The sequence below is a fragment of the Ipomoea nil genome, unplaced genomic scaffold (assembly GCF_001879475.1).
Source record: "Ipomoea nil cultivar Tokyo-kokei standard unplaced genomic scaffold, Asagao_1.1 scaffold0688, whole genome shotgun sequence".
Taxonomy (NCBI): Eukaryota; Viridiplantae; Streptophyta; class Magnoliopsida; order Solanales; family Convolvulaceae; genus Ipomoea; species Ipomoea nil.
The window spans coordinates 8,077,998-8,222,176 of NW_017617116.1; the positions used below are offsets into that span (position 1 = coordinate 8,077,998).

A 144,179-nucleotide genomic window follows, 5' to 3' on the forward strand; every position below is an offset into this window, starting at 1 on the left:
TATAGAATTATAGGCTATAGCTATTTCAATCTTTTATAAATATTGTTATAATTTATTAGCTTATATTGTATATTTTAAAACTTCGTAACAAAATTAGATACAGAATCTATTAGATTAGATATGGAATATATGCCAATTGGTTTAGTGTCCATGAGTGAGTTAATGACTTGCAATAATGGTTTTTAGCTTCTTCAAGAAGGGAAATTATTGATGCAAGAATTTTTGTAGGGAAAACAAATATAAATTATATAATAGAAAATTAATTATTATTATATGGAGAATATCGCAAAAATGGGCACGAAATAATAAAATAGGTTTATACAATTATATACCTTGTTTGATTAGTTGATTCTAGATGCTTTATGTTCCTATTCTCATATTTATAGAAGGCCTGCAAAAGATGCTTCAGAGGAATAAAATTTAATTTTATGACTAAATTCTATATATGCATATGGATTTTATATAGGTTTGAACAGGTAATTTTTCATTTGAGAGAGTCACAATTATGTCGCTTGACCACAAGATTTTTAATCAATGGAAATTACATTAAAAACTACAAATTAGTTCTCAATTATTAAATGCTAACCCAAGTGATATATATATATATATATATATATATATATATATATATATATATATATATATATATATATATGTACACTATCCAATGCTTAAGATGGCACTTCACCAGACAATATAATATTCTTCCACAAGGTGAAACTACCTAGGAAACTCAATGGACATTTCATTCATTTGTATATTCTTGTTTTTGACACAATTAAGACATCATATATTTAACATTAAATCCAACTTGAACTAATAATAATAATAATAATAATAATAATAATAATAATAATAATATTATTATTATTATTATTATTATTATTATTATTATTATTAATGCAATCATTAATATAATTTTAAAATTTTTCATTTTAATACAGAGAACATATACTAAAAAAGTGTTAGACAAAAATCAAACTCGCGACCATCTAAATACAAAAATTATTCTCTACTTAGTCAATTACTATACATCGTACCTTCAGAGTATAATTCATCTATTATTGTGACAAAAACAAGAAGCCGGCTAAATTGTGACAAGAACAAGAATGAAAATGTTGGCAACCTTAATTAAAACATTAATGGCATAAAGAGTTCAATTAATACAGTGGTTGAACTAGGTTGCAAACACCGACGACCTACCGACCGGCCGGCCGGCGAAGCCCCCACTGCGACCTTCTTCTAAAAAAAATAACTTAAAATATAGCAAATTAGACACTGTTTATGTTGAAACATCCTCCAAATACACACAAATGTCCATTGAGTTTACATAAAGATAGAAAATGAAAAATATTTACATACTAAATATACCCTTATTAACGTTTAAGAAAAACACTTCTTAATATTAACATCAAGTTTAGATAACCTAGTAACTTGAAGCGAATTGCTAAAGCAATTATAAGGTTGAATGGGTTAGAGTTAAACTCGACTAGACGCATCAATTTAATCACTCGATGGTTGGGATAACAGATAGTGTGTAAAAATCAAGTTTAGATGCAATCAACGGAGTAAGAAATTAAGAATCCGCTAATGACGTTGTGGTCTAGTGGCATGAAGTGGTTCTGATCTCGTAAAATGGAAGTCATAAGTTTGAGCCTCAGTGGAGCTGAGACAGTATTGACTCTTTATGCTTCAGTAGGTTGATAAAGTATGTATGAACAGATACTAAATTGTAACGGAGTGAGTTGTATTAAAAAAAAAAAATTAAGAATCCATGTTAAAGTTGGGAACCAATTTTCCTTCAATTCTTATGCTTAATTGTTCAAAAGATAAGATTAACTGATTAAGTACAGAATCATATCCTTCTGGAACATTAACAATATATTTATAATGTTTTAATAACTATATTTTAGTTTCAATTTGTTATCAAACAAATGAACATCCAATTTGTGGGTTCCATTGCACGTGCGGAACCAAACATGAAAAAGGGTGATAGAAATATAATCATAATATTGTCCCCTGCACTTACTATTCATCATAATGATGTAGGGTTTCTCAAATCACTATACATGCAAGTACAATATTGTTTTTTGTTACAAGTTTGACCAAGCAACTAGCTTCGTGGCACAGTGGTAGCCAAGTTGGGTATTTATTTTGGAATTCAAACCACTTTAATTTGGTTGTTGTTCATGTGTACTTTGTCAAAATGGCATAAAAATAATTTCTTTAAATAACTACAACTTTAAGTAACTTATAATAATGTATGTAAATGTAATATTGGTATTATTACTATAGCCACTGTATGGTGTTTATAATGAATATACAAATATTTTAGTTTGGATGGATTTATAGGGTTAAATCTAACATTCTATTATTAAAATGATGTTGGTTGTTATATAAGTATAAGAAAAATGTTGTGTATGTTTTATATATTACTTGGAAGATAACATGGGTTGGAGTACGTATAAAGCAATAGTGCGATAACACTTGTCTTTGTGGTTTAATTTGAACTACTTGAATTGGGTTTGTTGACTGGGTCGGGTGTGGGAGCAGTGTCCTGCGGTACAATAAATGGATAATTTTGAAAATGTACCATTATGGTTGTTTATGAATATGGTCTCGCAAATAATAAAAGATTTCCTTTGCTCTCATGGATTTAGGCTTTAGACTGAACCACGCAAACTCTTCTTCTTTGTTTTTCGTTTTTTGTTCTTAATCTCTTGGTCCAGTTTTTCTCAACATAAAGTTAAACATTCACTACTAGTTACAACTTTTGATGTAGCATTAAGCAATGTCATGAGCCTAAATGTTACTAGCAGAGGAGGTAAATCGTATTAATTAGAAGATCTTGTGTGATGGGTTTGACGGAGAGAAAGTGTTGGCAAGAATAGTGCAAGAATCATGCTCATTGTAATAAATTGGCAAGAAATGTACAAAAATATACTCATTGTAAACTGCTGACCTCGAAAAAGTACTTACAAGACAAACATATACATTGAGAGATAGAGACATGGTTTGGTCATTGTGGGATGGCATTTCCTTAGAATATTGCATTTGAACAAAGCTGTAATTTTTCCCAATCCGGCCATAAGGTCATAATAAACAAAACAATTAACTAACATTGGTTTTGAATTACTAATATACTTTTTTTGTTGAAAAAATAGATGATGCTAATTGATGTAACTCCTAAGTTCTAACGTTTGTTTCTAATGACTTATTTCTTCATTGAAAATTTTGACATTTGTCATTGGACCGGTAATCGAGATGCCATCACACTTAATGGTAGTTGACATGTTTCCAATATTTTTTTTTTCATAAGAAATTTCTTACATTTGTTGTTAAAAGACCAAAATACCACGCACACTTTAATTTTTGGATCTCCCTTGGGTATCAAAAAGGGTAATTGCCACAATGCCGCCACACATTGTATTGGTTTATTGACGTTGGAAGTTCACAAAATTTTGATAAAGGGTGTTGATTATTTTCTTCATCCCCAAGTTAATGGTTGGACTTCCATTTGGAAGGTTGTGAGTTCGAGCCTCAGTGGAGGCGTTATTAGCTCTTTGTGTTTCAGTAAGTTGAGAAAGTATATGAACAGATATTACATTGTAATAGAGCTAGTAGCATTCAAAAAAAAAAAGTTAATTAAACTATTAATTTAAAACATTATTATTTTGGGTCAATAACACTATATTTATATGATGCGTATAGAAAGAGACGACATATTAAGGTAAGTCAACTTTATTATTATTATTATTATTATTATTATTATTATTATTATTATTATTATTATTATTATTAAAAGTCAACTTTAATTAAACATTTTTATTTGTACTCTCAAAATGGGACAACTCTATGGGTAGCGTATTATTAAATATATAGAGTTTTTTTTTTTTTTTTTTTTTTTTGAAAACCATATTAAATATAGAGTTATGTACTTAAATCGCATAATATCAAGTCTCATGGTATTAAAATTCTTACTGGTCAATATGAACATTTAAGAAAGCTTTTATGAACATGTTACTCACTATTAATGATGATTAATTTACTTAGATATTTTTTCAGTTTCTTTTTTCTAAGTTTAAGGTTATTCTTCATTTCTAAGTCTAAGACTTTAAGGTTATTCTTCATTAAATAAGTTGGTGACAAAGCTGCTAATAAACCTTATTAAGGTTCAAATTTTTACCAACTATATATATTTACAATTTTATGATATATTTGTTCCTTTTATTGGAAAGTGATTAATGTTATTAACAAGCTAAGCTAGTCAATTTAGGGCTATAAAAAGAATATACATCTTTGTAATCTTTAAAGAGAAACACCAAAAGTTGTGACCGAATATGTGAAATAATTTGATTTTCGTATCATAATGTCATAAGTTTGATTCTTATCAACATTCACTCGGTTGAACTGATTGCACAAGGTCTTCTTAGTATAATCCAACCACTACTAAGGACTCACATGTAATAGCACGCAAATTTTGCACTAGAAAGATCATATGACTTTCTAATATGAAAATTATGCTTCACCACTTGATTACTCATTTGTGGCTTATAGCTATATACTTATTCATCGTTTTCGGTGTACATTGTTGGCTGCCTATTATTATTATTATTATTATTATTATTATTATTATTATTATTATTTGTATATTTGTTTTATTTTTCCGAAAAAAAAACCTAGAATTTTTTTTTTTTTTTGTCACCTTGGGCCGTGGGGGTGGGGTAGTGGCCGGCAACTCAAGTATTAAACTCTGTTCAAAGTACTTTATTTTAAATAATTGAATGTTTTTTTCTATCTTTTTTTTTTTTTTTTTAAATAAAAGATTCTTGAAAAAGTTTTTTAATTGCATTTGGGCCTAGGCCCTATTTATACGTTAGGACTCGCAACCTGATTCTCTAATGTGCCATGAGCCCATGACGACATTAGAGAATGGACAGGAAACAAGACTAATTAAAAGCGTAAAAACAAATTATATCATGGACTAAAGTCTACATTACATTCTGAATTTTAATCTAAAATAACTTTTAAATTATGTGTTTGTAATTGGCATATTATGTATCTCAATAGTTATGCTGTGCAATCGAATGCACCATGCGCATGGTACATACGATGCAAAACGACGTCGTTTTGACTAAAAACGCGCGTCCCACTTAAAAAAAAAAATATTCAGGTTCGATTCTCGGCAATAGCATTATTGTGGATATATAGTTATGAATTTCTGGATATATAATTATGAATTTATGGATATTTAGTTCATTCATTGTGGATATTTAGTTTTATGGATATTTAGTTCATTCATTGTGGATACTTAGTTCATTCATTGTAGATATTTACTTCATTCATTCACTGTGAATATTTAGTTCATTCATTGTGGATTTTTACTTCATTCATTCACTGTGGATATATAGTTATGAATTTGTGGATATATAGTTATGAATTTATGGATATATAAAAATGTTATTGCCGGGAATCGAACCTGATTTCTTCTTTAAGTGGGACGCGCGTTTTTTTTTAACCAAAACGACGTCGTTTTGCATCGAATGCACCATGCACATGGTGCATTCGGTTGCACAGCATAATTTGCGTTATGTACCTACAATTAATAGTTTATGTGCTTACAAGTTACAAATAAATTGAAGATACATATATAACATCTTTTCAAAAAAAAAAAAAGAAAAAGAAGATACATATATAACATGATAACTACAAACACATAGTATGTTAAACATCATATTATTTGTCTGTAGTGTACATATTATGTGTTTGCAGTTAACATATTATGCGTTTATAGTTATCATGTTATGCTATGTAGTTAACACGTTATGTGCCTTCAATTTATTTACACACAGACAAACTATTAAGTACAAATATATAATATGTTAATTACAGACATATAATTTTTGAACCAAGGTGCACAAGCAAGATGGACCCTGGTCCATGGTATAACAATTGTCATTTGCTATGGTTATTGTAATCTTGTAGTTATTCCAGAGCATAATTCAACTTGTCAGCCAATTCAGAATAATTTGAGAGACTTAATTTTGTTAGCAGCTGCAAAGTTTGGGGTGTGGTGATCGCTAATGTATAAGCATTTGGGTGCTTATAAGCTAGTTGGGACACATCAAAATTTACTTCCTTCACTAATTTTCAGAGTAGGAGCAAATGCAAGTCATTTGGAAATCCAATGGATCAGTTTTAATTAGTTTTCTAGTTTAGGAGCAAATATACCATAGTCTTCAAATGTGTCTAGAAGATTAGATCAAGATTTTGTGATGTGAAAACTGAAGAGGTTATAGATTCAATTCTCGTGAAAAACATACAAAGTAAGATGTTTAGTCTTAGTTGTTTATCTCTTTTGTAATAGTTATGGTTCTTCAATTCGATCTCAGATCAGTTATTAAAGGCCAATTTTACATTGTTAGGTGTTAATTATTAAGTTATATTATTGAGTGGTTTTTTTTGGTATGAGTAATGTAAAATGATTTATCACGGTCCTTTACCGACTAGGATTACAAGGTGTTGTTTACCCCTTTATCTTGTATACACCTTTGGGTAGGGGCAAAAAAGAAAAAAGAGAGTTTGTTTCCACTGGAAACCTGCTTTTCGCAGTGGTGTTGCGATGACGGAGTCATGGATTCATGTTAGGGCCATAGGGGGATGGGGAAGATCCATTGAATGGTGGCCGGAGATGGGTTGTTGAACAGACAAGGAGGCCGGCGGTCGATGATGGTGAACGTGCTTTGATCAGAAAAGAGAGACGGTTGAATAGGCCGGGTGGTTGAACACACCGGTCACCGGAGGCGGTGACCGCAAAGACCTGTTTCAACTGCCCAGAAAAAATAAGGAAAAGAAGGCAGACCCTCCATTGTTGTTACTTCCTTCAAGCTTTCCAGTTTCAAGACATCCAAACAAAAATAAAGTTTTCTAGGATGGATGCAAGATAATAATGTCTTCCAGTTCCACCTCATCATGTTCTGTTTCTAACCAGAAGGACTTCTCTCCATGCTATATATATAGATTTAGCAACTCACAATGCAAATAATTTTGATTTTATATATGCCCTAAACTTATTTATTAATTAATTTTGCATTGAATATTAAAATGGTATCAATACATACTGCATTAATATCTGTATATACGAGATGACATTAATCTAATTAAGTGCTGGTCATGTCTTATTCAAGTAGTTCGATCAGTAATGATAACTGCGTATAGAAGATGAGACTAATCCAATTAAGTATTGATTGTATCTTATTTAGAATAGCTTGTATTTTTGACATTAAAGGAAAAGTTATGACTTTTGAGTAACACAACTTGTTCATCTAGATCTGATTGGGACTCCATACCAAGCCATAGCTGAAATGTCAAACTCAGAGATCTGTTAATACCAACAGCAAAAGACATTTCCTCTTTAACTTTGTTTGGTTTCCATGTACTTTATTCTTAAATGGATGTTTCCTTAAAATTTTGGTAACCCAAGGGGGACTTTTTCCATTTCCTTTTCGTAACAAAGAACAATCTAATTAATTTAATACGATACGGATTTACTTTATAAATAGAAAAACTTGACAACTCCAATTATGATCTATGAGCTCACAAATGAACAAGCTTAGATGATATGATTAAAAAAAGTAGTTCCTCATAAAATATGACAAATTATCAACTTCAGTCCAGCTTAGTTTACAAATAGCTGTAATGATATGATAAGGATCCCGACTTGTTGTACTTGAATTGTCGGATCTTGTAGACTACTACCATTAAATTGCTCTTCAATATCACATTCCTATATCCCTATCTCAACCGAGTTGAGTGACAATCCATAAAAAATTGTCCCAAAACAACAAAAGGTAGAGTTGGACTATTGTTGTTATCTTTGCCGCATTACGAAGTAATAAAATATGATTTCATATCACACGTTGGCAGTATATACATATATCAAAGATTAAAGATTTCACCAACCATTGCTTTTACATTGTATGAGAAAATTATTATTCTACTTTGCTTTTCCTGTAAGGCCACACTTGCTAAATTAAGGACACACAATGTACATGAGAATTGTTGGAAGCTAAGTTTCATCTGTAATGATCTGACAGTGACACTTGACCAAACCACCTTAATTTCTTACACTGCAAAAAAAGGAAATAAATAGGACAACCCAAACCAAGTTAGTCATATAATAACCATAAGATTACAATTCAATTTCGACTTCCAGTAAGATCAAGCAACTTATTGGTATTTTTTTGTTTGAGCAGATCAACTATAAATAATCTCGGCTAGTTTATTTTTTTGTGAGTTAGTCACAAGACCGTGTTTACCAGGTACATATCTTTGGTAGTGACTGTGAATTTCTCTAGTTACTCAAAAAAGAAATGAAATATATATATATATATATATATATATATATATATATATATATATATATATATATATATATATATATATATACAAACAATAATTGTATGTGATAGATGTTTGATAATCTAGCTCACTTGCCTAATGATTAGAGCAGATGTTGCATTCATTGAAATTAAAGTAGTTTTGGTCCTCCACGCATCATCGATCACCAAATTCTTGGTTTCAGATTTGAAGAACTTTCAGACAACATTTTCTGTATAAATAACTTCAAGAACTTCCAAGAAATTCCATCACTCAAAAGCAGCTAGCTAGGCAATGGCTTCCAATATGTGGATTCAGATCTCATCAATTTGCTTCTCCATTTGGTTGGTTATTGCCAATGCACAAGCACCGGCAGCTGCACCGTCTACGCCTACCATCACCACCACCCCACCGCCCACCACCGCTCCGCCTCCTACCACCACCACCCCGCCGCCTACCACCGCTCCGCCTCCTACAACCACCACCACCCCACCGCCTACCACCGCTCCGCCGCCTACCACCACCCCACCTCCTACCACTACCCCGCCAGTTACAGCACCCGCGCCTAAAGTTGCACCACAGCTGCCGCCGAATCCACCGGTAGCAGCGCCTTCAAAGCCGCCGGCATTGCCACCACCGGCACCGGCATTGCCTCCGGCTGTACCCCCACCAAAGGTGGCGCCTGCCCCTGCGAAAAACCCTCCGGCGCCAGCCCCTGTAACTAAGCCACCTGCACCAGCACCGGTGCCACCGCCACCCATACCATCACCAGTTCCGGCACCACCACCGGCTACTCCGCCGCCAGTCCCGACACCAATATCAACGCCCACCCCAGCCCCAGCTCCCGGCAAGCACCACCGGAAGAAGTGGAGACACAGGCACAGGCACCACCACGCTCCGGCACCAGCACCCACCGTGAAAAGCCCGCCGGCACCACCAACAGTACAAGAATCCGTGGACGTAACACCTGCCCCCTCGCCATCTCTAAATTTGGTAATAAATTAAACCATTCACTACAAAATAGAAAACAATATTTAATGGGCTAATCCTAATCGAGTTGGTTTCAAATTGATTTTCTTGATTTGAATTGATCAGTTATAAACAATCTAGACTGACAGGGTTTTTCTTGACAAAAAAAAAAAAAAAACATTTCTTCATGCATTATTGATTTTTAATTTCTTGATTTGATTCCAGAATGGAGGAGTCTCATTTGTGCTGCAAGCAGGAGGAAGATCAAGAATATGGACTAGTGCTGGCTTGGCAGTGACCATTTTCATGGCCATGATAGCCTAGAGTCCTCATACTCTCCCAACAACAATATTTTGTTGCAGGGCTCAATTGGATTAATTATATGATTGCAGAAAAAAAATGAGTTTAATTTGATTCTATTGTATTCACATTCCTTTTTGTCAGTCACATTGCATCATGTAATGACCACATTCTTCCTATATAAAATGGACACTTTAATTTCCTTTTAATACATTCTTGACATCATAGTTATAAGTTATAACCTAACATTTTGTCTGAGACCAACTAACATTCATAAATTTCTCAAACAAAAACAAAAGTTTAGTAATATCATACTAAAGAAATGTTGTAACCAACAAGAATCAACTATATCTTTCCCTCACTTTTTCGAGTGATGAGAAAAATATGCAATTACTATTTGAGAAAGTGCACAAGATAAACGCTGCCTTGTGACCATAATCAACAAAGAACCACTAAAAGATAAACAAATATAGGTTGTCTGACATAATCAAGAAAGTATCAAGATTACCTCAAATGGAATGGCTTGATGTGAAATTAATAGTACAGAAATAATATAATCAATGTACCAAATGCAGCCCTCATTTTTTGTCCATAATCTACTGTCCAGGAACCAACTGAGCTGCGATGTGGGCCAGGATCCTCATTTCTTGAACATAGATATTACAGGAGGCAAGTGGAATAGTTAATTACTTGAAGGGTATGAATTCTGGGGAGTTGGAGATAGCCAAGAACACTGGATAACAAGGGATTGCAGATAACAACTGATTAACAAAAAACTATATATGTATTTTCAGAGTCATCAATGCTGAGATAATGAGACAAGTTCAGACTGCATGCCAAATACTATATGTTTCTTCATCCAATGGATCACCTCCCAGTCTCCCAGAATGCTAAAACACAACCTCTGTATGTATATATATGTGTATATAGGCAATGTTATATTCCATCATATCCATTCAATACAAACTAGCTATGGCTTCATACATTTGGGTTCATCATTTCTGGGTTTATTTCTGCATTTTGTTGGTCATTGCCAGTGCACAGGCACCAGAAGCTTTGCCATCTAAGCCACCCAAAAATCCCATTCCAGCACTGCCAAAAACATCCTCGGAGCCTGGAATTTCACCTTCCTCTAGCCCAACTGCCACCCCAACTAATGCCCTGCCACCGTCTTCGCCGGTTGCTTCCCCATTGCCGTTGGCCCCACAAGTTCCTTCCCCAAAAGTATCCCCTGCACCACCACCAGTGCCACCACCGGCGTCTCCGGCCGCCCCCACACCACCACCGGCACCAAAACCAGTCCTACCGGCAGCACCACCTCCCGTGCACAAGCTAGAGAAACACTGTCACCGCCACTGGCATCACCACTGGCACCACCACTGGCATCACCACTGGCACCACCACTGGCACCATTGTCATCACCCACCACCCCCGCCACCAAGCCTACCAGCACCACCAGCAATACAAGAAACTGAGGATCTAGCACCAGCTCCCTCACCATCTTTGGTAAATCTTCCACCAAGTCTCAATTGTTATATCATGTGACCCTCCAAAAATTATGTTTTCATATTTGCAGTTAATAGTTTATGTATCTGTAAATAAATTGAATACACATATATACCTACTATATAAGTATAAAGAAACAAAGTTATGCCTTCACTAATAGCTAGATAATTGTATAAGGATAAAAAAAAAAAAAAAAAAAAAAAACTAATAAAACTGTCACCATCGTATCATCATGTCATAACTGCACTAACCTTCCTTCATTTGCCACAGAATGGAGGAGTGCCGCCATTACTGCTGAAGGGAGGAAGATCTGGGTTGGCATTTGCCATTTTGATGGCCATTATATACTAGAATGCTCAGAGCTTGACCGTCAATCTGCATCTAGCCATGAACACATACACAAGCTTTTTGCATGATTGATTATCTATATGCTTTCTATAAAACAATAACCAATAAATAAATTATCTTTGATTCTTTTCTGGTGCATTCAATTTATCAAGAAACTCATATCTATTGTTCAACATATCTGTTGATAAAATAAAAGTGCAATACATGTGTATTTCATTACTTGTTTTCTTCTCCATCAAAGTGCAATACACACACTCATACAAACACAGAACCTGTCTAGAGGGGTCTAAAAATATGTAAAATCAAATCTTTTTTCAAAAATTATGTTGGGCAGGTAAAGGAGACATGTCTAGTACTCGGTGGTTGGGGGATTCTTGGACGGAGTCCAGCACCCGGCCTGTCTCAAACAATGTGATGACGGTTTATAAGGAAATAAAGTTGCACCTTCACTACTAGCTATAGTTTTTTGCATAAGTGATAAGTCCTTAATCCTAACAAATATTTTAAAAGGGATTTTTTTTTTATATTTTTTATATTTTTTTATTAATCCAGATTATAGTACACATTATTATTTAAATTTAGTCTACAGTTGAGATACCCTTGACCAATTTGTCCTAAAGAAGACACAGAAACACAACATTTTTATTCACAGGAGGAAGAATTTTCTGTATACAAAATACAAATTATTCTCTAGAAGTTGAACCAAGCAAAAAAAGAGGGCAAGTTGACACTTTCTTTAATTTATTCAACTTGTCCAATGACATAAATACCCCTCCACCCCTGCTATCCACACCTGCCACCCCCCACCAACCAATGGTGTTGATTCATCCACTGGGCATTTCTTGAATTCCTTGGGCAATTGGAGCATCATCAATCTTCTTCATCTACTTCATGAAAAGGAAGTGGCACTGTCTTAACAGCTCTGAATTTGCCTGCATTATTTAGATGCTCATTCTCCAGCCTATTCCATTCAAAAGCAATGGCATATTGGTCAGAAAGAAGAATTGTTGATGAAGATTAAAGCTTAAGTACTTTTCAAGAAAGCTCATTATTATCATTATCATTATTATTATACCTATAGAAATTCCATTGCCCTCTCCTGATGACTTCAAGGGCAGCTAAAAATAGCCCTGTTACCCTGTAATCTATGCTTCCAAAATTATAATGCAAAACTGTTTGTAACCATGCCAGCCTAAGAACAAGGTTTAGTCCCTGCAAAACCCAAACCGAATTTTTCGTTTATTCTCGAGAATTTTAGCTGTCGTACGTGACAATATATACTTTTTGCTCGAACATAATGAACTGATGAGAATTCGGGTTTGATTCGATTTGTGTTTTAGTACCATGGAGAAGTAGTAAATGAAGTTGTGGCGCAGCATGAGGTCATTCCTTAACCATGGGTTGTTGGAATGGAGTTGGAGCAAACCCCAATCCTTTACAAAGTCCCAATACAGTTGGTATACAGTTGCAGCACTTGACATGAGTACAACTAGGCAAAACCATCCCACACTTTTCTCTTTTTCATATGCCACTTTTGCCCCTGCTGCCAACATGGCAGACACATATTTTCCTAGGTTGACAAGGTGGCTTTTGTCCCCTTCGTCCAGCCAACGTCTGGCACACTGCAATTTACAAGTCAACATTATGTTACATTAGTTGTGTCCCAATTATATCTCAAAACCATATGTAGTAAAGGGAAAATGATAAAGATTAAACTCCCGCCACATGTCCTAATTTTATTTGTTCTTGTGATCCACTTTTTTTTGGGTGATGAGAGAAATTCGCAACCACTTTCAAGGGTATACGCTTTGACCCTAGCTCACAAATCAACTTAGGTTGTCCATAACTAACTTGCTAAAAAAAAAAGGCGGGCCCGCGGGCCTAAGGGGGCGGGGCTGACCCTCCTTAGGACTGCATTTTGGCGGACTTTTAGCCCATTCCGCCACACAGGCGGGCTTTGGTGGACCCATCCCGTCAGCCCGCATTGACATTTCTAAACCTTGTGGTTACCAAGTCAACAACCTAACTATCTTGGCTGGAGTTGCCCCTAACCTGACCCATTTTTTTTAAAATTAATCTGAACATGCCACTCAGTTAGAGTAAAAAGTGGGAGTCCATATATATAGGATTGCCGGGATGAAAATTGCAAACTGAAAAAGAATAAGAGAGTGGTGGAAACCTGCATGGCTCTCCAATAGTAAGGAAGGAAGGAAACTGCATAAGCCAGATCTCTATAGTACTTGGTCCTCATGCAATATCCATAATCTTGATTTTTGTAGCTTCCAGTAACATAGTAGCATGCTACATACTCCAGGTCTCTCAGCAATGGAATCTGTTTATGGGCAACACATATTATCACTAAGAATCTTTTTTTTTTTTACTTCAGCCCAACAAAAATATAGTCGAAAGTTCGAGTCTTAAGCTCACCTGGCTACAAAGTTGATCAGCCATGAAGAAATCCACCATGACAACCTTGTACAAAGGTGACAGAATGATGTTCCTCATCACACAGAGGAACCGGTACCGGGTTGATTTGTAGATGATGTTGAAAGGGCAGATCAATAACAGCAGAAAGCCCTGAAAAGAGAAAAAAAAGGGATTTTGTTTACTAATTCAAGATTTTTAAAGAAATGAAAAAAATATAATTTAATTAGAAAATTACCAGTAACAGAAGGGCAGGGATGGCCTGAACTTGTGTGAAAGAGTAGCCTTTTGCCACAAGTGAAAGGTGAACAAACAATACACCCACAACAACACTCATTGAAGTTGTGCAGATCAAAAACACATCTCGGTACTTGAGTTCTTTTGTCGGGGCTAACTCGAATATGAAGCCGTAGTTTATCCTAGTCTTTCTCCACATGAAGATGTTGCATCCATACAGAAAGATGTGCAAGAACAGTAGGCTGAACATGCTGCAGAAATCGAGAGTATTGCTCAGAAATTTGGAAATTTTGAGGTTCTTATTATTCTGGTTTTTGGTTTAAATGGATTCTTGCCTTAGAACAGGATAAACTGTTTCCATGTAGACGGTATCTGATTGCCGTTGTGTGTACATCCCAGTCATATGAGCCATGATTATGTATCCAGCGAATAGCGCTATGAAACATCCTGTGAATAAGCCTGAAACATAGATGGAACAAGATCATTGGACTGTCCAAATTGATGAGGGTTTTGCAGAAACATAGATTATGTTCTTGTCTCAACTGTTATTTTACTCTCCTCTCCGTCTTCTGTTACATTGTTTTAAAGTCAAAATTAGACACACATACCCGGACAAAAGAAGCACTGTACTATATAACAGTAATGATTTTATGTACAGAAATCAGGTCTTGTTATGTCAGTTACATGACAAAACATGTATAGTTTAAAGGTCTTTATAATGGCACACAACAAGGTACAAAGCCCCAAAGAAGCCTAAACATGGAGGCCTTTTGTTAACATTATTAAGGTAGTTTTTTTTGTTTGTGGTCAATTACATGATAGTGGCCTTAGCAATGAACCTTTCTCTTTTCTAGTTTTCTTTAATACCCACCTCCCTTAAAGTGGACCCTTAGCTTTTCTTCAGGTTTTGATTTTAGTGGCTGATTCAAGGTCTACTTGCATTAGGGGCCTGTCCTTTCGATCTTTTCATTTAAAAAAAAACAAAACATTTCCCTCCTATTGGTCTGACCTATTGATCTTCTTGGTTTGAGTCAGTCTCTATGGGCAACCTAGGCTGGTTTACCTCGTTGTCTACAAGGCAGGGTTTACTCAGTTCACATCCTCGGATAGTGACTGCAGGTTTTCCTCGTCACTCAAAACAAAACATTTCGTAAAGATGTTTTCTTGAAAGCTTAGTTAAAATTATGTCAACTCTAAAAAAGAGAAATAGTTACCAATGAAGAAGGTGATAGCATGAGACTCCTTTTTGAGAGTAGGTTTTAGGTATTTCATGGCTTTTCTTCTGTCATCTTCAGCAAAGTGTTTGATGAAAATCTGCTCAACCTCATCAGCCAACTTCACAGCCTGTAAAAGAAAATGGGGAATGTGCATGAGACAAGCATATCTTTGGTTGATGAATGCAAATCTAAAGCCATTTCATCATCCAGTGTGGATGTGCACTCTTCTTTGTACTACAAACATGAGCAGTTGGTTTTGTCTGAGAATAATCTTACTATGATGATCATGATGGATTGATGGGACAACCATACTTGTGCACTCCACAAATCCATTCATCTCCCAATCACACCAAATGTCATGTTGTTTAGTCTGTGTTTTTTTTTGAGTACACTCACTCTGTTACAATGCAGTAGCTGTTCATAACTACTTTCTTAACCTACTGAAGCACAAAGAGTCAATATCGCCTCCACTGAGGCTCGAACCCACAACCTCCCATATGGGAGAGCAACTTGGTGTCATTAGACCACAAAGTCCTTAGCCACATATTTTACCATGAAATCCCACTTCTTTTTGTCAATCCCATTCATTATTCGTTCTAGTTCTAGTCCTATCTCGTGTATCTTATCCAGAATAAAAAAGATGAGAAACTTGAAAAACACTAAACTATCTATCTATCCCAACAAACACCCTCAACAGCCAAGGAACACCCAACCTATCTTTAGGTAAAATCCTCGTAAGATTAACGGGAATATAATCCTATCCAACACTCGCAAACCCTAATAATGTTCAAGGGACATCTTGACAAGAAAATCTGTGGTCCTACTTTATCTCGTGTATTAAATAAGTATAAGTGCTATTGTTATTGGAGTCTGTGATAGTATTGAATTTGAAGAATTTGCGAATAATTAATTTATGGTATAACTATGATATGGTAATAATTTGTGAATACTTTTTTGGTTTTTTGTTTTTACCTTGTCTGAGCTGTTGAAGTGGGAGTTCTCAACCACTCTTAAATAAATGGGGAGAACTTGTTTGTTAGTAACCTGTGTGGACAAAAAAAGCAGTAAAAAAGTAAAAAAGCTAAATCCCCATGATAAACAAAAAAAAAAATAGAAAGCAAGTGCATTATACTAGAAAGTTTTCCCCTTTACCCCTCACTTACTTTGTCAAATTTCTTCAAAATCTTTACAAAAGCAAGCATGTTCAAGTTCCTGTAAAGATTTCAATCACAGCAAAAAATAAAATAAATTATCATTCCTTTTCAGTAACCAGAAAAATCCACAATCACTATTCAAAATTGTGCACTAAGTAAACCTGTCTTGTGACCCTAGCCGACAAAGAACATTAATAACTGATCAGCTCAAACTAAGAAGACGAAAAAAACTTATAACTTTATGGTTACCTGTAAGTTTTGAGATACCCTAATCCTTTGTAGAGTTCAATGAAAGCTCCTCTGATCATCTTCTCGGCGTGGCGAAGCTTGGTCTTGTTGATGTGCAGCCTGCAGGCTTCAGGGCCACGTTTCTTGGAAGCCTGATTAACCAGATCATCCCACAGCAGATATGTAATTGCAGAGAAAGTTCGGGTTGGATTCGTGAGAGGAATGTGGATTCTCAAGCTTTTTCCATGGCAATTTACCACGCGCTCTGAGAGTGATCTTAGCTTGCTGTCTTCTCTCTTCACCCTCATTGATCTTCCCAGTTCACCTGATCCTGGAGACTCTGTTAACTGCGCTTCGCTGATGCTCGATTCATCTGTGATGTCTCCTTGCCCCTGTTCTTCCTCTGCTCTGCTCCTGTTGGATTCTTCATCTGTTTAACAGAGAAATGAAATGTTTTTTTTAAGGTTCTTTGAGTGTCTTAAAGTTGTATAAAAACACAGCATACTCAAGTTTTTCCTTCCCACCTTTTCTTTATATGTTACTGTTTATTATTTTTTACTATGCAAGAATCTTGGTAGAACACACAAAACTCAAAAACAAATTAAAATTGTTGCCATGATTCACTAGAAAATCAATAGTATGATTATGTTTGTAAAGGGTAGTTGCAAACTATCATGAGTAACTCCAATCAAGTTGATCATACAATTGACTTGATAATCATAAGATTTTCTGTTTGACTTTGGTGATAGTTATTTATTGGCTTTCTTAGTTTAACTGAGCTGCATTGAATTCTATTAATGTCAATAGTATCATATACAACCACTTAAACAGTTAAACTATATCTAGTTCATGAACTCTAGTAGGCATAGGTAACCACAATCAAGTTCGTCAAAATGACAATCTAGACTGGTTTACTTTCATGTGGTCCTTTATCAACTAAAGTCTAAGACATATGGTCCTTTGTCAGCTAAGTTCATGAGACAGACATTATCCAAAACACACAACATGTAGCAATATGGAACTTTCCCGTAAATCAAAGAATAGGGTAGGCAAACAGAGCAAGAACAGAGAAAGCTATGTACCACAAGAAATGGTGGCGGAAATGGAGTCATCCTCGCTGGATTCCTGAGAAGAACCGATTCCTTTGGAGCGGTGTTGCCGGAGAGCGGTGTTGAGTTGAATGAGAATCTCCAGTTGCTTCTTCAACGACTCGCCTCTCTCCACGAACTCCCTCTCCTTCGTCTTGTAAAACTGGTTCACCTTGTTCAGCTGCATATCCAAGCGTGCAAAGAACTCATTTGCAGCTTCAGTGTCAGCAAACTGGTCCAACAGCTCAGTCTCGTACAAATCCTCCTTATTAGCCGATGGCGAAAGTTTCCTATGAACCTAAGTTCAAAAGAAACCAAGAAAAACAATGTAAAATGACACGAGAAAGAAGCATTATTGTGGGGATAGATAATGTTGATGGAGGGATCGGAGAGAGTACTTGAATGGCTCCATTTTGGCGACGACGAGGTTGGATCAGAGACAGATTCCTTAAAGAAGAAAAAAAAGAGTTTTGAGAAAAATGATGATTAGAATTATTGTTGTTGTTGTTGTTCTCTGCGTTAAGAAGGATTTTCTTAAGGTCTTTCTTGAGTTGCCAGTAATCAACAAAGGCTTCTTTCCATTCAGGAACAAGCTGGCCTTCAAATTGCTTAGAGAACTTCACCATTATGATGATCTGATTTTTTTTTTCTTTCTTTAAACTTTTGTTTACTTCAAGAAGGAAAAAAAAAATGCCAAAGTTAGATGAACTCTCTCTAGCTAGGCTTCTTGGTGAGGTTGAGTGTTTGGAATGGGGGCTATGGACACAATATTTATGGGTGAAAAAGGGAATTTTTTTCTTTTTTGGTATTCCACTGGTGTCTGCATTATATTTCGGAGGTTAATTCAGTTGAGTTTTGATTTGGTTTCAAAACCATAATGCAATGGATGGAATTTTTTTCTTTTTTTCGAGGTGTACAGTGGATAAACTTCGTCTTGTTGCCCTAAATAGTAAAGGACCACAAGGAGATAAACCAATCAAAACTGCCCTAATTAGTTTAAATCAAGAAGGCCAATAGCAGAAAGAATGGAAGGAATTTTTGGTTGATGTACAAGTAGTAGATGCTCAACAGCACATTCTGTAATATTCTTGGAACACCTCATGTATTTATCCTAATTCCTAATTATGCTCTGTCCACTTGGAGGATTTAATGATTCGGATATTACCGGCTCGCCGGAAAATTACCAAACCGCCGTCGGCGGTGGCCACTTCTCGGCCACACATGGTGGGTATGTACGTTATGAGAGGTTTGAGAATATGGTGGGAGTCTTATAAAGGTGGGGATGATGGTAGTGGGACATCATCCTTTTTTCGAGCTGCAAGCCAAAAATACTACTTTTTTGAAGGGCATGCATTTTCTTGCATGGGAAAAATTTGCATGATGAGGAGGGTAATATAGGGTTTTCACAGGAGATGATATACTAAAGTGTCATAATATATATTATCTACTAATATAATCAAGCTCCCCATTATTTATATAGTAAAAAAAACCTTATTTGCTATTGGGCAAATGATGATTTACGTACAAACACACAAAGCTTGACTCTAATTAGACCAACCTGATTTCCACTAAATTAAGGATAACAAAAATAATGAAAGTACTCACAATAATTGTTTTCAATTTCCCACCACTTTCACTAACACAAAAACAAGATACATTGTTGCCAATAGTTGACGACTATATTGGTCAATCTTTTAAGTAAAAAACCAAAATAAGAAAATTACAATAATATAATTGAGAAATTATTTGTGAGTGTATTGAGTAAACTTGCCTTGTAATCGTCCTAGTCGACAAAGGACCATAAAGAGCTAAACTAGCCTACATTGCCCATGGGTGTGTATTTGTCACTGGGTAAATCCTATCTTGTGACCTTAGCTGGCAAAGGACCACAAGGAGGTAAACCAGACTAAGTTGCCTATAGGCTATAACTGATCGGCTCAAATAAAAAAGGCTAAGATTTGAACTCGTGACTTTTTGTCATTAAGACAAGATGTCATTGCTGAATGATTAAACATCAGTTTGAACCATGCAGAATTTGCATTATTGGATATTCGGATTTACATTAATTGAGCATAAAATAAACGTAAGCAAAAAGTGTCACCATTAATAAAATTACGAAAAAGGGTTCTGTGGGATAAGTTATTATTGGATCAATGGAATAAGATCTTATATTCGAGATAAGCTTTGATGAGCACCAAATAATTCATTCTTGATTTCTTGTTATGGTATATCAATGGTATAACGGGCAGTAGTGAGCAGTACTACATCGTTTGTGTGTGTATATTTGTATGTGTATATATTCTTCCAAACTGTCAATGGAATACCAACAAATATATAAAATAATGAATATTTTTAATTATATTATAACGATGAACAATATTAATGAAAAATGATATTTGTACTGCATTTTTAACTAGTGATTGAGTAAGTGGAGAATGATTTTCGTACCAAATGGTCATGCAATTGGTTTTTGCTAGTAGCCTAACACCTTCTCGGTTAGACTTTTTAATGCGATTTATTTAATTACTTCTTCTGTGTGATTTATTATGACTTATAGAGTGATACATAGGCCCTCTTTGATAAATGGTTGTTAGCTGATTGTGTTAATTAGATGGTATAACTAATTGATAACGATAATTAGCTGATTGTAGAAATGTGTTTGGTAAATTAGTTGTTAGCTGATAGCTATTTGGTATAATTTTTTTTCTCAAAAAGTTAATTGAAAAAGTTGCTTTGAGTAACTTTTTGAATTTTAGTATTTTGGAGTACAAAAAGCTAATTAACCAAACACTTATTTTGATTTTTAAACAAGTCAAACAACTAATTAATAGTGGTTAAATTAACTTAGCCAAAATTGACCTATAGGCTAACTATTTTATCAAAGAGGGCCATAAACTCAAGGAGACTATAAAAGTATAAATTATAAAATTTTCACTAGATTTTTTAATATACAAGTACTATATATATATATATATATATATATATATATATATATATATATATATATATATGAACACCATTTCAACACTAACATAGGTACCAAAAGTGAAGATTGCACCAAAAATACAATCCACCCATAACTGTATTGAAAGATCTAAAGCGTGTTTGTGTGTTTTTAATAATCTAACATTAATTATAATAACACATCACCAAAAATCTTAATTAATAAATGAGAAATTAACAACTCACACATAATTTAACAAAATTTGATTCTCATAATCAAAATTCTCAATTAGATTCTTGACTAGTTGACTTATACCTATAAACACACACATATATACTATTCAATGCTCAAGCTCTTGGATGCTCACAAAAAAAAAAAAAAAAACAATTATATAAAGAAGAAAATTTATATTCCCGCAAAATATTGGGCAAAAACTATAACATTTGCTGTGCTATTCGCACAAAAAAAATATCGTTCATTTTTAGTGAATTGATTATTCACTTTAAATACGTTAAATATTACAACTAATAACAAAACATAGTGGCTATGAATCCCCTCTCGATTACACACCTTCAAGTAGTAGCTGCGAGTTTTCCCCATCACTCAATATTACAACAAATAATATGGAGTGTTATATATTTGAAGTTATAGTTGGATCCAAAACATATAGGATAGTCCCACATCCCCACCAAGGCTCTGTTTGGCAAACCTAGCTGAAAAGCTATAAGCTAGGAGCTGATAGCTGAAAAGGAGCTGAAAGCTGAAAAGCTATAAGCTCGGAGCTGAAAATTGAAGAGCTGTTAAGCTAGCTGTTATGATTGAAAGTGTTTGGTAAAATTAGCTTTTTGATAAGCTGATAAATGTAAAAAGACTAAAAATGATATCTTCATAAACTTTAAATTAGTTTGTTTACATATTAAAATTTAACATTTCGTCTTCCAAAAAAAGTAAACACTTTTTAAAATAAAACTATTAGCATGATCATGATCTAGCATCCCATAATGAAGTAGCAATATTGTTGCGAATCTCCTTCATCTCCATAGAGGTGTGACTTAAATTTTCGTTGATGGAGATATTACTACTTGAATTTGAGATATTAGAGGTGTGACTTAAATTTTCGTTGGCGGCTCTTGTTCAATTTGAGAATGAAGCCATATTGCTAATTTAATAATAATAATAATAATAATAATAATAATAATAATAATAAGCTAAAGTTTCAACATAATTGTTTAGTAGGAAACATGACTAAGGAAGGGATTGACGTGAAAGTTGAGATAGGGGAAGAGAAAGGGTTTTAATTCATAAGGTTAAAATATGTCATTACTTTAAAATAATAAGGGTAAAGATGGAAAAAAAGTTAGGAAGCTAGGAGCTTATTTTGAAACGCTACCTAAAGTAGCGTTCTAAAATAAGCTCTTATTTTAAGCTAGGAGCTTATTTTGGGAACATTACCAAACAGAGCTTATAGCTTATTAGTAGCTTAAAATAAGCTATAAGCTCCTAGCTTAGCGTTGCCACTAAAATAAGCTATAAGCTCCTAGCTTAGCGTTGCCAAACAGAGCCCAAGTGTCAGCATGATATATACCAACCACTACAACAACAGCAGAATTCCAAATCCGTAGCCGCGTTGTTCTGTCTTCTTTCCATTTTCAATATTATTATTATTATTATTACTTTTTCTTTGGACAAATTTCATGAAAGAGACATACATATATATGAATGATATATATGCCACAATTGTGGCAAATTGAAAGCGCCATCTTTTATGTTTTTAATGGCTGACTCAAAGATACGCTCCTGCTCAATTTCACCCCACTTCTTTCCCCATGATAACACATCTTTTGTATTTATCTTCTTAAAGTTGGATTTCAGGGTCTCCTCAGCATGGCATACCCCGGTCTCTCATTGAGAGCACGGGATGAGTGGCTAAAGAATAGAGTTGCAACACAAATTGTATTTGTTCTAAGAGATAATAGTATATGGGCAGTTGGCTTAGTAATCAAAGTTCGACTCCTTATGGAAGCTCGTTATTATAATAACTAATTAGCCACCATTTGAACTTGAGACTCTGAACTTACTAGGGGAAAACCATCCTAAAAATTAAACGAGAATATAGAATGAATATTATTCTATATATTCGCATTCTCGAGAGCCTATATGTGTAGCAGAACATCAGTACAAAGTAATTTATGTTTGGGAAAAGTTTAAAAGAAAAAAATTAAAGACAAAGCAACAAACGAGATGTAAGGCTTTTTATAGTCTTTTTAGTTTAGGGGTGAGCCAATGACAAGCAACACCAATCATATATGGTCCGAGTCGGATGGCATAAGTTTTTGTTGTTGGGTGCGTCCCCACCTCACCTATTCACCCTTCAATTCATTAATCATTAATGTTAACTAGATTTTTTTTAGTATAAAAATTACGAGGTGTTCAGGGTCTTTGTCCGTCCGTCTTACCGTCCGGATCTACCCGATTAATCCCTGCTCGCTTTAAGAGGCACAGAAGTTGGTCTATGATTAAAAGGTAAACATAACACACATACTCTCTTTTTATTCCATGAAAGAGCTTTGCGTACCTTAGATTGGTCCCCATAATCAATATATTACTCTTGGTTTACCCTTCTTATATGATTTTACAGACTATTATATTACACATGAATCAGGTTCACTCAGTGCATACCTTCAGATAATGGCGGCCATTGATATCTTTCATTATAAAAATAAAAAATAGTTACAGTAGTTGGATCTTATGTAAAGAAAACCCAATAAATACCCGACATCTATCCAAACAGGAGAACGGAATAGTCGAATATCAATTTACTCGAGTTGGCACTATGATATTAAAAATGTGTAATAATAATGCGTTCTTTAAACATTACAACGTATTAGTAAAAAAGAATAAAAAAGAACAAACGATTCCGAGCATACAATTCCTTATTACAATTCTATATTCTATGCCCTCCCAAATGGCCGAGGGCGGTAAATGTGCATATCAAATGAAGGATATCCAAGGTTTCATTGAGCAAAAATGCCATTTTTTAAGTGTAAAATGGATTAGGAGAACGTCTTGTCAACCTCTCATAATCTTGAAGTGATTATTAAATTAAGGCATATGCCCCGGTTAAGGTTTTTGTACTTGTTCTTTAAGGACAACATCTTTTGTTTTTGTTTTTTTTTTCTTTTGAGTGACTTGAAAAATTATAGCTATTATCATAGAGATGGTGTGCACTATGTAAACCCCATCTTGTGACGACTGGCAAAAGACTGCAATGGAGTAAATCAATAACTGATTAGCTCAAATCAAGAAAGTCAATAGGCCGCTTCGCTAACAGTTGAACTTATAATCTTGTGGTTATCAAATTGTCCAATCTCTAAGGTTTTTTTTTTTTTTTTTTTTTTTTTTTTTTTTTTTTTTTTGTGCAGTTGTATGTAACACAGCATAATCCTAGGCCACCATGAAATCTACTCTTCCTTTGCATCTTCTTTAATTTTTTTTTCTGGTACCACTGCACCTTGAATTGGTTTTGGGCTTAGCTTGCATGCATTCATGGCGGCTATGGATTAGATTCTTGACAACGTGGTAATTCAGAACCACTCTCTCGATCGTATTATAGTATAATGCTGCGCTGAAGAAAAGATATAATGCATGCAGGGAAATAATTCTCTGATGAAGGCTTCATGGCCGGTGGTTTTTGATGAATAATATGCGAAGTGTCAAAGAATAAATTGAATTCTTGCACTAGTATAGAGTACAGTACTATATACACTTCCTCATTTCTGGCAAGTCCTATTGTACTTTTCGGATGGGTGCAATTTTTTTCCTTTTTTGAGTACTACTAACTTTGTATCGAGATACACTGAGACTCGATCACTCGATCCCACAATCTCTCCTATGAGATGAGGCTTGGTGCCAGTGGACCACAGGTCCTTGACAATGCACTCCATAGAATTTATAACAAATCAAAGAATACACTCTTTGATTTGTTATAAATTCTATGGAGCATATCGTTATTGGCTTATAATTAATGACAATACTCTAATTCCTCGATCCTTTTGTGTACTATTATGATCTTAATAGGACCGCAATGTGTGCGAATTGGGAGGGATAACAAAGTAATTAAGGAGTTGAAATATTATTGTTTTGTCATGTTTTGTGAAATACATCTCTAGCTAGACATTTTAGGGCATAGGGATGTTGAAGGGTAGGAGGCGGTTAGATCAGAGCATTTACACCAATACATTTTTTAGGATTTTTGCGGAGGAAAAAATCAAAGAAGGGTTTTTAACAAATGAGATCGGAAGATTTTTTTGGGAGTTTTTTTTTTTTTTTTTTTTTTTTTAATTTGTTTTGCAAATTATGTTTTTTGTGGGGTCCGCTTGTTGTCTAAAGTGACGCGCAGGAGGTGCGTTCATGGGAACTCTGCGCACTGCACGTGCCGTGCTGGGCGCGTTTAGAGCCGTTTTTTTTTTTTTTTTTTAGTTTGTCAGATTTTTTTTTTTTCTTTTACTCCCATTTTTTTTTTTTTTTTTTTTTTTTTTTTTTTTTTTTTTTTTGTCGTCATCCTCCCTCTTTCCTAATGGCACTTCAATAATTTTCCATAAATGCAGTCTTGTCGCATTCTTTCAGGAGAATTCTTTTTTCAATATGAGGAAGAAGCTAGATGAGGAAAAAGCTTGCAAGATAGCTAGCTAGCTCAACGTGGAATTCGGATTCTTACAAATATAATGCATATATATATATATATATATATATATATATATATATATATATATATATATATATATATATATATATATATATATATATATATATATATATATATATATGTATATATATATATAAATCATGGATCACAATCTTCTAGCTAGCTTGGATAGAATAGTGTGGTTTGATACTATTCTTTGTCTTGTGATACAAATAATATTGAAAAGTAGAATTTTTACAAGTTTCCAAAATTCCACGTGTCTGCTTATTCTCTCTAATAATAAATTTTGTCAAGTGTCATTTTCCATCATATCCCATGATAAAAGGACCAAAAATCATTAGACTGTACATAAGTTGAAAATTACTATTGATTGTGCTAAAATAATCCTCTTCTTGTTCATGAAGGAAGTAGCTTCCATGGATCATCCTTGCTCTCCTCCGAATGAGATGAGTCTAGAATATTTACATGAAAGGAGATGATTCTTTAACATGAATTTTACCCTCTTTTCAAAACATAACGATCTTGATCATTCGTGAACCGGATCTTATTGTCTTTGCCTACCCACACGTGTATAGTATATATATGAAAAAGATTATTTTAGTGTCGTCATGTCAATAGAAGAGTCGTCATTTCAAAATAAATTACTTTTTTTTTTCTTATCTTTTCAGTTCTATGTCAATTAAAAACATAAATTGATAATTAGACTGCACATTTACTATATATATATATATATATATATATATATATATATATATATATATATATTGTAATGAGGCTTCGTTACATTTTGATGGGTCATGTAACATTGCGCGTGGACAATCTGCTAATATAAAATTGAAGGATGCGTTCAATCTTCACTAAAAATTTGAGCTAATAGTTGAACTGTATATTTATTATTTTATGTTCAAGAATATATAAGCTCGATTTAGAATGGTGATGAATTTGTTTTTTTTTTTTTTAATATATATATATTTTTTTTACTGCATTTGTGAAGTTTTGGAAGATGCTTTTCATGCATGCATTGAGGCAAAGGTAGCCACTCATTTACCTAGAATATCCGAGTTGAAAATTCCAGTTTCATGTATATGATAGAGCAATGAGGCCATCTGCAATTTAACTTAAAGCTCCATATATTCTGATTCCCTTGCCTGAAGTTCATATATATGCAGTCTTGCTTTTCATTTATTTATTTATTTATTTTGGTTAATATTGGTCCAAAATCTATGCATTCACTTATACAATAATCTTGACTCTACAAAAAAAGGGTTGATTTAATTAAAGTTAATTATATATTTTAATTTATGACAGTTTTTTTCTCAGCTCGCTGTAAATTTTTGTATACTTCTATTTATATTTATCAATAGAAGAAAGAGTTGCCCATAACTCTTTTTTTTTTTTTTTTTTTTTTTTTTTTTTTGGGTGTTGGGGGTGATGGATATATATTAAGAATAGGTTCGGAACAACCCGAATGGATACTCATGAGAACTAACCTGAGAGGATTGGAAGCGAACCATCCCGTGCTAGGCCGACCCCAAGGTTGGCCTCGGTGGCCAAGGCCAACAACAAGGTCATCCTAAGGTAGTTCGACCCGAGCTCATGGGTCAGGTTAGCTGTTAGCCTCCTCGAGGTTGGCCTCGGTGCGCAATGCCGACCTCAAGGCCAGCCCAAGGTAGTCCACCTGAGCCCAAGAGGTTGGGTTGGCAAGATCCGATCCAGTCAGCCGAGGTGGGCGGATGATGCAGTCAAGCCAGACCCTAACCACCCGCTCGAGTGGGTCGTTGATTCGAGTGAGAGGTGGCCTGGTTGCAAGGGCCAAAGAGAGGCCAAGTATAAAAGCAAGCTCTTTGTCCTTATTTAGAACACAATACAACTTGTCTTATCATTACATTCTTTGTACTCTCCTTAGGCTATTAATACAAATACTTTGTCTCTTTTAAGCATTACACATTTTCTTTACATTCATTTATCTCATTAATTAATCAAATTTAGTTAATTCGAGTTCCCCATTAATTCCATTCGAAGAAACATGAAATTCATAATCACTATCCAATAATATACACCGGATAAACTTCAGTCCAACCTAAAGTCTAAAGTCCTGAGGAATAGCTTCCAAACCACTACCTGAGTTGCATCCTTTTGACTTCAATTCATGAATGCGACATATTATCAGAAGTTGATTGAGTGGTAGTTTTCATCATTCTTCAATCGTGAAGATAAAGATTTTGGTTTAACATTAATAATATAATGCCATGATATATACCTTGCTCCATTATACTCATCATGATCACACCTCAATACTAAAACTATCACTTTCGTTCTACCTCTGAAAGGCTGAAGCTTAAGCCATATATTTCTAAGTTGTGTTGGCTTGACAGGGATGATGTGACTTTTTTGTTTTTTGTTATTTGACTCAAAAGTGTTTGTATGGGTTAGAACATTTTTTATTCTTTGTTTGTGGTGGAAGGTAAATATCCAGTGTTTAAATTGTACTTTAAAAAAGAAAAAGTAAACTATTTTCATTCATACAATTTAATATTATATATAAAAAAAAGTATTTATTTGAGGAGAAGCTAATTAAGGGGTTTGACTTGATTAATGGGGTCGATAGTTTGAACCCATGTGTATACGCCTACGTTCTTGGAAAGGCTTAACATTAGTGATCAGATTAAATAAATAAATAATAAAGTGACCAGGACTATGTTGTCTAATGGTATCCGGGTTGGACTTCCATTTGGAAGATTGTGAGTTCGAGCCTCAGTGGAGGCATTATTGGTTCTTTGTGTTTCAGTAGGTTGAGAAAATATATGAACAGATACTACAATGTAATAGAGCCAATGATACTCAAAAAAAAAAATAATAATAAAGTGTGCATCAAAAGAAATGAAAAAAGAGGTGCATTTACTTATACTTTTCTCCAATTCAAAAACAGAGAATAACGAATTATGTTACGTTTAAAGTTGACAGATTTTTTGTGCGCACTAACATTTGGCCCTGCCTCGATTATTAAGTCATTGTGTTTTACATTATTCTCTCAAATACTATGTCAGGTCGGAGTGTGGAGGTTCTTGGACTTGTGAATTCAACATTTTGGGAGAAGAGAGAATAACAAATTAAAAAAATAATAATAATGAAATAAATGCAGCGGAAAGTGCACTAATAAAGCTAAAAGACTATTTGCTCAAGCAAATCAAGACACATCCCTAACTGTTGCCTTAACGTAACTAAAAGGCAATTAGGGAAAATGGCTTTGTGCAATGAGGTTTTCCACCTTATACTCTTTCCTTTCTTAATTGATATATCATTTAGATTATGCCAATAATTACTTCATGTGCAGCCTTTCTTGACCTTAACATTAGTGATCAGATTTGAATTTCATTTAAAAATTGTTGTAATTAATTAAGTTGTAGTTATTAGGACTTTGTATTCTAGTTGTATCCAAAAGGTTGAATCTCCAACCCTACATCGTTATGATGTGGAACCGTGTCCACCTTGCAAGCTGGACACGGTTCTATGTTCATAATTACCGAACTATATGTTCATACTTTTTTAACTTTATATTCATAATATTGAACTCTATATTCACAATTACAGAAGTCTATGTTCATAATTACTGAACTATATGTTCATAATTATAAAGCTATATATTCATAATTTTTGAACTTCATATTCACAATTATTGAATCTCTATATTCATAATTACAGAACTATATGTTCATAATTATAGAACTATATGTTCATAATTTTTGAACTATATATTCATAATTATGAACAGTTTTGGAACCGTGTCCACCTTGCAAGGTGGACACTGTTCCACAGCATAATTTGCCCCAACCCTAAGGGTCCCCACGCTCCGGCCCTAGAGAGCATATGGGAGGATATATATCATGGTAACTTAGCTGAACACAGAGACTAAATCTTTGCTTACTGTGCACAAGGTTGTTCCTACACTGTCGCCGGTGAAACCTGATCCCGGGTCATTGTTCCCAGTGGCCAACTGAGCTGCCCATACGGACTAGGACTTTGTATTATAGGCATACTAGAATCCCTCTCCCTATATTATTAGGAATACACTACAGGAAATTCTGAAATTTCCGACCACCCGAAAGTGATCTTAAATCAAGTTGAAAGTCTTGTTCCGACCACTTTTGGTATCCGGAAAAACCTTTGTTGCTATTTCCGACCACTTTTTGGACTTTTTGGTATCAACTTACTTTAAGATCATTTTCAGGTGGTCGGAAATTTCAGAATTTCCAGTAGTGATATTACCATTTATCATTCCCCCTTAATTATACATACTTACATTTTTCATCATGTACTTTAAATCATAATGGATTGACCAATAATAATGTCCTTTCGAGAACTATTGTTCTCATTGTAGTTGGTATTGGTATATAAAAAAAATTATAATAATTTGTTATTAGGATCGAGTGTTTATCACAATGCTAAAATAAATAAAAGTTGTTATTGAAACGTGACATTGTACTAATTGCTATGCAAGTATAAAGAAGTAAAATTATGCATTAATTACTTTTTTTTTTCCTTTTCAAAAAAAAAAAAAAAACAATAAATAATGCTAATTTTATTTCTTTATACTATAACATAATAATCAATACAATGTCACAGGAGTTGTATTTGGTCATCCAAGTCTCAGCCTAACATTTGTACCCAACAAAAAAGAAAAAAAAAAAAGGAGAGAATTTTGTAGCTGTTTGCGTAGGAACAATGCGTTAGGCCAGCATGCACGTCAGAGCTGATCAGCCATCTTATCGAAATCGTCGATGAGGAAATTTGTTTTGATAAGCAAATAAGAGTTAATGTAGTAATTTTCAAAAAAAAAAAAAAAGAGTTAATGTAGTATGTACGAGGAAGAATTATACAATTATAAAGTAATCTTTGAAAAACAAAAAAAAAAAAAACATTAATATTCAAAGAATAGAACATGGCTATTACAAGTTAACCTAGGAGCATATATATATATATATATATATATATATATATATATATATATATATATATATATATATATATATATATATATATATATATATATATATATATATATAATACTTCCTATGTCCCATTTTATGTGTTGAGTTCGATGTTATATTAAATTATTAAGTTTAGAATTAGTATGTAAAATTTATATATTTAGAAACTACATTAAAAGTACTATTAAACACACACAAAAATTAAAATTTTAAAATTATAAGAAAATGCTAATAGAAATAAACTAAAAAAAGAAGTTGATTTGACCAATAAATAATAAGTAGGACAGATAAATAAGTAGCTATTTTGTCCCTGATAATGGTAGAACTGGATGGTGAAATAGAACCTTAAATGGTAGAATTTGGTGTGTTGTGTTTGATCTCCCTCCTAGCAGTATTCACCTTTTCTGTCGGTGTTTTTTTATGTAGGAACCTTAGAGCATAGCCCCACGATTAGTTGGGATTTAGTTCAGATCTTCCTGAATATGTAACTAATCGGGATTTAGCTCAGATCTCCCGATAGAGTTTAACTCTTACTCAAAAAAGAGTAACACAAAACTGTCAATCGCTCCAACCTTATAATGGCTTAAAAACTAACCAAGCTGTTGGATTGAACTCATTTTTAATCAGTGAACCAATCACAACTTTTTCATTATGATTAAATAAAAAACCATTATTCTAACACTTATTAAGTGTAAATTAAATACGGAGTATTAACATCATAATAAGAGAGATCTAATGGGGGAGCAAAATCTAAGGGACACTTGAGAGAAATAGTAAAGAAAGAGTACTTTGCAGTACAAATTGTAGTACTAAAAACTTGAATTCAATTTCTATCAGGGCATATTATGAGTTGTTGAGCTTTGACGGAAAAAGATATTCTATGAAAATAAAACACAGAATCGAATTAAGAACTTTCCCATATACTATGAGTCAATCTGCTAAAGTTGATAAGAATGGCATAGAACAGCTTCCCAATTAATTTGCAGCTGCCATTCTCAGTCGTGTTGGCAACTCCCCGTCTAATTCTTGTGTTTCTTAGCCTGCTTCTTTGCTGCTCAAAAGTCGAGCAAATGTGTAAAATTGTTATTGTCAGGAAAGTTAGCGTAGAAAAGGAAAACAAAACCGAAAGGGAAAAGAGACAATGTTAGTTACCTTGCCTCCTTTTAGCCTCAGATTTCGCAAAAAAGTCTCTCCATTCATCAGTTAGAACGAAAATTGGGTCCTCTTCCTCATCCGGTTCTTCCTCCAGATTCTCCTCTTGCATCATCCTATTGAGAAGCAACACAAAGAGAGTTACTTTAAGCAGAAAACTAAGAATGCAATGATGCAGCATTGTCAACAGCAAGTTAAGTCTGAAACTCAAAGTGTTGGACTATAACGTCAAATTTTAATCATGCCAATGTTACGAAATAGCTCAATAATGGGTGGAATTCCCGATGTCTCATCAAATGGGAGTTTACATCAAGCGATATTAGACATCGCATATCAGATGCTGGAATTCCCCTCCCAAAGTTCTTTCTTTTCTGTTTCCTAAAACTTTGTCCATTTCTACACTATAAGATCCATTGCAGCCACCTCTAAAGTCACACTTCCTATACTAGTTTTCAATGCGTTTTTCCATCTCCAATGACTGTGTAAGCCTCGTCTAAAAGCAATTTGGAGTAACTTAGCGTGTTTATTGTAGTTCATCAACACAGTTTATGCTCCAAATTCACATTCCTATCTTTCCTTAACAACTCATAGAACAGTTGCTGAGGAAATTAAACTTTAACATGTAAGTGAATAAGAGAACAGAGCATAACCCATCAATCAGTCCTAAACAAGGAACAGAATTCTACTTGCACTTAGAAAATTCTAGGAAATTTTTCCAAAACCACCACCTTTGAGGATAAAAGATTTCAGATTTTCAGATACTACACACAAAAACTTTTCCCCATTCCAATTTAAGTCAGAACCGATAAAGTTTACATTTTTACATTAGTAATTCACTTAATTTTCTTGAAAAAATGTACAATCGGCAGGAAAAAAGAAAAAAAAAAAAAAAACTGGAATTAAGAAGGGTTTCAGAAAAGCTCACATAGCGTCGGAGAGTGTGATTTCGGGCTCACGGACCGGTAAATTCGGAATGCCTGGAAATTGGGAAGAGGAAAGGGGTTGTGGGTTTAGATGGTTAGGGAAAGGGGAGAAAAGAGGGCAGGAAGGCGAGTGATGGCTCGGCGGCTTTAACAAGAAGCTGTGAAGTGGGCAATTGGGTACAATGTGAAGATGCTGGTGGTGATGGCGGGGGCAAAGCTGGTGGCGGTGGTGGTTGTGAGGATGAGGAGGAAGCGGCGGCGGAGGCGGCCCTAAATCGCCGGAAGAATCCATGAGCGACGCCTGCAAAAGAGTGTGTTTGACCATGGAAAACAATTAGAGGGCACGGCTTATAGAGTGTTTATCGGGCTTTTTCATTAGCCGATTAGCGAACATTTTGTTTTAAAATTTTTATTTTATATATATATATATATATATATATATATATATATATATATATATATATATATATATATATATATATATATATATATATATATATATATATATATATATACATTTTTTTTTTTTAAGATTGTAAGGAAAGAAAAAGTAGATTTTTTTTTTTGGGAAAATGGCACTTTTTACCCCTGAGTTATATACTTATAGCACTTTTTCCCCCTCAATTATTTAGGTAAGCACATTAGCCCCCTCAATTATTCTAAAAGTGGTGCTTTTTCCCCCTGATATATTAAATTGACATTTATACCCTTAAAGTAAACATTTTATTTATTTTACTACTCCAACAAATTATTGCGTATACGTAGGGATGACCACGGTTCGGTTTGAATTGAACCGGATACTAAAGCAATTGAATTAATAGTTTACAGTTGTAATTCAGATCTAGAATCCAATATTTAAATGTCAATTTATTAAAATTATGTATCAAAAAAATTGAATCTTGAACCGTGAACCGGCGGTTCCGGATCTGATTCGCGATTTAGAATCGTCTTTATTTTAAAATTTTATTTTTTATTTTAAAATAGTCTAAATTCAACAATAAATGTATTTTATTTTTTCAGTTCGGAACATTAACCGTCCGTTCCGGTTCACGATTTTAATAAACTCTAAATATCGAATTTCGATTCTAAATTGTAATTGGAATATTTCTGTTTGGTTGTTATAGTGTTTGTTTAGTTTGAACCAAATTATGGTCATAATTTGTTGGAGAAAAAAATAAATTAAATATTTAGTTTAAGGGTAAATATGTCCATTTAACATTTCAGGGGAAAAAACAACCACTTCAATAATTTAGGGGGAAAAAATGCTATAGGTATATAACTCAGGGGGAAAAAGTGCAATTTTCCCTTTTTTTTTTTTTTTGTTAAAAGTTTTTTATGGGCCTAATATCTCATCATTCATTATTTCATTCAATCTCTTTTCATTAGTTTTAGGTTTTTATAAGTATATTGTGAATCTACTATTTTACTCTATAAATTTTAATTATTTCTTTATTTTTTTTTAATTTTAAACTTGTAATTGTAATGAAAATAAATTTATTAAAACAAACATATCTACATTTGCGAGTCATGTAACTCGAAATACAAATATTTAATTAATTGTCCTTGTTAAATAAAAATATATTATAAAAATTATATATTACATATTTAATTTTTTTGTAATATAAGAAAAAAAAAATTTAAAAATAAAAAAACAATAAAAAAGTCATGTAATTTCTTAAAAAATAAAATAAAAAGAAAAAAAACAACAATAATAACAATAATAATAATAAAGAGTTTTAGAGTGACCGACAGCCACTCTGAAGCGCCTTAGCGAACACGCGTCCGCTAGGGCGAGATGTGCGCTACAAGCTCGCGTTTAATTTTTTTTTTTTTCTTTCTTTCTTTTCCTACCAAAAACCAAATCTTGTAGGAGAAAATTTTGTCCAAAAATTAGCCTTCTCATTAGCCAAAAACTAAAGCCCAGTTTTTATTCTATGCAAAAATCACTTAAAAATTACAATCGTAGATGCTCTAAAGATTCAAAACGAGAGACCGGCCGCAATGTTTGAATCCCAATTGTTATTCTATGTACCAGATTCATATTGCATTATTCAACCCGGTTCATAGCCCTGAAAAAATAAAGAATATTAAAAATTATAAATAAACTAATTTAAGGTATGAATTCCTTCTGAATTAATTTTACAAGTTCACATATTTATTTTCAACTATTTAACTTAAGAATTATTACAAGAAAAATAAAGAAATTAATAATTAATAATTTAGTACTATTAATAAGAATAAGTTTACAAATTGTAACTACAAACTACTAAGTAGTAAGAGTAATTTTTTCAATTTGAAACAAATAAAAAATTTTACAACTTCAAAATATTTTAGGGTAGTAATTACAACTTACTATACTAGTTAAACAGTTAACTAGCTAAATAATAAATACTTAAGAATTTAATAAGCATAAAATCAATATTATATCACAATTTCTAATATGATAATATCATAAGTCATTACTCTACTAGAGTCTAGAGTATATATTTATATTTTTAAAAATGTACAGACCAATGGGTTGGATTGGCTCGGCCCGGTCCATGGGACAAAAATTTAAAGTTCAACCCTATCTGTAGTAAAAAATAGGCTAACTCTAGTCCGTCCATTATAGCAAATGGACCGAAATGACCCAGTCCAAATGGATTGAGTCTGAACTGAACTTCGAACTAACTTATTCGTTTGACACATCTACTACAATTACATAATTTAAATAGAATTCACCACACACATGGTGGAGTTTGGTTCTCAAAATAATAATTATAAAAAAAATGATGTGTTGATTGTTGAATTAAGTTTTTAGAAGTCTTAAGGACACAGGTGTCGATCCTTGGAGGGCCCAAAAAAGGCGCAAAATCATAGTCCATATATGCATCAACAAGCCTCTATCACGTAATTGTTGATGTAGTAATATAATGGTTTTGCCAAATAGCAGGAGTAGTTATGCTGTGCATGGTATACACAGATGCAAAAACGATGTCGTTTTAATGTTGACTTAAAAAAAATAATAATTCAAAATTGCATAACTACACATCTATAATTGCATAACTATACATCCAGAATTGCATAACTATACATCCTGAATTGCATAACTACACATCCATAACTTCATTACTATACGTCTAGAATTGCATAACTACACATCTCTAACTTCATAATTATAAATCCAGAATTGCATAACTTCATAACTATACATTCAGAATTGCATAACTACACATCCATAATTTCATAACTATAAATCCAGAATTGCATAACTATACATCCATAATTTCATAACTATACATTTAGAAATTATGCACAACATAATGTTGTTGACGGAAATCAAAGATTTTTTTTTTAATTGGACGCACGTTTTTAGTCAAAACAACGTCGTTTTTGCATGGTGCACACGGATGCACAATATAATTTGGCGCAATTGCAGTACCATAAAGAGTAGGGTGAATGTAGTAACATGACTGCATGAGCATTTCGAAAATGAAAAATTGAAGAAAGAAAATTTAAAAATGAATTAATTTGTACATTTCCCTAAATTTAAAATAATAAAATTATTATTAAAATTGACCTCACCCTTTTTTTTTTCTCTTAATTCTCAGCATTGATCAACGTAACTCATATGAATTATGAGATTAATTCACTTTTTATCACAGAGGCTAAACCGTCCCTCATTGCCGCTGGTGAGACTCAATCCTTGGTCATTTTTTTAAAGTTTCACCTCTGTGACCAATTGAGCTGCCCATGCGAGTAGCTTTGTTTTCACATAACGCTATATATAATTGATTGGAAAGATACTAAAGTAAATAATAATTTAATAGTATTGTTAACTTCATAGGCATGTCCTAAAGGGCAGGTCCCCCCCCCCCCCCCCTCCCCGCTATTAGTTCTAAACTATTACATGTTGTATCTCACGCATTGAAAAGTGTTCACTAACCTACTATGTGTACATAACTTGCAAAATATAAAAATATACATTTATTTCGAGTTAATACCATCTGAGGTCCTCCGAGTATAGTGATTTTGCCACGTTTAGTCCTAAACTTTTAAATTGACCATCTGTGGTCCTTCGACTTTCAAATTTAACCATCCGTGGTCTAAGTTAACCACCCATGGTCCTTCAACTATTAAATTTTAACCAACCATGGTCTTTTTAAGAGGACCACAACTGGTTAAATTTCAAAACTTGAAGGACCATGGGTGGTTCACTTGGACCATGAATTGTTAAATTTGAAAGTCGAAGGACCACAAATGGTCAATTTGAAAGTTTAGGACTAAACGTGGCAAAACCACAATACTCGGAGGACCTCAGATGGTATTAACTCCATTTATTTCATATCAACTGTTCATTAATTTACTATATGTATGTGTACATAACTTGCAAGATATAAAAATATACATTTATTACATATCAAAGTACTATCCATGTCATGTCTCGTCCTATAAAATATATTACCTAGGAAAAAGAATTATTGATAAAAATTTGAGAAATATAGTGCTTTTGGCTGCTTGGACTAGTGTGGTCCTATTGATTTGGTATTGTGTACTGTAGGATGCGATTTAGCCGCCTTTGTGAAGATCAAAAATAAAATAAAAGAAAAATCTTGGACATGTGCAAAATTAAGGAGAATAATAGAGGTAAAGTTAAAACTAGTTCTAATCGAGAATACATATAGATATTATTTTTATTATTTTTTTTGGGTGAATAATTTATTCATGGTAATTCATTAATTTATATAGTAATTTGTTATATATGAAAATAAGCATAAATTATTTACAAACTTTATATATTTACTCTTTTATATTTATAAATATTTATTATTGAATATGTACTTAAGTATACTTGTACTATTTGCCAAGACCTTGTGGTCTAATGACACTAAGGTTGCACTCCCATATGGGAGATTGTGCGTTTGAGTTTCAGTGGAGGCGGCATTGATTCTTTGTGCTTTAGTAGGTTGAGAAAGTAGCTTAGTCAGTAGCATTAAAAAAAAAACTAAAAAAGTATATGTACTTGTACTATTTCATAATCTCTTGTGAAATTAATATACAATGGGACCATTAAGACTAGACATTCACTACAAGAAAAATGCAGATAGAAGTGTTTTTTTTTTTTTTTTTTTTTTAATACACATAAACGTGTTAGTATATCCAAATTTGAATCCATTACCTTCATCTCCATTAGTACTGAACTAAAATAAAATAAGGGGAAAATTTAGCTTTGCACACTCGAAATTTTACTATAAATTGAGAGGCACCTCCAAAGAAAAACATGCAATCCCTAGTACTACTTATCTTAAATTGTTTGTTTCCTTCTATCCCATTCTAGTTAACCGAAAATGGCTGGCATTAATCAACCATTATCTGTTCTTACATCAAACCGCCCTCAGTTGCATGAAGTTACTCGCCGTTCTGCCAATTATCATCCAAGCGTTTGGGGTGACCATTTCCTAGCTTATGCTTCTCATGAAAAGGTAACTAATTCACAAAATACTTCATTGAAAATAACTATTTGTTTTTAGGCTATATACACTAAGACTAGTATATATTTACAAGAGTGTGTGCAAGCAATATCTTCTAACAGTCTCTCGGTCGAGTCCGTTATACAAAATATTTCAACTGCAGATTTACGGGGTATTACCTAGAAGTGAGATTTATTTCATACATGTTCTTAATTAGTGATTGTACTGTAGATTTCCTTCATCGCCAAAAAAAAAAAAAAATATTTACATACAAGAGTGCATGCAATATCTTTCTACATTGAAATTAAATAATTATCTAGCACTACTTCATAAGGCAAAAATATATATGCAGCAAGTAAAGTATACTCCTTTTGTCTTATTATACGTGTCCCATAGCCTTTTAGTATTCATTTGCCAAATTACAATTTCTATACGTAATTTTTCTTTAGTGGTTTTAAATATATGAAATTTAGTAACTTAATTATGCTAAATTAAATAATATAAAATTTAAATTACGAATAAATTGAATCAAGACTCTTTGATTGAACCCAAAAAAAGAAAATGTGAAATTAGCTAAAGGAAAAGTTCGGAGTGCTTTTCACTATAATATAAGGCAAATTCTCCTATAAGATCATCTCACGATCTTAATCCCTGAGACGAGTTGGATCACGAGAATTTACATCTTATGGTATATGCGTTTAGTAATATTATTTTCTACAAATTGTTTGCGATAAAGTATATTATATATAAGGCATAAAGTATTACATATATATGCTATGCTATGTAATGACACTTTATTTTCTACAAATTGTCTATTATAGTTTGTCCGCGCGTATTACATTTATGCTATAAATTATTATATATAAGCCTTTAAAGTGTATATAAATTATATCTTGCAATTCTGTTATGTTATTATTTTATTTATTTATGCAAATTATCTGTTATAATTTTGTGACTATATTTATGCTATAAAGTGTTATAAATAAGGCTTGAGTATGGATTATATCTACAATTTTGCTGCTATGTTAATACTTTATTTCTTGTAAATTATTTATTACAATTTTGGTAAGTATATGTTTAAAGTATTGATAATATCTACAATTATGTTATGTTATTACTTTATTTTCGCAAATTATCTATTGCAATTTTATTATAAAATATTATATATAAGGTTTAAAGTATTAATTATATTATATCTACAATTTTATTATGACGCGTTTTTATTATATTGGACTGTTATACGGATTGAGATCCATGAGATGGTCTCACATCAGACCAACCCATAATATGCTAATTTGATAAAAGAAAAGTGAGGTGTGTTCGTTGTATATACAGAAAGCAGAAGCACAAGAATGGCAAGAGCATCAACAACTGAAGGAAAAGGTGAAGAACATGCTTGTGGAAGCCCCATGCGTTTCTTCCCAAAAACTGGAATTGATCAATAAGATCCAACGCTTAGGAGTGAGCTATCAATTTGAAAAGGAGATTGAAGCAACATTGAAACTCATATTCAATACCCACTATGAATTCAATGTCGAAAAAGATGAGAACGATCTTTATACTGTTTCTTTGCGCTTTCGACTACTTAGACAACATGGCTATCATGCACCTTGCAGTAAGTGTATAATTCAAAAGTATGCACTAAATTAATACGAGTATTCTGTGTAAGGGATAATTGAATTTTGCAGGTGTGTTTGAAAACTTCACTGCATGTGATGGCAAGTTCAAGGAATCGTTGACCGACAATGTGCAAATGATATTAGCTTTGTACGAGGCTTCACATCTTAGATTACACGGGGAGAAGATTTTAGATGAAGCACTCGTATTTACCACTTCTTACCTAGAATCCTTGTTACCAAACTTGACTGATCCTCTTAGATCTCAAGTCAGTGAAGCATTGAAGAGGCCAATTTACAAAAGATTAACGAGGATAGAAGCAAGAAGATACATATCAATTTATGAAGTTGATGAAACTCATGATATTGTACTGTTGAAATTTGCGAAATTGGACTTCAACATGCTGCAGAAGGAACATCAGAGGGAGTTAGGCAATCTTACAAGGTAACGTTTTCCGGCCACACAAAATTATGGAATTTCTGATCACCTGAAAGTGATCTTAAATCAAGTCGAAAGCCTTGTTCCGACCAGTTTTGGTATCCGGAAAAACCTTTGTTGCTATTTCCTATCACTTTTTTGCTTTCGACTTGATTTAAGATCCCTTTCAAATGGTCGGAAATTCCATAATTTCTAGCAGTGACATTACGGTGTAAAATATAGACTGTCAAAAAAATTCCTAAATATGAATATTAAAAAGGGTTTTAGATCGATGGACTAACCTATTGTTTCTATATTCTCTATAACATAGGTGGTGGAAGACATTAGATGTCCCCACAAATCTACCTTTCGCTAGGGATAGATTGGTGGAGTACTACTTTTGGATGTTAGGAATGTACTTTGAACCACAATACTCTCTTGCCAGAAGATTTCTTTTGAAAGTTATAGCAATGACTTCACTTGTTGATGATATTTATGATGTGTATGGAACCCTTGACGAGCTCCACCTATTCACAGATGCAATCCAGAGGTTTTATATAACTTCGATTATTATTTAATTGAGGATTTCATTCACCTTTGCTTTTTCTTCTAAATAATAGCGTTAATACACTTTTGCCATGCAGATGGGATGCAAATCTTGTAAATGAATTACCCGAATATATGAGACTTTGTTACGTTGTTCTTCTTGATGTTTATGCTGAAATGGAGAAAGAGTTGGTTGTCAAAAGTGAATCATACCGTATCAACTATGCTAAAAATGAGGTAGCTAGCTAGATAGGGGTTCAACATAATCAATATAAACTATGTCAAAGCTTATGTTAAATTTTACATATCTTTAAGGTTATATATGATAATAATAACTTTTGGAACTTTAATTGTTGCTATGTTTTTAGATGAAAAAGTTAGTGGGAGCATATTATGAAGAAGCAAAGTGGTTTCATAAGCGACGTACTCCAAAGTTTGAGGAGTACATGAAGGTTACCCTTGTAACGTGTGGTTATATGATGTTATCAACAACTTCTATAGTAGGCATGCAAGGAGATTTTGTAACTAAAGAGGCCTTTGATTGGGTGAGTAAGGAGCCATTAATTGTTCAAGCGGCATCGATTATTAATAGATTAATGGATGATATGGTTGGACATGAGGTATATTCAAAGTTTATTTGTGTACTATAACATTCATTATATATATATATATATATATATATAGATGTGTATTCAAATGAGGACAAGTATATTATAGAGGACTGTGAGGACAGATGTAGTGTGTGTCATTAGCAGGTATGTCGTGTGCATGACCGAATATAGTCGTGTGCCATAGTTTGTATGTCGCGCGCTAGATTTGTTAATTTATAGAGCCTGGGTTCGAAACCTGATGCTTACATTTATTCTTGTGTGCCATTATGTATTAAGGTGTGTGCCTAGTAAAAATTTGTTGTGTGCCCATTATTTGTCCTCACAGTCCTCTATATATTGTTGTCCTCATTTGAACTCAACCCTATATATATATATATATATATATATATATATATATATATATATATATATATATATATATATATATATATATTTGTTTGTTTCTCTAAAAATGCAATAATCATACATATGTACAATACTTGATTGTATAGTTTGAGCAGCAAAGAGGATACGCAGATACAGCTGTGGAAATCTACATGAAACAATATGGGAAGTCAAAAGAAGAGACCTTTAACGAGTTTAATGAGCGAGTCAACAATGCATGGAAAGACATTAATCAAGAATGCCTTAACCCAACTGCTTTTCCCATGCCTATACTCTTCCGAGTTGTCAACCTCGCAAGAGTTATGGATTTGTTGTATAAAGATGAAGACACATATACACATTCCGCAACCGAAACTAAAGACATCATTACCTCTGTGTTAATTGATCCGATCATATGATCGGATCCTAAGACTAAAAATGAAGATGAACCTACTACCTTCAACATGTATTACGATGTTGCTTTATTTTTCCTGTTACTAGCTATCCGTGTTTGAATTGTTAGAATTTCAAAATAAGACTTTTACGTAGCTTGCTTCACTGAAATTCAATATAAGCTTCTATCACTGGTTGATCTAGTCAATATTTTAGCAAGAGCACTATTAAGTTTGACATTCACACTTATTTATCAAAACCATTAACTATTTATATCGCATCTATATCACAAACCAAAACATATGGCATAAAAGAAAAAAACAAAGCAACATGATTACATCATTTGATAACACTATCACACAACCGGATCAACCAATAGAGAAGTAATGACGATTTTGAGCTCGATTTTGGAATGCGTATATATATCCCCATTTTTATAAAGCAAATCGATAACTCTTGCCACGTTAGCAATTTGGATGAGTATATGCATAGGGACAACAGTAGGTATGAGAAGTTCTTGATTAATATCCTTCCACGCGTTGGTGATTTGTTCTTGAAGTTCTTTGACGGTCTCTTCTTCTGACTTCTCATATTGTTTCATATAACATTCCACAGTTGAATCTACATCCCCTCTTTGTTGCTCAACCTATACAAATAGTACAAATCCTTTGTTCGTAAATTTCATATATATTTCGTATATAATTGGAAATTTATCTAAATCGATATGTACCCAATTTTGAAAAACAAAAGTGGTTGAAAATCTAATTTTACTACTGAAAATTATGGAATTTCCGACCACTGAAAGTGATCTTAAATCAAGTCGAAAGCCTTGTCCCGACCACTTTTGCTATCTGAAAAAACCTTTATTGCTATTTCTGACCACTTTTTGCTTTTGACTTGATTTAAGATATTACTTTTAGGTGGTCAGAAATTTCATAATTTCCAGCAGTGTTTTTTGTTATAACTCCAAGATTCCGATCAACTTTTGCATACATGTCCAAACTCAAACTCACCCACTACTAACTCACCCTCGATCACTCAATAATTATAATAACAATTATTGTTAGAATCGATCAATTAATTTATAATGTTTTATGATAGGATCAAGCACTTACCATTTACGCCAAAAGTTATATAGCTTTTAGTATAAGTGGTAAGCGTGTGATTCTAACAAGTAATATAAGAGCTAAGTCAGCAATAACATTTAAAGTTGGCTGGTGTTAGGAGATGGAATTGTTGGACGAAGGCTGATAAAGGGTAAATACCAAGTATAGCACCCAACGTCTCAAAAATGTGACGGCAGTCTATAAAGAAATAAAGTTGTGTCTTCGTCACTAGCTAGTTATAGCTTTTAACATAAGTAGTAAGCGTTTGATCCTAATAATATGTGTATGTATAGCATATTTTTGTTACCTTGTGTCCAGCAATGTCATTCATTAATCTGGCAATGATTTCTGAAGCTCTAACCATTAATGGCTCTTTAGCCACCCAATCAAAGACCTCTTTAGTCACAAAATCTTCCGACATGCCTACTAAAGAAGAAGTAGCTACCATCGTAATACCAGACGATGCAATTGCATTTTTCATGTACTCCTCAAAATTTGGTGGACTACCGTCATGAAACCACTTAGCCTCATCATAATATGCTCCCACTAATTTTTTCATCTAAAACCACAACGGAAATCAAAATTTGAAGATTTGTTATTATCCTCAAAAACTTTATAAATTATATCAAATAAAGGTAAATGGACTGTTATGCCAATTTCAGATAAGTCTCTTTTTTAATAGAAACAATGACTTATAATAACTTTAAAACTAGAAGTTGGCAACTAATCAATAAAATAAAATTCACATATATGCATTATTCAACTTGACAAATAATAAGTATAACTAAATTTACACACCTCACCAGGACTATGTGGTCTAATAGTACCCGGGTTGGACTTCCATTTGGAAGATTATGAGTTCAAGCCTCAGTGGAGGCGTTATTGGTTCTTTGTGTTTCAGTAGGTTGAGAAAGTATATGAACAGATACTACAATGTAATAGAGCCAGTAACTTTCAAAAAAAAAAAAAAGAAATTTACACACCTCAGTTATAGCATAGTTGACTTGGTATGCTCGACCTTTTGGGCCTAATTCTTTCTCCATTTGAGCATAAATATCAAGAAGGGCAATATAGCAAACCCTCATATATTCTGGTAATTCATTTATAGCACTAACATCCCATCTGAATAGATATCATCGTTTAATCTTTTAGCTAAAATACATGTGGAATACATATTTTAACGTGGTATGAAAGAAACTCATTGTTATACCATGGACTAGGGTCCACCTTGCAAGGTGGACCCGTGTCTAAAATACACAATTTACCTACTGAATGTTCACAATTTTGTAAAAGGTAAATTATGAACATTTAGTATGTAAATTGTGTATTTTAAATCCGGGCCCACCTTTCCACGGAAAAATTTGCCAAAGAAACTAGGCAAAATTAAATAAGTAAATAAATAAAATCTCAATGAATAGAACCTCTGGATTGCATTGTTGAAAAGCAAGAGCTCTTCGAGGGTTCCATGCACATCAAAAAGATCATCAATAACCGTTGCAATTGCAAGAACTTCAGTAAGAAATTTCCTTGGAAGGTAATATTGTTGTTCAAAATACACTCCCAATGTCCACAAGTAGCATTCCACTAATCTATCTCTGGCAAAAGGTAATTTTTTTGCGAAGTCCAGTTCTTTCCACCACCTATACTTAATATTGGATATACATATTATTGACTGGATAATTAATTAGTTTGTACAAGTAAATACTATGTATGCCAAAACACAAATTGACTAAACTCTGATGCTAAAAACTTAACTTCAATTACCTTGTGAGACAACCTATCTCCCATTGATGTTCCTTCTGCAACATGTTGAAGTCCAACTTTGCAAATTTCAACAGTACAACATCATGTGATTGATCAGATTCGTAAATTGATATGTATCTTTTTGCTTCAATCCTCGTTAATCTTTTGCAAATTGGCCACTTTAGTGCTTCACTGACTTGAGATTTAAGATGATCAGTCAAGTTTGCAGGTTGCATGGATTGTAGATATGAAGTGGAAAACGTTAATGCTTCATCCAAAATCTTCTCCCCGTGCACTCTAAGATGTGATGCCTCGTACAAATTTATGATTGCTTGCACATTATCGGTTAATGATTCTTTGAACTTTCCATCAAATTCAGTGAACTTTTCAAAAACCCCTGCAAAATTCATCATTATTATCCCACCTTTTATGTATAATATAATTAATCTTCATATGGAGTATTTAATTTTTTGTTAAAACACTTACTGCAAGGTACACAATAACCATGTTGTCTAAGTAATCGAAAGCGCAACGAAACAATATAAAGATCATTCTCATCTTGTTGGATATTCGATTCATAGTAGCTCCTGAATATGAGTTGCAATGTTGCTTCAATCTCCTTTTCAAATTGATAGCTCACTCCCAAGCGTTGGATCTTGTTGATCAAGTCTAGTTTTTGAGAAGAAATGTGTGGGGCTTCAACAAGCATGTTCTTCACCTTTTCCTTTAGTTGTTGATGCTCTTGCCATTCTTGTGTATCTGCTTCCTGCATATACAACATCTCGCTTTCCTTTTACCAAAGTATTATTATATTGTATGGGTAGTATGTTCTGTATAAAAATATTAGGCTCTGTTTCGCAAAGTAGCGCTGCACTATGCTCACTTCCTAGGTGGATTGCCAGAAGTCAAACACGCTTAAGCATAGAGTTCTATGATACCTGGTTGCCAAATTGGTGATAAGTAGGTGGTAAGCCACAACGCCACGTCGACTCGATCCTTAGCCTACATCCCATCTGGGACTGGCGATTCGGAGTTCTATGGTATCTGGTTGCCAAATTGGTGATAAGTAGGTGGTAAGCCACAGCGCCACGTCGACTCGATCCTTAGCCTACAGTTCTATTGTACCTGGTTGCCAAATTGGTGATAAGTAGGTGGTAAGCCACAGCGCCACGTCGACTCAATCCTTAGCCTACATCCCATCTGGGACTCGCGATTCGGAGTTCTATGGTACCTGGGTAACCTTGGCTCTGATACCAATTGTTGGATCTCAGCGTTGCACTATGCTCACTTCCTAGGGGACACCCATCCTGGGATTGTCAGAAGTCAAGCACGCTTAACCACAGAGTTCTATGCTACCTGGTTGCCATATCCTACTCAAAACCAATTAGTGATAAGTAGGTGGACATTAACCATTTAACCACATCTCTCCATGGTAAGCCACATCGCCACGTCTCGAATCAAGCAGGGGCTGAACTCGGCCAATCCGGCCGACGCCCAATAGTAATATTATCAAAATAAGCTATTAGCTTAAAATAAGAGAGCTTATTTTGAAAAAGTACCTTAGATAGCGTTTTAAAAATAAGCTAAGAGCTTCCTAAAACTTTTCCATCTTTATCCTTATTATTTTAAATAAATAACATCTTTTACCCTTCCCAATTAAAACTCTTTTGACATTTTCTCTTCTCCTATATTTTTATTCTATCTTCACCCGACAACTCTTCACCACCCAGCAACCCCTTTAAAGTTCTAACTCCTATCGTCCGTTCATAAATAAATGACATCTTTTACCCTTATCAATTAAATTTTTTTTCTTTCGTTTTAATTTAATATATATCTCATATATATTATAAAAATAATTTTTTAATAAATTAAATATATCTCATATATTCAATAATATAAAAACAATATAATAATCGCATCATTTAAATTTTATAAAAATATCATTTTTAGTCTTTTTACATTTATTAGCTTATCAAAAAACTAATTTTATCAAACACTTTTAAAGCATAATCAGCTAGTTAACAGCTCTTCAGTTTCCAGCTTTCAACTACTTTTCAACTTTCAACTATCTTTTCAGCAAGGTTTGCCAAACATAGCCTACTTCAATTTCGAGTATAGCCCTGTATGATAAAATAGTTAGCCCAGCAATTATACTGTGGATCGCGGTCTACAAAGCTCTGTGGACCAAGGTCCAAAACGGCAGACACTATAGTGTATCTAAACTGACAATGTCTCACGTATTATTTTTATTATATTATCAAATGAAACTGCAATTGAATTGAAATGATACTGTAGTTGTGTTGAAATGAAACTGCAGTGTATATTTGATGCCTGGACCATAATGCATTATGGACCGCGTTCCACAATATAATTTGTCATAGTTAGCCTATTAGCTAATTTTGACTTATTTGACCACTATTAGCTGTTTGACTTGGTTAAACAATCAATATGAGTGTTTGATTATTTAGCCTTTTGTAACAAATTATTGCTCCAAAATGTTAAAATTCAAAAAATTACTTAAAGTAGCTTTTTTAATAAGCTTTTTTGAGAAAGTCATTTTGCATGTAATTAGCTACCATCTAACAATTAATTTACCTAACACTGTTCTACAATCAGCTAATACTATCAATTAGTCAAAGTATATAAACCCTACCTTGGTTTGAGTAGAATAAGGTAGAAAATAGTGTCCCCAAATGCTTGGATGAAAACCAGCAGAACGACGGCGAACTTCATGAAGCTGTGTTTGGTTTGACATAAGAACTGATAATGGTAGATTGCTATTGGCATCCATTTTGGGCAAGAAGCTAAAGGGGATATCAGAAATATATGAACAAATAAATGATAAATTAGGTTTTACATTTAGTTCTCTAAGTTGCCACTCAATTTATAATATTTTAGGATAGACGTATCACATATGAGAGGCTCTCAATAGCGAGTGTCTGATCTAATCGTACGTTAATTACGACCTCAAAGAAATGAAACCTCAATTTTAACGTGATGGAATTTAAGTAGGCCGTAAAATGACTGTTAGTTGATAATTGTTAGTTGTTAGTTGTTAGTTGTGTTAATTAGAGAGTATGAATAGTTGATAACATTAGCTGATTGTAGAAAAGTGTTTGGTAAATTAGCTGTTAGCTGATAGCTGTTTGGTATAATTTTTTTTTCTCAAAAAACTAATTGAAAAAGTTGCTTAGAGTAGTTTTTTTGAATTTTAGGATATTGAAATTGCAAAAAGCTAATTAACCAAACACTTATATTGATATTTTAACTAAATCAAACAATTAATAGTGGTCAAATAAATCAAAATTGACCTATAGGCTAATTTTTTACCAAACAGGGCCAAAATCTTTTTTCCTCCCACAAAAAAAAAAAAAAAGGAATCTTTCGTATCACGGACTATTGCATGTATCTATCATGTCATTCAACGTACAATGATATGATGCCGTTGGTCGGATTTTTATAGTAAATTTTGATTTACGGAAAAATTTGTAATCCACTTTGGTGAAACTTGTCCGAAAAGCCAATAGACGATTTGCACAGTGAGTTGACTGTGGATCTATCCATTTGGTTAATAACCAACTTAGCCATTACTACAAACGTAATAAAGTAAAGAGCAAGAATTGGATGAGACCGTCTGATATGTGTAATATTTTTTTTAATTAAAATATAATATTTTTTATACACTCATAAAAAGTACAATATTACACGTATCACGCTAAGATAATCTCACGTACACAAGACTTATAAATTAGGCACTAAACCTAAACAAAATGCAAGTTTGTAAGTTTTTATAAATTAATTAAAATTCAAATAATGCAAAAAAAAAAAAAAAGGTTCAAACATTTGAGTAATTTTAATCTACGTATGAAAAATTACAACTCTTAAATTTAGAGCGGGGCCGGGTATGAATAGCTATAACATTTAAAATATGAATAAGGTTCAAATAGGCCATTGAACTTTACACGAGAATGCAATTAGGCCATTGAATTTAAAAAATTGAGTCTCTAAACTAACCAATTTCATTCAATTTGTCTATTTTGCAGGTTTCTCAGGTTCCTAATAGGTTACCCCTCTACGTAGGATGCATATGTGGCATTTTAAAAAAATAAATTTATTTTTAAATTAGTTTTTTAATGTTTAATAAATAAAAATTAAAATACTTTAATTTTCTAATTTGTTTCCTATTAAACAATCGGATTCCTTATTTAGGTTAAAGAGATTAATCGCAGGAAGACTTCTCGTAGACTTCATCACAACCACTTTCATCACACATCGTTGCTAAGTTTTCAACCGCAATAGCTTCCAAAAGGTATGGTTTTAGCTTGATAGTTAAAGTACATATAGGTATTCGTATGTGTTAGTTTTATGTTGGGGTTTGGGTTGTATGTATTCTGGGGATTGGGTTTATGTAAGAGTGTTGTATAATTTATAAGTTGTATTTCTGGAATATGTTTACAATAATGCTCACAAGTTCTTTTTTGACGGAAAAATGTGATCCTTCTTTATTGTTTTGATGTTGGAATTTTTTTGAAATTTAACCTGCAAATGGGGTCCATGCTGGAATTGAACTTAGTTTTCCTTATTGTTTGGTAGTGCAGTGTTGCTTTATTGAAATTTTTAGAGTATTTAGTTAAATTAATGCTAGGTGTCATGTTTCTATTTGTTAAATGGTACTTAGTTTGCTGTATTGTTTGGTAGTACAATGTTGTTAACTGATGGGCATTGTTTTGTTTATGTAGACTTTTGAGACAACTAACAATAATATTGCTAATGTTATAGTATTAAAATAATTCAATTACTACCAAATGTATAATATAATTCAATTACTGGTTTGTATCTTCGCCAGGAACAAATAAAAAAATTAACAAATTATTTAATCGAAACTATTGTGATTTGGTGATTTTCGAATTTTAAAATAATTAGTTTGTATTGGTGATTTGCGAATTTTAAACAAATTAACAAATTATTTTATTAAAAAAAAAACAAATTATTTTAGTTTTTATTTATTAAACATTAAAAAACTAATTTTAAAATAAATTATTTTTTAAAAATGCCACATATGCATCATAGGTGAAGGAGTAAACTGTTAGAAATCAGAGAAACCTGCAAAATGGACAAATTGAATGAAATTGGTTAGTTTAGGGACCCAATTATAAATTATTTTTTTTAAGTTCAGTGGCCTAATTGCATTATCGTGTGCAGTTCAGTGACTTATTTGACCCTTATATTTCTTTAAAATATAATTGTAAATTTATTAAAGTGGTGAATAAATTGTTGTAACTTTTCTTAAAAGCGGTGTTGCTCTCCCATGCGGCGTGGACTCATTTTTGGACCATTAGATATACTTAGATCAACAGTTGAAAATCAATGAAGATGAGAAAAAATATGGTGACATTTTGATAATTTCTTATACTATGTATATTTTGGTGGTGCACTAAGTATTAGTGTGTGGTGCATTGATGAGTGCTCTGTGTTACACTTTTAAATGAATTTTGGTGTATCACAAAGTGCTAGCATGTGGTGCACGTACTAATGGTAACCTTTTGATTCAAAAACAACCATGCACGCTAACAAAAATGATCTAAAAAATATAAAGCCTCAATTATTTGATGTGAAGATTACTTTATTGTAGTACTAGTGTATACAATATTTCAAGGCATGTGGGTAAAATGATCAATTGATGAGACATCTTAGTCAAATTTTGAAGGCAGAAGAGGAGAAAAGTCTGTAAATTAGAGTCTAATTCTTCAATTTAATTTCAACCCAATTTGTCAATATTATAAATATTTGCATTGTCAATTGTCAAAAAGTATCAACAACCATGCATATTGTCGGACGTGATTATTGAAAATGTCAAATTCTCAACTTTACCTAATGACCCGTAAATTGGCGTAAGAGTATTTATATGGGACCTATAAATTTTGACGGTTTCTTCTCCTCAATTTGTGGTTCAAATATATACTTGAAAAGTAGATAAAACATGGATCGGATCCGATGAGCAAAGTATGAAAATACAATACTTATACTGAAAATGCAATATTAAGGAATTAAATGTTTGTTATTTATAATGAAAAATGTACTTTTGATGACAAATGTAATACTTTTATTACATTTTGATGTAAATATATTGCATTTTTTTTTTTATCAAAAGTATTACATTTTCTCTTGTAAATAATGTTGACAAGTGTTGGCTACTTATAAGGGAAAACGTAATACTTTTAAATCAAAATGTTAAAGTATTACATTTTTTTCAAAAGTATTACATTTTTCCATATAAGTAATAAACATTTTATTCCTTATTAATTAGTATTACATTTGATCTTGACTCAATTCGTCTCACGGACAAGGATTTGTGAGACGGTCTCACAAAGTTTTGCCATAAAACATAGCTATCTCTCTATGGCTAAGCTTATTTTGGGATTTTTGAGTTGAAAAGTATTTATGAACCTATTTGCATTATTGTTCTTAATTTCCTTAATGAAATATGTGTTTGTGTTTTGTATCTTGTGTTGCAATTGTAGTTTATATTATTGATACTTGTAATTAAGGATCCAATTACTTGTTTCATTGCTATATTTGTGTCTTGATGGGAGTTAGGGCATAAATTTGGACGCCCACAATTACACTTGACTATTGCACCTTGAGGGAGAGCATTTTGGCTTAGGAGTTTTATCTTGATTGCCTGCTCTTGAATTGTTTGAGTGATGACTCTTGTAATGTTAGAAAATGATGTAAAGTGAAGCTAAGCACAAGCTAAAACTATTCTTTTAGAAGCTAAACCTATCGATAAGGAGATGGTTTGATATGATAAAGCTAATAACAAATAAGACAAGTAAAACAAAGGACCGGGATTTGGTTGATTGAAGCTAAGATGCCAAATATTACATTAAGATTAGGGAATTAAACAAGGCATAAGGTAAGTGAGATGCACAAAAGTGTCCAAATACCACTCTCGTAGCTATTTGGACTTGCAACCTATCCTTAAACTCTACTCTAGTGGCAATTCAATCCAAGGTTGCCCAAGCAAGAACAGAAGGCATAAATTCTCCTTAATACCCGAAATACTCTCGTATTGGGCATTAAGTGTGTGAATGTGTGGCTAGTGTACAAGCTCTACTCTCGTAGCAACAAACACACTCCAAATAAAGCATATAATTGGGATCCAACAATTATACACAATTTCATAATAATCCAAAAATCACACAACTAACCCTAGAACACCCAAATAATCCCCTTTATGCAATACAACTCAAATAGGCATCAATACCAAGAAATCAAATCAAATCCTAGTCCCAAAGCACTTAGCTACTCATAATATAACAATAGATACACAATATTAAAAGAGTAATTGAAAGCATAGATGTAAAGTAAAGAGAAGAGAATGAGAAAAACTTCTCTATTGAAGCTTTGAAATCGAAGATTTGCAATGTTCTTGAGCTTGGAAATGGAAAGGAACAACCAATCTACACCTATCTAAGGCATTCTAAAGTTAACCCTAGCTATGAAGTGAAAGAGAAATGAAAGGTCATTTTTTGGGGTGGAAAAGTTCCTTTTAAGAAGAGCAAATCGCGCTGCAAAATGAAACAGGGAGCTGGCCACGGGCGTGGTCACAAGGCAGTAAAATCTGCCTAGTGGCCACGCCCGTGGCCACCAGGCAGAATACACCGCCTGGTGACCACAGCCGTGGCCACCAGGCAGTGAATTTTGCCTGGTAACTACGGGCGTGGGCACGCCGTGGCTAGCCGGGTACTCCTTCGATTGTGTCGGTGGTCACTTTGGTGCTCTCCTCCGCCTCAGGTCACGCCATGGTCCATCCCAAAATGTGTTAAACTCTAAACATCATTACTTTGGTCAACTAAAAGTGTCCTTGTGTTTAGGTGACACCAAAATAAACTTGATCAAATACTTCAAAGAATGCTTCAAAACACCATTTCTTTGTCAAATCACCTAACAAACGCAATAAATTCATAAGTGACCAAAATGACTCTATAATATAAAGAGTAACAAGGAAAAATAATAAAAAGCACAAGGAAAAAGCATTAGTTTTAGACATTCATCAACTCCCCCACACTTAGACTTTTGCTTGTCCTCAAGCAAAAACAAGAACTAAATCACCAATATAGCACTAAAGTTGATCATACTCCAACTTTGCACAACTTAACAAACCACAGTCCAACTCGACACACCACAACTTGTTTCAAGAATCATCTTAGCATTCTACACAAGTTTCATTCTCAAGCCAATAACCAAGCACCAAAATTATTATAAAACGTGAGGATCAAGTGTGCACAAAAACTAAGTTGAGATTATGCAAAACTTGGTTTTGAATGAGATTCCATAAGCTTGTCCTTCATACTCCCACTAGTTCAACTATAAGATTACATGCTAAGATCAAGTAGGACTTTTATTAGGCTTGTAATGGGGCCAAGGGTGAATGATTGGCAAAGAAGGGGGTAAGAAAATCAAGCAAAAGAGAGAGCTTCACACTTATTCACAATTGAGATTGGAAGAGATATGACATCAAAGAACTAAGGAGCAACTAACAACTAAACACAAAGCAACACTCTAAGGTAGTGAAGGTTGAGTATAACTTTCAAAGCAAACAATCAAACTTTTATTCAACTTATTCTTTTTCATTTCTTTTTCACTTTTCACCTTTTTCATGACTTTTTTTTTAATCAGTAAACAAACTTTTTCAATGAATAAAGATCTCCACACTTAGACAATAATATAGAGAGGATTGCTAACAAAACAAGCTCAAAAAAAAAAAAAAAAAAAGAATCACTTCCATAAAAAAGAACAAGTGATATATTCTCTCAAATGAGTCTACTTTGAGACTCAATTTCCCATTCACCCATAATCCATTTTTAGCGTATATTGATTTCTTTCTTAGAAAAACTCGAATTCACTTTGACTTGACCCAAATTAAAAAGGAGTCCTACATATATTTGTACCACAGTATAACCCCTTAAAATGTTATGTGCTATTTTTTTTCCCAACAATAAAACATCAATTTAACGTGATGGCAACTTTATAAGCAATCATACGTATTATGTTATCATTGATGTACCATGTCATGAATCTAACGTACAACGATTTGATGTTTTTGGACGGATTTGATAATAAAACAATTTCCTCAACGTGGTGTGAGAATAAGGTCTTCTTAGTGTGATTTATCTCTTATATGTGATTTGTGAATTATTTCATTAGAGCAAGATTTATCCAATACATACTTTCGAATAGTAATTGTGAATTTTCTTTATCCAGACAAAAATTATAACTTTAGTGGTGTCAACTTCCTAAGGCCCAACATGAATTGTGGATGAGCCAACTTCCATCGCTGTAAGTACTAGTGCTTGCTGCTCAGAAGGAGTTAATTTTACAAAAAGATGAAACTTTCATACCAAAACTATCAGAATCCGATCATGCATTCTTGAGTGTAATATTCAAATTGAAAACCAATTGAACTACTTGTAGGGCTCAATTGGAAATGATACGATGCTACCACATAAAAATTAAAGCAACTTTTTTTTAACGTATATTTTTATGTTGAATAATTTTTTTTCTTTTTGAATAAAGTTTAGACTTAGTAAACAATTAGACACCAAAGAATTGTTAATGTAATGTGGTCGGTCCATCTAATCTACGCGATTCATATCTATCTAATATATTAATCCATTAGTATACTTTTTTAAGTGCAATAGTAACTAATGAACTTACCCAAACAACTTGATGGTTTTGTTGGAATCGCGTCTACCATAAATCGGGTATAAAGGTACAAAATGAAGGTAGAAAAATAGTAGTATTGTTGCTCGGGGCACTAGGCCCAAAATAGTACGTAAAAAGTCCGAGATATTGGCCCAAAGAATACATATATAATAAAAATTATAGCCCTAATAATGAAACAGAAACAATAATGTTTTTGCTAGGAATCGAAAGCTAGCGTGCCAACAGAAAGGAGGAGACTCTGACTAATAAACCAAAAGAGATTTGGTTAGCCAAGGGATGATTTTTAAGGGGAGGGAAGACACCCTATTTACATTACTGAAGGACTCACAGATGGATGACAAATGAACGATATCGGGCAACCTTCATATTTGGCTACACACGTGTCCCCCCACTACTTTGCTTCCAATGCACTCACATGCATATGTGGTGCTTCCTGCCCTTTAGTACACAAGATTGAGTTGCTTGAGCGGTTAGTGCTTGTGTTTTTATGTTTGAGGTTATGGGTCTGAACCATATGGTAGCACATCTTATATTATTTTGATCCAGGCACTACTAGAAATTATTGAATTTTCGACCACCTAAAAGTGATCTTAAATCAAGGTGAAAGCAAAAAGTGGTCGGAAATAGCAACAAGGGTTTTTCCGGATACTAAAAGTGGTCGGAACAAGGCTTTCCACTTGATTTAAGATCACTTTCACGTGATCGGAAATTTCAGAATTTCCAGTAGTGAGGCCTCTTTCTTCACCCATTGGATCAAGACTTATCCAATAAAATGGACCACCGGGGTCCTATGTCAGTATGTCCTCTTCGCAAAAAAAAAAAAAAAAAAAAAAAAAAAAAAAAACTTAAATATTACATTCACTCTTTATTTTGAACCATAATTGCACATAAAACAAGAAATATTATTAAAGCAACACCGCACTATCATATTCAAGCTATCGTACAATCTTTCTTTTTTGAATTTATAGGACGGGATCAACCAACAATGAGGTAATGAAGCCTTTCAACATGGTTTTGGAATGTGTATATGAATCTCCATCAACATATAGCGAATCTATTACTCTTGAGAAGTTGAGGAGTCTAGTGAGTATTGGCATATGTACAACACTAGGTTTAAGACATTCTTGGTTGGTGTCTTTCCATGCATCAATGACTTGTTTTTACAATTCGTTGTAGGTATCTTTTTTCGATTTCACATATTGTTTCATGTAGCATTCCACAGAAGATGCCATGTGCCCTCGTTGCTGCTCAAACTATACATAAAACAATACATATCGAATGTTAGTTTCTCCATCTCATTTTATTAATATATAAATATATTGTTCACTTTTTCAATTTAAATGCCAATAACTTTTTTTTTATATGTATTCCAATTTACCCTTTCTTAACCCAAACTTCCTAATGTAGACTACCTTCACTTAAAAAAAAAAAAAAAAATCATATTACTTTAATCTTTGCTACCTTAAGAAGTTTGTGGTCCATAGAGTTAAAAAGAGGGAGAGAGACTACATATAATAACAAGACTACTTTTATTTAGGTTGGACCCCACTAACTATTGTGAAAATTGTGATAATTAATGTATGGATATGGACCTTACATATATCTTTTTTAAATAAACAATTATTGGCTCACAATTATTAATCGAGTTAGTCATAAATAGTAGTTTTGTTGGTATTACCTCATGGCCAGCCATATCATCCATTAATCTGCAAATAATGGATGTAGCTCGAACAATTAATGACTCCTTACTCAACCAATCAAATACCTCTTTTGTTACAAAATCTTCTTGCATGCCTACTAGAGAAGTTATTGTTGACATCCTTTACACCACACGTTTCAGTTGCAAGCTTCATGTACTCCTCAAATTCTTGTCTAAGTAATCGAAAGCCCAGTGAGACAACGTAAAGATTGTTCTCATGTTCTTCGCCATTGAATTCATCATAGTTCTCAAATATGTGTTGTAAGGTAGCTTCAATCTCCTTTTGAAATTGATAACACACTCCTAAGCGTTGGATCTTATTAATCAAGTCCAATTTTTGGGATGTAGTGTGTTGGGCTTCCATAATCATGTTCTGATCTTCACCTTTTCCCTTAGATGTTGATGCTCTTGCCATTCCGGTGCATCCACTTCCACCTGCGCCAATATACAAGTAGTACAAGACTTGTTAATTTTCATGTACTAGCTAAAGTATTATTACCATAGAAACCTTTAGCCTTGAGCCTTTAATATAAATTATAAATTATTATGTGCTAATTTTCAGATCAAGTACTTATTATTACGCAAAAAGCTATGATTAATAGCTAATTAAAACCTAATTTATTTATTTTTTTAATAGTAGGATGCTAGATTTGACTCTCGGACAAAAATAAATGTTATACCTTAAAAAATAATTATATATTGGTTGAAGGTTTTAGATATATCTAATTCTCTGGAGTTGCCTTTCAATTTATAGTACTTGGTAATCGTTTGAATGTGGGAGGTCTTAGAGTAATACTAAACATAATCTACTTTGGAGATCAGAATTCAGAACACCTTTTATTTTCTAAAAAGATCTTATTGGATCAATTATATGCAAGGAAAGACATATGAGAGGCTCTTAATACCCGGGTATCCAATCAGAGATTATGACCTCAGAAAAATTGAAGCCTCAATTTAAAGTGATGAAAGGCACGTTTCTAAGGAATCTTAACATGTTAATAACGTGCGAAAACTTATGACACATGTTATCAGTAATGGGATGGGTGTCGTTCATGTCATGCAACGTACAACGATATGATGTCCTTGGTCAGATTTTTTATAATAAAATGAAATCATCAACATTGTGTGAGAGGATGAATAAATTGTACTCCGTCTTATTTTATATATCTAGTTCGGTTAAATTACATTAAAAGCATTATTAAATAAAAAATTAAATTTTAAATATTTTTAAAATGTCAAAAAAGGTAAAGAATGTAAAGATAGTTTTGACCAATTAATAGTAAATAAGATCATGCATGGTGGCCGAGGATGGACCTCAGCTTTTTTTTTTTTTTTTTTTTTTTTTTTTTTTTATATATAAATGTTATTATGTATTTATTTATTTTTGATTATTTATTTATTATTGCACCTATAAGGGCCGGACTTGAGTAGATCGGGCCCTGGACTCAGACAAAACTCAACCCTACTCCCCTTTCTCCTTGATTTTGTTTTTTTTTTTTTTTTTTTTAATTTTTTAAACCCCCTTCATGGTTTACATCAAGGCAAATTATAGAATTTTAAATCGAATTGCTATGATTTGGACCCAATATAGGTGCGCCAAGGATGCCATCAAGCAAATTTCTAATATTCTCAAAAGAAATCCACTGCTCGTTTAGTATTGCAAGAGTCGGACCCCATGGTCCCGTTAAAAATTCACGCAATGGTGAGCCCCTAATCAACACTTTCAAGATTTTTGTAGTAAAGGGACCACCACTTTTGTCGGATGGGTAACCTCCCACACCCTTAAGGCAAGATAGTTTGTTATTTTTTGTTTTTCTTTTAGCTTAGTCGAGGCAGGGCATCAACCATCTTTTATAAGACTTCAAATTGCCACCTGGACAATTGTCTTTTTCAAGACTGAATTGAAGAAAACCATGTTCTTTCAGCCACCCAAATCGTTGGTGATGATTCATCACTTTTATATTTATCCTTTCTCCATTTAGTTTCAGGATAATACACCATCATCTCCCCCTACTTTGTCTCCTTCAAGAAATTCAAGCTCACATCTCTTGGCATTTGCTACGTCATTTGATTTTGAGCTTTTTCTAAGTTGTAATGAAATTATCATATCAGCATGTTCTTCGATCATTTACTGCCTCAACTTTAAATTCCTCGGGTTGTTGCAAGGTTGGTGGGGACCATTCATACACCATTTAGAATGGGATAATGCGAGGAACACTAAGAAAAGAGGTATTGTACCAGTATTTGGCCCAATGGATGAAGCATCCCCATTATATTGCTTCGGTTGCTCGAAGGTCATACACTGTAAGTATTACTCAAGGCATCAATTGAGATTGACAATCTGTTTGAGAGTGGTAGGTAGTACTCATACGCAACTTGGCACCGTACCCCATTTGTAAAAAAAAATTATGTCAAAAAAATACTAAGAAAGGCTGAGTCTCAATCTCTTTGTATTCATCTTGTGTAAACGAACTACGGAGTATTTCTTTTGCAAATATGCCACCTCGAGACTTGGCGCTGAAAGAAGTTTAAAATGAGGTCGGTTTGTCGAGTCCAGGCGAAGCTGCTATACAATAGGACTTATGCTAGAATCCTTGGCAATAGTTGTACCCAATATAATTTAACCCAATTGATCCATAGTGGTAAAGATACTACCGACAATTCCAGCTCTTCATTCTGATGAGACAAAGCATTTGCGGCATTGTTTAACTTCTCAGGCCAGCTTGCATGCTTATCGGGAAGGCGATCAGTTGGTCACCTTTTGATGGGGAAGGCAACCAGCAGCATATCGTCGCCAGTGTTATTGCACGAAAATGGCTGGAGTGTCGTCAGATAGTCGTTGAAATCCTAGCTTACTGACCTATAATAATAGGACACTAATCAGTTTTTGGACTTTAATGTCCCAAATAACATGTTGATGGGTTTAATTGCACTTTTTCTAAGTTCAGGAGCCTTATTGACTTTTGAATAAAATTTAGGGGTCTATTTGGCCTTTTTTCCAAATATAAGAGAAGCCAATGAAATACTATTTTGTTTTATACCAATATTGCAAAAAAAAAAATTAAAAGAGGAAAAAATTCTTTATTTTGAACTAAAATTGTTGATGAAATAAGAAAAATTACAACAACACAATCATATTCAAGATTATTGAGTCTTTGATAAGTAGTCGATTTTTTTTTTTTGGCTGTTATTTTGGATTTGACCCTCCGATATAATTAGCTAGTAAACCCATCATTATTGTGTGGACCATGATCCATACAAGTTGTGTGAACCATATTTTGTATACTGTAAAATAATGTACATTCAATACAAAAATAATGTACATTCAATACAAAAATAATGCATATTGTATTCAGGGGATGTACATTATTTTTGTACTGAGTGTACATTATATTGTATAATGTACACTCAATACAAAAATAATATACTTTTTGTTATAGTCCATGTAACATTGTGTGGACCTTGTTCCATACAATAATTTGCCTCAATCGATATGTCCATTGGCTTAGCGATGAAAAAAAAAAAAAAAGAAAAAAAAAAAAAGAAGAGGAAAGTAACCATTTAAGATGACAGATTGGTTTTATTAATTAATATAAATTAGTAGATTTTATATTAATTTTTTGAACACTATTAACTCTATTAGAAGATAATATCTGTTCTATTATTTCTCTATCTATTGCAGTCCAAAGAGTTAATTCCCCATTTCTATTATTTTTTATTTATTGCAGTCCAAATAGCTAATTCCCCACTACCGGGGTTCGATCCTGTGATTTTCTTTAAAGAGGAGTCACAGAGGTGTGAGCACAAGGTGCTTGGCAAATTTTATATTAATTTGGTTATTAGTTTTTCGTTTTATATTTTCTGTGTTTTTTATGGACTTACAATAGCTAACAAACTTGATAGATGAAAATATTGGGTAATAAAATTAAAATTCATACACCACAATAACCACATACAAACACCTTTGTTAATAGGATACATGTCTTATTTTGAAATTCCTACAAATCCAACCTTGAAAGTTACTAGGGAACATGCATAAAGCAACATCGATCACCGCTTTCAAGATATATGATGGTAGATTCATTTTCATTTTTATTTTGAAGATGAAGATTCATATGGGATTGGATCAATCAACACTGAGGTAATGGCTGCTTTAAGCTCGGTAGTGGAATGTGTATATGTATCTCCATCTTTATACAACAAATCTATAACTCTTGCAAGGTTGACAACTCGGATGAGTATAGGCATGGGAAAAACAGTTGGCTTAAGACATTCTTGATTAATGTCTTTCCATGCGTTGTTGACTCGTTCATGAAACTCGTTAAAAGTCTCTTCTTTAGACTTTTTGTATTGTTTCATGTAGCTTTCCACAGCCGAATCTACATGCCCTCTTTGCTGCTCAAACTATACATCACAAATAGTGCAAATTCAACATTAAGTGCAAATAGCCAATGAATAAATAAAGTTTTATTATCACTTCAGATATTGAAAAATTTTGGTAAAAATTTTTAGCCTATGTAACTTTATTTTATAGATATTAGTTATAATTTTATTGTTACCTCATGCCCAGCCATATCATCCATTAATCTACAAATAACTGATGCAGCTCGAGTAATTAATGGCTCCTTACACACCCAATCAAGCGCCTCTTTAGTTACAAAATCTTCTTGCATGCCTACCAAAGAAGTTGTTGATAGCATCATATAAGCACCCGTTATAAGTGCAACCTTCATGTACTCCTCAAACTTTGGAGTACAACGATTATAAAACCACTTTGCTTCTTCATAATATGCTCCCACTAACTTTTTCATCTAAAAACATAGCAACAATTAAAGTTCCAAAAGTAATTAATATCATATATATCCTCCAACATTTGTAAAATTTAATATAAGCTTCTTTTTTTTTTGGGGAAATTGTAATTTATACCCCACCATAGTATGTCAATTATCAATGTCATCCTTGAATTATTAGTGGTGTAAATGTTGCCATTCAATTTTCAAAACGGTACATATATTGCCCCTCTCGTACGGTACAGGAGGGGCAATGTATGTACCATTTTGAAAATTGAGGGGCAACATTTACACTTGGGAGGGACAATATATGTATCGTTTTGAAAATTGATAGACAACATTTACATCACTAATAATTCAGGGGTGACATTAATAATTGACATATTATAGAGGGGCATAAATTACATCACTAATAATTCAGGGGTGACATTAATAATTGCCATATTATAGAGGAGCATAAATTACAATTTTTCCTTTTTTTTTTTAGTATAAGGAAGGGGAATACCCTACATATACACACTAATTGCCTCAACCAAAGTTCAAACCCATCACTTCCCACCAAGGGGAGCAATCCAATACCAGTGGACTACAAGCCACTTGGTGATTTAATATAAGCTTTAACATATATATATAGTTTATATTGATCATATCATAAAATGTATATCATAAAATAGTACCTCATATTTTGCATAGTTGATGCGGTATGATTCGCCTTTGCCAGCCAACTCTTTCTCCATTTCAGCATAAACATTAAGAAGAGCGACATAACAAACTCTCATATATTCAGGTAATTCATTTACAACACCAGCATCCCATCTGCATGACAAAAGTGTATCAACACTATGATTGAGAAGAAAAAACAGAGATGAAAATTAAATCTCAATTAGCCAAGCTATGGATGATCAAATAATGTTAGAAAAAGGGCTTGAAATCTGTAATACATTTGAGATACAACAAGAAAATACAGAATACATCAGGGAACAAAAACTTGATCATTTGATATCTTCGTGTAATCACTTTCCTATAAGCTTTAAATCTCCCTCTATAAAAGCAACAAGGTTCAAGATTTAATCTTATGGAATACAAGAAGATGAATGAAATTCTCAAGTTGCTTTGTTTGAGAATTTCCTGTAGAGATGTAAGCCTGTGAAGTATCTTGGTTTCCAACAAATAAAAATAAAAGTTATTGAACCTTTGGATTGCATCTGTGAATAGGTGGAGCTCGTCAAGAGTTCCATAGACATCATAAATATCATCAATAAGTGAAGTCATTGCTATAACTTTCAAAAGAAATCTTCTGGCAAAAGAGTATTGTGGTTCAAAGTACACTCCTAACATCCAAAAGTAGCACTCCACCAATCTGTCCCGGACAAAAGGTAGATTTTTGGGGACATTTAATCCCTTCCACCACCTATGTTATAGAGAATATAGAAACAATAGGTTAGTCCATCGATCTAAAACCCTTTTTAATATTCATATTTAGGAATTGTTTGATGGTCTATATTTTACCTTGTAAGATTGCCTAACTCCCTCTGATGTTCCTTCTGCAGCATGTTGAAGTCCAATTTCGCAAATTTCAACAGTACAATATCATGAGTTTCATCAACTTCATAAATTGATATGTATCTTCTTGCTTCTATCCTTGTTAATCTTTTGTAAATTGGCCTCTTCAATGCTTCATTGACTTGAGATCTAAGAGGATCAGTCAAGTTTGGTAACAAGGATTTTAAGTAAGAAGTGGTAAATATGAGTGCTTCATCTAAAATCTTTTCCCGGTGTACTCTAAGATGTGATGCCTCGTACAAAGCTAATATTGCTTGCACATTGTCGGTCAACAACGATTCCTTGAACTTGCCATCACATGCAGTGAAGTTTTCGAACGCACCTGCAATATTCATGATCCCACCTCTCTATTCAATTATCCCTCATACGGAGTACTCGTATTAATTAAGTGCATACTTTTGAATTATACACTTACTGCAAGGTGCATGATAGCCATGTTGTCTAAGTAGTCGAAAGCGCAACGAAACAATATAAAGATCATTCTCATCTTGTTGGATATTCGATTCATAGTAGCTCCTGAATATGAGTTGCAATGTTGCTTCAATCTCCTTTTCAAATTGATAGCTTACTCCCAAGCGTTGGATCTTGTTGATCAAGTCTATTTTTTGAGAAGAAATGTGTGGGGCTTCAACAAGCATGTTCTTTACTTTTTCCTTTAGTTGTTGATGCTCTTGCCATTCTTGTGTATCTGCTTCCTGCATATACATCATATCATCTCGCATTCTTTTTACCAAAGTATTATTAAAATGTTCTGTATACAAATATTATGCTCTGTTTGGTAGGGTTTACTTTGGAATTTATATATTTTAAGCTACTAATAAGATATAAGCTCTGTTTGGTAATAATATCAAAATAAGTTATTAGCTTAAAATAAGAGCTTATTTTGAAAAAATACCTTAGATAGAGGCTATGTTTGGCCAACCTAGCTTAAAAGGAGCTTAAAGCTGAAAAACTATAGGGGGACGTTTGGTTCAGGTTATATAAGATAACAAATGTTATATTTGCTTGGTAATATAAGATTCCCATGTTTGGTTCAGGTTATATAACTTTCCCAGGGAATGTCAGATAACCTCCGCATTAAGTTTTTAGCTATTGGAAGGGAATGTTTTGTCTTATTACTAATGTTGGGCTTTGTATTTTTTAATCAATTTATCTTATTATCGTTGTTTTATTTACATATCTTAGTTTTAAACCAAACACATGAATCTAACATTTCCAACAATCTAATATTCTCAGCAGTCTAACATTTCGTAAGGTAATCTAACATTCCGTGAACCAAACGCCCCCTAAGGTAGAAGCTGAAAATTAAAGAGCTGTTAAGCTAGGTGTTATGCTCGAAAGTGTTTCGTAAAATGAGCTTTTTTATAAGTTGATAATTGTAAAAAGACAAAAAAGGACATCTTCATAAATTTTAAATTAGTTTGTTTACATATTAAAATTTAACATTTTGTCTTTAAAAAAATAAATATTTTAAAATAAAATTATTAGCATAATCATGATTTAGCATCCCATAATGAAGTAGCAATATTGTTGCGAATCTCCTTCATCTAATAATAATAATAATAATAATAATAATAATAATAATAATAATTGCGGTGAAAATTGCAGATAAAGGAGAAGAGAAAAAAATTTTAATTGGAAAGGATACACGATGTCATTTCTTTAAAATAATAAGGACAAAGATGAAAAAAAAGTTAAGAAGCTACTAGCTTATTTTTAAACGCTACCTAGGGTAGCATTCCAAAATAAGCTCACAAGCTTATTTTGAAACATTACCAAACAGAGCTTATAGTTTATCAGTAACTTAAAATAAGCTATAAGCTCCTAAATAAGCTATGCCAAACAGAACCACCTTTTCAAAAACAAGCTAAGAGCTTCCTAACATTTTTCAATCATTATCCTTATTATTTTAAATAAGTAACATCTTTTACCCTTCCCAATTAAAACCCTTTTGGCCTTTTCTCTTCTCCTGTATTTTTATTCATTTCTCCGGCAACTCTTCCTCACCCAGCAACTCCTTTAAAGTTCTAACTCCAATTGTCCGTTCATAAATAAATGACATCCTTTACCCTTATCGATTAAAAACTTTTTTCTTTTGTTTTAATTTAATATATATATCTCATATATATTATAAAAACAAAAACTTTTTTTAATAAATTAAATATATCTCATATATTTAATAATATAAAAACAATATAATAATCACATCATTTAAATTTTATAAAAATGTCCTTTTTAGTCTTTTTACATTTATTAGTTTATCAAAAAGCTAATTTTATCAAACATTTGCATAATCAGCTAGTTAACAACTCTTCAGTTTCCAGCTTTCAACTACTTTTTAACTTTCAGAGTTTCAGCTACCTTTTCAACTAGGTTTGCCAAACATAACCTACTTCAATTTCGAGTATAGTCTTGTTTGGTAAAATAGTTACCCCAGCAATTATACTGTGAACCGCGGTCTATAAAGCTTTGTGGACCATGGTCCAGAACGGCAGACACTATAGTGTATATAAACTGACAGTCTCACGTATTATTTTTATTATATTATGATCAAATAAAACTGCAATTGAATTGAAATGATATTGTAGTTGTGTTGAAATGAAACTGAATAACAATTTCACATATTTGAGTGTATATTGTCCAACGAAACCGTAGTTATATCAAAATGATATTATAGTTGTATTGAAATGAAACTGTAGTATATATTTGATGCCTGAATCACAATGCATTGTGGACCGCAGTCCACAGTATAATTTGTCATAGTTAGCCTATCAGCAAATTTTGACTTATTTGACCACTATTAGCTGTTTGACTTGGTTAAACAATCAATATGAGTGTTTGATTAATTAGCTTTTTGTAACAAATTATTGCTCCAAAATGTTAAAATTCAAAAAACTAAAAGTAGCTTTTTCAATAAGCTTTTTTGAGAAAGTCATTTTGCATGTAATCAGCTATCAGCTAACAATTAATTTACCTAACAGTTTTCTACAATCCGCTAATGCTATTAACTAGTCAAAGTATATAAACCCTACCTTGGTTTGAGTAGAATAAGGTAGAAAATAGTGTCCCCAAATGCTTGGATGAAAACCAGCAGAACGACGGCGAACTTCATGCAGCTGTGTTTGGTTTGACATAAGAACTGATAACGGTAGATTGCTATTGGCATCCATTTTTGGGCAAGAATCTAAGGGGATATCAGAAATATATGAACAAATAAATTATAAATTAGGTTTTACATTTAGTTCTCTGGAGTTGCCAGTCAATTTATAATATTTTAGGATAGACGTATCACGTATGAGAGGCTCTTAATAGCCTGTGTCTGATCTAATCGTGCGTTAATTGCGACCTGAAAGAAATGAAACCTCAATTTTAACGTGATGGAATTTAAGGAATCTTACGTACTGTTTCCACAAAAAAAAAAAAAAAAAAAAAAAAAAAAAAAAAGGAATATTATGTACGTATCAGTATTAATTGCATGTATCTATCATGTCATGCTACGTACAATAATATATATGATGCCACTGGTCGGATTTCTACATCTACAATTTAAATGAGAGTCAATAATGTTAGGCCATTTATTGAAACACAAAAAATATCCATAGTATTGTTTCTTAAAATGAATGGTTCATATATTTTAATTTTAGTATTTTTTTTTAATGATTTTTCCTATTTAGCCTCTATTATATTATTTCCTTCCCTTAAATAACCTAAATTCAATTAGAATAAACTTTAGTAACGGATATTCCATTAACTATTTATTATTTATAACTTATTAATTTCTATAAGAAAAGTCTTAGGTTCTGGTACGGGTAATTCCCGCGTATGTAGAATGTATGTATGAACAATAATGTATGTAGACAAGAGGAAATAGTTCAAAGGGATCTCTTTATTCATAATTCTTCTTGTGTGATCTTGTAGAAAGAAGGGAGAGAAAGAGTCTCAATCTTCTTGTGTGATCCTATAGAGAGAAGGGAGAGAAAGAGTCTATCTAGAGAGAGATCAGAGAGAGAGCTAGTGGAAGTGAAGGGCCCCCTAACTTGGAGGGCTAAAGCTTTTGAGAGAATGTAAAACTTAACGGACATGGCTAAATGCTGGTGCGCACAAGTGGTCTGCCTACTTTGGAGTACTTGGTAACCGTTTGAATGTGGGAGGTCTTAGAGCAATACTAAACATAATCTACTATGGAGAACAGCCTTTATTTTCTAAAAAGATCTTATTGGATCAATTATATGCAAGGATAGACATATGAGAGGCTCTTAATACCCGGGTATCCAATCAGAGATTATGACCTCATAAAAATGAAGCCTCAATTTAAAGTGATGAGCGGCATGTTTCTAAGGAATCTTATCATGTTAATAACGTGCGAAAACTTATGACACATGTTATATCAGTAATGCATGGGTGTCGTTCATGTCATGCAACGTACAACGATATGATGTCATTGGTCAGATTTTTTATAATAAAATCTAATCATCAACATTGTGTGAGAGAATGAATAAATTGTCCCTTCCAAATATCTGTCGGACTGGAGCGTGGGGCCCTTAGGATTGGGATTTAACCTTTTGGGAGAAGATGAATAAATTGTCCTCCGTCCCATTTTATGTATCTAGTTCAGTTAAATAACATTAAAAGTACTATTAAATAAAAAAATCAAATTTTATATAATTTTAAAATGTCAAAAAAAAGTAAAGAATTTAAAGATAGTTTTGACCAATGAATAGTAAATAGGGTCATGCATGGTGGCCGAGGATAGACCTAAGCTTTTTTTTTTTTTTTAAATGTTATTATGTATTTATTTATTTTTGAGTATCACAAGAATCGGACCCCATGGTCCCGTTAAAAATTAACGCAATGGTGAGCCCATAACTAACACTTTCAAGGTTTTTGTAGTAAAGGGACCACTACTTTCGTCGGATGGGTAACCTCCCACACCCTTAAGGCAAGATATATAGTTTGTTTGTTTGTTTTTTTTTTTTAGCTTAGTGGAGGCAGGGCATCAACCATCTTTTATAAGACTTGAAACTTAGTTGTGGCAGAGCCCCAACCATTTTCCTGTCATCCTGTGTACTTTCACCCTTCAACAGTCCCACGAATTAAAATGGAAAAGGCATATTTTATTTTTAGACAACAAAATTTATCTCGACAGATGATGATAAAAAGTTACAATGTCAAATATCTTAACTTAAATAAGATTCACAAGTTAATAGGTTTTTAACTGATAAGTGTATTTTTGTCTATATTTTTACTCATTCTTGAACTCATTTTATTTGTGAATTGCTTAAAAACTTGTGTGAATTTTGACTAAGTTATGTTGGTTTTATTTTAAGGTGTAATCATCCACAACAAGTGAGGAAATTCAATGATTTTTAGAAAGATTCGAGCAATTCTTGGACCAAGAGATCAACCAAAGAGTTTGGAATGCACTTAGGAAGTTCTAGGAGCATCGTACTGCCTCCCGTACCCCCATCCATCAGCCCATCCAAGATCTCAAAAAAGAAGCAGGTGACGTACGCCCGTACGCATGCCAGTACATCCATTCCAGTGTTCACTGGAAATGCACCAAAAATGGTACTGCCTGGCGTACGCCCATCCAAGAGGCCGTCCTAACCCGTTCTGCCTTTTTTTAACCCCGTTTTCTCTCATTTCTACATGGATTTTGGACCTTGTTCCAACCCTTGACATTTCCTTTCACTTCCATACATATTCTACTGTTAGATTAGGCTTAGATTTAGGTTCCACAACATATTTCAAGCTTGTAATCAAGGATTCAACACTTGGATTCCAAGATTTGCCATCCATTTCTTAGTGAAGTTTCCTTCATTTTATCTCTTTATCTTGCAATGTTTATGCTTTACACTTGTGTTTTTGTGCTCTTTATGCTATTTAATGATGAGTAGTTAGTTTATGGGCTTGAGCTAGGGTTGTATTATCTATCTTGATGCTTGATTTGTGCTTATTGCAAAAAAAGGGGAAGAACTCTAACATAGGGTTCATGTGTTTGTGAAGGTGTTGTGTTTATATCTTGTTAATGTTTGATGTACACATTCTATGACATGTTTTGGAGGATTCTTGGCCTCAATGAGAGTTGGGTCAAGATTCCAAGCCACTCCTTGCATAAACCCGACTTTTCCTATGAAAATGAAGGAAATTGGAGGTTTTAGATGCTTTGTGTTCTTGAAGAACTTGGAGTTGATTCACCACGAGAGTGGGGCAATTTCTTATTCTGATCTAATCCTTATTAATTTGCTCACGTGAGTGACTTATAAACTAGGATTCCTACGTGCATCCCTTCTATTCCTTGGTTGTGTGATTTTCCCCAATCCTTAGGTTGTGCTATGCATCTAGAAGATAATACTCCCTAGCTTGAGTCCTATTTCTTTATTTCGTGTTTACATCTTGTTCATATGTGTTCATGTTATTTTGATTAGTTACCGTAGTCTTAATTTCATTATGATTTGCTTAGCTTCTTGTTGGTTTCCTTATGCTAGTACCTAGTTTATTACGATTGCATATTGCGTGTCATATATAACACCCAATCTCCTGAGGACGACATTACACACCCGAGTTCACATCTTATTTTTACTACAATCATTAACTATTTTACATATATATACAATAATAGTCATGAAAAAAATTTGAGCTTTTCTAAATGCAAGATAATTAATAACAGCATCAATGCCTTAATAAATAAAAAATTATAGTTTATAAAAACGAATAAATAATTTAAAATCAGAGCTAAAAATCTTTTTGACTAGGGGTGAGAAATCAAAATACTTCGATCAAACCGCGATAAAAATGTTCATAACAAAATATGAAACACAATTAATTAGATAAAATAGTTCGAATAAAAATGTATTATAAATCACACATATTCTATATTGATATAATATTTATAAATAATTTTGTCTTTTAGCTATATAAATTTCAAATTTTTCTAGGGTAATTTGAATACAATGACACATAATGGAAACTTTTAGATTAAATAGACTAGATGATTCATAAAACAAAAAATTATATTAAAAAAATTTTCATAACGAAATCACAAAAATATATTTTCATATAAATTAATTAATCAAGTTAAATAATTTTTATAGTTCATAACTCATAATAAAAGCTCACAAAATAAAACATGTTATAAATATAATGTAGAGAAAAAAAATTATTAAGTGCGTATGTTATTTACTTATATATATAACATCCCAAGCCGCCGGTGGATTGCTCGCAGTTCGTTTCGGAGGCCGGCGCTTCGTCGCCTCACCCCTCGAGAAACAATGTCCCACTCTATCGTAGTTCGTTTCAGTGGCTGTGTCTGTGTTTTTTTTTAATAATATATATTTTAATAAAAAAATAAAAAAACTTATATAAAAAAAAAAAACTATTTAAATATGACACACCAAGCATTCTACCACGAATTGTTGGGTTCGCTTCATCATACCCTTCCATTAATTATTGGCAGCTAGTTGGCGGTATGTGCGATAAACTCCTGAGTGCCCTTCCATTGGTGTGGAGTGAAATTCTTCCAAGAGACGAGAAATCTAAGGTGATGTGGCTGGTAGAACAGTGCGTCCCTTATAAAACCGCCCTTGAAGAAGTTGAAAAGGAGGTCGGCTTGTCGAGTCGAGGTGAAGCTGCTGTACAATAGGACTTAAGCTAGAATTCTTTGCAATAGTTCTACCCAATTCAACCCAATTGATACATAGTGGTAAGGATATTGCCGGCGATTCCAGCTCTTCATTCTGATGAGACAAAGCATCTGCGGCATTGTTTAACCTCTCAGGCTTGCATGCCTATAGGGAAGGCGACTAGTTGGTCACCTTTTGCTGGGGAAGGCAACCAACGACATACCGTCGCTAGTGTTAGTGCTCGGAGATGGCCGGAGTGTCACCGAATAGTCGCTGAAGCCCTAGTGACCTATAATAGCAGGACACTAATACGGAGTAAGTTTTTGGGTTTCAATATCCCAAAATAATATGTTGATGGGTTTAATTACATTTTTTAAAAGTTCAGGGACTTTATTGAGTTTTTGAATAAAATTTAGGGCCCTATTTAACTTTTTCCAAATATAAAAGAAATGAATGAAATTCTGTTTTGTTTTATACCATTGCAAAGAAAATTAAAAGAGGAAAAAAAAACAATTTTTTATTTTGAAATAACCATATTAAAAAAAAAAAAGAAGAAGAAAAGAAAAGGAAAGTAACCATTTAAGATGACAGATTAATTGGTTTTATTAATTAATACTAGTTTTTTCTACGCGCTTTGCGCGAAATCTTGTGCCCAATGTTTTAACTCGATCAGTAAATCATTTTCAAATAGATGAATTGTATTTGTGTAGTTTTATTTTTTTAATTTGACTAAGTTTCGCAAATATTCACCTAAAATGTATTTTGTTGTTTTTTTCAAATTTTTTCACAAATAATTCACATTATGATGAATATATAAATTTGTAATTTTAAATTAAATTTCAGAGGTAAAAGCACAATGATATAAAAGTAATTGGAAATGAAAAAAATTTGTTTAAATGTCTTTTTCTTCCAGTTTGAGTTGTCTCCCTTCTAAATTCATATTATGTTCTGGTACTCCAATAATATGTGAACCATCACATCCTCTATTCAAATCTGAATAAAGTTATCTTGTGTTAACTTCAATATAAATTCAAACAAGTATGGTTATGCTACTATTTGTGGGCTATAGCTAGCTCTCTAAACACATCATTTTAATTAGTACATTTTATATTAATTTGGTTATTAGTTTTTCGTTTTATATTTTCTGTGTTTTTTATGGACTTACAATAGCTAACAAACTTGATAGTTGAAAATATTGGGTAATAAAATTAAAATTCATACACCACAATAACCACATACAAACACCTTTGTTAACCTGATGCATTTCTTATTCTGAAATTCTAACAAATCCAACATGGATAGTTACTAGGGAACATGCATAAAGCAACATCGATCACTGCTTTCAAGACATATGATGATAGATTCATTTTCATTTTTATTTTGGGGATTCATATGGGATTGGATCAATCAACACTGAGGTAATGGCCGCTTTAAGCTCGGTAGTAGAATGTGTATATGTATCTCCATCTTTATACAACAAATCTATAACTCTTGCAAGGTTGACAACTCGAATGAGTATAGGCATGGGAAAAACAGTTGGCTTAAGACATTCTTGATTAATATCTTTCCATGCATTGTTGACTCGTTCATGAAACTCGTTAAAAGTCTCTTCTTTAGACTTTTCGTATTGTTTCATGTAGCTTTCCACAGCCGAATCTAGATGTCCTCTTTGCTTCTCAAACTATACATCACAAATAGTGCAAATTCAACATTAAGTGCAAATAGCCAATGAATAAATAAAGTTTTATTATCACGTCAGATATTGAAAATTTTTGGTAAAAGTTTTTAGTCTATGTAACTTTATTTTATAGATATTAATTATAATTTTGTTGTTACCTCATGTCCAGCCATATCATCCATTAATCTACAAATAACTGATGCAGCTCGAATAATTAATGGCTCCTTACACACCCAATCAAGCGCCTCTTTAGTTACAAAATCTTCTGGCATGCCTACCAAAGAAGTTGTTGATAGCATCATATAAGCACCCGTTATAAGTGCAACCTTCATGTACTCCTCAAACTTTGGAGTACAACGATTATAAAACCACTTTGCTTCTTCATAATATGCTCCCACTAACTTTTTCATCTAAAAACATAGCAACAATTAAAGTTCCAAAAGTAATTAGTATCATATATATCCTCCAACATTTGTAAAATTTAATATAAGCTTTGACATATATAGTTTATATTGATCATATCATAAAATGTATATTATTGAACCTCAAAGTACCTCATATTTTGCATAGCTGATACGGTATGATTCACCTTTGACTGCCAACTCTTTCTCCATTTCAGCATAAACATTAAGAAGAGCTAAATAGCAAACTCTCATATATTCAGGTAATTCATTTACAACACCAGCATCCCATCTGCATGACAAAGTGTATTAGCACTATGATTGAGAAGAAAAAACAGAGATGAAAAAAATTAAATCTCAATTAGCCAAGCTATGGATGATCAAATAATAATAAAAGTTATAGAACCTTTGGATTGCATCTGTGAATAGGTGGAGCTCGTCAAGAGTTCCGTAGACATCATAAATATCATCAATAAGTGAAGTCATTGCTATAACTTTCAAAAGAAATCTTCTGGCAAAAGAGTATTGTGGTTCAAAGTACACTCCTAACATCCAAAAGTAGCACTCCACCAATCTGTCCCGGGCAAAAGGTAGATTTTTGGGGACGTTTAATCCCTTCCACCACCTACGTTATAGAGAATATAGAAACAATAGGTTAGTCCATCGATCTAAAACCCTTTTTAATATTCATATTCAGGAATTGTTTGATGGTCTATATTTTACCTTGTAAGATTGCCTAACTCCCTCTGATGTTCCTTCTGCAACATGTTGAAGTCCAGTTTTGCAAATTTCAACAGTACAATATCATGAGTTTCATCAACTTCATAAATTGATATGTATCTTCTTGCTTCTATCCTTGTTAATCTTTTGTAAATTGGCCTCTTCAATGCTTCATTGACTTGAGATCTAAGAGGATCGGTCAAGTTTGGTAACAAGGATTTTAGGTAAGAAGTGGTAAAAATGAGTGCTTCATCTAAAATCTTCTCCCCGTGTACTCTAAGATGTGATGCCTCGTACAAAGCTAATATTGCTTGCACATTGTCGGTCAACGATTCCTTGAACTTGCCATCACATCCAGTGAAGTTTTCAAACACACCTGCAAAATTCATGATCCCACTTCTCTTTTTAATTATCCCTTATACAAAGTACAATTGAAGCATGACCTTTGGTTGGCTCTGATACCAAATTGAAACATGTGCTTCATCTCAACTAAAAGCCTAAGCTAATAGTTGAATTGCACATTAATGATTATATGCTCAACACTCGTATTAATTAAGTACATACTTTTGAATTACACACTTACCGCAAGGTGCATGATAGCCATGTTGTCTAAGTAGTCGAAAGCGCAAAGAGACAGTATAAAGATCGTTTTCATATTTTTCGGCATTGAATTCATAGTGGGTATTGAATATGAGTTGCAATGTTGCTTCAATCTCCTTTTCAAATTGATAGCTCACCCCTAAGCGTTGGATCTTATTGATCAATTCCATTTTTTGGGAAGAAGTGCATGGGGCTTCCACAAGCATGTTCTTCACCTTTTCCTTCAGTTGTTGATGCTCTTGCCATTCTTGTGCTTCTGCTTTCTGTATATATATACAACAAACACACCTCATTTTTCTTTTATCAAATTATTATATTATGGGTTGATCTATCTCATGTAAGACCGTCTCATGGATCTCTGCCCGTATGATAGGTCCAATCTAATAAAAATAAGTTATAATAAAATTGTAAATATAACATAATTAATATTTTAAGCGTTATATATAATCTCACTCCTAGGTAATACCCCGCAAATAACGCACTGTACTTGAAAAATTCTATGTAATGGACTCGACCGAGAGGATGTCAGAAGATATTGATTGCACTCTTTTAAATATATACTAGTCTTAGTGTATATAGCCTAAAAACAAATAGTTATTTTCAATGAAGTATTTTGTGAATTAGTTACCTTTTCATGAGAAGCATAGGCTAGGAAATGGTCACCCCAAACGCTTGGATGATAATTGGCAGAACGGCGAGTAACTTCATGCAACTGAGGGCGGTTTGATGTAAGAACAGATAATGGTTTATTAATGGCAGCCATTTTCGGTTAGAAGGGGACAAAGGAAACAAACAATCTAAGACAAGTAGTGCTAGGGTTTGCATGTTTTTCTTTCGAGGTGCCTCTCAATTTATAGTACCATTTCAAGTGTGCAAAGCTAAATTTCCCCCTTATTTTATTTTAGTTCGGTACTAATAGAGATGAAAGTAATGGGCTCAAATTTGAATATACTAATGGTACGATTATATATGTGTGAGGAGAGAAAATGATAAATGCCTAGTCTTAATGATCCCATATTAATTCCACAAGAGATTATGAAATAGTACAAACAAGCATACTTAATTACATATTCAATAATAAATATTTATAAATATAAAAGAGAATATTTAAATTTTGTAAATAATTGATGCTTATTTTCATATATAACAAATTACTATATTTTTTGAGTACTACCGACTCTGTTACAATGCAGTATCTGGTCATAATTAACTACTTGCTTAATTGGAAGCACAAAGAGTCAAACTCATTACCTCCCATATGGAAGAGCCCCTTCGTGCCACTATATAAATTAATGAATTACAAGGAATAAATTATTTACCCAAAAAAAAAAAATGATATCTATATGTATTCTCGATTAGAACTAATTTTAACTTTATCTCAATTATTCTCCTTAATTTTGCATGCGCAAGGTTTTTATTTTATTTTATTTTTGATCTTCACAAAGGCGGCTAAATCACATCCTACAGTACACAATACCAAATCAATAGGACCACACTAGTCCAAGCAGCCAAAAGCACTATATTTCTCAAAATTTTATCAATAATTTTGTTTCTAGGTAATATATTTTATAGGACGAGACATGAACTGAATAGTCCTTTGATATGTAATAATTTTTTTTTTTTTTATCTTGCAAGTTACCAGTATAACAAATTAGTGAATTAAAACACTCTTCAACGTGGGATACAATTATCATGTCTCTTGTGGGTATGATATGGGAGTTGGAGTCACTAATTGTGGCGAAAAAAAAAAAAAAAAAAAAAAAGAAGAAGAAGAAGAAAACATGTAATATATACATTGTTGAAAATAGATATATTAAATAATAAATGTACGGTCTTATCAATTCCATATTAGTTTCACAAGATATTTAGTATGTACCTATTGGCCTTTTTAGCTTCAACTTGTTTGTTATAGACATCTAAATTAGTTTATCTCCTTGTAATGTTTTATGAGTTAATACTCAAAATCGTCCTCGACTATAGTGGTTTTTCTCAATTTCGTCCTAAAAGACTTTGGTGACCTAATATCGTCCCAGACTTTTGTGTTTCGCTCAATTTAGTCCCAGACTTTTGTGTTTTTGCTCAATTTAGTCCCTCATTTGTTATTCTGTCCATTTGGTGCTAAATAAATAGACAATTCAGTAATTTTAATATTGGCATCTCTTACTCATAGACATATAAACTGCGAAATCCTTTTTTTTTTTACGAATTACTCCCAGAATTACTCCTAAAACTGCGAATATAAAATTTGATTTGCAGGTCCGGGAGTAATTCTGGGTGTAATTCGTACAAGAAAGAGGAATTTCGTACTTCACAAGTTGAAAGTAAAGAGAGATCAATAATGACATTATTGAATTGTCCCTTTATTTAACACCAATTTGACGGAATAAAAAATGGAGGACTAAATTGAGCGAAACACAAAAGTCTGGGACGATATTAGGTCACCAAAGTCGTTTAGGACGAAATTGAGAAAAACCACTATAGTCGAGGACGATTTTGGGTATTAACTCAATGTTTTATCGACTAATGTCACAAAGCAGAGTTTACCTCATATACATCCTCAAGTATGTAGTGGCTGCGGGTATGTTTCTAGAGTAATTATATAATTTTCAAATAATTAATAGATAATTAACTCTTTCTGAGTTAATACCATCTGAGGTCCTCCGTGTATAGTAATTTTGCCACGTTTAATCCTAAACTTTCAAATTGATCATATGTGGTCCTTCAACTTTCAAATTTAACCATTCGTTGTCCAAGTTAACCACTAATGGTCCTTCAAGTTTCAAAAATTAACCAGTCGTGGTCCTCTTGAAAGGACCATGGTTGGTTAAAATTTAATAGTTGAAGGACCCTGGGTGGTTAACTTGGACCACGAATGGTTAAATTTAAAAGTCCGAGGACTATAAATGATCAATTTGAAAATTTAGGACTAAACGTGGCAAAACAACTATATACTCGGATGGTATTAACTCTTTCTTATATAACAAATTCAAATTACTAAATCAGTAAGGGCTGCATAGCATCTATAGTACGCAATACCAATCAAAACGACACTGGTCCAAGCAACCAAAAACACTGTACTTCTCAAAATTTATATATAATATAATTTTTTTCATAGCTAGGTAATATATTTTATAGGACGACACATGCACTGGATTGTCCTTTGATAGGTAATAAGTATATAATTTTTATATCTTGCAAGTTACACATGGTAAATTAGTGAACATTGTTAATTTTATATACATATCGTATTATTTTTATATACATACATGAATTCACAATGTAATGTGAACCTTGATCCATGATATGATTTATCCAAACAATCTGTAACTTTTTCATATTTTTGTCTGGTTGTCTTAGAGCATTTTCATTTGGAGATTTTTTGTTTGTTTGTACAGCTTTAATGCATAGGTGGAGGAGAGAGAAGATGAGAAAGAGAGAGTAAAGAGACTGCAAGTGTAAATTTTTTTGTGGGACCCATTGTCCCACAAAAAATTGTCTCCTTTGCTATTTTCGCGCGTAATGCGTACTTGGTGCGCCCAGCAGGCGCATACAATGCTGGGTGCGTGAGGTACTTTTTTTTAAAAAAAAATCTTTTTGTTCTGTGATACGGTACTCAAGCCAAGACCCTAACTCCACCACAAAAGTACTCAAGCCAAGACCCTAACTCCACCACAAAAGCTAGCTCATGAGTGGAGGTTTGGCCCCAACTTAAGTACCACTTCACAATCTCTTGTGGAGCCGATGTGGGATCGTATCATTATCCACCCCTTGTGAAGCCGACGTCCGCGGCGGCTTATTCTAGACGGCTCACACTCCGGACTCTTCTCGGCACCAGGTAGCCCTTTTCCCCTTTGGATGGCTTCACTCCGGACCTTATCAAGCACCAGGTAGCCCTTTTCTAGGTTGCCCCTTCTGCTAGGCCGGCACCGGATGAGTGGACGGCTTCACTCTGGATATCTTTCACTCAGGACTCTTCTCGGTTCCCTTTGAACCTTATCTAGCACAGGGTAGCCCTTTTCTAGGTCGCCCCCTCTACTAGGCCGGCACCGGATGAGTGGACGACTTCACTCTGGATAGCTTTCACTCAGGACTTTTCTCGGTTCCCTTTGAACCTTATCAAGCACCGGGTAGCCCTCTTCCAGGTAGCTCTTTCCCACCACACTCCGGCCTCTCAACAAGAGCACCAAATGATACGCTACTCAAGCCAAGACCCTAACTCCACCACAAAAGCTAGCTCATGAGTGGACGTTTGGCCCCAACTTAAGTACCACTCCAAACACAATCTCTTGTGGAGCCGATGTGGGATCGTATCATTCTGACATTTGTTTTGTTTTGTTTTGTTTTTTTGTTTTTGTTTGTTTTTTTTTTTTTCTCTTGTTCACTCCTCTCTCCCAATCATGCTGACAAAAATTTTAAAAAAAAAAATTAAAAAAAAAAAAAAAAAAAAAAAAAACCCAAACAAATGGATTTGCTCTTATAGGACGGTAGAGCGTTCTTCAATCACACATCAATAAGTTAATTAAGGTTATGCTTTTATGTCAGCCAAGTAGCCAACTAAAACTTTTCCAAAATTTTTAAATCTTATTATTTTATAGGTTTGCAGAGCATCCTTCAACTAACTATTACTGCACCCAATCTATTAAATTTATATATTTCTTTTATATATCTGATAAGTCACGTTATAAATTAATTTCATGACAATAAAAAATCTTGATAAATTCTCTTTCGATTTGTAAGTACATGAATAGTACCTTCACATTATAGGATCTAATTGTATTATATTTCTTGTATATAACTTATAAGTCACGTTAGAGAACAAAATTCAATATTCAAGCGGTCTGGGAAATGCACTTCATAATCTCATGCTCTACCACAATAATCCATTATTCTTGAGAAGTTGGGTTGGATAATATGTATAAATACATAAATGAAACAAGCTTAAGGATCGTTACTATGAAAACAAAAGAAACAATGAAAACATTCCAAAGTAAATCGTTGATTTTTAAAAACACAAAACATATATAAAAAACACAATTACATTATTTAAGATTGTTGATTTTTTTTATTCATATAATTGGATCAACCAATAGAGAGGTAATGATTGCTTTGAGCTCGGTTGTCGAATGTGTATAAATATCTTTATCTTTATATAGCAAATCTATCACTCTTGCCAGGTTCACAACTCGGATGAGTATAGGCATATGAACAATAGTAGGTTTGAGACATTCTTGATTCATGTCTTTCCACGCGCAAGTGATTTGTTCTTGAAGATCTTTGACGGTTTCTTCTTCTGACTTCCCATATTGTTTCATGTAGCATTCAACGGCTGAATCTACATCCCCTCTTTGCTGCTCAACCTATACACAAATAGTACAAATTCGGTGTTGGTCTCTAATGGAGACTTTCATTGTGTTGAGCATATAATATATAAACATAAATGTGCAATCTAACTATCAACTTAGCCTTTTAGTTGAGACGCAATCCCAAACTCACACTAACTCACAACTACACACCCTCGATCACTCAATGTTAGTTTATAATGACAATTCATGTTAGAATCGACCTATCAATTTATCATGCATGTATAGCATGTTTTTGTTACCTTGTGTCCAGCAATGTCATCCATTAATCTAGCAATAATTGATGAAGCTCGAACAATTAATGGCTCGTTAGTCACCCAATCAAAGGCCTCTTTAGTCACAAAATCTTCTGGTATACCTACTAAAGAAGAAGTTGCTACCATCATATAACCAGACGATGCAATTGCATTTTTCATGTACTCCTCAAAATTTGGTGGACTACCGTCATGAAACCACTTAGCCTCTTCATAGTATGCTCCCACTAACTTTTTCATCTAAAAACACAAAAAAGTGGAAATCAAAAGATTAAGGTTTATTATCTACATGCATATATACAGTGTATGACCTTAAATTAACTTAAGCAAAGAACATAAATATACCTCAATTATAGCATACTTGACTTGGTATGCTCGGCCTTTCGGACCTAACTCTTTTTCCATTTGAGCATAAATATCAAGAAGGGCACTGTAACAAACCCCCATATAGTTTGGTAATTCATTTATAGCACTCGCATCCCATCTATTCAGAAATATATAAATAAAAAGAATCATCAATCATTTTATGATTTAACCTTTTAACTGGAATACATAGTGTAAAGTGTTATAATATAACCTCTGGATTGCATCATTGAAAATCAAGAGCTCGTTAGGGGTCCCATAGACATCGAAAATATCATCAATAACTGTAGCTAGTGCAAGTACTTGAGTAAGAAATTTTCTCGGAAGATAATATTGTGGTTCAAAGTACACTCCTAATGCCCACAAGTAACATTCCACCAATCTATCTCTAGCAAAAGACAATTTCTTTATAAAGTCCATATCTTTCCACCACCTACTCAATATTGAATGTACATATTCTTAATTAGTTCGTTGGTATGTACAAATAAATAGTATACCTATCAAAAGACAATAAATTGACAAAATTTAGATACTAAAAACTTTACTTTACCTTGTGAGACTACCTATCTCCCATTGATGTTCCTTCTGCAACATGTTGAAGTCTAACTTTGCAAATTTCAATAGTACAACATTGTGTGATTGATCAAGTTCGTAGGTTGATATGTATCTTTTTGCTTCTATCCTCGTTAATCTTTTGTGTAACGGTCGTTGTAGTGACTGTCTGACTTCTGATCTTAGAGAATTGGTTAAGCTTGGTAGCATGGTTTCAAGGTGAGAAGTGGTAAATGTTAGTGCTTCGTCCAAAATCTTCTCTTCATGCACTCTAAGATGTGACGCTTCGTACAAACTCAGCATGGCTTGAACATTGTTGGTTAATGATTCCTTAAACTTGCCATCATTATCCTTAAACCTTTCAAACACATCTGTCGAAACATCGAGTAAAGATTTCAATTCTAGCATAATATAATTGATTTCTTAGTATTATTTCATTATACTATACACTTACTGCTAGGAACATGATACCCTTCTTGTCTGAGTAGTCGAAACTGCAAAGACACCATATAAAGATCGTTCTCATCTTTCCCACTAAATTCGTGGTGGGCTTCAAATATGTGTTGCAATATTGCTTCAATCTCCTTTTTAAATTGATAACTCACTCCTAAGCGTTGGAGCTTGTCAATCAAGTCCAACTTTTGGGAAGAAATGTGGGGAGCCTCTACAAGCATGTTCTTCACCTTTTCCTTTAGTCGATGATGTTCTTGCTGCTCTTGTGTGTTTGTTTCCTGCATACATAAATAAATATAACATACCAGGACTATGTGGTTTAATGGTACCCGGGTTGGACTTCCATTTGAAGATTATGAGTTCGAGTTTTAGTGGAGGCGTTATTGGTTCTTTGTGTTTCAGTAGGTTGAGAAAGTATATGAACAGATACTACAATGTAATAGAACCAGTAGCTTTAAAAAAAAAAAATGTAACATAACACAATATACCTTAAGAAATACTCCGTAACATTTTTAATGAACTATTTTTGGGTTGTTAATTAGTTACCTTTTGTCGGGAAGAATAAGATAGAAAATAATCACCCCAAATGGTTGGATGGAAATTGGCAGAACGACGAGTAACTTCATGCAACTGAGTGCGGTTTGATGTAAGAACAGAAAGTGGTTGATTGCTTGCAGCCATTTTATGGTAAGAAGGGGAGAGGACGAACAAACAATTAATTCTGATAGAGAAGGAGTACGAGGTTCTAAATAATGTATGTGTTTCTTTGGAGGTGCATTTCTATTTATAGTTATTGTTTTGAGTAACCTTATTGAGACGTATTTGATTCGACAAACACCGTACTTCGAATGAAAATGACCTTATCACTTGCTATTTCCATTAAACAAAAAAAAAAACAAAAAAAAATGGTTTTTTTTTTCTTTTTCCTCCTAAATTATATACTTATTAAATTTTTTTCTCTTGAATTATTCATGTATCCATATTGCGAAAAAGGACATACACCATTTACAAATATTATAATTATATTTTGGAATAAGGGTCAAATTGGCCACTGGACGTAACGCGATAGTGCAATCAGACCACTGGACCTAAAAAACATTCAATTATCCCACTCAACAGCACAAATCCCTCCAATTTTACCTATTAACCGGTTTTCATCCATCCTTTCCGGTTGCCTTGCTGACTGGACTCTTACGTGGCATTTTTTCTCTTTTCCTTTACTTTTCCTTTCTTCCTAATCTTCTTCTTTCTTCCATCTACTATCCTCCTCCTCCGGCAACAATCTCCCCTTCATCCATATCGTAATCAATCCCTAAATTCAATCTGCCCACTACCACACCCATTGCACCGCTGCCAAGTGCTTTCTTTTCGTTCTCAATTTTAGCCCCATCCTCGGAAATCTCATTTTCGGACTTGGAATCACTCTCTTCGTGCTTCATGCTGCGGCGATCGTGGCGGTGATGGTGACGGCGTTTTGATGCCTCCTTACCACAGAAACAACAAAGAGTTCACTTTATACCAACTAAACTCAAAATCAACTGCAAGAAATACATACCCAACGAAAAAAATACTTCTTGAGAATTAATTGTAGAAATAACCAAATAGTTGCTTGTTTGACTACCAATGTACATTCTGGGTTCACCAGGCACCTCATAGAAGGCATGTGAGCTTTTCTTCTTCATCCTAAGAGTAAGAGTATGCATCTGTAGAAGAAACCTTAAAGTGCAAAATTTAATTTTGAACCAACTCACTGAATTTTCAGTACACAGAAAGCTAGATCAATAACATGGGGGAGATACGAACCTGATCTGAGAGGAGTCGGAAGAGTCAATTTAAGAGAGAGAAACAGGGAGACAGAGAGAGATAGAGAAATAGAGAGAGAGAGAGAGAGAGTTTAGTGAGAGGATGAAGATGAAGAGAAAGAAAAAGGAAAATGGGGGTCTGCCGCCGGTCACTTCTCCTCCACCGCCAATTGCTTCGCCGCCGCCTCCAGTCGCTTCTCCTCCTCCACCAACTGCTTCACCCCCTCCCCCACCTGTCTCTGTTTCATCCTCACCCCCACCTCCCGTCTATTCTCCACCGCCCCCTCACCATCTCCACCGCCACCTCCTGTCCATTCTCCACCGCCTCCTCCGGTATACTCTCCACCACCGCCTCCGGTCTATTCTCCACCTCCTCCACACCTGTTCCGTCCTCGTAGCATGGGCAGAACAAGCTGGAGTACGGTCACCAACGACCAGATGGAAGAAAGAAGAAGATCAAGAAGAAAGAGAAAATAAAGAAAAGGAGAAAAATGCCACGTAAGAGTCCAGTCAGCAAGACAACCGGAAAGGATGGATGAAAACCGGCTAATAGGTAAGATTGGAGGGATTTGCGCTGTTGGGTGGGGTAATTGAACGTTTTTTAGGTCCAGTGGTTTGATTGCACTATCGCGTTACGTTCAGTGACCAATTTGGCCCTTATTCCTTATATTTTATATACATGCATTAAATGTTGATTGGAATAGTTAACAAAAGCTGTTTGCAAGTTCCGAAAGGGCTTGAATAGTCAACAAAAACTGTTTGTAAGTTTCAAAACGGTCGAGTCATGATGGTAAGAATCAAACACGTGACCCCTTATAATGTTGGATGCTCAGAGCAAGTGACAAGTCAATCTGCCTAGTTTGGATACATGTCCTTATCTTGTAGAAATGAATCAATATAAAAATGAAGTTTGCCATCTTCCTCACTCCCAGCTCCATTTTGTTGTTGTTGTTGTTGTTGTTGTTGTTGTTATTAACAATCTATATGTATTCTCGATTATAACTAATTTTAACTTTACCTCAATTATTCTCAGCTCCTTAATTTTGCATGCGCAAGATTTTTCTTTTATTTTATTTTGGAATAAGGTTCAAATTGGTCACTGAACACTCCAAAAACGTGCAATTAGGCCACTAAACACTCCAAATGTATGCAATTTCATCGGATAGCAGGTTACCATCAGTTTTATCAGGTTACCTGCTTACGTGGCAGCTGAGTTGGCATTTTTTAATAATTTTTAAATAATTTTTAATAAATTTTAATAATAATATTAAAAAATTGAAAAAATTTAAATAAAAAATTAAATAAAAATAAAACGACGGGGTGGTCGGTCATTTTTTTTAATTTTTTTTAAATTATTATTATAATTATTTAAAAATTATTAAAAATGCCAACTCAGCTGCCACGTAAGCAGGTAACCTGCTAAAATTGATGGTAACCGGCTATCAGGTGAAATTGCATACATTTGAAGTGTTCAGTGGCCTAATTGCACTTTTTTTCGTTGAGTGGCCTAATTGCATTTTCAGGTTACGTTCAGTGGCCAATTTGAACCTTATTCCTTTTATTTTTGATCTTCACAAAGGCGGCTAATGTATTTTTAAATAATGTACTTTATGTATACAAATGATATACTTTTTATTTATGGTATATGCAATAATGGTTGCACAAATATAATATATACAATCACAACACTAAATCTCATATGTAATAGCTCATAAACCACACAAGAGAGGCAATCAACTTAGGTTGTCCATAGTTAATTGGTTCAAAATTAAAAAGGCTAATACGTACTATAGAAAAACGAACTTAAAACCTTGTAGTTATTAAACCCCTTGTCGACTAATGACTAATGACTATTGGCTTCTATTATGAGACAACCTAGGTCGTCTTGTCAAATTCAATATCAAGTAACACAAATTTCACACCAAAAAAAAAAAAAAAAAAAAAAAAAAAAAAAAAAAAAAAAAAACAAAACAAAACAAAACCAAAAAAAAAAAAAAAAAACAAAAAAAAAAAACAAAAAAAAAAAAAACAAACAAACATATTAAGTGAAGCTAGTCTTTGTCCAGATCTAGATGGATCCACGAAAATAACAACCATGACCAAAAAAAGAATCAATGAGCATTAAAATGCAAGGATATTGACAAGAATCAAACTCTTAAATTTTTAATATAATAATCATACTTCACTGAGTCGGTCACCAATTTCACGTAATTTTTGGTTTACTATTTTATTGGATTGCGTGCAGAGCATCCTTCAACGTAACTAACTATTACTGCAGCAGTACATGCCCGCAGCACCCAATCTAATAAAGTTATATATTTGTTTTCTATATCTTGTAAGTCACCTTGTAAATTAGTGCACACCATTCATGCTTGTTTGCTAATGTAAAGAGAACACAATTCAATATTCAAGTGGTGTGGGAAATGCACTTCATAATCTCATGCTCTAATTGGAATTGCAAACAATGAGTATAATATACTACATATAATTTTTTGGACCAACACATATAATTATAATATCTTTACATCAAATATAACAAAATGAACAATTACTATATTATGCGTGTGATTCAGGTCATTATTATGTTTTTTGCATTCATTATCTGAGGGTATACACGAGATAAACTTCGTTTCTGTGTAATAGCTCGCAAACCAAACAAAATATGTAAACTACACTAAGAAGATTGAATTTGTGACCTTCAGGTACTATAATAATGCTCTTTAGAGATAATATATATGGTGTACACACGAGGTTTTCCCTACTACCAAACCTGCCATATTAAAATTCATCAAATATCTTTTATCTCATTTTGTTCATTTGTCAGCTAAAATCACGTATAATACAGATTTTACCCAATGTGTATTTTTAAATAACGACTGCAAACCGATCTAATGTCATTCTTACTCAGTTACTCCAATCTCAAACAAACTGGTTTTTTGTTCACAATAATGGGTTGCTCATGTTTTGAGCTTGAACCTTAATTAATCATATCTCTTGCTTTTGTCTTCAAAAAAAAAAAAATAATGGGTTAGCTCTACGCCGCCGGTCAAAGCTTGAATTGGGCCAAGTACCAGTCCTCCTATCGGCCATGCTTTAATAACAAGGAATGTACTATCAAGAAACAACAACAACAACAACAACGTTGTAATAACAACAAGATGACAAATTGATGATAAAATAAAAAAGGAATAAGGGTCAAATAGACCATTGAACTGCACACAATAATGCAATTAGGCCATTGAACCTGAAAAAACAACAATTAGGCCATTAAACTAACAAATTTCTTTCAATTAGTCTAATTTACAGGTTTTGCAGGTTAGTAACAGGTCACCCAAAAAATTTAAAATATTATTTAAAAATAATAAATTAAAATATATTTTTAAAAAAAACGTTTCTTCGTCTCCGGCCATGGAGATGAAGAAAGTTTCTTCCTTTTTTTAAAAAACTATTTTAATATACTTTAATTTATTATTTTTAAATAATAATTTTTTTAAAAACTATTTTAAATTTTTTTGTGACCTGTTACTAACCTGTAAATTAGGCTAATTGAAAGAAATTGGTTAGTTTAGTGGCTTGATTGTTGTTTTTTTAGGTTCAGTGGCCTAATTGCATTATTGTGTGCAGTTCGATGGCCTATTTGACCCTTATTCCAATAAATAAATAACAAGAATTAAAAGCAAGTGAAAAAAGTTTTTTTTTTTAAAATTATTGAACTAGTATTTTAGAATATACATATTTTACTAGAACTAGTTCAGGCACTTCTTAGTTCTTACGAACTCCTTTTCCTTTTCCTTTTTCTTGTTTAAAATAAAATCCTCAAAAATAACACACTGAAAACTACAACCGTACGTACTTTTCTTTCTTGAACTACATTTAATTTTAATTTTTATTATCAACCTTGCGTACTGGTTAACAACCGTAAGTACTAAGTACCTTTGGCATTTAAAAATAATAATAATTAAAATAAGTAATAAAAAAAATACTCAAATAGATTTTGAACTTTATACCGAAAAAAAAAACTATGTTCCTTAAATTAACTTTAAAAAGTTAAAATTGAACCCATCAAATTATTATTTTTGTACACCTGGACCCTATAGCTAGTTATCCAAAAAATAATTAATAATATGTAATTAGGGTTCTGACAATTGAAACTGGAGACCATCGAACGGTCACTTGTCACCTTCATCATTGAAGAAGGCGATCAAAAGTCGCCTTCTTCAGATCGAGAAAAAAGAAGTCCATTGTCGGTCACCGATTTTGATTTTGGGAATTCTAATTATTGGTTATTATTGCTGGACAACCGACTCTTGGGCTCAAATGCACAAAAAGGACAAGTTGATGTTTTAGTAATAACATTTTAAAGTTTAGAAACCTAATTACTTTTTCATATAAAGTTTAAGGGCTTATTTGAATTTTTTTCTTAAAATAATTACTGTTTGGTTCATAAGAAATAAAAGAAATTTGTATAATTGAACTTGTTATGGTACATATTACCTACTATGTATTTTTTTTATTATCTATCTACTCTATAATATGTTAATTGTATATACATTATCTAAATCAAGATTCTCAATGCCCGCACTTAATAAATCTTGATTTCTTAACAAGCCAACCAACCATTTGTTGGAGCGTTATGCCCTGGACCCGTATCCACCATGTGCATGGTGGACACGATATACATTCATAATTTCTATACAGTAGATTCATAGTTTCTATACTGTAGATTCATAATTTTTATACCTGTAGATTCATAAAATATATAATGTAGATTTATAATTTCTATACTGCACATTCATAATTTCTGTACTGTAGATTCATAATGTCTCTACTGCACATTCATAATTTATGTACTGTAAATTCATAATTTCTATACTGTAGATTCATAATTTTTATAATGTAGATTCATAATTTCTATGCTGCACATTCATAATTTTTGTACTGTAGATTCATAATTTGATAACTATGTGTTCATAATTTGATAACTATACAGTTTAGAAATTATGAATCTACATTACAGAAATTATGAATCTACAGTACAGAAATTATGAATGTGCAGTATAGAAATTATGAATCTAAATTATAAATTTTATGAATCTATAGTTTAGAAATTATAAATCTACAGTATAGAAATTATGAATGTACAGTATAGAAATTATGAATGTACATTGTGTCCATAGCATAATTTACCCCAGTTGTTATGCTGTGGAATCGTGTCCACCTTGCATAGTGGACACGTTTATATGTTCATAATTACTGAACTCTATATTCATAATTATAAAACTCTATGTTCATAATTTTTAAACTTCATATTTACAATTATTGAATTCTATATTCATCATTACAGAACTCTATGTTCATAATTATTGAACTCTATGTTCATAATATTTGAACTTCATATACAATTCACAATTATTGAACTCTATATGTTTATAATTTTTTAAATCTATATTCACAATTATAAACAGTTTTGAAACTGAGTCCACCATTCCACGGCATAATTTACCGGCAAATTATGTTGTGCATCCGTATGCACCATGCATGGTGCATACGGATGCAAAAACGACGTCGTTTTAATAAAACGCGCGTCTCCCCTAAAAAAAAAAAAAAAAAAAATTCAGGTTCGATTCCCAGCAACAACATATGAACTATAATTCCATAATCGATGAACTATAATTCCATAATCGATGAACTATAATTCCATAATCTAATCTATGAACTAAAAATTCCAGAATGAATGAACTAAAATTCCATAATCTATAAACTAAAATTTCAGAATCGATGAACTACAATTCCATAATCGGTGAACTATAATTCCATAATCAATGAACTATAATTCCATAATCTATGAACTAAAATTCCAGAATGAATGAACAATATAATGTTGTTGCTGGGAATCGAACCTAAATTTTTTTAAAAAGAGAGACGCGCATTTTTTAATAAAACAACGTTGTTTTGATATCCGTATGCACCATGCATGGTGCATACGGATGCACAGCATAACTATCCTAATTTACCCCAACCAACTCTCCTAGAACAAACTTCCTACTCCCCTAGCCCATTCCACTACGGTTTCTCCGCTAGCCCATTAGTTGTGCCTTGAGTTAGCCTATGGCCAAATATATGCCTCTCGGGGCACTTAGTATGAGCAATTTATTAACTTTATTGGTTCAGTCAGTCAATTATGAGTCATTTAAACTAATTTATTTTTTTGTAGTCCTTTGTCTGCTGAGATCATAAGATAAACTTGAGCTATAGCACATATTCAAACAGCGATTGCAGGTTTTCCAATTAATCAAAATTCAACATGTACGTCTATTTTTATTGTTACGTTAAATTATATGCACGCCCATTCCTATCATTTTATAGGCCCAAGGCATGATAAAAATAATAATAATAATAATAATAGACCCATCCAAAAGTTATTATATATTTCATTCCTAAAATTTAAATTAAATAAGGAAAAAAATAATAATGAACTTAGCCAAACAACTAAAAAAAAAATAAATAATACATTCTCTTTATTGAACCATAAGCGCACATGAAACAACAAATATAAAGCAACACTATCATATTAAAGATCGTGCAATCTTTCTTTTATGAATTTATAGGACTGGATCAACCAACAATGAGGTAATGAAGCCTTTCAGCTTGGTTTTGGAATGTGTATATGAATCCCCATCAGTATATACTGAATCCATTACTCTTGAGAAGTTGAGGACTCTAGTGAGTAAAGGCATGGGTAGAAGAGTATGTTTAAGACATTCTTGATTAGTATCTTTCCACGTATTGATGACTCGTTCTTGCAACTCGTTGTAAGTATCTTCTTTCGATTTTTTATATTGGTTCATGTAGCACTCAACAGATGATACTATGTGTCCTCTTTGTTGCTCAAAATATACACAATAAAAAAAATATTTATACAAATTGAGTGTTAGTTCCTCCATCTTAAACACCAATAAGTTTTTTATGTATTCTAATTTACTGTTTCTTAACCCAAACATAATATCCTAATGTGGACTATACATTGTCTTGAAAAAGAAAATCATATTACTTTAATCTTAATTAGCTACCTCAAGTTTGGTCCATTGAGTAAATATATGAGTAGTCTGATAACAAGACTACTTTTATTATGGTTGGTCCCACTAACTATTGTGACAATTAATGTATGGATATAGATCTTACATGTGTATTTTTTTATTTTTTATTTTTAGCAACAAGTAAAAAATCTGCAATCATTATCTATAGTTGTGCACGGAATAAACCCGTTCGGTGACCCTAGCAGGCAAGATCTACAAAATGGTAAACTTACCCATAGCTGACCGACTCAAACCGAAAAGGTCAATAAATTACTCTCGTTGCGTGTTGAACTTGTAACCTTGTGGTTACCAAGTTAATACTTTGATCAACCAAAATTCTTTACTTGGCCCTAAATTATTGATTGAGCTAGCCATAAATAATTCTTTTGTTGCTATTACCACATGTCCAGCTATGTCATCTATTAATCTGCAAATAACCGATGCAGCTCGAACAATTAATGGCTCCTTACTCACCCAATCAAACACATCTTTTGTTACAAAATCTTCTTGCATGCCTACTGGAGAAGTTATTGTTAACATCCTTACACCACACGTTTCAGTTGCAAGCTTCATGTACTCCTTAAACTTTGGAAAATATCGGTCACGAAACCATTTGTCTTCATGTACCATTTGTCTCTTGTTTCAAACTTTGGTCTTCATCTTTGTGCTGTTTTGATCCTTGGCATGATGAAGTAATGATGCATCTTCAATCCCTTCAATCCTCTCAAACATCTCAAATATTTGCTTGCAGCAGTCCAGTTCAGCTCCTCTTTGCTTTGCTTTCTTTCTTATCTTAATAAGTCAGGGGTTTATTAGTCTTTTCCCTTTCCCTTGGCAGTTATAACGACTTGTCTATATAGCCTATGATGTGTAAGCTGTAGACAAGTTGATACTTTCATCTCTTCTTCCAACCTGTAAACACATGAACTCTCTTCATCTTCTTCAATGGAATGCATACTGTTTTTCTTCTAGTCCTTGAGGTTTCTCAACATGGTATCAGAGCGTTACCGGAGCTACGCCGCGGCAGTCACGGCGGAGACTGAAACCGGTGATGAAAATGGTGGTGAGCAAGCTTCGTCATCCGATCGCATTCCGATGAACTCTAGCCTGTTCAGCTCGTGGATGAGCTTCACGATCCTATGTACTTGCATGTGACAGAGAATCCTAACCTCGTGCTCGTTTCTCCTCCTTTGTCAGAAGTTAATTACGCAACGTGGAGTAGATCGATGAGAATTGCTCTCTAAGTTAAAAACAAATTCGGTTTCGTTGATGGAAGCATAGCAAGTCCTGCAGAGTCCGATCCGAGATTTCTGATCTGGAGGAGATGCAACAATATTGTATGCTCCTGGATCTTCAAGGCTCTTAGCCTTACGATTGCAGAAGGAGTGCTGTATTTCGAAGTTGCGGCTGAAATTTGGAATGTTCTTAAGAAAAGATACTCCCAGGTTGATGCTCACAGGATTGCGGAACTGCAAAACGAAATCTACAGGAGCACTCAAGGTAACCTTTCGATTAATGAATATTTCACTAAATCTAATGCTCTATGGGTCTAGATGAACGCTATGAGACCAATTCCTAAATGTGAGTGTGTGCCGAGGTGCTCATGCGCACTCATTAGCAAGATTCAGAAGGAAAAACAGGAAGATCAGATTATACGTTTCCTGGAAGGGCTTAATGAAGAATATGAGAACATTAAGTCCAGAATTTTGGTTATGGATCCCATCCCTGCTATGGAGAAGGTCCTTAACATGGCCCTCAAGATGGAAAGGAAGCTTAGAAACTCTGGCATCATGAAGAATCCCGATTTGATTCAATCTAATTCTGTGCAGAACATAACAGTACAGAATTCAGATGACCAGTCCACTGTGGCTGTTGCTACTTCCTTTAACAAAAAGAAGTTCAACAATAATTCTGGGAAGAATGTTCCTAAGTGTGTGTTCTGTGGGAAATTAGGGCACACGATTGAAAAATGTTACAAGAAGCATGGCTTTCCACCAGGGTGGATTCCAGGTTATAAGTCTAAGGATAAACAAGCTCAAGAGACTCAGCTTGCTTCTATGAACGAAGTTGGAGATGTAGGCCTTACTGCTGAGCAGTTTCAAAGGCTTGTGAGTCTGTTGCAGAGCCAAAGCCAAGGGGGTCATTCATCTAATAATGCTGTGACATTGTCTAACACTGGAATCAATTCAGATTCCAGGAAGGTTGCAGAGAAACATAATGAAGGCAAGTTCATCTTTAATCCTCATATCAATACTGTGTTAAATTCTCTTGATGTTTGGATTTTAGATTCTGGTGCAACTGACCATATCACTAGTTCTTTGGACTACTTTGAGTCTTATTATGCTGTTCATGGAGTATCAGTAAGGCTGCCTAATGGGGAGACAGTTGATGTCACTCACATTGGGAATATTAAACTTCACATGGATATGATGTTGAAAAATGTGTTGTTTATTCCATCCTTTTCCTTTAATATTGTTTCTGCTAGCAAGCTGGTAAGAGAATCAGGATATGAAATTAATATTGGGGCTGATTGCTGTGATGTTCAGGGGCATCTTGGGAGGGTGGATGGTTTTGCTAAAGAAAAAGGAGGATTATATCTGCTCTCCAACCCTCCTATCAAGAAGAAGGTCCATTCTGTTCAATCTGCTAATGACTCCAATGTAATGACTTGTAGTAGTCTTTCTGCTGAGATATGGCATAATAGGCTGGGTCATTACCCAATGAATAAGATGCAAATGTTGAAAGGGGTGAAAATCTCACCATGTACTGCCTCTGGATTAGCTTGTGACACATGTTATTTTGCCAAACATAAGAAAGCTCCTTTTTCTCTTAGCAATAATAAATCTGAGAAATGTTTTGATCTAATACATATGGATATTTGGGGACCATTTTCTATGGCTTCTCTTAATGGAGAACATTATTTCTTAACAATTGTTGATGATTATAGCAGATACACTTGGCTACACTTAATGAAACAGAAGTCAGAGGTCAGATCCACATTTCATAACTTCTATAATTATATCCTCACTCACTTTGATGCCAAAATTAAGACTGTCATAACTGATAATGGGAGTGAGTTTATGATGCAAGTTTTCTATAATGAAAAAGGGATTGTCCGTCAAAGATCATGTGTACATACTCCCCAGCAGAATGGGGTAGTGGAAAGGAAGCATCAACATATTTTGAATATAGCTAGGGCCTTGAAGTTTCAATCTGGACTTGTTGACAGCTTTTGGGGTCATTGTGTTTTGCATGCATCTTATCTAATAAACAGGTTACCCACTGAGGTTCTGGATGGCCAGTCTCCCTTCCAAATGTTATACAGAAAAGATGTTGATTACAATCACTTGAGATCTTTTGGATGCCTATGCTTTGCAACTACTATTTCACAAGGGAGGAACAAGATGCAAACAAGAGCCAAGAAATGCATTTTCTTGGGATTTCCTGCCAATATAAAAGGGTATATGGTGTTTGATATGACTGATAGAGCTGTTTTTATTTCCAGAAATGTGACTTTTCATTAGCATATTTTTCCCTTAAAAGAAGGATACTCAGGGACTGGTTCTGGCAATGCTGCACCAGAAAGGCTTGGACCTTCTCTCCCTTTGGTCCCAACATATATTGAAGCAAACTTTGGTACATTGGACCAGGCTGGAAAGCATAATGAGAGTGGAATGGTCAGGGATACTTTGTTGAATGACCAATCTGCAGAAGTCCAGCTAGAGAATCAGCAAACACCAGACATTCATGTGGAAGAGAGTCAGCAAACACCAGACATTCATGTGGAACTCTCACAGATCAGAGACTATTCCATTGGTCCTAGTCATGCTTATGACACACACTCTTGCTCTGAGAATGATTTCAGAGACACTGACAATCAGGCTGATCAACAACAGCCTAGGAGATCTTTAAGAACAAGAAATGTTCCCTCAAAGTTACAAGACTATATTTGTCAGACTACCACATCCAACATCATCATTGCTAGAACTTCTCCTCATTCTCTAGAGAAGTTCATCTCTTACCAAAATTTATCTCCTGATCATAGAATGTGTGCAGCTGTTATTTCTTCCTCTGAGGAACCACAATCTTATCAAGAAGCAGTATTACATTTGGAATGGAGACAAGCCATGGAAGCTGAGATAAATGCTTTAAACCAGAACAAAACTTGGATCTTAACAGAATTGCCAGCTGGTAAAACCCCCATTGGTTGTAAATGGGTGTATAAAGTGAAGCATAGAGCAGATGGCTCTATAGAGAGGTATAAGGCCAGGCTGGTTGCAAAGGGTTATACTCAACAATTAGGTGTTGATTACATTGAAACTTTCTCACCTGTGGCTAGGATGACCACAATCAAAACCTTCTTGGCTGTGGTTGCTATTAAGGGTTGGAACATTCAGCAACTTGACATCAACAATGCTTTGTTACATGGTGACTTAGAGGAGGAGTCTACATGGTATTACCCCCTGGTTTTAAGAATGGGAAGCCAAATCAGGTATGCAAGCTCATGAGATCCCTGTATGGTCTTAAACAGGCAAGTAGGCAATGGAATGCCAAGTTGACTAAAGCTTTACAAGTGTATGGTTTCCAACAATCTTCTGCAGATCCCTCTTTGTTTACTAGACAAACAGGAACATCTTTCATTGCCTTGTTGGTGTATGTTGATGATATTCTTTTGGCAGGAAATAATTCTGTTCAAATAAATGAATTGAAGCAGTCATTGGATAAAGATTTCAAGATCAAAGACTTGGGCAACTTGAATTATTTCTTAGGCATTGAAGCCTTCAGAACTGATGCTGGAATTAACATTTGCCAAAGGAAATATGCTTTGGAGATCCTAAAAGAACATGGTTTTTTGGAAGCCAAGCCAGCTAAGACTCCTGCTGTCACAGGACAGAAACTAAACAACACTGATGGGATTCCCATCACACAACCTGAAGTTTTCAGAAGGTTAGTTGGGAAACTCTTGTACCTAACCAATACTAGACCTGACATCTCTTATGCAGTCCAGCAGCTAAGTCAATTTGTGGAGAAACCAAGAGACACTCATATGGTAGCAGCTCATAGGGTGTTAAGGTACCTAAAAGGGGCACCTGGAAAAGGCTTGTTCTACCCTTCTAATTCTCCTATGAAATTGCAAGGATTTTCAGACTCAGACTGGGCAACCTGTGTGGATAGTAGGAAATCTGTGACAAGATATTGTATTTATCTTGGCAATTCTTTGATCTCATGGAAAACCAAGAAGCAAGCTACAATCTCTAGATCATCTTCTGAGGCAGAGTACAGGGCCCTAGCATCCACAACTTGTGAGGTACAGTGGTTGTTATTTCTGTTAGCAGATTTGAAGGCAACATTCTCTACTCCAGTAACTTTGTATTGTGATAACAACTCTGCCATTGCTATTGGTGAGAATTTTGTCTTCCATGAACGCACCAAACACATTGAGATTGATTGTCATGTGGTTAGACAAAAGATCAATGAAGGGGTTGTCAAACTTCTTGCTGTTTCTTCCCAGAATCAGACTGCAGATGGCTTCACAAAAGCCTTGCCTAAGCCCTTGTTTGACAAGTTCCATGATAAGCTGGGCCTTCAAGATCTTCATGCTCCAGCTTACGGGGGGTGATGAAGTAATGATGCATCTTCAATCCCTTCAATCCTCTCAAACATCTCAAATATTTGCTTGCAGCAGTCCAGTTCAGCTCCTCTTTGCTTTGCTTTCTTTCTTAGCTTAATAAGTCAGGGGTTTATTATTAGTCTTTTCCCTTTCCCTTGACAGTTATAACGGCTTGTCTATATAGCCTATGATGTGTAAGCTGTAGACAAGTTGATACTTTCATCTCTTCTTCCAACCTGTAAACACATGAACTCTCTTCATCTTCTTCAATGGAATGCATACTGTTTTTCTTCTAGTCCTTGAGGTTTCTCAACATGGCAGCCATTTTTTGGGTATGATAAAGGCGAGATTGGAAGTGAAAAATAATATTAATAATAAATTAAGACCACGTTAGATTTTACATGTATTTCTATGGAGTTGTCACTCAATTTATAGCAACTAACAGTTGCTATGTCTTCTCCAATAATAAAATGAAAATATCTGTAAGGATTGATATATGAGAGGCTCTTAATAGCCAGATGCCTGATCAGAAATCATGACCTCAAAAATGAAACCTCAATTTAAACGTGATGGAAGGCAAGTTTCTAAGGAATCTTAATTATGTACCAAGATTCATGACTCATGTTATCAGTAATCCATGTATCAATCATGCAATAGTCATATCATGGACGATGAAGGAACACGTAGCAATATACACTCAAGATATTATGTTGACCTGCTCAATCTTAACTGCACAACATGCTATGATACCAATTATTACGATTACTATTACGCAAAAATTGCAATTAGTAGTGAAAACGCAAATTTATTTCATTATATTTGCATTGCAGTCAGCGTCACATTTCAGTGACATGCAATATATATGCTGGATGCGACCCTCCAATTCTCTGTCCAATAATAAATTCACTACTATAATTTCATAAAATATATATATATTCAAAGACTTGTGGAAAATTCATTTATGTTCTTGTATTCAAGTTTGATGTTAAAAGTTCACATTCAACATATCATCAAAGAAAATTTAGATTTGGGTCACCCCTCTCAAGTTGGTCAAATTATTAGCTTGATCACCACAATGTTAAAAATTTGACAATCTAAGTTGGTCTAATGTATTCTCGATTAGAACTAATTTTAGCTTTACCTCAATTGTTCTCTTTAATTTTGCATGCCCAAGATTTTTATTTTATTTTATTTTGATCTTCATAAAGGCGGCAAATGTACTTTTAAATAATGTACTCACTAGTACAAAAACAGTCATTCGCGTCCAAAGTTAAGGCTAAAAGATGTTCAAAGTTGCTTGGACGCGGATGTAGGAGACGCTAATTGTATATACAATTAGCGTCCAAGGTAACTTTGGACGCGAAAAATGATAATGCGCATCCAAAGTTCTTCAAAAAATGATTATTCGTGTTCAAAGTTGGAGAACTTTGGACGCGAAAAATGATTATTCGCGTCCAAAGTTGGAGAAGGCGACAGCGCTGGAGACCCGCGGCGATGGAGGAGGCGACGTCGCTGGAGACGGCCGGCGATGGAGGAGTGCGAGACGACGGGAGATGGAGAGCGGCGTCGGTGGCTATGGAGACAACGAACGACGGGAAGATTGGAAAGCGACAGCGGCAGAAGACGAAGTGTATTGGTTTGAAGTGGGTGAAGACGACGGGAAGGGTTTTGATCTGAAAACAAAAAATAATCGCGTCCAAAGTTTGAACGCGTATACATTGGGCATCCAAAGTTACTTAACTTTGGACGCCCAGTGTTTTATTTAAAAAAAAAAAAACAAAAAGAATTTAATTATATAGTGACATTTTAATTAAAAAAATGTCACCGCCTCTCACATTACACGTCCAAAGTTTAAACTTTAGACGCGAATTATTCGATTTTATTGATGTTTTTTGTACTAGTAACTTTATGTATACAAATGATATACATTTTATTTATGGTCTATGCAATAATGGTTGCACAAATACATACAATCAGAACATAACTAAATTTCATATGTAATAGCTCATAAACCACACAAGAGAGGTAATCAACTTAGGTTGTCCATAGTTAATTGGTTCAAAACTAAAAAGGCTAATACGTACCATAGAGAGTCGAATTTGAAACCTTGTAGTTATTAAATCAATTGTCGACTAATTGTCTGCCCCACTGATTGGGTTAGAGGATATGACCAGTCGATAACATTAGCTAATTGTAGAAAGGTATTTGGTAATTAGTTGTTAGCTGATAATTGTTTGATATAATTTCTTTTCTCAAAAAAACTAACTAAAAAAGTTATTTTGAGCAGTTTTTTGAATTTTAGCATTTTGAAGTTACAAAAAACTTATTAACCAAATACTTATATTAATTTTTTAAACTAAATTAAACAATTAATAGTAATCAAATAAAATAAAATTGATTAATTGGCTAACTATTCTACCAAACGACGATAATAAGTTTTCTGCATTTTAGATTCTTAGAAAACCCCCAATAATGACTAATGACTATTGGGTACTATTATGAGAACAACCCACGTATTGTCAAATTCAATACAAGGTGACACAAATTTCTAACAAAAAAATTAACAATTTAAAATATGAATAATATCATACTCTTTTTTTTTTTTTTTTTCATTGGCATCATTCAGAAAACGGGACGGAAATTCTCCGTCCCCGAAAAATTCCCGCCGGGGAACGGGGTGGGGACGGCTAGCCCATTAGTTGTGCCTTGAGTTAGCCTCTGACCAAACATATGCCTACGGTCAACATGCCTGTCGGGGCACTTAGTGTGAGCAATTTATTAATCTTATTGGTTTAAGTCGGTCAATTATGAGTCATTTAAACTAATTTATTTTTTTTATGGTCCTTTTGTCTGCTGGGATCATAAGATAAACTTTACCTATAGCACAGATTCAAACAGCGGTTGCAGGTTTTCCAATAAATCAAAGTTCAACATGCATGTCTATTTTTATTGTTATGTTAAATTATATGCACGCTCATTCCTATCATTTTATAGGCTCAGGACATGACCAAATAATAATAATAATAATAATAATAATAATAATAATAATAATAATAATAATAATAATAATAATAATAATAGACCCACCCAAAAGTTTATATATATATATATATATATATATATATATATATATATATACCTAAAATTTAAATTAAATAAGAAAAAAAATACTAATGAACTTAACCAAACAACTAAAAAAATTAAATAATACATTCTCTTTATTTGAACCATAAGTGCACATAAAACAACAAATTAAATATTAAAGCAACACTATCATATTAAAGATCGTACAATCTTAATTTCTTTTATGAATTTATAGGACTGGATCAACCAACAATGAGGTAATGAAGCCTTTCAGCTTGGTTTTGGAATGTGTATATGAATCCCCATCACTATATATTGAATCCATTACTCTTGAGAAGTTGAGGACTCTAGTGAGTATAGGCATGGGTACAAGAGCATTAAGACATTCTTGATTAGTATCTTTCCATGCATTGATGACTTGTTCTTGCAGCTCGATGTAAGTATCTTCTTTCGATGTTTTATATTGGTTCATGTAGCACTCAACGGATGATGCCGCGTGTCCTCTTTGTTGCTCAAACTATATACAATAAATATATATATATATATATATATATATATATATATATATATATATATATATTTATACAAATTGAGTGTTAGTTCCTACGATCCATCTTAAACACAAATTAGTTTTTTATCTATTCTAATTTACTGTTTCTTAACCCAATCATTCTAATATGGACTACCTTGTCTTGAAAAAGACAATCATATTACTTTAATCTTTGCTACCTCAAGTTTGGTCCATAGAGTAATCATATGAGTCTACATAACAAGACTACTTTTATTATGGTTGGTCCCCACTAAATATTGTGACAATTAATGTACGCATATAGATCGTGTATATATATATATATATATATATATATATATATATATATATATATATTTAAGATCATATGAGAACACTTAGATCATATGAGAACACTTACTTAGGAACGAGAAAACAAATCGTGTGCATTCATCTAATATTTTTTAATGGGCTAGATTAGATTCAGTGTGTGCGAACGCGCATTAAATGTGTGCAAACGCGATTAAGTGTGTTTGCACACATTTAATGCGCATTCGCACACGCTTAATCTAATCTATACCATTAAAAAATATTAGATGGATGTACATGATGTGTTCTCATGTTCTCACCTAAGCATATATTCTCACTGAAACTCTACCGAAAAGGTCAAAGATAACTCCTGTTAGGAGTCGAACTTGTAACCTTGAGATTACCAAGTTAACCAACTAAAAGTATTTACTTGGCCCAAAATTATTGATTGAGCTAGCCATAAATAATATTTTTGTTGCTATTACCTCATGACCAGCTATGTCATCCATTAATCTGCAAACAACCGATACAGCTTGAACAATTAATGGCCCCTTACTCATCGAATAAAACACATCTTTTGTTACAAAATCCTCTTGCATGCCTACTAGAGAAGTTATTGTTAACATCCTTACACCACACGTTTCAGTTGCAAGCTTCATGTACTCCTCAAACTTTGGAAAATATCGGTCACGAAACCATTTGTCTTCTTTTAGATATGTCCTTGCTAAATTTTTCATCTATAACATAACCAGAGAAAATTAAAGTTTAAAGATTTATGCAGACATCAATAAAGGGCACTATTATTGAACCTGTAATATACTATACCTCAGTTTTGGCATAATCGATACGATACAATTTACCAGTCTCAGTTAACTCTTTCTCCATTTCAACATAAACATCGAGAAGAGCAATGTAGCAAACTTTCATATAATCTGGTAATTTATTTGTTGCAGTAGCATCCCATCTGCGGAGAAAAATTATATTTTCTATAAAAGAGATAGATTAAATTGTCTCAATTAATAATCTACTATACGATGAGTAAAAACTGCAGAACTAACCTTTCAATTGCATCTGTGAAGAGTTGGAGCTCGTTAGGAGTTCCATAGACATCATATATATCATCAATAATTGAAGACATAGCGATGACTTTAAGGAAAAATTTCCTTGCTAGAGAATATTGTGGTTCAAAGTATATTCCCATCGTCCAAAAGTACCCTTCCACCAATCTATCTCTTGCAAAAGGAAAATTCTTTGAAACGTCCAAGTCCTTCCACCATCTACATTATAATGAATATATAGACACTGCTTAATATTATAATAGTTAACTTGAAAGGCAACTGATCGCCTTCTCCGTCCCTGGGAGATGGCCACGCCTTCTCTGGCTACGCCTTGGTCTCCATAGCCAATTTTTATTGTCGATTAACTACCAGAATTTTAGTGACTTGATATTACAGGTCACATGAACTAAATTGACACGTCGTATATGTACCTAATTGCAACTTTAAAAAGTTTGAGAATCTAATTGACTTTTTACTAATATTTTTTTTAAACTTTACCTTGTGAGAATACCTAACTCCCTTTGGTGTAACTTCTGCAACATGTTGAAGTCCAATTTTGCAAATTTTAACAACATAGGATCATGTGTTTCATCAACTTCATAAATTGATATGTATCTTTTTGCTTCTAGTCTCCTTATTCTTTTGTGAAATGGCTGCCTTAAAGCTTCACTGACTTCTGTTCTAAGAGGACTGCTCAAGTTTGGAAGCATGGATTGTAGATGAGAAATGGTGAATATTAGTGCTTCCTCCAAAATCTTTTCTCCATGTACTCTGAGATGTGACGCCTCGTACAAGCTCAACATTGCTTGCACATTGTTTATCAACGACTCCTTGAACTTGCCTTGAGTGTTCTTGAACTTTTCAAACACATCTGTTAAAAGCATTGCACAAAAAATTCATTTCTGAAATTCAAAATTCGATCAAGATCCTATCTAGTTTCACACATTTATTATATTTTATGGTATACTTACTACTTGATATTGGATATCCTTCTTGTCTAAGTAATCGAAAGCCCAAAGAGACAGTGTAAAGATTGTTATCATCTTCCTCCACATTGAATTCGTCGAAGGCCTCAAATATGTGTTGCAAGGTAGCTTCAATCTCCTTTTGAAATTGATAACACACTCCTAAGTGTTGGATCTTGTTAATCAAGTCCAGTTTTTGGGAAGTAGTTTGTTGGGCTTCCATAATCATGTTCTTCAACTTTTCCCTTAGATGTTGATGCTCTTGCCATTCCGGTGCATCCACATCCACCTGGGTCCATATACAAGCACAACACTTATTAATTTTCAAGTGTTTACTGTTATATCAAAAATTAATTTTCAAGTGTTTACTGTTATATACAAAATTATAACTAATAACAAATTGAATGTTTTTATATTTTTATACATGCATAGCAGCCAGTAGTGGCGGAGCCACAATGGGGGCAGTGGGGGCAGCTGCCCCCACTCACCCCTCCGCAATTTGTATATATATATATATATATATATATATATATATATATATTTATATATGTAAAGATCACTAAAGGATTTAGTAGCTCAATTGGTTGAACCTTGGTTATGATATATGAAATGGGGAGGCGGGTTTGAAACCCACCTCCAGTGTTTTACTTTCTTCCCAGCTTTAATAAATGTTCGAAACCCACCTGTATTTTACTTTCTTCCCAGCTTTAATAAATGTTCGAAACCCACCTGTAGCACTTTTCTTTCTTCCCACCTATTAATAAATTTTTCCCACCTGTAGCACTTTTCTTTCTTCCCAGCTATTAATAAATTTTTCTTTTTTAAATTAAAGTATTTATTAATATAATTTCTTTTCTGCTCAAACTATTTTATCTAATTGATTATGTTTTATATTTAATATTTATGAATATAATTTCTTTTCTATTCTAATGATTTTATTTAATTGATTATGTTTTACATTTTGCTATAATATTATTATAACATTTCAAAGTGTTCTAAAATTTCACTCTACCCAAGTATAGTTTTGGCTCTGCCCTTAAGTAGTTTAACATAAATATTCTATTATAATTTATAATATATTTGAACCATATTATAGGTGTTTGATATTTTAGCATTAACAATTCTAATGTCATTTTAAGTATGCCCCCACTGACATAATTTTCTGAATCCGCCACTGACAGCCAGGGTCATGATCGATGCTGAACTTTACTAACCAGCCCTCCGCCCAACAAAAATAAATGTTATACCCTAAAAATAAGTGTATAAAGGTTACCTTGGGTTGAGAAGAATAAGAGAGGAAATAGTCACCCCAAACGCTTGGATGAAAACCGGCAGAACGACGATTAACGTCATGCAATTGTGTTTGGTCCGATGTAAGAACGGATAATGGTAAGAGTACTATTGGCGGCCATTTTTTGGGTATGATAAAGGGAGAGATTGGAAGTGAAAAATAATATTAATAATAAATTAACACCACGTTAGATTTTACATGTATTTCTCTGGAGTTATCACTCAATTTATAGCAACTAACAGTTGCTATGTCTTCTCCAATAATTATATGAAAATATCTGTAAGGATTGATATATGAGAGGCTCTTAATAGCCAGATGTCGAGTTAATACCATTTGAGGTCCTCCGAGTATAGTGGTTTTGTCACGTTTAGTTCTAAACTTTCAAATTGACCGTTTGTGGTCCTTCGACTTTCAAATTTAACCATCTGTGGTCCAAGTTAACCATCTATGGTCCTTCAAGTTTCAAAATTTAACCAGTCGTGGTCCTCTTAAAAGGACCATGGTTGGTTAAAATTTAATAGTTGAAGGACCATGGGTGGTTTACTTGGACCACGGATGGTTAAATTTGAAAGTCGAAGGACCACATATGGTCAATTTGAAAGTTTAGGACTAAACGTGGCAAAACCACTATACTCGGAGGACCTCGGATGGTATTAACTCGCCAGATGTCTGATCAGAAATCATGACCTCAAAAATGAAACCTCAATTATTTCAACGTGATGGAAGGCAAAAATGAAACCTCAATTATTTCAACGTGATGGAAGGCAAGTTTCTTGGACTCTTATGTACGAAGATTTATGACTCATGTTATCAGTAATCCATGTACCAATCATTCTTCCAAAATGTTGAACTCCAACCATAAGGGCCCTTCACACTCCAACCCGACAGAGCATTTGAGAGGATGTAAATCATGGTAATTCAATTGAACATGAACCACAAAGGCTAGACCTTTGCTTACTGCGCACAAGGAGCCTCCCTCACTTTGAGAGGTTGCTCCCACACTGCCGCGGGTGAGACTCGATTCCAATCATACAATAGTCATATCATGGACAAAAGAACACGTGGCAAGATACACTCAAGATATTATGTCGACCTGCTCAACCTTAACTGCACAACATGCTTTGATACTAATTATCACGATTACCATTACGCAAAAATTGTAACTAGTAGTGAAAACGCAAATTTATTTCATTATACTTGCATTGCAGTCAACGTCACAGTTCAGTGACAATATGTTGTATGCGACCCTCCAGGCTCCAGTACTCTGTCGGGCCGGGGTGTGGGGGACCCTTAAAGTTGGGGTTCAACCTTTTGGAAGAATAATAAATTCACTACTATAATTTCATAATATATATATATATTCAAAGACTTGTGGAAAATTCATTTATGTTCTTGTATTCAAGTTTAATGTTAAAAGTTCACATTCAACATATCATCAAAGAAAATTTAGATTTGGGGCCACCCCTCTCAAGTTGGTCAAATTGTTAGCTTGATCACCACAATATTAAAAGTTTGACTTTTAGTAGGAGCGGCCTATTGATCTTCTTAGACAATCTAAGTTGGTTTATCTTTTTTGTATTCCTTTGCCGGTTAGGATCACAGTACACACTTTCAAATAGTGATTGCATATTTCCCTTGTCACTCAAAAAAAAAAAATCAATTTATATTAGAGAATTACTTAGATCCTTGACAGAACATTGCTCAATCTCTTTTTGTTTTCTTTCCTTGAGATGAATAATACAAATATTTTTCTTTACTAAAATCATTAGCTAGTGTTTATTACATGACATAGAATTATTTATAAGTTTTTTCCAAAAAGAAAAGAATTTCTTTTTTCACTAGCTAGCTACTTGTAAATTGATTAATTCACTACAAATTAATAATCTATTAAATATTAAAAAAAAATCGGATAAACATTAATTAAATCGTAATAATTTACTAATTTTGGTTGGAACATAACATTATTTTTTCCACATGGTTTTTATTTCCACCAGTACCAAACGAGTGGACTAGTTACAATCGTGCATTGGAAGTTGGAACCCACCCTTGGGACTAATTTAATTCAGTCCATTAATTGGGTGTTGCTATTTGCACCACCCTTTGACTAAATATGGTGTAAAGTATCATTGAAAATGTAAAAAGGTGGTAAATTATAATAAATATATGGGTGGTGCAAATAGCCTAATGGGTGGTCAAAATGCTATTTGCACCACTCTATTAAAACTACATTTATGAGATCAAAATTTAATTCTAAAAAAAAAAAACAAAAAAAAAAAAAAAAACAAAAAAAAAAAAAACAAAAAAAAACAAAAAACGAAGAAGCAACCATCGCCTTCTCCGGTGAGAAGGCAGCCCAGTTGCCTTCTCCGGTGAGAAGGCAGTCCCTCACCTTCTCACCGGAGAAGGTGACCGGGATCCCTTTTTTTTTTTTTTTTTTTTTTCTCTGCCTCCTTGCCTTCCTGCCGTCCATTTTTTTTTTTTTCAATATATATTTATTTTAAATTTATGGTTTCAATAGATACTTGTATTTTGAACTTGATAATTTTAATACATATATTTTTTAAATTTACAATTTCAATTCATATTTTTTAGTTAATATTGTTGTTTGTGAAATGAAACGACTTGTATTTTGAACGGCAAGGAATTCAAATTGGACTTAAATGGCTCTATATATATGTGGTGTGTGTGTGTGTGTGATGTACATGTCATACAATCAACAATTTACAAGCTATGGACGGTTGGATAGATAATTTGTTTAGCTACAACGATCAAAATCAAAGCCAATTTTTTAGTTACAATGGTCAAAATCAAAATCAACAACATTACGAGGTATTTTAATTTTTTTATTTGAATTGTTACTGAAATGTTACAATTGAACTTATGTATATTTGTTCATTGCTTTTATATATGTGTGTGTGTGTGTGAACTTAGTAAATTGAATATTACGTATTATTTATATATTCATTGCTTTTATATATTATTTAGAAATTTAGATATGTATTATTTTTGATTACAAATTCATTGCTTTAATATATCAATATTGAATATATTATTTTGTCTTTATATATTAAGAGTTGTTATTTGTTTGTTTGTTTAGGACGAAAATGCAATCGAACTTTATGATGACAATAGAAATAAAGATGATGATCAAGTGAACCTAAATCTCGAGGTTGCATGCGAATTGTCTACAGAAACGGTAAACAAAATTCATACGCATATAAGAGCTCCATATTGATTTATATATATATATATATATATATATATATATATATATATATATATATATATATATATATATATATATATATATATGCATGTTGACTAATAGCATCATGGGACTATATTATTTTTTTTTTTAATTATTATTATTAACTTGTAAGCATGTAAGCAACAACATGTTTGTATGTATTGTGCTTTAATTAGTACGTATACTTAATTTCTGTTTTTGTTTTTGTTTATTTTTTTTTTTTTAATTTGTTGGTATACATGCATGTAGTCATTCACGCCTTAATACTCAACTTAACATTTTATAATCTTATACCCACTTTTTATGATTATAATTAATTAGGTATTTTTATTATTGATACAAATAATTTTTTTATTAGGCATTCATGTCTCGCGAAGATTTAATTGAATGGGTTCAAAGTAGAGGTCGGGATCTCGGATATGTTATTGTGATTAAAAGGTCCCGGAATAAAAGTCCTACAGTTATATTTCAGTGTGACCGTGGTGGTACTTACGTGCCAAAAAAAATCTCATCTAAAAACACGGGTACAGGAAAAATTGATTGTCCATTCCAATTGGAGGGGAAATACATACGTGTTGATGGTTGCTGGAGGGTAAGGGTAATATGTGGAGTACATAATCATGATCCTGCATTGCACCTTGAAGGTCACCCTTATGCAAGGCGATTATCAGGAAATGAAGTCGAATTGGTGGAAAATTTGTCAGCGATGCATGTGAAACCACGAGATATTTTAACGTCCGTGAAGATGCAAAATCCGGATAATGTTTCCATCACAAAAACCATATACAATGCACGCCAAAAATTCCGGATGATGGATAATGCAGGGAGTTGATCGCGCCATCTACAACTTCGATCCGTGAGCCAGCCGTGCAAATAAATGTTCGTGGGCGTCCGACTTCAAAAAACAAATCTCTCATAAGAACTCTATCTCTCAAAAAAACTCAAGCCGAGCCAAATAATATTCAATTTCAAGAACAAGCTCGGAATAGTTGTTCAACTGCACCAACTTCAGGTGATAGACACTTTTACCATCCATATATGCTTCAACTTCCAGTTATATTCCATCCTTTCATCATGCAAGTGCAAGATGTGAGATCTGACGGAAACTGTGGATTTCGAGCCGTAGCTCTCTGTCTCGGTTTTAAGGAAGACGAATGGTTCAAAATTCGATCCAATTTAATCGAAGAACTAGAGTCTCACACAATGGAATATACCGATATGTTTGGAACTCAAGGATGGTATAATGTCTATAACATGTTGAATTTTTTTGCACAAGATCGGTGTGCACCAGTTGAGCACTGGATGACTATGCCGGAGATGGGTGTACTAATTGCTTCCCGATACAATGTGATACTACATGTTTTGAGTATGGCCGGCAGTACAACATATTTACCACTTCGATCTAGCCCACCACCTTGGTACGAGCATGTAGCAATAACCCTCGGTTATGTTAATAATAATCATTATGTTAAGGTAACATTGACAGGAGGGTACCCAATGCCTACAATTGCTCCACAATGGGCTTATTTTAGATATGATTGTGCAAATGCATGGATGACTCCATATATGAATAGGATTGAAAGTTACAATGAGCATGTACGCTCTAATTGTACTCGGGAAAATGTTATATTAGATTGAAATTGAATGAATTTATTTTTTATTTTTTTTATTGTGAAGTTAATGTATTTTTACAATTTTTAGCGATTCAAATTTAATTTATTATATCTCTATAAAAAAAATAAAATAATGTATACAACAAATTTAAGTTATAAAAAATATTAAAATAACAAAATTAATCATTATTTTTTTATTTAAAAATTAAACCATAAACAAAAAACAAGTATTGAAAATAGAAAGTTAAAAAAAATGTATTGAACAAAAAAAATAAGTATTGAAAATAAAATTTAAAAACATATGTATTGGAAATAAAAATTTTAAAAACAATTACACAAAAAAAAAAAAAAAAAAAAAAAAAAAAAAAAAAAAAAACAGATCCGGTCACCTTCTCCGGTGAGAAGGCGAGGGACTGCCTTCTCACCGGAGAAGGCAACTGGGCTGCCTTCTCCGGTGAGAAGGCAGCCCAGTGGGTCGCCTTCTCGCCGGAGAAGGCAGCCCAGTTGCCTTCTCCGGTGAGAAGGCAGCCACTCGTCTTCTCACCGGAGAAGGTGACGGAATTTCTTTTTTTTTTTTTTTTTTTTTTTTTAACTTTGCTGCCTTCTCCGGTGAGAAGGCAACCTAGTGGGTCGCCTTCTCATCGGAGAAGGCGACCCAGTTGCCTTCTCCGGTGAGAAGGCAGTCCGTTGCCTTCTCACCGGAGAAGTTGACGGGTGGGTTATCTTCTTTTTTTTTTTTTTTTTTTAAAGATTTTGAGGATAAAAAAAATGGAATAATAAATATTAATATCTAACCACATTTAATGATGTTGACTTTTCTATTTGCACCACCTACAAAGTTATCATACCTATTAAATAGGGTGGTGTAAATAGCAAATAGGGTGGTGCAAATAGAATTACCCCATTAATTTCGATTGTTATACAGTGCACCATGGTCCATCCACACAGTTGTGTGGACCATAATTCAAAAATGACGACGTAGGACAATCATTAAATTTTAACAAATTTAGTAATTTTTTTATGTTCAGAACAAAATGAAACTACAGTATATCTAAAATGAAACTGAACAATTTGTTTCACATATTTTGTTTTTATTATCAAATGAAACTGTAATTGAATTGAAATGATATTTTAGTTGTATTGAAATGAAACTGTAATATGTATTAAATTAAACTGAATAACAGTTTTGCATATTTGAGTGTAAATTATCCAATGAAACCGTAGTTAGGGATGGCAATTCTACCCGAACCCAATGGGTTCCCCGCATCCCCGCCCCTATGGGTTTTAAAATACCCGCACAATTTGGATAATGGGTACAGGAATGGGGGAAATTTGTATACCCGTGCGGGTATGGGGGCGGGTGCGGGGGAAGGTATCCCCGCCCCGCACCCGCACCCGCACCCGCACTTATGTATATTGTTATTAGTATTCATTTATTATATAAGTTTATGTATACTTTATAATTAAAAATGCATAATGAATTAAACTTCTTAGTTTTTTGTTTATGAAATTTGAATAGGAACAACACAAATAACATAATGAGTAAAACTTAATACAATTTATACTACCAACACAATTTTAGTTCCAATTAAGAACTAACTTCATTGGCTCTTATTAAATTTTAGAGTTATGTTCAAACTTATAAAAAAAATCCATGTGATAATTACAATTGTAGTATTAGATTTTTATTAGATTTAAGTGTAATATTAATAATTAGAGTTACGGGTTGGGTATTACCCGCACCCGCAAAATCCCCGCCGAAGCGGGTATAGAGTAGGATTTTCATTAACCGCGCGGGTGCGGGGGATATATCCCCCGCACCCAACCCGCCCCATTGTCATTCCTAACCGTAGTTGAATTAGAATTATAATTTAGTGGTGATATAATAAGACTACATTGTGTATAAAATTAAATTCAATAACAGGTCTTGCTGTAATAAGACTATTGTATGTATAATATATTAATATAATGTCAAATGAAACCGTAGTTGAAACAAAATGAAACTTTAGTTGTGCTGAAATAAAACTATAATTTATATAAAATGAAACTGAATATGTTATACAAACAGAACCATTACACGGAACGGATGCCATTTCTTTTCATTAGAAGAAACGACTTCGTTCTGGACCATGGTCCACAATAAAATTTGCCCATTAATTTTACACTAATAAGCAAAATTAAAAATTAAAAAAAAAATGTCATTGGCAAAATATTTTTACTTCATATTCTTGTAATTACATACGGAGTATATCATATGCCAACTACCATATAGTGTGATGATATCTCGATTACCATTTCAAATAGGTTATCATAGGTTCGAACTCAGGTGGTGGGCGACTTAGAACGTATACCAACAATCCATTTGGCTATGAATAAGTGAATCATGCATAAACAAAAAATCTTTCGTAAACTCAATTCAAGATATTCTTTTCTCTCCTCATTTTCCAAATAAAATTAAATAACTTTTAATAAAATTTTCCTCCAACTTTTAACTTCACAACTCTCAAATATTATTTAAATTTAGTAATATGTTTGAAATTCTCAAACTAACACACATTTACTATATAAGTCTCCAACAAAAGTTATAATAACTAATAGCAAAGATGCAACTTTATTTCCTTATATTTCAAACTCGTGATATGCTCTGATATCAATTATCAAGATTAAGCCCTTCTCACTATACCAAAAATTATACTCAGCAACAAAGGTATAACTACATTTTGATGACAAAATGTTGTACTCGACTCTCTGTGTTGCTGTCCATCCACCCATGGTGGATGAATTGGGTGGTGAACGAGTACGTGAGAGAGGAAGAAGGGGTTGTTGGCATGGTTGTTGTGCGTTATAAAACTGCTCTTGATACCATGTGAGAAAGCTGGCAAACAAGAAGCAGAATGAAGAAGAAGCTAAGCAATGAAATATATACTAAACATATAGCAAGGTAAGAAAGAGAATAAGGACAAAGATATCCTAATATAAAGAGTATTCATAACTCATAAGTTATTGTATTAGAATTATAGAATAGTAATTAAGCACTGGATTATGTGTATATGAAAATTCTAAATTAAAACCTATAGTTGTACTCCTAAGACCTCAATTGTGTTCCTCACTTCCGTGTTCGATTCCAAGACATGTATCATCAAATCTTGCAATTACAACAACAAAAGACAACCCTTGAACGTTAAGGACTAAATAGCATAACGACTTTTTAACGTTAAAGATGGGCAAGAAAAAAGTTGATGATTATTCAAAGTTTTTGATACAGTTGATTAACAATTGACATAACTATAATGCACCTATCAAATACAAGTCCAAGTCAAGCAAAATTAATATCATGCTCCAAGTTTGAAGGGATTACGAGCAATATTATTTGGTTAAAAGAATTTCTGTCCCTTAATATAATATAATTTACAGCTTAATTTTAGGGGTGTTAGTGAACAGAGCTTTCGGTAATCTACTCGTATTCGTGTTCGGTAAGCGTTCGTTTATGTTTATTCAGGCACCTAGTTCCAAGGAGATAGGATCCCCAAACAAAATTTAGAGCTCGATTTATAAACGAACAGAGTCTGAATAGTTGTAAGCTCGTTTGTTAAGAGATCGTGAACAAGCTCGTTTGTGTTCGTTTAATAATGTTCGCGAATAAGCTCGTTTATTGTTCGTTTAATAATGTTCGCGAACAAGCTCGTTAGTGTTCGTTTAATATTTAATTTGTTTGTATTCTCTTTGTAGTTGTGTTACTTGTTTGGTTATTTTTATGTTCACGAACAAATTGTGATCATGAACATATTCATATGTTTGGTTATTAAGCATTCACGAGCGTTTTTATGAATGTGAACAAACATGTTTGCAAATATTAATGAACATGTTTGCAAATATTAATAAACATGTTCGTGAATGTTAACAAACACTAATGAACGCTTAACAAACGAACACGAACAGAATTTTCAAAAATCTTAATAAACGAACATGAACATGAACACTTCAAAAACTTTAACAAACGAACACGAACCATCTCCGTTCGTTTATGTTCGGTTCGTTAACGGCCCTACTTAATTTCAATATGATGTTATTTAGGAATCAAACTCTTTTTACTTAAATTACAACTTGTTGCTATAGGAAAAAAAAATGATAATACGTACTATGAAAAACGGCTAGAAATTATATAAAACAAGACCATGCAATATCACAGCATCCGCGGTAAGGAGAGGTTGTAGTACCTTGGGCGAAGATTTAATTTGAAAAACTCGTTTACCAATGCCAAAAGCTATAGCTATATCTAGTAAGTGACTTGTAGTGATACTAATTGTCAAGATTAAACGCTTACTAAAAATTATAGTTAGTAATAAAGGTACAACTTTACTTCCTTATATTTACGTATCAAACAGCATCACGTTTCGATGATACTGGGCCGCGGCCAACAATCTGCATCTCACCGTTCATAACAATTAATAGAAATCATTGAATTGTCAACAACTTATACACTTGAAAATTGGTCTTGCCCAACGTATGGACAGTTTAATAGTCATACTAATCATTTATAAAAGGAATGATCTATGCTTAAAGACTGCATAATCGAATTTATTGCAGCAATTTGTTCTCTCCCCCGTCCTCACCAACTTCCATAATGGGTAAGAAGTTGCCGCAGGTTTGTTTAACAACAAAACTGTTTTTGATATCTCTAGTCCTAATATTCCTCATCACAACAGCTCAAGGTAACATTCTTTGTGTATCCTATACCTACGTTTTACAGTTTTAGTTATAGTTTTAGTATCAAACTCGTTTGGTCGGAATCTTGATAAACATAGGTGGGCCGAGCAAGATCGCCGTTCAGGGCCATTCATCGCCACGTGCTCAATCAGCAGTCGGCCAAAACCCACCAAGTGGTTCACGCCAGGGTAATGCATTACATACATATATGGAAAAGATTTTGTATATATTCCAATTCCAAAATTAAAGTCACATTTAAACATTTATTACATCCTACGATATATATATAGTAATATTCAAACCTTATTTTTAGTTTATATTCCGAAACTAAACAACCACACTAAGTCACCATATATCATTCTATTGTCCTAGTTTAACGTTTGTTACATGTATGCATTATTTTGTTTTATGTAATTAATTACTCCGCAATATCTTATTTATTTCAATCATTCCTGTCTTGATTTACGAATGAAAAAACTTGCAAACGTTACCCCCAACCCGTATCGGGTGGACTTTTTCAAAATCCACACTCACCTCCACCGGGTGCGGGTGCCCACTACGGATACCCACCACTTATAATTTTATTATTTTTTTTTAAAAATAATATTTAAATTACTTATCCATAATAAAATAATAAAATTTATTAGTTATACTAAAACATAATATAATAGAAATATTTAAATATAATAACTAAATTGTTAATTTTTAAAAATAAACTTAGTAGTTTAGATATAAAAATAGTAAAAATTTACATAAAGTTATAGAAACTCTTATAAATAACTACATGGTGGGTTGGGTGGAGTTCTAGGCGGGTTTTGTACATAGAACCCGAATTCAACCTGACCCACTGCGGGGTTACTTTTTTAAGACCCACACCCGACCCATCACCCACTACCACCCAAAAAAACCCGACCTACGCGGGGTGGATATCCGCAGGGCGGATTGAAATTGTCATCCCTACTTTGTATGCTAATAAATGTATACATTTTATTTTAAATGTTGTACACTTCAATGTTATTAGAAGCAATGTTGATGACCTTCGACCTATATAGAAAACATTACATCCAATTACTCTGTTATATTTTACCAGTCATGTTTACTATTCGTTGATTAAACTAATACATTTTTCATTGCTTATTTTATTTAATATTTTAAATTTAATTTTTCGTGTTTAATAATACTTTTAATGTAATTTCTTTTTTTTTTTTAGTGAGGACTTTTAATGTAATTTCTAAATATATAAATTTTATACACTAATAATAAACTAAATATTATGAAAAATTGAATTAAAAGTAACACTCATTAACAAATCAGATACATAAAATGAGATGGTGGGAGTAAAATTTTATAGAGAGAATATTGTATTACATATAGTTTAGATATGATATATTATATATTATCTTATTCTCGCTTTATATATTTTATAGGGAAAATGACACTTTTTCCCCCTGAGTTATATACCTATAGCATTTTTCCCCCCTAAATTATTGAAGTGGCTGTTTTTTCTCTTGAAATGTTAAATGGACATATTTACCCTTAAACTAAATATTTAATTTATTTTTTTTCCAATAAATTATGACCATAATTTGGTTCAAACTAATCAAACACTATAGCAACCAAACCGAAATATTCCAATTACAATTTAGAATCGAAATTCGATATTTAGAGTTTATTAAAATCGTGAACCGGAACGGACGGTTCATGTTCCGAACTGAAAAAATAAAATACATTTATTGTTGAATTTAGACTATTTTAAAATAAAAAATAAAATTTTAAAATAAAGACGGTTCAAAATCACGAATCAGATCCGGAACCGCCGGTTCACGGTTCAAGATTCAATTTTTTTGATACATAATTTTAATAAATTGACATTTAAATATTGGGTTCTAGATCTGAATTATAACTGTAAACTATTAATTCGATTGCTTTAGTATCCGGTTCAATTCAAATCGAACCGTGGTCATCCTTACGTATACGCAATAATTTGTTGGAGTAATAAAATAAATAAAATGTTTACTTTAAGGGTATAAATGTCAATTTAATATATTAAGGGGAAAAGGCACCACTTTTAGAATAATTGAGGGGGCTAATGTGCTTACCTAAATAATTGAGGGGGAAAAAGTGCTATAAGTATATAAATCAGGGGTAAAAAGTGTCATTTTCCCTATTTTATATATTAAACTAAACAACCACACCGATTCTTCATCATCATTATATTCTCCTAGCTCGTCTAATATTTATTTGTTACATATATACATTGTCTTATATATATATATATATATATATATATATATATATATATATATATATATATATATATATATATATATATATATATATATATATATATATATATATATATATATATATGATTAATGTTTTAATCCAATCATTCATTTACGTGGATAATAGGTACTAGAATAATGACATCGTTTCAAATGAAGCAGTCTTAACTACCTTCAACCACAATTCAAAACAAAACATTTATGTTGATAATAAGTACTAGCTAGAATAATGACATTATTTCAAATGATCGAAGTAGTCTTAAGTCTTAACTTCTATAAGGTATATTAAACATTACATTCGACGATATAATATTCTTATCTTATTTTTGGTCTATATTCTGAAACTAAACTACTACGCAAAGTCACCATCTTTCTATTGTCCTAGTCTAGCATTTGTCACATGCATGTATTATATATATATTTTGTTTACGTAATTAATATATGTCTTATTCCAATCTAATTTATGAGAAAGTATGGTCGCTGCTATCCAAATAAATTACTCTTCTTTAAATTAAAAATAACCCTAATGGTATTTTAGCTAAATTAATTTTCAGGCCATATCGCTTACGAAGCTCTGAAGCCCCAATACGTTCGGTGCAATGAAAAAAGATACGAATCCTGCAAAGGCCTAAACCAGCAGCCAAAGAAAAGTTGCGATTCTCGAGACAGATCATGTCAACCTTAATAATGGACGGCAAGCTGAGGTTAATGGAGATCAAATTTTACGCAGTGAAAGGATGGATGCATGGATATATAAGATATTCATCACTTATTTGTTATGCATATGTAATACAAATACTCTCATAGAATTTTCTAAAACTATAACTAGTAGCGAATATGTAATTTTAATTTCTTATATTTGTATACCAATTAGCATCATGTTTTGATAATATATAATGAACTCGACTTCCCAGCCGTGGCCAACAATCTGCATCTCACCATTCCTGACAATTAATAGAAATCATTGAATTGTCAACATCTTATACTCTTGACTTGGTCTCCAAGTCTCACGTATGGACAGTTTAATAGTCATACTTATATTATTTTTGAGTCAACAACAATTCTCAAAGATGATTAATTGTAACGATTTTAATATTCACTAGATCATTTTTTTTTTTGTAATAATATATTTGGTCACGAATGTAAATTTATTGTGACCGCTATTGTTATCCGTTAAATAATACTTTTAGTATAAGTAAATATTATCACAAAAGTCTTGAGTAATTGTGATTACTTTTCAAAAGTCGTCACTATTACAATAGTGACAGAGAATATAGTAACAACAAGTGACGACTTCGTTTAAAAATTGATCATTAATTTTATTAGTGATCAAAATCAAAAAAAAAAAAAAAAAAAAATTGGGAAGTAGTGATCAAAATCAATAGTTTCGATGATAACTTATGTTATGTTGTTACTAATGTGGAATTTTTTTTATAGTGTACTTTTCAAATGGTAAAACATGTGTAGAACTTGATGAAAAGGCCATATAACTTCTTGACGTCAAAGGTGGTCCGGTGGGAGTTTGACAGTTTCAAGTTTTCGCTACGGTACGTTGACTAAACTACCAACCACATAACATAGGTAAGTGAGTCCAAACTAGTCAAGCAATAAGCTCCAAAACATTTATCCTTAAGTTGTCATTTATACAATTAGTCAATTATACAGAACAAAAAAAAGTTATTTTTTTCCACATGAAGCATTCAAACACGTTATTATGCCGTAGGATAAGTACATGTTGTTGGATTCCATCTTTGAATATTCCAATATTATAGCCCGAACCCATTCTATTTACGCAATGCTTTTGTTTTCCTTAGCTTCATCATCCATGCATGGACGGTAATTGTATATATTACTATGATTACAAGTACAGGAATTTGACTGTGTCCCCTCTATTCAGGGACGGAGGGAGAGGGGGCAGGGGGGCGGCTGCCCACCCTCACCCCACCCCCACCCCATATATAGTATTTGTATGTATATATGTATATATAGTACATGTTTTAGTATTAGTATAAAAAAACTATAAAATGTTAACAAGAATTGAGTTAGAGTAGGTGGTAGAGCATATCTTTGGTAATAATAAGGCTAAAGGTTCCAATCTTAACATCAACATAGTTTTACAATTCTTTTTTAATATTACGCACACACTCTATAATAATATGTGTAATTTATAATGTGTTTTCTATTCAAATTATTTTATTAATTATGTTTCATATTTTGTTATGAATATTTTTATAAAGTTTTGATGTGTTTTATTTTTCGTCCATATCCAACAATATTTACAATTATAGTTCTTAGGTAGTTTATTTATTTATTTTTAAATTATCTCTTTTGTTTTAATGTTTCGCCTTTTCTGGAAAAATTTTCTGAATCCGTCTGTACTGTTTCGCCCCCCCTCAATCGAATTTCTGGCTCCGTCCCTGCCTCTATTGTTATAAGGATTTTGACTTTTTATACTACATAACACAACGGTTACGTTACATAATAAGTGCAAAAACTTATGAATAATTTTGATGCTCTCCTTCATGATTAGTCAACGGTAAACCTTCTACAAAATTAAATAGATATAAAATCCCACTTCCACTTAAGAACATCAAATGATTGAACTAGTCCTTTAGGTTAATGTACTCTTTTCGGCCTTAACATTTTAACAATTTAAACACTTGGCCACAAACTCATGCCTCACCTACCTCCTGTTTCATCTTTGGCCACCAAAATTCCTTCTTCGAATCCTTATACAATTTATCACCTCCATGATGTCTTGAATATGGTGTACAATGTCCTTCCTCCATAATTTGCTTCTTAATTTCCTCACACTTCATAGGAACACACCATCTATCTTAATAACGTATATTCCCATCTTTATGCATCTCAAAAGGTCCATGTGAGAACTTGTGAATAAATTCAAACCATTGATTTACAAGATTATCTGATGGATGGGAATCAAACAAAAAATGACCAGGGTCATTTTCATAAATAGTATAAATTTTTAAAATGAGCATAGTTATTTTCATAAATATACAAAGTTTTGTTTATTTTCAACTGTTAGATCTACTGGATCCAGTGTTGCAAAAATCGCGCCTAAGCACCGATTAATCGGCGCCTAAGCGCTAGGCGCCCCTAGATCGTGGCGATTTCTCCCCTAGGCTCCCGCCTAGGCGCCTAATCCGGCCGCCTAGCGCCTAACTCGACCAATTACGCCGAGTTAACTCGTCCATTTCTGTCGAGTTAGCCGAGTTAATCCGGCCGACTCAACCTTGCTAATTTTTTCCATTTATATATATATATATATATATATATATATATATATATATATATATATATATATATATATATATATATAGGCGAGTTCAGGTGCGGCAGTATCTTACGGTGCGGCAATTTCTTACGGTACGGCAACACCAATAGTTCAACAAATATGCACCATCAACGTTAGGAAAATACACCACAAAAAACAGAGTAAACAGAGCCCTGCATCACCAAACACACACCATTAGGTGTGAGTAAAAACACCATACACTGTTCAGAAATACACCATTGGGGGTGGTGAGTTATATGGTGTATTTTTTTGAGTCTGTTGTGTATTCTGTGATGTTTTATTACATTTCATTGTGGTGTGTTTTTCTAACACTGTTGGTGCATATTGTTAACACTGGTGGTGTATTCTGGAATTCTGCCGCACCGCCGCACGGGAAGACCCGCCGCATTTGAACTTTATTCTATATATATATATATATATATATATATATATATATGCACCTACGCACATGCACTGTTTTTTTTAGTTAGCCGCTTAGGCCCCGCCTATGCCGTCTACTCTAGGCGCTAGGCGCTACTCTACCGCACGACTAGCGCCTAGCGCCTATTGCAACCATGACTAGATCAATGGTTTGGATTTATCCACAGGTTCTAATTACCTGGGACATAATTCTCACGTGATTATGGATATATATATATATATATATATATATATATATATATATATATATATATATATATATATATATATATATATATATATATATATATATATATATATATATATATATATATATATATATATATAGAGAGAGAGAGAGAGAGAGAGAGAGAGAGAGGAATATTTAGTTATATAAAAATAGTTGTTTAATTTGTGTGTGAAAAAAATGAGAATAAAATTGATTGTGCCTCATTTTGGCAAACAAAAAAAAAAAAAAAAAAAAAAAATCAACTTCAAAACAGCATCACGACTTCTTAACCAAAGTGAAAGTTGGTTGATGATTCGAAGTGTTTGATACGGTTGATTAACCAAACTACCACCCACCTAATAAACGTAAGTCAAAGTCAAGTAAAAATAGAGCTCCTATATAGACTGCGTCATGAAGAAATTTGTTGATCAGCATTCATGCGCCCTCCCCAAAAAGAAAAAAGGAAAATTTAATTTTTTTTGTTATCTAGCTAGTTATACTCGTAGAGACCTTTAATTAGTCATTAAGTTATACACGTTGAGGAAGGTTGGGGATTGATTGTTAAACAGAGAGGTAAAAGAGATTCTGGAGAGAAGTTTTGGGAAAGTGAATTTCATTCATAACCGAGTTCATACAGAGGAATATAAACGAAGAAAGAGAGCGGGAAGAACGGATGTAACAGACTCTTTAGGGAATATACAATAATGCCCATAGCTGTTAATGTCATCTAACTGCCTTTTTGATTTCTTTTCTTGCTGCTGCGTGTTATCATTCAATATCCCCCCGTAAGCTGGCGCATGTATGTCCTGCATGCCCAGCTTAGATGCAAAGTTATAGAAATGGGAGGTAGGCAATGGCTTTGTAAAACCATCCGCTACTTGGTTTAGGGATGAAACCGAAAGTAATTTGATCAACCCGTTGTTGAGCTTCTCTCGGAGGAAATGGCAATCAATATCAATATGCTTCGTCGGTTCGTGAAATACATGATTTTCGGCGATGGCCACTGCTGACTTGCTGTCACAGAAGATGGTTGCAGGCCTGGTAGGTGTGATTTGCAAATCATGTAGAAGATATGTCAGCCATTGCACTTCACATACGGTGGCTGCCAAGGCACGGTACTCAGCTTCGGAAGACGACCTTGATACCGTTGCTTGTTTCTTGGACCTCCATGAAATTAAAGATGATCCCAGGAAGACACAATACCCAGTGATGGACTTTCGAGTCTCACTACAATTAGCCCAGTCCGAATCAGAAAACACCTTCAAGCTTAAATCTGTGTTGGCTGGATAAAAGAGACCTTATCCTGGGGACTGTTTAATGTACCGCAGTACACGGTGAGCCGCATTTAGGTGTTGATCTGTTGGGGCATCAACAAGTTGACTCAACTGTTGGATGGCGTAGGCAATGTCGGGTCTTGTGGTGGTGAGGTACAGCAGCTTTCCAACAAGCCTTCGATAGACTGCAGGATCATCTAGAGGTGTTCCATCATGATTAAGCTTCAGATTTTGTGCCATGGGGGTGCTTGCAGGCTTGCATCCAAGGAAGCCAGTTTCTTTCAAAATGTCCAATGCATATTTGCGTTGGCATATGTTTAGGCCATCTGTTGATGCTCTTGCTTCTATTCCCAGAAAATAGCCTAAGGGGCCAAGGTCTTTGATCTTGAAAGTGTTGTCTAGGAATAGCTTGAGCTCTTCGATTAAATCCATGTTGGCACTTGCTACTAAGATGTCATCAACGTACACAAGTAGGGCAATGAAAGTGTTTCTATTTCCTCTACTAAACAGAGAAGGATCAGCTTTTGATTGGCTAAAACCAATGTGAGACAGAGCAGTACACAATTTTGCATTCCATTGTATACTCGCTTGCTTGAGCCCATATAACGATCTTAGCAATCGACATACTTGGTTTGGTTTTGAACTCTGGAAGCCAGGAGGGAGCACCATATAGACTTCTTCACTTAAATCCCCGTGAAGGAAGGCGTTATTGATATCCATTTGGTGAATGTGCCATTTCTTAGAAACTGCTATGCCCAGAAAAGTGCGGATGGTTATCATTCTTGCCACTGGGGAGAATGTATCGATGTAATCTACCCCAAGCTGCTGCGTATAGCTCTTCGCGACCAACCGTGCTTTATACCTCTCCACAGTCCCATCCGCTTTGAGTTTTGTTTTATACACCCACTTACATCCTATGGGAATTTTTCCAGCAGGAAGATCACACAATTCCCATGTATTATTCTGTTGTAGGGCTTCTATTTCTGCGTCCATTGCCTCTTTCCAATGGCTGTGTTTAATAGCTTGAGAATATGATCCTGGCTCATGAATGTTAGTAACTGCCATGGAGAAAATTTTGTGAGGAATATCAAGACTGTTATAGGATATAAACTTTGAAAGAGGATGAGGAGTGGACCTGTTTTGTATGATTGAGTCACAGTAGTAATCTTCTAATCGGGTTGAGACTTGGCGTTGTCTGGTTGATCTTCTTGGCTGTATTGGAGAACCAGTAAAGGAATTGTTCATACCACCACTGTGATCAGAAGTAGAATCATGAATGTCAACTGAGTGGTTGACGGGTGAAGTGTTATCACCACCTGCAGGCTCAATTACCATTCTGGATTGGTAATCGACTAAATGATTGGTGGTCGAAGGAGTATTAGTGCTCACTGGCTCAGCTACTGATCTGGATTGATCATCATCTAGACTTTGAAAGGAAAATTCTTCATGCTCAGATATAGACACATTTGGTAATGATGGCCTATGAGGAGAGGAAATAAGCTCAGGTGGATGACATCCCTTTTCTGCAAAAGGAAATTGAGTTTCATAAAAAACCACATCCCGGGATATGAAAGTTGAGCCATCATTCGTGTCATACAACAAGTGCCCTTTAATGTTAGCAGGCAGTCCTATGAATATGCACTTTCTGCTCCGAGTGGCCATCTTGTGGCGTGAATGTGGTAGAGTCGAAGCATAGCATAAGCATCCGAAAACTTTCAAATTAGTGAGATCGGGATCCTTTCCATATAGCCTTTTGTAAGGACTTGACCAACCAATGACCGGTGAGGGAAGGCGGTTGATTAGGAGAGCTGCATGAAGAACACACTGCCCCCAGAATTCCAAGGGTAGATTGGCCTGAAAACGAAGTGCCCTTGCAACACTTAAGACATGTTGATGCTTCCGTTCCACCACCGCATTCTGTTGTGGTGTGTTTACACATGAGGTTTGGTGAATTATACCATTCGAGGCAAAGAAATCTTCCATTTTGAACTCCACACCATTATCCCTGCGAATGATCTTTATAGGTAAGCCAAACTGTGTGTAAGCAAATTTCTGGAACACTTTTATCAGCCCCTTCGCTTCAGATTTATTCTTCATCAAATGAATCCAAGTGTATCTTGAGTGATCATCAACAATAGTTAGAAAATACCTTTCTCCTTCCAAAGATTGAACCACAAATGGACCCCAAATGTCAATATGGATTAGCTCAAAGCAAGTTTCTGCCATAGTTTTGCTTAATGGGAATGACAACCTCTTATGTTTTGCATAATGACAAACATCACAAGCTAAACTCTTAGTATGAAAAACAGGAATGTCATTAAGCATATGTATTTTATTAACAGGGAAATGGCCAAGTCGTTGGTGCCAAATATCAGCAGTACAAAGCATAGCAAAATGACTACATTTATTCATGTGACTTCCTGGAGTCTCTAGCAGCAGGTACAGTCCATTATCCTCCTTAGCAAAACCAGTGATCTTCCCATGGCCCCCCCGGAAAAGGCACTGATTAGAGTTGAAGGTTAGCTCACAAGGTGAATTTTGAAGTAACTTGCTAACAGATATAATATTAAACTTGAAAGAAGAAATGTGCAAAGCATTTCTCAACCACAGGCCATCATTCAACTTTATGTCCCCTATATGTTCCACAGCCACTTGTTTTCCATCAGGCAAATTAACCATAATTCCTTCAACAGAATGATATGTATCAAATAGTTTCATATTGCAAACTATATGATCAGTTGCACCCGAATCCAAAATCCATGTATACAAATGCAGAGAAATAGAATTAATGTGAGTATTAGTAATACACTTGCCTTCAGGTGGTGAATCCATATTGAGCTTAGGAACCAGAGTGACTGCTGCTGTGGTAGGGGATTGGCTTTGTCCCATTTGTGTTTGCAAAAGGGATATCAGCTTCTGAAGCTGCTCAGATGTGGAAGATCCAGCTTCATTGCTCACGGTAGCTGTCACATTCTGCTGTTTCCCTTTGGATTTGAATCCTTGCACCCATCCCGGTGGATATCCATGCTTTTTATAGCATTTTTCCACCGTGTGTCCGGTCATGCCACAATAAGTGCACTTTGCGGCTTTGTTTCCACTGCTTGATCCATTATTTCTTCTGTTATGATAGTTCACGGCTGCCACAACATCTTCTGTAGTGTTCTGATTGGCTTGAACCGCATTAGCATGATTGAACTCTACGTTATTCAGAGTGAGATTGGTAATGTTCAGCTGCCTCTCATATTTTTCGGCCATAACGAACACTTTATGCATGTCCGGGAGTGGATCCAAAACCAGAACTCCGGACTTCAATGAATTATATTCATCGTTCAGGCCTTGAAGAAACCGGATGACTCGATCCACTTCTCGTTCCTTCTTTATGTCGTCAAGCAAAGCACAAGAGCATCGAGGATCACATCTACAAATCGGAAGAGATCGCAGATCATTCATCTGCTCCCAGAGAATTCGGCACTTTGTATAATAGTCATTTACTGTCAAACTGCCCTGTCTCAAAGCACAGATTTCAGTCTGTAAGGATGAGATCCTTTGAGCATCCTGTTGTGAGAACCGTTTCTTCAGGTCGTTCCGAACCTCTGAGGCTTCGTCCATGTACAGAATACTCTGAGCAATCGTCGGATGGACGGATTTGACTATCCAAGAGCAGATCATGAGGTTGCATCTCCTCCACGCTGCGTATTGAGGATGCGATCTATCTGGTGCTGAGATAGTTTCATTCACGATGTTCCACTTATTCTTCACCTCTAGAGCAACTCGCATGGAGATGCTCCATGTCCCGTAGTTGCCGCTACCGGTGAGGAGGGGGCTGACTAGAACAACATTAGGATTCTCATTGTTATTCAGGAATAAAGGATTTTCAATATCCTCCGTGATGGTGCTCGTGCTCCTCTGCGGAAACGAACTGGTTTGTGGATTGATTGGCGGTGTTGTCTGCGTTGGAGTCGTCGTCGGAAGGCTAGTCTGTCCGGCGTCGATCACCGCCGCGGCTCTGATACCATGAGGAAGGTTGGGGATTGATTGTTAAACAGAGAGGTAAAAGAGATTCTGGAGAGAAGTTTTGGGAAAGTGAATTTCATTCATAACCGAGTTCATACAGAGGAATATAAACGAAGAAAGAGAGCGGGAAGAACGGTTGTAACAGACTCTCTAGGGAATATACAATAATGCCCTTAGCTGTTAATGTCATCTAACTGCCTTTTTGATTTCTTTTCTTGCTGCTGCGTGTTATCATTCAATACACGTGGTTTAATTTTTAACCTCAAAAGTTATATGCAAAGTGATAGAGTTTAATTCCTGAAGAATCAAATCCACCACTTTATTAATTTAGTCACACTTGTGTGAGAATGTCTCACGGATCTTTATTCGTGTGTTGGGTCGAATTAACATGCAAATGACAGACATATATGCTCAAATGTAATACTAATCAGAAATAAATTGTTTGATACTTATAAGAAAATTTGTAATACTTTTACATTTTGGTGTACAAGTATTATATTTCTTTTTTATCAGAAGTATTACATTTTTCCTAATAAGTAATGTTGGTAAGTGTTTGCCACTTATAAAGGAAAGTATAATACTTTTGAGGATAAACGTAATAATACTTTTAAATCCAAATTTAAAAGTATTACATTTTTCTTTATAATTAATAAACACTTTATTCCTAATTAGTATTACATTGGTGCGTATAAGTACAATAATATTACAGGCATCTTAACCCGACCCGTCTCACACAAGTTTTTATCTTATTAATTTAAGTGACATATTGGATTATTATTGGTGAGAGACTATAATATCATCACTTCTCGCACATAATTTAAGGGTTAAAAATGATTACGTATATAACTCAAGGATCAAGTCTGTAGAGTATTTTTACATTGTAGTATCTGTTCATATACTTTCTCAACCTACTGAAACACAAAGAACCAATAACGCTTCCACTGAGGCTTGAAGTCATAATCTTTCAAATGGAAGTCCAACCCGGATACCATTAGACCACATAGTCCTGGTAAGTCTGTAGAGTATAATTGAAGGACTCTCAAAAATGCAATTTTCCCAAAAAATATATCATATTAATTTCAACAAGTTGAAAAAAGGCATAGAAATCATTAAATTATAAGACTTGGTCTCACATTCATGTAGAGTTTAACAGTCACTCATACTAATTATATTGGAAATGGTCTATGCTTTAGGCGTGCATTCACAATATTACACTATATATATATACTTACGTTTCTCTCCCTCGTCGTCACCAGCGAGCTGCCACAATGGTTAAGAAGTTGGCGCAGGTTTATGTAATATGCAGACTACTCTTCTTCATATCTCTACTCCTAATATTCCCCATTATAGCTGTTCAAGGTATGTAACATTATTATTCTTTCTGTGTCCTATACTAGGTACTTAGGTACGCCGGAATTTTGATTAACATAATCTTCTATTTTCATTTTGATAGGTACGCCGGACGACAAAATCGGCGCTCCGCCCCATCTATCGCGGGGAGCTCCATCGACTGACCTCGGCGAAACCCCGCCGAATGGTAATCGAGGTCGTCAACGTAGAGGTGATGTATTGTACACTGCCTTGCTATTTCGTTATATATATATATATATATATATATATATATATATATATATATATATATAAAAGCATGATCAATGTGAATAGATTCCTCTTGTAAAAAGTGAGGACTAAAGGCTAACCTTATCTCTGCAAAGATCTCCCCCTCTCAAAAATGGGTCCCACTTCCCCATTATCCCATTTACAAATCATCTACTATTCACATTACATCCCTGCAAATCTCTCTCACTTCCAAAAATGGGTCCCACTTTTATTTTATATTATATATATAATAATAAAATAATAAAAAAGTAAAGAAAAGGATAAATGCAACGACAGCCTTGCAATACCAAAGTACAACAAAGGCTGACATTGTTGTCCTTTGCAAACTTGCTAGAAATGCAAGTTTGCAATACAGTTGGCGTTAAAAAAAAAAAAGAAGCAAATGTGATATTTGCAGGGTTGGGGACAGCCTAAGGTTGTCCTTATCCCTGCAAACATCTCCCACTCTCAAAAATGGGTCCCACTTCCACATCATCCCATTTGCAAATCATCTACTATTCACACTACATCCCTGCAAATCCAATCAACTTACAAAAGTGGGCCCAACATATTAAAATAATATTATTAAATACATTAAAATATTAAAAAGTAAAGAAAAAAATTAAAAAAATAATAAAAAGAAAGTACAAAAACTGCTGCGGCAGCAACCGTGGTAGCTTTTTAAGGGATTTGCAAATTTGCTAATCTTGTAAATTTGCAAATCCCTTTCAATTAAAAAAAATGAAAATAGTGACATGACCTTGCCACATAGAATTGCAAAGAGGGGTTTGGCTGGGATAGTGAGAGCCTAATGTCGATGAAATTCATCAATTATGAAAGGTTTTAGTGAAAAAAAAAAAAAAGATCAATTTTATAATTATTAAAAATTCTAAGAATGTAATTCATTTTATAATTACTGAAAGTTTGTTAATGATAATTAAGATCCTACAATTTGATTTCTCAAGATGAATGGTAGTCTAATTTTTTTCTAAATTCCGAAACTAAACAACCACAAAAATTGAACATCATTCTATTATGGTAGTCTAAGGTTTAATTATATTTGTTTGCATGCATTATGTTGTTTAATTATATGATTATTAACATATTATATATTCCAATCATTCTTTTCTTTTTATAAACATATCGATAGTTAATGGTATTTTAGCTAAAATATATTAATTTTCAGAAAAAATAGACTACGGAGCAGTTCAGCGAGACCCTTTGTGCAATGCAAGAAGATATGGAAGATGTTTCTCTGCCGTCCCGGAGAAGAAAAAATGCGCAATGTTTGACAGAAGTTGTGTCAAAAATTAACAATGAACGAAAGCATTATGAAGAGTAATCAAATAATGGATAAGATATTTAATTATCACTTACGGAGTATTTGTTAAGTGCCCGTGATGCAATTATATTTTGATACAATTTAATTTCTTGACGCTGTGATAATAATTATGTTACATAAGTGTTAAATTAATGTGTAGCTTGTTTTAATTTTATTTTATTTTAATGTGTAGCTTGTGCATCAGTTAATGCCGTTTTTCAATAACAAGATACTGAACTTGACCTTTCAAGCCTTTGCCCAACGGTTCTAATGAATTTATTGAAAGAAACCAGCAACACAATCAAAAACATATACATACCAAGACAGTCACAAACCAGTAACATGATAATAGTTAACGTAAGTCAAAAAGGATACCTTACAATTCACTACACTTTCAAAGACAGTGGCATAGGATCTTAGACAGTTAATTAACCGGTATTCCTCATCCCAGCAGCAATCCCATTGATGGTGATAAGCAAAGCGTCTCGAAGTTTGTTGTTATCGATGTCGCGACGAAGCCTCTTCAGTATCTCCACCTGCAGAATGTTCATGGGATTGAGGTAAGGAAGTCTGCTCTCAATCAACCTCCTAAGACTCCGGTTGTTCTCCGACAGCTTCTCATGTCCTGTCACCAACAGAACATACTTTTCTGTCGTCAGAAGTTCTTTCCTTAGCTCGGCCCCGAGTTCTTGCCGGCTCGGGGACACCAACACTTCATCATAGTACTTCGCAATGGGGCTGTCGGCTTTCCCCAAAACCATTTCTATGAGGTCAACAGTGGACTGAAAGAAAGGCCAGTCTTTGTACATTGCCCGAAGATCCTCGGTGTGGCCTTTCTCGCAGACGCCTCTCATCCCGGCTCCAACTCCGAGCCAAGAAGGGAGCACGAATCGGGTCTGTGTCCACGCGAATATCCATGGGATTGCTCGAAGATGGCCTATTCCCACCGAGCTCTTTCTCCTCGTCGGTCTGCTTCCTATGTTGAGAAATCCAAGCTCGGCCTGTGGCGTGGCTTCGTGGAAGTAAGCAAGGAACTCCGGGTTTTCGTAGACAGTGCTTCGGTAACTGTCACAACTGATGTTCGACATCTCCTCCATCAGATTTCGCCATTTTTCTTCCCTGGGAGGTTGCGGTGGGCGCAAGGTAGCTAGTAGTACTGCTGTCGTGTAGATCTCGAGCTGCCTAACAGCAACCTGGGGTAGTCCAAATTTCGCTTGAACCATTTCTCCTTGCTCTGTCGAACGAAGTGTCCCCTAACAATTATAAAAGAATATTCACAATGGCGATATAACTCTTTGTGTTTCAGTAGGTTGAGAAAGTAGTTATGAACAGATACTGCATTGTAACAGAATCAGTAGTACTAAAAAAAAAAAAAAAAACTAACCATAACAGAACCGGGAGGCTGGGATTGAATGGCGAGGTGGGTAGGACCACCGCCACGACCAATGCTTCCTCCACGTCCATGGAACAACGTGACCTTAATTCCATATTCGTTACAAGCGGCTACAACGTCTTCTTGAGCTTTATAGAGCTCCCAGGCTGCAGTAAAACGGCCAGCATCTTTCCCAGAATCGGAGTAGCCAACCATTACCTATGCAACCAAGTCCGAGGTAAGCAATTCAACTACAAAATCCTAAATATAGTGTGTCAAGGTTCAACGATTATGTTACGTACCTCTTGATGCCCATTATGGTTCGTTATGATGTGCTCCCGGTACCAATCAATCGAGAGCAATTTCCTGATCACCGAACCAGCTCCTCTCAAGTCCTTCACAGTTTCAAACAATGGAACCACCCGCAATCTGTTTCAAACATTACAATTGGAAGATTACACTACGAGTCTACTACAGAGCTGGAACAGATCAGATCATAAATCTTTGTTTTCTTTATAGTCATTGTTAAGAGTCCCACATTGATAAAATAAGATAGAACAGGTTTATAAGGGCATGAGTTAGACTAGTTAATTGGTTGGATTCAATCTTTTAGTGTGATTTGGCCCATGTGCATTATAGCCCAGTTGAGTGACCTTGACCCCCAGATTATAACAGTCATGAAGGAGATTGGAACTACAAAAAGAAGAGATTTGATCATACGTTCCACCAGGACATGGTTTCCCAAGTTCCCCAGCAACAGCCAAGCGTGCGTCCTTTTGTAAGAGCTCCACAGCAAGAACATCACTAGCCTGTAAATGAGTCGATCAACGGAAACATTAGGAGCTCGAAAAAAAAAAAAAAAAAAAAAAAATTGATGACTACAATTAGAAGAATAATCATACATTTGAGGCCATGGAGATAACATAAGCTCCGAGCGAGTCGCTCCCTAGTTCAGCTGCAACTCTAAAGGTGTCCAAGACTTCTTTAACATCGGATTCAACCTTTAGAAGTAAACAAAACAACAAACAATCAAGAAATAGAATGTTCAAGATCGATTTGAAAAGTAAACAATAAGAAGGTACTGAAACAAATGCCACGGTAAATGATCTTACCTCTATGGTTAAAGGCACTAAAGGCCTCTTCCCTTTTAGTTCGTTAGTCAGAAATTCCAGTTTACGCTCTTCATCCCACTCGCTGTAAGTACCCATATCTAGGTATGTGGTGATTGCGTCGAGTGTTTCAGAATGCCTGCCAGATTCCTGAAACATCATAGAACGAGTAAGTATATATATATATATATTCTCCTGAAGAATCTTGGCCCGATACCCGGTTAATTACCTGACGAAGGTCGAGCTTCATTAATCCCATCCCAAATGTAGCAACTCGCCTGATCAAGTCAGCGAGCCTACCTTCGGCTAGAACCCCCGCTCCGCACGATTGCTGCAAAGAATAGGCATTATCACTGTTATCGAAATATGGGCTTCTCCATCACTACAATCACAGTGGAAAGATTTTAGTGATTTTAATTTACCAGTGATTCATAGCACAGTAGTAGTGGTTCGAGAAGCTGATCTGTTGTTTCGTAATAGTCCCAAGGATCATAATCGCAAGGAAGATCCTCGAGCAGTAATTCAAGTCGCCTCCGTGTCTTCATGAGCTGGGGAATAAGATGGAAAGCTTATATCTGTTGAGCATATAGTCATTAATGTGCAATCCAACTATCAGCTTAAGCTTTTAGTTGAGACGGAGCACATGCTTCAATTTGGTATCAGAGCCATCCAACTATCAGCTTAAGTTTTTAGTTGAGATGGAGCACATGCTTCAATTATATCGAGTAATGGAATAGCATATATAATAGACCAAATCGAGATAAAGTGATTCAACTTTTTGTATTTCGAAAAGAAAAGGGAGATGGGGCTACCTTGTCTTTTGCGTCCCCAAGTACAATCCGGTAAGGGGCTATCCCTGGACTCTGAGACGAGCTTGGTTCTAGCAGCTTCTGGAAGTTGCTCTTTCCTATTTGAGATTCAGAAAAGAATTTCCTTTGAGCACTGGCGCGTGGACTCACAGCAGAGGCAATGCCATTTGCATTCGCTCTCGGGATACTTCTCGGTGAATCAGGGGCAAAAGGAGTCAATTTTGAAGTAGCTTGGTCATCCTGTAAGAGATACGATGTAAATTACTTGCAAATACAGATAGCAATGTAACGAAATACGATAAACAAACATCTTCACCTGGAGATTCAATGGCTTGAGTTCTTTACGAGGAACATCCATCCGAGGATAGTGAGATTCAACGTCATTGCATTCTAGAACCAGTGGATATGTTTCAAGTTAGCGAAAAACAACTTTTAAGGTAAAGACGAGTAGACTATCTAAAGCAGAACCTCGATCACCTGTACAAGAGGGTAGATCGGCACCAGTAGGGAGCTGTGAAGGAAAATGTGGACCGTGATGGCCTTGATGCTTCGACTGACTCCAACTCGAATGCTGATTCCAATTGTCATTATGATCCTCCGGTGCATTTTCTGACAGAGATTCCAAGTTACAATTCTATCAACAATGAACAACCTCAAAGCAATGTTTAACTAGAAAAGGATTCACAAAACAGACCTTTTTCCAAGATTTCATGTGCCAATCTTGATAACTCATCACTACATTGATTCATCGAAAGCTCAAATCTCAAACTATCAACTTCCCGTACATAGAGATCAACTGCCATCCATCTCGACAAAAGAGAGACATCTTTTGTAACCTGAAAAAAGGAAATGTAAAAGGTAAAATGCCCTTCCGACCTTTCAGATAAAAAACTCTTCTTTGAGGGTTGATTACATTTGGGAAATTACCTTGGATGTGACATTTGGATTTCCATCTCGATCACCGCCCATCCAAGATCCAAACTTTATTGGTGTGCATGTCAATGGAAGACTTCTTCCAGTATGCTGAAAAATGTTAAAAGGGCATATCATACAATACCTTAAAATTTCAATCACAATATCCGAAATATCAACCGAAAAGAAACCTTCTTTAAAGCATTGCTAACACGTCGTAGATAATGCGGTACAGCTTTCCAAAGTGTCTGCTCGACAATATTTAAGCCTGGAAAATTAAATATATTGATTATCTGAATATATAGACACAAAAGTGTAAAACTCAAACTTCCATTAGATTACCAGCACGGGCTTCATCAACTGGGGTAGGTTTATGTCGCCTCAGCTCATCTGTCTGCCATATTGAAGTGATCTCTCTCACCTATAAGGGGTTACAAAAAATTTAACATTTTCATTTCTCCGCTCTTAAACCAGTCACTGTAAAGAAACACCTACCAGATCTTCAATCAACATATCTCGATCTTCAATCCCAAGATCAGGCCGGTCATTGTATTCCAAAAGATGCTGCAAAGACAATAATTTTATGGCAACTTGAAGTGAAAACTATAGAACTCTTCAACTTAGTGAAATCTGGACAAGAATTACCGCAATTCTAATGTGTTTGTACTGTAAGGTTCTGCGGTTTATTTGCGTGGGGTGTGCAGTAAGGACAATCTCAACCTCCTAAGATAAGAAGAAACAACATATGACTGCACAATTGTTACAAGTCGGTTTAAAAACACGAATTGCACTACACAGTATATACCTGCTTGCAGACAGTGTCATACAGTTCATCTGGAGAAATCCCACTCTGGAGAAGCCAATTGAAAGTGTCATCACACGATTTTGATAGCTGTGCTACTCCACGTGCCTCCCGTACTCTACAAAAACACATTAGTTTGAGTCCCGGACCATCGTTTTATTTTAGCTTCTTCCGCACAGAAATGAAAATCTTTTTTTTCTTAGTATTACTGACTCTGTTACAATGCAGTATCTGTTCAAAACGAAGATCTAAATGGTCTAAAACCCAACAGAATGACTGAGATTGAAACCAAACATAAACCACCTGTGATGGGTTTCTGCAATGCCCATCAAGTTGAGATAATGGCTAAATGTCCGGGCAAGCGATAGCGCCTCCTCAAGCGTCATATTCGAGAGCTCTGATGCTAACTGTTTCTCAATAAGCTCTGCTGTGTCCTCAATCCCTGCTGTTCTCATGTTACAGGCACTCTGACATCATAAACATTTTCACTATGCAATCAATTTCCAGAATATTAAAAGCCTAGATTCCAATCAAATATAAGATTTACATAAACCCAAGTTTAATCCATCAGAAAGTTGCAATCTTTGCTGATTATCTTGTACAAAATCAACATATGACTATCAAAAACATATGCTTTACAACGACAGCTGAACAGAATAAAGACACAAAGAATCCATAGAATATTCAAATCAAGAACCACCATGAATCTTTACACCCATCACACATGCAAGTGAAATACATATCAGATTCCGATTCCTCCAAACAACTAAGGAAAAACAAGACAAACCCAGAAAGCAAGAGTTAAGAAAGAATCATACTTGAGCAAGGCAACGAGTCCTTTCAACTTTCTCCATGAATTTGGGGCCCAATTCTCTGTGGAGAACATCGTTGAGGAGGCTCTGGAGCAGCCTGCAGTCATCCTCGAAGCTCTGGAATGATATCTCCTCCGCTATGTCGTCGGTGGTGTCTGCCATCGTGTATACGTACAGTTGTTGTATCTATTTCAGTGTGGTGGAAGAAAGGAGAAGAAGGAAGAAGAGTGGGTGGTTTATTGTGAGAGTGTAGGCTGTAGAGACACTATACTATACTATACGAGGAACTGTACTGTGTTCTCTTGATTCTGACAGAATGAAGTTGACGTGTTCACTTCTGCTCTCAACCACATGAAATTTGAGAAATTGTTATTGCTTATGCCTACAATGATTATCAAGGTAAATTCTAGTATTCTAACAAACAAAAGGTTGATTAAGAACATGGTGGAATATTGATCACGGGTTTGATATATTTGTATATTGGTATGCTGGGACGGTGTGTTGAAGTGGAAAGTGAATGAAGGACAGACCCAAGTGAGTAGGAATCTTTATTAAGGGAAATAATATTAAAATGTTTACTTACCAAACCCACTTTGGTTGCAAAGTTTAAAACTAGACATTAAAATCATGGGATGGTGATTTGATTTGATACCCAATCTAAATTTCTTTTAAAACAAACACATTTTATATAAGTCTGAGGTTCAATTCGACTTTTGTGAAGAATGTATGTATATGTTAAAAGCAATGAATTTGATTTTACCAAATAAGAGTAATGGTCAGTAAATACGTCTCAAAATAAATATGAATTAAATACAGGACACTATATACAAAAGTTAGTTGTTTAAAACTAAAATAGGTCAAAACTCAAAATTTTGAATTATTGTCTTCGAATGGACTCACTAGTTACTCAAGAGGTATTAACTAAGATAAATTTTGTGTTTTTTTTTTCAGTAATTACACTGTACTAAGAATGACTGTGTGGGGGAAAGGTTCACTACTTCTAAAATGGAATCTTCTGTAATTTGCTTTAGTATATACCTTTGATACCTTTACTAAGAAGGCATTGCATGCAGTTGAAAGTGCAATCCTATTTGTGACCTTTTCAAACTTGAAAGAACGATTTTGAGTAAAAGAAAAAGACAAAGGCAAATCTTGCTTCTCACGTGTATGTGGCCATCAGAAGAAGATTATAACCGTGGAAAGTAGATGACTTTACATTATTTTGTAGAAGTAGAATTGAAGACCACTAGATCATTGGTATATCCACCACTCAATCCCTTCATATCATTGATCTCTCTTGTACCTAGCTATCCATACATTAGAGGATCATAAAGGCGGATAAGAGTGTACAGGTTGACACCATTTTACAAAAAAGGTGAAAACTCAATCAAAAGCGTCTCATCAATAAATGTAGAATGTCTGACAATCTGTTTTCATAATTTCATGTGTTATCTTGACAAAAAATAAATAAATAAATACTTGATTGGTTATATGGTGGTCTAATTAGTTTCATTGATAATATGAATAATAAGTCCATTGACCATCATATTAGGTTCAAAGGGTCAACATTTTGAAGAGGTGGAACAACCTGAACTGATCAAGAGATTCACTAGTTAGCCCAACTTGCTTAGTGAGAGGTCAAATTAGCCCAACCTATGTTGAATTAGATTGCCTTAGCTATCTAACAACACTAATGCATTGCCTTATTGATTGGCCACGTCTACAAACCAAACCTTGTAGTGTCGATCTCACTTGTAACTTATCAAGTAATCATCATGGCATAGGTCGAAGGACCTAAGTACCTAACTATAAATATCCCTCTGGCTTCACCTTCTGGATCATCTTTATATCACTATACTATGCAATAATTTAGAAGTTAGAACTCATCAAAGTTATACAATCCTCTTACTACTTAACATTAGAGTAAATACCTAAAATGGTCCCTCGACTATAGCTAAATTCACAAATTGGTCCTCGACTTTCAATTTTAACTAATTAAGTCTTTAACTTTGTAATTTTAACACGATTTGGTCCTCCGTATTTTTGACCGTTTGTTAACTGAATTTTTGATGATATATATGTAATTTCATGGTCCATCGTCGGTTTTTTAAGGTTCCGGTTGCATTTCCAGACCGCACTATTACATTTGAATCCACTACCGAAAGCAATCTGCCAAATTCTGAGTTCGTACCAGAGCGAAGAAGACGAAGTGACTGGAGGCCTCGCGTTGGACCTGATGAAGATTGTAAATTGGGTTGTAGCGCAGGCAATAATGAATTATGTGAAGGTGTTTGGGCGGTGGATGAGGGCAGGAGGCGATAAAATTACATATATATCCTTAGAGGTCACAGTCAACAAACGGTCAATTAGATGGAGGACCAAATCGTGTTAAAATAACAAAGTTAAGGACTTAATTGGTTAAAATTAAAAGTCGAGGACCAATTTGTGAATTTGGCTATAGTTGAGGGACCATTTTGGATATTTACTCTTAACGTTATTGTCTTGGTCACCCTATAATAAGCCTTATTGTGTTGATGTGGTTATGTATTACTTCATTAGAGCAAGACCAATAGTGAAGGTTTTTTCATACCAACTAGGAGAGGGGAAGGAGAGAAAAAGAGAAGAAAAAAAATGAAAACAAGATTGCCAAAAAAAAAAAATAGTATTTACGTGCCAGCTGGGCACGCCTAATGTGCTCAACGCACAAAAATGGTGTTGTTTTTTTACTTTTCTCTCTCCTGTGTAGGGACTACAAAAAAATCAACTTACATCAAGTTTAATTTATTCTCTCTTCTCTATATCATCATCTCTCACCTCCGGAAAAAAAAAAAAAAAAAAAAAAAAAAAAAGAAAAATACTATTCGGTTATTGTAATTGGAAAAGAGCATTTCAATTAATCTTCTTTTATGAGGATGCTCTTATCCATATATAAGAAACACTTGTTCATTCTTTTATTTCACTGTTTATTACTTTTGATTTGGGTAAAAGACATTTTTGGTCCTAGACTTATAGTGGCTTGGACAATTTTAGTCCTTTATAAAAAAATTTGCCATTTTATGGATAGAGTTATTGTGGCGAGGACATTTTTGGTCCTCCGTCTATATTTATGTTAGATAACGTATGAGAGAGGGGCAATTACATCAATTTAGGCTATCTCCTTCTATCTATTATATCTATGTGTGTTTTGTTTTCTTCTCGGTCATAATTCGAAGGAGTCAGAGAGTCCAAGTTGCAGTAAAGGCATGGTTGTGGGCAGAGCATTTCGTAGTGCAAAACTACAAATAAATGAGGGTCAGAGTAAAGGCATGGTTGTGGGACCAAAATCGTCCATCTCACAATAAAGAGATAGCCTAAATTGATGTAATTGCCCCTCTCTCATACGTTATCTAACATAAATATAGACGGAGGACCAAAAATGTCCTCGCCATAATAACTCTGTCCATAAAATGACAAATTTTTTTATAAAGGACTAAAATTGTCCAAGCCACTATAAGTCTAAGACCAAAAATGTCTTTTACGTACTCCTTTTGAAATGCTAGGAGTACTGAAAATTAATTGAAATGCTCTTTCCCAATGACAATAACAAGCCTAATAAAATATCTTGCAGTTGGAGGTAATGTCAATATGGACTTCTTGGACCTGATTCCAAGTGGACTGGGCCGGCCTAAATCCACATGAAGTTAATATTGTTGTGGGTAGTTGGTCATACACAGGGTCAAGCCCATTCTTAAAACCATGGCAAATTATTCCGTTGATCCGGATCTACACATATTGAATAAAATATACCGTGCTGGTTGCTGACCTTAGTCAACAAGAGACTACAAAAATGTAAACTAACATATGTTGTTCATAGCTTATTAGCTCAAATAGAAAATTAAACTTAATACCATGGAGTTACCAAATCAATTATTTGACCAATTTAATTATGGTTTCTCACATGCCATTTCCATTTCCATACAACAGCTTAATTCTTTAATCAACACAACCAATCACTCTTGTACATGTAGGGAACCTTAACGAATAGTTGTTCGTTTTGTTGTCCTGACATTCTTAAATAAATAAAAGATTAGTTTTGGGGACTTTGGTTTTGATTTTGACATTTCTAACATATATATATTATGACGACAAATAATCGACCTACCCTCTTCTCAGATCCATCCGTTAAGTTGGTGGCAGATGAAGATTAGTTGATCTGTCTGAATTTTGGTATCTTTTTTAAAAATAGTTTGACTAGTTCAACAAGTAATTGACCTCAAGTAGCTAGGTTTTTGTTAGTTCAATTCATTGGTAATTAAGGCATAGAATGTAGAAATTAAAAGAAAAATATATCCAAATATCCAAAACCTTCCAATCTAAAGGGAACATAACAACATTTTTGTTCCACTTATTATGATGAGATATTGAGTCTCAAACTAATCTAACGAGTTTAATCTAATAGATAATTCATGAAGCACAATGGAGTGGTCCAAGCATTAGAAATCCAAATCTTCCCAGCTCACTTCAAATGACATTAAATGCAAAGCATGGAGCTGTCGATGCGGTTCCTCCACAGCAGACAAAATGTTACCTTTAAAGGTGTTGTCTTATAACTATGTCGAGCTTAATTAATTAATACTTATAGTATTTCAAAATGGATTTAATATAAATAGTTTGAGAACCTAATTTGTGAGGTTCTGGTTGCTCCACAATTTTGAAATTATGAAGAAAATTTTATTAGTATACATACAAAAAAAATTAGGTAAGGAAGAAGAAGAATGAAGATTGGAGAAGGCTCTTTCTTCTATGTTTTGAAATTATGTAGGTTAGGTTTGATTTAACCTGCAAATTACAATTGTTTCAGTATTTCCAAGGGAAGTCAGAGTGTCCCTCCCTAACCCTACCCCCCAAGGTCCCCTTGGCAGTAGTCCTTCTTCTACGCGCAGGCCCCGCCCCCTCTTCCTCCTGCATGCATAACCCACTCACAGGACAATAACAGCTCATTACTCCTCATGCCTCATATCTTTCATTTTTCATTGTCCTATTTTCTAATATCTATCTTCCCAATTCATCAATACACTCATGTAACATGTAACATGTAACATGTAACATTCTTTGGTTCGCTAGTATGGTTAGTTCATCAAGAAACACAACAATGTTCAAATAATTATAGCGTGCGCTACAACTTTAATTTTCTCAGTGTAACATGACTAGTTTAATTCTTGCAAGTCTAATTGTTTTAAGAAGCATTTATTCCTGACTTCTGACTAACTGAATTTTGAGCTTATTCTTTAAAAAGTTGATCTTTAATTTAGTTATGAAATATTAGATTTATTATCGGTATTATTATTGAGTCAATTGAATTACCATAAACTCCACAACCTATCACAAAAATTTCGCAACTCAATAATAAAAATATAATATTTTTCTTCTATAGGTAATTAATGTTAAAAAAGTTTAATTGTGATTTATATACTTCATTTTTTAGATGAGGAAGAAATATGTTGTTGTTTATCTAAGAGCATACACCAAGTAAAATTAGCTCTTATATATAATATATTGATTTAGATTAAATCACCATAAAAGTATGATACAACAAGACTGAAGAGGATGACGGATCGTACAACGTGACCAGGAAGCTCTTAATTATAGTGTTTCTAGTAGGTGAAAAGTCCTTCTCTAAGGCAATAAATGAAGTATTTATAGAAGGCCTAGGGAACAGCGCCCAGTCTTCCGGCATGGCGAGCACGTGGCATCCATGCACCGGGTCCTGAGGAGGCGAGCATGCAGTCATGCACGTGGCCTGTTGCTCCTGACGGTAGCTGGGCCCCTGATCCGGACGAGGTAGGCTGCGTTTCTACGGTCACCCTTCCCGGTCATCAGTCACCATCGGATGGGACTCCTGAACAGCAGGTACAATGATAGACGACCGGGTGAGCGGGCAGAGGCTAAAGCACGCCGTTGATCGGGCTGGATGACTCGTACGTATAAGGTATAATCCCTATCAAATATAATAGTTCCAAAAACACGGTAATATCTTAATAGTTTGAGTGAGATGATGTGGGCAAGAATTGAATTAATATTGTATTCATGATTTATTTACTTCACATTTATTAATGTTTTGAAGATTTTTTAATGCAAAAAAAATGAAATTTTTATTTTAGTGTCACGGTGTGACATTATATTGACGCTTGTCACTCTATTTAATACGCCATTTGGTACCTCGTAGAACTTCATTTTCGCCGCACTTAATCCATTCTCATCACCTCCCATCCCATCTTCCTCCACTACACTACTTTTGCCTTCATTCTCGAGAATGAAAACAATCATGGCTAGAAACCCAAATGATTCCTTCTCTTTCTCCAGAAGGTACTTTAACTGGAGAAAGAAGATCGAAGAAGAAGACGACGATCGCGAGGAGATTCTCACTTTCCACTCCGAATTGCCGGACCGGAGACTCCCGGAGCTTGATTTAGCGGTTCCCAGGCCCAAACCGCACCGGAGGACGGCGGTTTCCAAGCTCCGGTCTGCTCTTACTTTCGGCGGTAAGAGGAGAACCGGAGATGGCTCGTCCGGTTTGGGCACCCGAGTCGTCGGCACCCTCTTCGGGCACCGGCGCGGCCACGTGCTTTTCGCGTTCCAGGAAGATCCCAGGACGGCGCCGGCTTTTCTGGTCGAGCTGGCGATGCCGACGAGCGGGCTGGTCCGGGAAATGGCGTCCGGTATGGTGCGGGTGGCGCTGGAGTGCGAGAGGCGAACCGGGAAAAAACCGGGCAAGATTCTTGACGAACCGGTTTGGAGAACCTACTGCAACGGCCGGAAGTGCGGGTTCGCCGTGAGAAGGGAATGCGGGCCGGACGAGTGGAAGGTTTTGAATTCCATCGGCCCGATTACGATGGGCGCCGGCGTCTTGCCGGGGAAGGACTCCGACGGCGTCAAGCCGGACGGCGAGCTGATGTATATGAGGGCTAAGTTTGAAAGAGTTGTGGGGTCCAAAGACTCTGAAGCTTTCTACATGATGAATCCAGACGGCCATGGAGGTCCAGAGCTCAGCTTCTATTTACTCAGGGTTTAGTTTAATAATTTTGTACTGTATAATTTATTAGTAATTATTAGCTAGCTAATCTATTTTAATGGGTATTTATATATTTTGTTAAGCTTGAAGTTTATATATAAATATATAAATACTACTCGTAATTCGATGTTATTCAGCTCAGCTCCCATGTACGTAGTGGTGGGTACTATGATTAGTACTATGATTTTGTAATTTGCAGTGTGATGTTTTGGCATGGGGGATAGTATCTATGTATAGATTCTCCCGTCTCTTTTGGTAAAATGAAAGACAAATGTAAGCATATTTGTCTGCCCATTTTGGGAGTACAAAATTGATGTTTCAAGATTCTGATGTTTGCTCTGTCCAAGTTTTTTTCTTCTCTTCATTCAAGATTACATTCTTGTCACTTTGCCTATTAACTATTTTAATTTCTTGATTCAAATCGTGTATTAGTGGAGGTATATTCACTATTTGTAAATTGTAATACAGAGTATTAATTTGATTTTGTTAAATTAATCTGAGTTAATTTGAATTACATTTCCTGCGTTTGCTTGATAATAGCAATAGACCGTTCTTATTACGAGTGGAATTTAAAACATTGTATGTAATTGTCAAGTCAACAATTTGATCGATTCGACTGTAATTGTCTTAATATGGACTAATTACTGACGTGGGACAAAGGTGAATTTGGCATTAATCGATTAGGAATAATAATTAACCATAATGCATCCACGAGTGCTGATAAAAAAGATTGGGGCACCAAGGAGCAACATACTAATGCGAACCCAATAATGCACTTTCATTTTCCCCCTACACGTGTTGATGATGTCCATTTCTTACCTTAAAAAGCCTACGACAAAACAAACAGCTTAATTAGCCTGGTTTTAATCTTGCCTCGTCTTAACCCTTTCACCTTTAATTTTACAGTGACAAAGTATGCATATCATCATGCACAAGCAAAGTTAATACTGATTATTAACTAATATTTCTGATAATTATATTGCGTTTTGACTAATTCAAGGTCAAGTTATTATAAAATTTTATATGAAAAAAAAATTAATTTGACATGAAATAATTAATATATTGTGCAATGATCATTTGATTTCAATTCAACTAACATCAAATCATGTCACATTTGGTGCTATATATGGAGGGTTTTGAGTGGGAGAGCTGAATCATGCTAACTCTCACCTAGCTAGTCTCCTTAGCAGGGCTCATATTTGGTTACCACTTAGCCTTGTTCCCCATTATCTTTAACAACATTCTTTTCATTATAATCATGCTTGTCTATGAGCTTTAATTTATGCTAATTTTAATTTCCTTATTGCTTTAGAGCAAGCTAAGGCTATTGTTAAGTTTTTGAGGGATTTTTCTCAACATTTTGGTGAAATTAAATAGAAATAAGGGTTCATCAACTATTTTTTGAGTTAGCTTGCACAATTTTTGAGAATTTTTTTTTATAAAAATGGTTACATAGGCCAATTTTTTTTTTTTTTTTTTTTTTAACTTGGCTCTGATTAACTGACAAAAAACACAACTTAAAAAATTAATAATGGGTTTTGCTATCATATAAGTGTTTCAGTTATCATTTAGATCGCTATGTATATGTATATAGACTCATTTTTTAAAACAAATCATGGTGTAAACCAATAAAAACCAGAAATCCTATCCACAGTCACAAGGCTTTGAAATATTCTGTACCTTAGTGGCTTCTATCAACAACACTAAAATATTCAAAAAAAAAAAATTATGAGTTCTGGTATAGTATTAAAATACTTAATTTACAATAATCAATATATATCTTTTCAAATTTAACAATTTGGATTAGGAAGAATAGCTCAACTACAAAATCATCTGAATTGTCGGCTGCTATGGTGATGTGGGATACACTCCTACACAAGCAAAGAACAAAACAAGAAGAAACCAAAATTCAAATTTAGCTTAAATTAATGACTGATATAAAGTGATATATATATATATATATATATATATATGTTCTTCTTCTTCTTTGTTATTTTCTCTTTAAAAAAAAATGTTGGCATACACTTCAAGGTGGATGGTGACAGTTTGGTCATGCCTGAGTGGTTAGGTACAGTCAATGTTGAGAATCATAGACAATGGGGCTTGGATTGGAAGGTGCTGCCACTATCAATCTTGCAAAAGACCAAAATTAATTAATTAAAAGTAAAAAATTTATCAGAAATTGTTGGGTAGAAGCTGGGGCAAAACCTCAACCATTGCATATCCATTGGGATTCACACAAATCCCATTCTTGATGTTACTCATGATTTTTCAAAAGTTTTCAGCTTTTCCACACTTACTTTAATCTTAGTTAGCTATAAGAGCAAGATTGATGGTGTTTGTTTTTTTCTGTTTTTTTAGAGCCGTGTGGAAAAGGAGAAAAAAATAAACCAAAAAAAATCAAAAAAGAAGAAGAAGAAAAGGCACCACTATGTGGTAAAATATTGATGTGCTAAATATTTAATGTGCCTCCTAAGAGCAATCACATTTGTGATTTTTGGTAAGGTTTTTGCCAGTCAAAAAATTATCGTGTATGGAAATTTTTAGTCTTTTACACAAATAGAGATGAAAGTTTTTATCATATTTTTTCTCTGCAAAGGTTAGATTTTTATTGTTCCCACATTATAAGAGAAATAGCAAGGTTCCATGCGTTTTATGCACTTATACGCTCAGCATGGCACATGCAGATGCAGTGCATACGTCATGCTGGGCATGTGATTCTTCATTTTCTTTATGATTTTGTTAGCCTTTTTTTTGTTTTTTTTTTTTTTTTGCTGCTTTTGTTTTTTCCTCTTACCTTCCCCTACTTGACCTTCAAAAAATCAAGAAAAAATATAAATTAATGAGGTTGCTCAAAATAACAAGCACCGTACTAAGACTGTTTCTCTAAGCTTTTTTTTTTTTTTTTTTTTTTTAAAAACTTGGAAAGAAATTTCAGATTATTAGCAGTAGAACCCATCCCCCTTCTCTCTTTCACCTATAAAATATTTGATCAACCACTTCCACCCCCCTCCCCAACAAAAAAAAAAAAAAAAAAAAAAAAAAAAAAAAAAAAAAAAAAAAGAGTTTGCTTTAAAGACTTTGAAAAAGAAAAATAAACTTAATGGAGCCCATATCATTCAAATTGGAAACCCAATCCACTAAACCCTTGGTGAATATGAATCTGTATTCAAAGACTAAAGAGCCATGTAGTGAAGGCCCGAAACACTTGGGGCTCAACTTTATCTCAAAATTATCTATTTTTTATTATTAAGAATTATTGTATGTATAGTTTTGACCGGACAATTAATTGAGAGTAGGCAATTTTGAAATTTTTCCATAGGGACGAAAATGAGGAATATGCTCTAGCCCTTGCCCTACCCTACCCTAGTGCCATTTTTAACTTTTAAGTTTTCGTCCATGAACGCATGCTTCATGGAACCAATAATAATAGTTATCCTTCTCCTAAAAGGTTGAATCCTCACATCTTAACTTGACGGAATATTTGAAAGGATGTAAATAAAAATGACTCAATGACTCAACAGAGAGTGCCAAATGCTAGTGCGTACAAGAGATATCTGCCCACTTTGAGCATAATTCTCACACTATCCCTGTCGAGGTTCGAATCTTGATTTTTTCTCCCAAATACTACATACTGAACCAGTTAGCTAAGCCTGTGTGGGCAACAATGGTTCATTGAACATGAATAATAATATTTATATATAATTCATTTGAAGTATATATTTAATTGGTTGAAATTTTAACCAAATTAAATAAATATGATCATCAAGATCCAATTAGAATAACATCATCATCAAATGATTTGTAGAGTATATATATAGTAAAAGTTTGGTAATTGGAAGTGATAAACATGCAGTTCAAATCATATTGGTGATAACTTTCAGTTGCTTAGAGCATCCACACTAGTGGATAATGTGGAGTTATTTCAGTTTGCTTTCTTCCCATGTAGAGATAATAACTAATGTGAGGGGGAGATAATTTAGAAATAGTTGTCCTGCATAGGCATAATGTCAGAAAATTAAAAAAAAAAAAAAAAAAAAAAAAAAAAAGGCTATGCGCGTTTCGCGCACAGCCTGGGCACGCGTGCACTGCACGCGTCTGATTACTTTTTTTTTTTGGGAAAATGGCACTTTTTACCCCTGAGTTATATACTTATAGCACTTTTTCCCCCTCAATTATTTAGGTAAGCACATTAGCCCCCTCAGTTATTCTAAAAGTGGTGCTTTTTCCCCTTGATATATTTAATTGACATTTATACCCTTAAAGTAAATATTTTATTTATTTTACTTCTCCAACAAATTATTGCGTATACATAGGGATGACCACGGTTCGGTTTGAATTGAACCGGATACTATAGCAATCGAATTAATAGTTTTCGGTTATAATTCAGATCTAGAATCCAATATTTAAATGTCAATTTATTAAAATTATGTATCAAAAAAATTGAATCTTGAACCGTGAACCGGCGGTTCTGTATCCGATTCACGATTTTGAACCGTCTTTATTTTAAAATTTTATTTTTTATTTTAAAATAGTATAAATTCAACAATATATGTATTTTATTTTTTCAGTTCGGAACATGAACCGTCCGTTCTGGTTCACGATTTTAATAAACTCTAAATATCGGATTTCGATTCTAAATTGTAATTGGAATATTTCGATTTGGTTGCTATAGTGTTTGTTTGGTTTGAACCAAATTATGGTCATAATTTGTTGGAGAAAAAAAATAAATTAAATATTTAGTTGAAGGGTAAATATGTCCATTTAACATTTCAGGGGGGAAAACAACCACTTCAATAATTTAGGGGGCAAAAATGCTATAGGTATATAACTCAGGGGGAAAAAGTGCCATTTTCCTTTTTTTTTTTTTTTTTAATTTTTTTTTGTTTTGTTTTTTTTTTTTTTTTTTTTTTTCTCCCCTCCCACATTCTCTTTCCTAATCACTCTTACATTATCCCCTCATTCTCCCCAACCAATGTGGATGCTCTTAGTGACTAACATTTAGGCAATAA

At 34.0% G+C, this 144,179-nt stretch overlaps 13 protein-coding genes across 17 annotated transcripts; 5 read left to right on the plus strand and 8 right to left on the minus strand.

Moving 5' to 3' along the window:
- Window positions 1-8,554: 8,554 nt before the first annotated feature.
- On the plus strand, window positions 8,555-9,857 carry LOC109176018 (lysine-rich arabinogalactan protein 19). The gene is made up of 2 exons (XM_019325419.1): window positions 8,555-9,372; window positions 9,574-9,857. The coding sequence occupies exons 1-2, from the start codon at window positions 8,674-8,676 to the stop codon at window positions 9,670-9,672; spliced, it is 798 nt and encodes a 265-aa protein (XP_019180964.1). The 5' UTR covers window positions 8,555-8,673; the 3' UTR covers window positions 9,673-9,857.
- Window positions 9,858-10,459: 602 nt separating this feature from the next.
- LOC109176019 (lysine-rich arabinogalactan protein 19-like) lies at window positions 10,460-11,629 on the plus strand. Its single transcript, XM_019325420.1, has 2 exons — window positions 10,460-11,154; window positions 11,425-11,629. Exons 1-2 carry the CDS (start codon window positions 10,582-10,584, stop codon window positions 11,503-11,505), a joined length of 654 nt encoding a protein of 217 aa, XP_019180965.1. The 5' UTR covers window positions 10,460-10,581; the 3' UTR covers window positions 11,506-11,629.
- A 481-nt stretch (window positions 11,630-12,110) lies between these two features.
- On the minus strand, window positions 12,111-18,607 carry LOC109176017 (phosphate transporter PHO1 homolog 1). Its single transcript, XM_019325418.1, has 13 exons — window positions 18,249-18,607; window positions 17,845-18,148; window positions 16,784-17,192; window positions 16,544-16,592; window positions 16,353-16,424; window positions 15,378-15,507; window positions 14,499-14,622; window positions 14,165-14,414; window positions 13,930-14,079; window positions 13,682-13,834; window positions 12,846-13,124; window positions 12,578-12,714; window positions 12,111-12,463 (listed from the first exon to the last, which is right to left on the minus strand). Exons 1-13 carry the CDS (start codon window positions 18,474-18,476, stop codon window positions 12,373-12,375), a joined length of 2,376 nt encoding a protein of 791 aa, XP_019180963.1. The 5' UTR covers window positions 18,477-18,607; the 3' UTR covers window positions 12,111-12,372.
- Window positions 18,608-31,258: 12,651 nt separating this feature from the next.
- Window positions 31,259-32,925, minus strand: LOC109175351 (forkhead box protein L2-like). 2 transcript variants are annotated; one of them, XM_019324611.1, is made up of 4 exons: window positions 32,565-32,925; window positions 31,640-31,755; window positions 31,501-31,538; window positions 31,259-31,464 (listed from the first exon to the last, which is right to left on the minus strand). In XM_019324611.1, the coding sequence occupies exons 1-3, from the start codon at window positions 32,885-32,887 to the stop codon at window positions 31,507-31,509; spliced, it is 471 nt and encodes a 156-aa protein (XP_019180156.1). In that variant the 5' UTR covers window positions 32,888-32,925; the 3' UTR covers window positions 31,259-31,464; window positions 31,501-31,506. The 2 variants fall into 2 exon arrangements, with proteins under 2 accessions (XP_019180156.1, XP_019180155.1); XM_019324610.1 differs by having other exon boundaries at window positions 31,259-31,538.
- Window positions 32,926-37,811: 4,886 nt separating this feature from the next.
- LOC109175365 ((-)-germacrene D synthase-like) lies at window positions 37,812-42,150 on the plus strand. Its single transcript, XM_019324626.1, has 7 exons — window positions 37,812-38,024; window positions 39,348-39,627; window positions 39,701-40,073; window positions 40,378-40,596; window positions 40,691-40,829; window positions 40,961-41,212; window positions 41,695-42,150. The coding sequence occupies exons 1-7, from the start codon at window positions 37,890-37,892 to the stop codon at window positions 41,983-41,985; spliced, it is 1,689 nt and encodes a 562-aa protein (XP_019180171.1). The 5' UTR covers window positions 37,812-37,889; the 3' UTR covers window positions 41,986-42,150.
- A 104-nt stretch (window positions 42,151-42,254) lies between these two features.
- On the minus strand, window positions 42,255-47,605 carry LOC109176145 ((-)-germacrene D synthase-like). 2 transcript variants are annotated; one of them, XM_019325587.1, is made up of 7 exons: window positions 47,462-47,605; window positions 45,295-45,574; window positions 44,830-45,205; window positions 44,487-44,705; window positions 44,049-44,187; window positions 43,373-43,624; window positions 42,255-42,605 (listed from the first exon to the last, which is right to left on the minus strand). In XM_019325587.1, the coding sequence occupies exons 1-7, from the start codon at window positions 47,597-47,599 to the stop codon at window positions 42,315-42,317; spliced, it is 1,695 nt and encodes a 564-aa protein (XP_019181132.1). In that variant the 5' UTR covers window positions 47,600-47,605; the 3' UTR covers window positions 42,255-42,314. The 2 variants fall into 2 exon arrangements, with proteins under 2 accessions (XP_019181132.1, XP_019181131.1); XM_019325586.1 differs by having other exon boundaries at window positions 45,295-45,598.
- Window positions 47,606-55,389: 7,784 nt separating this feature from the next.
- LOC109176147 ((-)-germacrene D synthase-like) lies at window positions 55,390-74,453 on the minus strand. Of its 2 annotated transcripts, none has more exons than XM_019325589.1 (7): window positions 74,239-74,453; window positions 73,594-73,873; window positions 73,014-73,386; window positions 72,697-72,915; window positions 72,444-72,582; window positions 72,048-72,299; window positions 55,390-55,790 (listed from the first exon to the last, which is right to left on the minus strand). In XM_019325589.1, the coding sequence occupies exons 1-7, from the start codon at window positions 74,371-74,373 to the stop codon at window positions 55,698-55,700; spliced, it is 1,491 nt and encodes a 496-aa protein (XP_019181134.1). In that variant the 5' UTR covers window positions 74,374-74,453; the 3' UTR covers window positions 55,390-55,697. The 2 variants fall into 2 exon arrangements, with proteins under 2 accessions (XP_019181134.1, XP_019181133.1); XM_019325588.1 differs by lacking the exon at window positions 55,390-55,790 and adding an exon at window positions 71,444-71,892 and having other exon boundaries at window positions 74,239-74,452.
- Window positions 60,133-65,803, minus strand: LOC109176150 ((-)-germacrene D synthase-like). The gene is made up of 7 exons (XM_019325592.1): window positions 65,622-65,803; window positions 63,005-63,284; window positions 62,536-62,911; window positions 62,219-62,437; window positions 61,704-61,842; window positions 60,796-61,047; window positions 60,133-60,640 (listed from the first exon to the last, which is right to left on the minus strand). Exons 1-7 carry the CDS (start codon window positions 65,757-65,759, stop codon window positions 60,329-60,331), a joined length of 1,716 nt encoding a protein of 571 aa, XP_019181137.1. The 5' UTR covers window positions 65,760-65,803; the 3' UTR covers window positions 60,133-60,328.
- Window positions 74,454-78,572: 4,119 nt separating the features above from the next.
- On the minus strand, window positions 78,573-81,354 carry LOC109176148 ((-)-germacrene D synthase-like). Its single transcript, XM_019325590.1, has 7 exons — window positions 81,139-81,354; window positions 80,594-80,870; window positions 80,138-80,510; window positions 79,802-80,020; window positions 79,570-79,708; window positions 79,213-79,464; window positions 78,573-78,967 (listed from the first exon to the last, which is right to left on the minus strand). The coding sequence occupies exons 1-7, from the start codon at window positions 81,271-81,273 to the stop codon at window positions 78,677-78,679; spliced, it is 1,686 nt and encodes a 561-aa protein (XP_019181135.1). The 5' UTR covers window positions 81,274-81,354; the 3' UTR covers window positions 78,573-78,676.
- A 16,906-nt stretch (window positions 81,355-98,260) lies between these two features.
- LOC109176149 ((-)-germacrene D synthase-like) lies at window positions 98,261-102,475 on the minus strand. The gene is made up of 7 exons (XM_019325591.1): window positions 102,279-102,475; window positions 101,012-101,294; window positions 100,539-100,911; window positions 100,041-100,259; window positions 99,808-99,946; window positions 99,468-99,719; window positions 98,261-98,682 (listed from the first exon to the last, which is right to left on the minus strand). The coding sequence occupies exons 2-7, from the start codon at window positions 101,232-101,234 to the stop codon at window positions 98,395-98,397; spliced, it is 1,494 nt and encodes a 497-aa protein (XP_019181136.1). The 5' UTR covers window positions 101,235-101,294; window positions 102,279-102,475; the 3' UTR covers window positions 98,261-98,394.
- Window positions 102,476-119,241: 16,766 nt separating this feature from the next.
- Window positions 119,242-132,434, minus strand: LOC109176046 (phosphoenolpyruvate carboxylase 4-like). Of its 2 annotated transcripts, XM_019325460.1 has the most exons (21): window positions 132,123-132,434; window positions 131,608-131,771; window positions 131,308-131,422; window positions 131,148-131,225; window positions 130,998-131,066; window positions 130,845-130,923; window positions 130,694-130,770; window positions 130,518-130,613; window positions 130,285-130,426; window positions 130,068-130,199; window positions 129,907-129,980; window positions 129,594-129,830; window positions 129,204-129,329; window positions 129,011-129,112; window positions 128,785-128,931; window positions 128,575-128,673; window positions 128,393-128,481; window positions 127,975-128,101; window positions 127,685-127,891; window positions 126,723-127,553; window positions 119,242-119,256 (listed from the first exon to the last, which is right to left on the minus strand). In XM_019325460.1, exons 1-20 carry the CDS (start codon window positions 132,276-132,278, stop codon window positions 126,729-126,731), a joined length of 3,141 nt encoding a protein of 1,046 aa, XP_019181005.1. In that variant the 5' UTR covers window positions 132,279-132,434; the 3' UTR covers window positions 119,242-119,256; window positions 126,723-126,728. The 2 variants fall into 2 exon arrangements, with proteins under 2 accessions (XP_019181005.1, XP_019181004.1); XM_019325459.1 differs by lacking the exon at window positions 119,242-119,256 and having other exon boundaries at window positions 126,558-127,553.
- On the plus strand, window positions 124,594-126,325 carry LOC109176047. The gene is made up of 3 exons (XM_019325461.1): window positions 124,594-124,739; window positions 124,834-124,941; window positions 126,166-126,325. Exons 1-3 carry the CDS (start codon window positions 124,649-124,651, stop codon window positions 126,291-126,293), a joined length of 327 nt encoding a protein of 108 aa, XP_019181006.1. The 5' UTR covers window positions 124,594-124,648; the 3' UTR covers window positions 126,294-126,325.
- Window positions 132,435-138,307: 5,873 nt separating the features above from the next.
- Window positions 138,308-139,501, plus strand: LOC109175503 (protein MIZU-KUSSEI 1-like). Its single transcript, XM_019324768.1, has one exon. The coding sequence runs from the start codon at window positions 138,409-138,411 to the stop codon at window positions 139,165-139,167; it is 759 nt and encodes a 252-aa protein (XP_019180313.1). The 5' UTR covers window positions 138,308-138,408; the 3' UTR covers window positions 139,168-139,501.
- Window positions 139,502-144,179: the final 4,678 nt, after the last annotated feature.

Coding starts and splice junctions, on each gene's coding strand:
- LOC109176047 (XM_019325461.1), top strand. CDS start 124,649: ATGGTTAAGAAGTTGGCGCAGGTTTATGTAATATGCAGACTACTCTTC. Junction 124,740..124,833: donor CCCCATTATAGCTGTTCAAG/GTATGTAACATT, acceptor TCATTTTGATAG/GTACGCCGGACGACAAAATC. Junction 124,942..126,165: donor TCGAGGTCGTCAACGTAGAG/GTGATGTATTGT, acceptor ATTAATTTTCAG/AAAAAATAGACTACGGAGCA.
- LOC109176148 (XM_019325590.1), bottom strand. CDS start 81,273: ATGGCTGCAAGCAATCAACCACTTTCTGTTCTTACATCAAACCGCACT. Junction 79,709..79,801: donor TTCAATGATGCAATCCAGAG/GTTATATTATAA, acceptor ATTTCTGAATAG/ATGGGATGCGAGTGCTATAA. Junction 78,968..79,212: donor ATGACATTGCTGGACACAAG/GTAACAAAAACA, acceptor ATTTGTGTATAG/GTTGAGCAGCAAAGAGGGGA.
- LOC109176018 (XM_019325419.1), top strand. CDS start 8,674: ATGGCTTCCAATATGTGGATTCAGATCTCATCAATTTGCTTCTCCATT. Junction 9,373..9,573: donor CCTCGCCATCTCTAAATTTG/GTAATAAATTAA, acceptor ATTTGATTCCAG/AATGGAGGAGTCTCATTTGT.
- LOC109176147 (XM_019325588.1), bottom strand. CDS start 74,373: ATGGCTGCCATTAATAAACCATTATCTGTTCTTACATCAAACCGCCCT. Junction 73,387..73,593: donor TGGCTATCATGCACCTTGCG/GTAAGTGTGTAA, acceptor TGAATTTTGCAG/GTGTGTTTGAAAACTTCACT. Junction 72,583..72,696: donor TTCACAGATGCAATCCAAAG/GTTCTATAACTT, acceptor TTTGTCATGCAG/ATGGGATGCTGGTGTTGTAA.
- LOC109176145 (XM_019325586.1), bottom strand. CDS start 47,599: ATGGATGCCAATAGCAATCTACCATTATCAGTTCTTATGTCAAACCAA. Junction 44,706..44,829: donor GAGATAGGTTGTCTCACAAG/GTAATTGAAGTT, acceptor TATTAAGTATAG/GTGGTGGAAAGAACTGGACT. Junction 44,188..44,486: donor TTCAACAATGCAATCCAGAG/GTTCTATTCATT, acceptor ATATCTATTCAG/ATGGGATGTTAGTGCTATAA.
- LOC109175351 (XM_019324611.1), bottom strand. CDS start 32,887: ATGGTCAAACACACTCTTTTGCAGGCGTCGCTCATGGATTCTTCCGGC. Junction 31,756..32,564: donor ATCACACTCTCCGACGCTAT/GTGAGCTTTTCT, acceptor GCTTCTCAATAG/GATGATGCAAGAGGAGAATC. Junction 31,539..31,639: donor TGAGGCTAAAAGGAGGCAAG/GTAACTAACATT, acceptor ACTTTTGAGCAG/CAAAGAAGCAGGCTAAGAAA.
- LOC109175503 (XM_019324768.1), top strand. CDS start 138,409: ATGAAAACAATCATGGCTAGAAACCCAAATGATTCCTTCTCTTTCTCC.
- LOC109176150 (XM_019325592.1), bottom strand. CDS start 65,759: ATGGATGCCAATAGCAATCTACCGTTATCAGTTCTTATGTCAAACCAA. Junction 63,285..65,621: donor CTTATTCTACTCAAACCAAG/GTAGGGTTTATA, acceptor ATGTATATGCAG/GAAGCAGATACACAAGAATG. Junction 60,641..60,795: donor ATGATATGGCTGGGCATGAG/GTAACAATAAAA, acceptor TGTGATGTATAG/TTTGAGCAGCAAAGAGGGCA.
- LOC109176149 (XM_019325591.1), bottom strand. CDS start 101,234: ATGATTATGGAAGCCCAACAAACTACTTCCCAAAAACTGGACTTGATT. Junction 99,947..100,040: donor TTCACAGATGCAATTGAAAG/GTTAGTTCTGCA, acceptor TTTTCTCCGCAG/ATGGGATGCTACTGCAACAA. Junction 98,683..99,467: donor ATGACATAGCTGGTCATGAG/GTAATAGCAACA, acceptor TATTGTATATAG/TTTGAGCAACAAAGAGGACA.
- LOC109176017 (XM_019325418.1), bottom strand. CDS start 18,476: ATGGTGAAGTTCTCTAAGCAATTTGAAGGCCAGCTTGTTCCTGAATGG. Junction 14,623..15,377: donor TGCTATCACCTTCTTCATTG/GTAACTATTTCT, acceptor TCTATGTTTCAG/GCTTATTCACAGGATGTTTC. Junction 12,715..12,845: donor TCATTTACTACTTCTCCATG/GTACTAAAACAC, acceptor TGGGTTTTGCAG/GGACTAAACCTTGTTCTTAG.
- LOC109176019 (XM_019325420.1), top strand. CDS start 10,582: ATGTTATATTCCATCATATCCATTCAATACAAACTAGCTATGGCTTCA. Junction 11,155..11,424: donor CAGCTCCCTCACCATCTTTG/GTAAATCTTCCA, acceptor CATTTGCCACAG/AATGGAGGAGTGCCGCCATT.
- LOC109175365 (XM_019324626.1), top strand. CDS start 37,890: ATGGCTGGCATTAATCAACCATTATCTGTTCTTACATCAAACCGCCCT. Junction 38,025..39,347: donor CTTATGCTTCTCATGAAAAG/GTAACTAATTCA, acceptor TTGTATATACAG/AAAGCAGAAGCACAAGAATG. Junction 40,830..40,960: donor TCAACTATGCTAAAAATGAG/GTAGCTAGCTAG, acceptor CTATGTTTTTAG/ATGAAAAAGTTAGTGGGAGC.
- LOC109176046 (XM_019325460.1), bottom strand. CDS start 132,278: ATGGCAGACACCACCGACGACATAGCGGAGGAGATATCATTCCAGAGC. Junction 128,482..128,574: donor TTATCTCCATGGCCTCAAAT/GTATGATTATTC, acceptor ACTCATTTACAG/GCTAGTGATGTTCTTGCTGT. Junction 127,554..127,684: donor AGCCTCCCGGTTCTGTTATG/GTTAGTTTTTTT, acceptor TATAATTGTTAG/GGGACACTTCGTTCGACAGA.